Raw genomic sequence first — 144179 nt, 5'->3', positions numbered from 1 at the left:
GCCCTCAAAGTACGTCACACATGACAGCAATAACCAAAGTGTCTGATGAAAGTATCTATTTTAGCAGCTTTCAAAGGATGAATCTATTGACTTGTATTCAATCCCTCCTCTCTCGGTTGCCGGCCTCAGACAGGGACCTGGTGCTTGCTTTAGCTTTTCCCCAGGGGATTCCCCCTCTCAGCTTTTACCAGCAGCACAACGCTCTCAGGCTATTTATTACCCAGAATCAATAGAGCTAAAATAACGCCGCCGTTTGAGTCCACTAGACAGATAACCGTGAACAAGGGAAGGTCCTACAACTGGACTCCAAAAAAGCGGCCAAAAGGGCCAAAAGCTCACATCAACATTTGCTGCTGATATGTCCAGTTCATTCAATATATTTACAGTAATCAATCATGAGTATTGCTTTACAGGAATCATCCAACTAAAGCATTTAAAAATGGGACAAGACCTTCTTTGATTTATGGACTCATCAATGAAGAAGTAAAATTAACCTAACAGACCAACAAATATATTTTTTATGTCAGAAGCATTTTAACTTTTGGAGAAGACAGCTTAATTATTAAACTAGCCAATAAAAAAAAATACTCACTTATTAAATAAATGATGAAGTGCATCAAAACAGCAACGGGAGGTTTTAACTGGAATATTAAGATGTGACCTTCGGGCATGGACGCGCTTGTTTTTTGTTTTTTAAAAGGTTCCTTCATGTAATGATCTGCTAGAGGGTGTGGGGGGGCCACAGCCCCGTCCTCCAGGGCATGAAGCAGGTATGGAGGAGATCAAAACTCCAGACATCCAGAGGCCCCCAGAACACAAGAGACCAAGGAAGACCCACACTGTCCCAGTAAGAGCTAAGGAGAGTCCCAGATGAGGGCTCACTCAGCAGCCGCGGAGCAGAAGCCAGGGGGAGTTGCAGTGACGCGCCCGTGAGCTCCGCCGGCAGCCAGCTGTGCCTGAGTGACCGAGCCCCAGGCCGAGAGGCCGGGGGCACCCCACCTCCGAAGTGGCCCGAGCGAGCCCCAGGCTCCAGGCCCCGATAAGCGGCCGCCAAGGAGTGAGCCGGTGTGTACCTGGACGCCCATCCCCGGACACAAAGAACCACCAACGCACCGACGTCTGAGGGAGTCCGCCACTGGCAGGGGAAGTGGTGGTAGGGGGAGATAGGCCTCCAAACCTTGGAGGGCCTGAGATGTCCCCAGAGAGGTGGCGCCTGATACCCAACCTGACATATAGACACAGAAATACAGGCACACACAGACACAAACATCCATTCCCACCCTCATGCTCTCATATGCACTTACTCCACACTCAACCAACGTGGAGACAGACATAAAGAGACGCTGTACACACGATCACACTCCCCAAGCGTACTCTACAAACCGGGTCTAGGTACCCTTGCCCCTGGAGGGGGGAACTGCACCCAGACCCAGGTGGTGTTACCCTTTTCCCTGCGGTGGGGGGAGGCAGACCGCCCCGACTCCGCAGCAGCAGGGAGGCCCCACACTCCAGACCGCAGTCGGACGGCCAACTCCTCCTAGCCCCCCCGCTCCAGCAGGTCGCAGAGAACGGGGGTGAGAGAAGACTCCAAACCTCCCTCCACCCGCTCATTGTAATGTTGATGCATGTGTGTTCTAAGGTGCATTTAAAACCCAGGAGGGCATGGAGCTACCTGCCAGAGAGCAGCAGGTAAGCGCATGGTCCCTCCTGCTAGCCCTCAATGTCTACGTGTATTTAACATTGAGAGGTGGGCAACGATGCCAGGGGTGGGGTGTACACCCTGATGGTCCATGCTCACAGGTGTACACACGGGTGATCACACCCACAAACTACACCCTTTTTGGCTCCTACCTCAAAGCACACTGTGTTCTGTTGATCTTATGTGCTGCACAATAATGTTTAATATTTAGTATTTACTGTCATATTCCCATATATCATTGTGATGCTGTTTATTCTATTACTCTTGTTCTCTTCTGCTTGCTTTCTTTTTTCTTTCTCAGCAGGTGACCCAGGTGATTGATATATGCATTTTTTTAAATTTTTTTTATTCTTTTTTTTCTTTTTCTGCTCATTCTGTTGGTTTTTGGTTTTTGCCCTTCTCCCCCGTCCCTCTTCTCAGCTGTTTCTCTTTCCCTCTTTCTTTCTCCCCTTCTTTCCCCCAGTCAAGTCTGTCCCATGTTCAGTAAGTGAAAATAAAATAAACAATAAAAGGTGAATCAAATGGACCATTATGGCAAGGCTGGGATGGTCAGTTTGGTAAAGTAAATCCGTTGGGCATCTTTCTTTGCCTTTAGACAACAATTCTGATGCAAAAGAGCCAAACGGGACAGGCAAAAAAAAAAAGAAAAAAAAAAAAAAAGATGTGACCTTCGGAGCTTTATCAGTACTTTTGCTGATCAGCAGGTTCAAACCCAAAGTGAAAGTGTGCTTCACCTAAACACAGACGCACATCACACCTGTGCACCTGCTGCTGTTATTAACAGAAGGATCGCTCGGCTCCTCCCATCACAATCCTCAACACTGAAACCTGCTTCGACTCCAGCGGTCGGTGCGCTCGACTTCACAGCCGACTGAATTCATTCAAACTTCAACACAAACTAAAACTTTGACGACTTCTTCAGTTAAACCAATAAAATCACCTGATGCACTTTGACACATTTGACACAGCACACTCTTGACTTTGTTGTAACTTTCGATGCCGGGTTTAGGGAGGAGTCCCTCTTTAACCCTTGTGTGGTGTTCGTATTTTTGTTACTCAGCCAGTGTTCATGGGTCTGGTGGACCCGCTAGAGTTTTGGCTTTCCAAATTAACACTATCAAACAATTTTATGTTAAATTACTCAACAGATGTTTACTTCATCCCAATTACAAGACATATGAACAGCAAACATGGTTAATTTTTTCCCTTTACCTTTGTTAGATCACATTTATGAATTAATGTGCTTCTCGTTTTTCTTTTATATAAAATGTTATAAATAAATCAGTTATAATCAAGTGGAGTGAGTGGAAAGACACAACACATTTACACGTGAAAAAATAATTAATTGTTTAATTTTTCTTTTGAAAAAAACTGAACACGGGTCTCACAGACCCGAACACCATACAAGGGTTAAGGATGCGGTCATTAAAATGAAAATATGAATTATCCATAATGTTGTTATGAGCGCATTCTTTTCAGCTGCAGCTGTGATGCATTATTTTGTTGAGCAAACAACTACAAAAACACACACTTTGGTTATGAAATATTTAGCACCTGAGCTAACTGCTTACAAACCGTCTGCTCTCTCAGCTTTTCCACAGCACGCTGCATAATTTGACCAAAAACACAGAGCCGCCCTCTAAAGGGAACGACATCAAAGCACTCGGTGGCTGTACAAGAAGAATGGGGGTGGGCTTTCCCTCTCCACCTATCCTTATCAAACCGAAGGGTATTTAAGGCTGCTGTGTGGATCTGTAGTTTTCATATTTTGCTGTAGTGGTAAACCCACAGCTGAATTCTCCCTTTTCAGCTCATCTCAGCACTTTTCTGCCATTTTAATTCCCTTTCATGCAGAAACAGTTCTGTGAGATCTCAGCAGCCAAACACGAGTTTGCAAAAACAGTGGAGCATTCAGCAGCTGAAGAGCTAAAGGATTTCACTGTATTGTTGGCTGCAGATACAAAGCTGCTCATCTGTTCTGACATTGTTGCAGCTCGTCCTGCCAGCTCAGAGCTTTCTATGAGTACACAACTTCTTAAGTGTGCGCAGACTACAAACGGGGCTTTGCTTGTAGAAATGGATGTACCGTCACAAGAACTAAAGATTCCATTTCAAACAAACTTCAGTGCAGCTTTAAGAGCAATCAGGCTCACCAACAGCACTATTCTCTCATCTGTTTCAAACTGTTCTAAGCAGGACAGCGTTATAGAGTCAGTCTGCTCAGGAGCAACCAGAAAGAGCACACTGCCCCATCAAGTGTTTCCTCACTTCTTCACTCCGGGACAGATTTTGTTCGATTCACATCTAAATATGAAATAAACAATATGAAAAAGCAGAACAGCTGATTACTGGTAATAATGTAACTCAGTGTTGCAGTTCACCACAGAACTAATGTAACAGTGTTACCAGATTACTTATTCTCAGTAAAGCATTATTTGCATGATTTTTTAAGTAAGGATTAATATGCGTTACATTACTTCTCTTGAGTAATGACTGAAACTATAGAAATGATCAGCTGTGTCAAAAACCTGCGGCAAATCCAGAAGACGAGCAGCACATCAGGATGCTTTTCACTCCCTTTCTTTAAAGCTGTATTTACACTTTAACAGCAGCATTTCATCTGCTAGATTCTCTAAATGGGGCTAATTATCACAATCATTAATTAAAGATTGCAAAACAACCCAAAACAAAACAGAACTTCGATATATCTCCGTGGGAACCTGATATGGGATCTCACTGTTGGTCAGAGTAAAATTCAAAGCAAAAGTTGTTCTGCTAGTTCATCAGGCCCTGCAGAAGCACCAGGCTCCAACTGCTCTGGCACAGCGGTCCCCAACCCCCGGGCCACGGACCGATACCAGTCCGTGAGTCGTTTGGTACCGGGCCGCGAGAGTTGAGGCTCGGGTGTGAAATTTATGGTTTTCAGGGTTTTTATCGTTAACTCTGTTTCCCTGGGTCTTTTTCCGTGTTGCAGTTGTGTCTTATTTTGAAAGAAATATTGATGTGTTACCATAGCGACCAGAGAGCATTAAGGGGCAGAGAGGGGGATGTTACTCTCAGTGTTGTTGGCGCAATTTCAGGAGGACGCTGCTAATAAAGTTACACAATTACACATGTTTCTGAATTTATGTTTATTTTTATATTTACAAAATGCCAAATACCAGTTTTTGTCTTGGTCGTATCATTTTATTTTGTTCTATTTATCCACGACACCTTAAAGGCCGGTCCATGAAAATATTGTCTGACATTAAACCGGTCCGTGGGGACCGCTGCTCTAGGGTTCTCTGAGCCTCGATCACACAGAGGTCAAAAGTTGAGCCATAGACTCAGAGTAGCTGAAGAGAGCCTTCTGTTCAATAGCTGCTTTCATTCCAGACATAAAGACTCAAACAGGAACCTCTGGAAACAAATCCATGTTCATTAAAGCAGTGGAGAACGTCTGATTTTCAGTTAAAGTACACAAATCTTTAACAATGAGCGCCTGCTGGCTCTGGCTGTACTCAGACATTCAGACGTGTTCCCACCAAGTCTGACTCCCTCTCGAACGCATGACGGCTCCCTGGAAGAGGTTTTGAACCCTTTATGCAAAGTTTCCATTCATCCACAAGCAAAAGCTAGGGTACTCCTAGTGCTGGTGTAAGACACGGATAAATGGGAGGGTGGTGTCAAGAATGACTAAATTAAATGGGTTAACAATAACTGTTCCCAGTGCTGATCACCAGCAGGGTGTTTGAGGAAACTGCTACTGGCTGAAGGTGGAGGAGGCGGGGGAAGGCACAAAGGAGGGACAACCTACTGAAGGAGATACAGAAGCCTGGTGTGACAGAGGATGAGGATGCTAGGGAAAGGTAATAAAGAAAAGTTGAAAGATAATGTCTGCTGAGATTATAAGATGAGTCACTAAAGCAGGGTGGGGGAACTCCAGGCCTCAAGGGCCAGAGTCCTGAAGGTTTTAGGTATCACCCTGGGTCAGCACACACGAATCACATGAGTAGTTCATTACCAGGCCTCCGGAGAACTTCAGGACATGTTGACGAGGTCCTTTAGCCATTTAAACCAGCAGACACCTCAAAAACCTGCAGGACACCGGCCCCTGAGGCCTGGAGTTCCCCCACCACTGCACTGAAGCCGCCATCAGGAAAGCAAACAAACTCCAGTGGTCTGTGTGTGTGTGTGTGTGTGTGTGTGTGTGTTGGCATGTCTCTTTAAGTTGTTTAACAGTTACGTTTTGACAGATCATGTGACAGATGAGGGCTCACTAGACAGTGACTGGTTTCAACCTGCATCCGCTGACCGTCTGCCAGCCAAGAACATGGACTCCTTTACATCTGAAGAGGAGAGAGAGAGAGATAGAGCGAGAGAGAGATAGAGATAGAGAGAGAGATAGAGAGAATGGAAAAAAGCAGCAGGAGGGATGAAAAAAAGAAACCAATAAGTGAAGAACAAAAATAGACGGGAATGAAGACAGAGAAAAAGAGAAAGCGCTGGGTGGTGCGCGGGGAAGGTTGTTCTACGTCTTCTCATGAATAATGCAGGTTAGTGCTTTCCTCCATATGTTCTTATGCTGCATTGTCACACTACTAAGGAGGCTGGAGCTAAAACCACAGCTAAAATGGTAAATATTAATGCAGGACAGCTATATATAGACCTTAAAATCCTATACAAGATGATGACACACCTTAAAATAAAGGTGAAAGGCGATTTATGCAAACACCTCTGCCATGTACAATGGGGACACTATTAGCAAGGGTCTACAGAGACGAGAGTGAAAGAGCAACCCTGCGCGGGAAGAAATAAACCTCGAAAAGATTTTAAAAAGCACATGTATAAATCACAAACTGCTGGAGTTTTCAACGAGCCTACATGACTGTCCCGGGTAAGAGCATTAAAAAAACATCTGATAGCAAAATACAAAAATAGAAGAGCCGACATATCTAAAATTAAACACAGTCAGCATGCGGCTGTCAACAAGCTGTCTCAGTGTATTAGAGATCCAAAAAGAAATTAGCTTTTTATCCTCACATTTGAAAGTCTAATGGAACAATAAATCCCCCCGAGTGGGATTGGAGTCTTCGAGTAAAGCCGACTTGATTTTCCCCTAAACGCTGCAGAAACAGCTTTACTTCTGCTGCCATCAGGTCGTCTCTGTACACACAGAGGCTCAGTGCTAATTGGCAGTATGTTCATGCACCGCAGACACAGAAATACTCAGATCCTCTGTGCTACAAAACACAAGGCAAGTTCAACCTGTGAAAATGTCAGTATTAGTAAAACCTGCGTTTATCCTCGGTGCTGTTGTAGTTATACTGAAACTAAACTGAAAAGTCTTGAAAAGATAATTTAGCTGACTAAAATACAAAGATTACACTTTGAATAAACAGTATTGTGTAATAACAAAACTAACTGAAAGAAAACAAACAAATCAATCTGCTCCTCTATTAAAGTCCTGCGTTGCCACTGCTTGCATCCACACTCTGATTCATTTGGTCGCCACCTGCTGCTCGTGGTCATAATGAGGGCAGCACCTCATTACCAACCCCGAGTGAGCTCTCCACCTTTAAACTGGCTGATGATAACAAACACATTTAAAACAATGCAAACCACAAAGAGCAAACCTAACTGGAACTTCCATATGTCCAGTTATGAGCCAGCTGCTCTACACTTCCTGTAAATGTGCAGGTCCTGTTCCTCAGTGTTTTGGGGAGCATTTCAGCTCAACGCAGTCTCTATTCAAACAGTGTAGACAGGAAGCATCTGTCATGTACTTCCTCTTGTCTATAAATGCATGCTGCTTATATTCCTGCATGTTCGAGTGCAGATGTAAATGTTTAAGTCAACTCGTCTCCCTCGAACACACAATCCAAAACTTTTTCAAGTCACTGAGAGATGATCTTCTAACTGAACGTGTGCCTGACAAGCATCAAACCTGACAGCATGTAGGCGTCACAGCCACGAGCGATACACCTCTGTGATGATCCTCTGTGTGTGTGTGTGTGTGTGTGTGTGTGTGTGTGTGTGTGTGTGTGTGTGTGTGTGTGTGTGTGAGTGTGAGTGACTGTGTGTTTCTTCCCTCCTTCCTACATCGAACAGTTACAATATTAAAGATCCAGGAGAACAAGAGGGAAAATCAGGGTCAACCAGCGGGGAGCCGTCACTGTCTGTTAGTGTACCGACTTCAAACGCACAGTTGCACACATATAAGTGCATTCAACACACACACACACACACACACACACACACACACACACACACACACACACACACACACACACACACACACACACACACACACACACACACACACTTGAAAATTATGAAGTCATACATGCGCACATTCAGCAGAACACACGTCTTTGTTCTTTTATGGCTCAAACAGCCGCTGTGAAATTCAGTGTTGTACATAATTCAAGCAAAGCTTCACCACTGATAATAAATTCTGCAAAATACAATTTTGCTTTATTGTTTTGTTTGTTTCTTTTTAATAATTTCAGCTTTTAGGATTCGGTGCCTACCTGTAGTTTTATTTATCGTTTTGCTTTCTGCTGATGCGTCGTCTGAACAGCTAAAGGTGAAACGGCAGCTGGGTGATCAGGTAAGAGAAACCACCTCGCAGTTAAAGGTCACATATTCAATATTTAATTCCAGCAGCAGGAGCAGCCACGCGTCCAGCATAAATGTCTCTGAGCGAGACAAACAACCTCTGCTTTTTCGTTAACATGATTTCATCTGAGGCATCAGGCTCTGAAAAGTGAAGCAACTCAGAAGCTACAATAAACTAAATTTTAACCATTTTTAGAGCTTTGAATTTAAATTCTTTAACCTAAGACCCGAACTCTTCCATGGCATTTTTAATTTCTCTTTGCTATTTGGGCTCATTGGCACTTGATGAATGTAAAAACAAAGAATTACCTGATTTTTGTTTCTGAGAAAAATGAGATCCACATATGAGGATATTCATTTTAAATTTCGATAGAACAGTGGCAGTATAACGTCCTCGTAAGTGGATATCAGGCCCTTGGAGAGCAAAATTGAGTATTTTGGTCTAGACATCACTCATTGTTTATTAGACATCTCCACAGGTTGATCTGAAGACATCAGACATATTCTGAGAGGTTCTAAGGAGCATTCAGCCCGATCCATGTTGTGATTAACCTCCGCCCTCCTGCCCTTTCTCTATGGTTTAATCTGAGTTCTGATTAGCTGCAGAGGCTCACCTGCATGCATATAAAGCCAAAGGAGAAGGTGCAGTTGGGTTAGCTCCATCTCCTCCATCCACTTTGGTAGTTTCTTATTTATAATAAGTTTATGAGCTACTGGCAGTTTTCAATCCTCACTAGTTTAGTTTAGTAACTTTATTTTAGGAGAGAAGCCTGAATCACACGGCTCATTGTGCAGCTGGTTCACCGTCTTCATCTCCATTACTCGTGTTGCTTTTTAGAGCAACCTGACTGCAGACGGCAGCAGCGCACTTAAATACACACACAGTATTTGTACAGGTAATATTTACCCTCGCCCATCAGATTTATGGTTTGAGTGTTTTCTTACTTTCAAACCTGTGTGACTTTTCCTCGTATTTAATCAGTATTTCACTTAGATACCAGGAACATTTCCAAAATGAAGACCTCTACTTTTTATTGAAAACGAAGCAGCTGGTGGGGATCATACCCCTGTGCCGTGTTCATGGTGCCATTTTAAATATAGTTCCTGTCACCTCAGTGCTTGTACTGATGTGAATTCAGTAACATCTACAGGTGTTCAGTGGACCAGGTAACGGCTTCACGGTAAAGTGTAACAGTGTGCGCCACGTTTCCAGCTCACCACTTCAAGATCTCCTTCTCCGGGCAGTTTGCGGTTATCAGCGTTGTTTTGTCCTTTTCCTCCTCCGTCATTATGAATGTTCGCCTCCTTCTCCTTCTGCTCAAAGTACTCCAGGAAGGACGGCTTGGCTGGCTTGGCAGGCTGCATGGTCTCATCTCGCCCTGTAAAACAAACAGCAAGTCCAACATTTACTTTACTGCAGATGAGTCTAAGACTGTGAGAGCGACACGCACAGACTCCATAATGGACTGAAATCTCGAGGTAGCTTCAGAGACACCGCACTGAAACACAGCAGCAGGACTGCTGAGACCTTTGCTGCTGTTCTTGCAGCGGATGACGGGTTTGCTGGAATCGAGTGTTGTTGAATTAAATATTTCTTGGAAAAGGTAAAGTGGGGCTCTGGGAGTTCAAACATGGGGGATGCTGTGGTTTTACAGCATTGTTTTAGTGAACTGCAGCAACACTGGCAGCTGTTAAGATATTTCTGTGACTGTAATTTACATGTACTCCCCTTTACAGACTGCATCCATTCATTTTTCCTCCTTATTTAGAAGCTTTGTAGAAGGAGAAGATCCTCCTACAGTCAGTCACATCAGAAATGGAGACGTGCGAGCATTACTGCGTGCTGACAAAGTGCATAATAATTCAAACTAAGGCAGAGCATTTAGATGCACTAAACTGCTTTCTTTTTGCACTTAGTTTAAAACAATCATTCACTTTACCACAAACTCGTTTTCCTTGTAACTCAGTTTTTCTGGTGATTTAAGTAAAACATTTATAAATGCAAATCAGGATCTGTTCCCGGCAAAAAAGGATTAAAACGGTGCAAACACAAATGTCAGCAAGCATCTGCCCTGCTCAAAGATCCCTGAGTGGATCCATCACCCACAGTCACAGGTTACTGCACTCTAGCCTCAGCATGAACGTGGAGGCATAAAGAGGATTTTCCTTCAGGGATCAATGAAATGTTCCATTATTAAGGCAGCAATAAGCAGGGAACAAGATTATCATAATATATATGCATTAAAGTGATACCAGTAAGTGACTTGCTCAGGTACTGATGGCTTTACGGCTTTTAAAACTCTGTCAGTGGAAAAAAGATGGCAGAGGCTTTAATGTAACACTATTGAACCAGATAGAGAGAGGAGAGCACCTCCAGATTTTAATGCATGTTACAGGAAGTGCACGGCATGTGATGGAGCCCATTAAAAAAAGCCAATCACTTAGATGAAATATTTTAAGACTTGCTAACGAGTGCTAAATTAATAATAAATGGTCGGGAAAGCAAATATTAGGGTTTGGAAACTGGATGTTAGGAAAAGGCAAACAAACAACACCCAAGGTTGTGTGTCTTTGTTTTGGAGCGAAGTTTAGGGGTATTTTAGATTTTAGATTTGCCTCAAGTGTTGATTAGCATCTTGTTTCTTTCGAAGCATGAACTGTCTCACTGACATGTCAACAACAACAACAACAACAACAACGACAAAAACCCCAAAAACAAACAAAAAACAATAGCAGCTGTCTATTGTTGACAATATATATAAATAAGTATAAAACCCAGACGAACAGTAAACAGAACAACAGCAGGCTTTTTCCATCAGGCCATCAGACTGCTGAACACGTCATAGACACCTCAGCTTCACTACTGGAACTTCAACATTATGCACTCCACACTGTATATAAATGCCACTTGTTTTGCACATATTCAACTCTGTATATTTTATATATTTTATTATTATTATTATTATTTTCTTTTTTACTATTTAATTTGTAAAAATGTGTATACACACACACACACACACACACACACACACACACACACACACACGTAGGAAAATATTTAGTATACACATCCAGAAATGCATACACTATTATATATTGTACATATATTTATTAGTTTCAGGTTGGCCATTCTTGTATTTTGCTCGTTTGTGTTGTGTTTGCACATCTCTGTTGCTTGTGGGGCTCGCACACAAGAATTTCACTCGCATGTGCTGTGCCAGTGTGCCTGCACATGTGATGTGACAATAAAAGTGATTTGATTTGATTTGATTTAAGAAACACTTGAGGTGATAGCAGGAAACACGTCATGCTTCGATGCCTTTTTCTTTTGTTTTTGGTGCTCATTACAGATTTTCTCCAAAATACATTTACATTTTAGATTACTTCAGTGTAGACTTTTTAAAAAGACCTCATCATTTCCAAATTATTTCCATTGCTGTAATGAAAACAATGTTAGCTTGTACTTTTAACGAACCTAACAAAACCTGCCCCGAGACAAGGATGTAGATAACGAGTAATATGGCTCAATTTTGTTATAATTACATTGACCAGTCGGAAAATTCACCCAACCTAAGTAATTTTATAATATACACACTGTGTGCTTTTGAGTGCACGTGCATGGAAAAGTCAGCAGCTACATGGACAATTCCAGAGGAGTTACTGACACGGTTTCTGGTTCACTGAATAAAAATGTCCACACTGTCAATTTTACCCAAGCGAGAGGAAATCAGCGAGTTCATGAGTGTCGTTGAGCGTTTGATTCATGGCTTTAATAAGCTCCTGCGGTCTTTACACACCTACATTATGCACAGATTCCAGTGTGATCAGATAGCACCGCTCTGCTGTGATAACAGAGATCGTTTCTACTAATAATTCTCTACTTTTTAAAAACGCTCCATCAGGTTTATCCTTAAAAAGCTCTTTATGTAAGAAATTATTCACAGATTTATAACAGCACTTGACTTACTGAGCCTCTCCTTTTAGATGTGCTGGAAACTCTGATGTCATAGTAGGAGGACATTAGAGCTGGTTAGTGTGTGTGCGCTCACTTAAATAAATTTATGGACAGCAATTTATTTATTTTTAAATGGGCAAGTAATAACTGGGATACGCTGACTGTGACTCAGGCTTGTTTAATGCTGTAATGGCTGAAGAAATATGTTGATTTTTAACCAGGTGGTTGTGCAGCTTTATGTCACACAGGCTAAAGGTGTGATGTCATGCTGAGACTTTATTTCCTCATATTAATCATCTAAAGTGATTCAAATCTGTTGTTTACTCCCTTTACTGTTTACAGTCAGAGACACACACACACACACACACACACACACACTTTTCTAGGTGCAGACCAAATAATTACTATAATACATGAAATGTGTCTGCATGACTCCTACAAACTACAGCTGGTGCGCAGCTACACTGCAGAACTCAGAAGGTTCTCATCTACATCAGCGGTCTCCAACCTTTTTTGCGCCACGGACCGGTTTATGCCCGACAATATTTTCAAGGATCGGCCTTTAAGGTGTCGCGGATAAATACAACAAAATAAAACTAGTACCGGTACCGAAAAAAAAGAAGATTTATTCATAACACATGTGAAAAGACCCAGGAAAACAGAGTTAACGATAAAAACGTTAACAAAATAACGCTGAAAACTGATAAAAAACCTGAAAACCATACACTTCACACCTGAGCCTCAACTCTCGCGGCCCGGTACCAAACGACTCACGGACCGGTACCGGTCCGAGGCCCGGGGGTTGGGGACCGCTGATCTACATGACATATGATATATCATCACATTGCCTTACACCCCACCCAGCAATGGGCTAAAATGATTGTTTTTAGCAAATAAACATATCTCATTTCTAACTTTTGTTTTTTCAATGTGAATAAGTATATGCCAATTATTCCACCAACACAGAAAGCAGTACTGCAGCACGGGCATGTATTAGTACTTCTAAATCAATACAGTCACAACATGTTGGAAGATTGTATAGATTTCTATGAAAACTGTTACCAAATGCTGTTTTCCAGTGTAGACGTGATAAACTTGTTGTTTTTCATCCATTTTCAGAATTTTTTGAAAGAACTCTACTAGTGGGAGCAGAAAATAGTTTAAAACTGAATTAATAAAAACTCATTCTCTTAATGTTCTCAAGAAAATATCACTATCTTAGATAAAGGTGTCAGATTCTGATCTGGGTGAGATATGTAAGCTCTTATTGTATTTATTTCCAGGCACGTCTGTCTCCTTATCACTCAAATGCAACAATGAAGAGGGGAAAAACTTGTTTTTGTCAGAAACAGAAAGGCATCCGGCGATTACCTCCACCTCCACTCAAAGTGTTTTGCTTTCTTTGTAATGGTGACTAATGGCTAACATCGCATCAATAATCTCACTTGGGGCTCCACAGTTTGTTTTCATTCAAGCACAAAATCAATTTAAAGTCTAGTGCCCCCCCTAAAAAGAATTAATGAATGTTCTTCTTCATTTGTGCTGCCGGGTGCCTTCTCTCCCAGATGAAGTTGCCAAGGGCACACACAAAGTCATTGTTTAAGAAAGCTAACCACAGCTACCGACAGCTACCCGCGGGCATGTTGGGAAAAAAACCTCTCCTGATAAGGAATTTTTCAGCATAATGCAGTTCCTCGGAGACCTTTACTCACCTGAGCTGCAGAATGCAACAGGTCTGTATTTAAAACGAGAAATTATAGTAACATTGAATCTTCACACAGTTGTTCTAATTTCCACGAGTGAAGCTTCAGTCTGTTCAAAACCAGCCAGCACTGCACTCGTGGTGTCACAGTTTCACTAAAGTAACATGAAAGCAAACGAAGCATCAGTGAGCCAATTCTAAACAAAGAGGAACAAACACAAAATTAACTACTAATGTTGGCTAACATCGATTAGCTTCCTCCAAACCCAGGCGTTCAACATAAATCCAATGCTCCATGTGTGAGTGGACAGAAGGCTTTTATTGTGAGACATTTGCAGGCATGCAGCTGGATGTAGTGAGGGGGGCAGCCTTTATTTAAAGACTTTTACTTCACTCTTGGTTTTCTATTAGAGGAAACACTTTAATCAGATGACAAAAGGTCAGACCCATAAAAATCAATGAGCTAATGTTACTTTGATCCTAGTTTGTTATCTAGTGCTTGGCATCTCCTGTCTGGTAACTTGAGGAATTATCTGACTGGACAAAGACTTTTTCCAGCTGTGCACCACATTCCTGTAAATGGACATGCTGCTTGCAATGCCATGTGGGAGGAAGTATGTTACAAAGCATTCTTTATGTTTTAGACCTTTACTGTTTAGGACAACGTTGGTCCAACTAGTGGGCAATCTCAGCTCTTACTCTGAAAGTTCAGTCGCTGCTGTAAAGCTACACCTGGACCTTCCTGTCAGGTGTTTCCATACCACCTGGCTCACTGGCTGGCCACTCTTATGGCATGTTTATGGTAATATGTCTCATTTACAAGGTGACGGGGGGAGACACATTTTTAGACATAAGCTGTAATGGCCGCCGTTTTCTTTGTGAGTATTTATTACACGGCGTGCTGCGGGGAAAAGCCTGTTCTAACGTTTGAGTCTAAGGTTTATTTTTTTGCTTCTCAACCGTAAATACTCTGCATCTTTCACGTGATTCCGTTTATTTTGAAAAGTCTCAACAGGATCTTGAGCTTTATTGTGAAAGGTTTATGTGGAAAATAAACAAGCTGACACGCCGTGGTTTTACCGTCGTTGTTGCTAACGACAACGCATAAAAACAGGCCCTTGTCCGTCCGTAGTGTGGTTGTATTAAATATAAGAGAAAGAGAGAACTTTAAGAAATGAATATAGCCACTACAGTGACCATCAGAACCATGAAAAAATATTGCCGTAAACAGTTTATTTTGCGACACCACAAAACAAACGATAGCGTAAAATGAAACGATAGATGTTTTTATATCGTCATCCGATATATATCGTTATATCGAACAGCCCTAATTCCCAGTTACTCTCCAAAAAGTTGATTCTGTTCATCTGGACGTAGCGTTTTGTGGGAGGAACGTTTCGTCACTCATCCAAGTGACTTCTTCAGTGGACGTTCCTCCACTCAACTTAAGCTTAAAACAGCAAACTCCCGAAAAACCACAAAGACATGACGAGGGTAAGTGTTAGACTGCGAGTATTTAAATGTGAGGTTTTCAAACATGATTTTTCACTTTCAAAACTGCAGCCGGAGACGAGAAAAACAAAAATCAAACCAAACACTTGATCTGTGCTCCATCTTTTATGCAGCTGTCCATGTTTGAATGTTTTATAACACCCATTACCCTTACACTTTAACTAAACCACTTTTTTGAGGAGATACTCACACCTAACCTGACCCACACTGTGATCCACATCCAGCTTCTGTGCAACACAGCCTTTTAAATGAGTGAGAGAAACATCAATAATTGATAAAACTGATGACGACACTGGCAGCAAATGAGCAAAACAAGAAGATTTACTTTAAGTATCCCATATTTGGAAAATAATTTTGTTAACAGTTGAAACAACAGTAAAATATAAAGTTTATGCATAATGAAAGTAATATGAAGAGTCAAATGTAGAGATAAAAGTTAATGAATTCTTTTATTTGATCTTTCTCAGCCTGCAGTAAATTTTCTCTCATATTTGTTTGATCAGGAGACACAGGAAACTTATAAAGAGAGCTGAGCGACACAGCAAGAGTCATGACTGGCTTTGTGAGTAATTAATTTGACCAGAGCCGCCGCACCCAGACTCCACACGTCCATCACCTTTAATGAAAAGATTCTTGTGACATTTAGATCTTCCATTTATTTTCTACTTTCTGACAGCAGATGCTGTAGACTGCAGCGGGGGGAAAAAAAATGGGGACACTGATCTCTTTTCCCCCCCCTTTACTGGAAGCAACAGCCACCAGAATATTTCATACCAATTGAGCAGCTGATTGAGACATTAAATCTAACCGCTGCACAGACACTGAGCGGCTTGGAGACGCAGCCTGACTGCCCTCAGCTGATGGGGCCTGTACCAAAAAGACAAAAATAAAAGAGTAGAAGAAAAGCATTCTGCCATTACCGTTTGTCACCCACTGACAAGCCCATTATTCTGTCCTCTCTGCTCTGCCACTGATCTGCTTTGCTGTCTGCTGGGTCTTTTCTGACCAATTACATCATCACTGCAGTCGCATCACTGCAGGAAGTCGACATGGTGGCGTTTACTTTGAATTAAAAAGTATAAATAGTGGCCTGCTTTTTATTTTTGTAGAACTTTGTATAAGTTTAACGGTTTAAAGTAAAAAAAAATGGTTTTATTAGAACTTGGATTTCAAGAAGCTTGCTGGGATGTCGGTTTTAGCTGCGCACCTGGGAGGACACCTCGAGCAGGTGGGCTGGTGACATTCACAGGTTATTTTAAGCGACTTTATTTCCTGGATTCTATGCATTTAAAAACAAAACAAAACAACTGTCTATTGCTCATCCTGGGCCGTTTGATCTCAGTAAATCAGATAACAGGGTGTGGCAAGGTCTCACTATGGGTTCACCCAAAACCTTGGCTGAGAGTGACTCGTTAGGTAGAGGATCAATAGGGGTCCATGACCCTATTGGGGACACTCCCAATCTGGGACTCTCCACCAGACGCTCTCAGTACTGAAGAAACTTCTCGGATGAAACGTCTTCAAGAAACTTAAAGAAGTCCAGACGCTTTTTTCTTAGACTACGATGATCTGGATGACTGAGAACCTTCACAGACAACCCAAAGTTCTGTCTGCCTGTGTCCCTTTTCTTTGGGGAAGTGACCCGGTTGTTCAGAACCAGTAAACTTAATAACCTCAGACAAGTTTATGCTCAAGTTTGAAACTTTTTGCATATCTAAAACAGATCACATTAGGGTTGTGCAAATGGATGATGATTACGGGGACTGATAAAGGTCAGAGCGATCACCAAAAGCTCATTACTCAAATACTGTTTTCCTATTCCATCCATATGAAATTCATATTAGCCTACAGACAATATGCTTTTCTGCAGTTTCATGCCATCAAGTCTGAGCATGCACAACAGTTAACAGAAGCTTTTGATTAGGAGAAGAAACCAGCACCACAAACACCTGCTGGCGTAGCCGGCGATCCGTATGGACATATGTCACATATATCCATGTTTTGGGGTGTTGGATCATTAGAATTAACAGCTAAGGCTGCAGTCTTTAACCTACAAGTTTAGGAAAATACAGTTTCAATTTAAAGCCAAGGAAGTGCGTTCTACGACTTTCCACAACAAAATTAAACTTTAATAACACAAAGAGCTGTGAGAGATGAGCAGGTTTAAAAAGCTCTTCTGTCTTTTTAACGAGGATCCGTAAAGAGAAGGTGGAGGAAAATGCACTGCCCTGCTCATTTTAAGAGTACAGAGTTTACTGTGTGATGGCTGTGAGTTGCTATATTAGAAAATGTTAGCGACATTAGAGAACACTGTCACAGCTCAGAGTTAGAAAACTCTATTTAAATAATTTAATGGCGCAGACTACATCCACTTCAGATGACAAATGGAAAGCCTGAATCGGTCTCAGATCACACTGCCAGCCACTCTGCATGTTTGCATGAGAGAGACAGAGGGAAAGAGACCAATGTCAGAACTTGCCACATGTTCCCATTTTGTGTCTCTGCGTTATGGTCGAAGAGCACAGACTACATCTTTATAGCTTCATACTTGTCTCATTAAGAAATATCAAAGGAGATTAAGGTTACTTTCTGACATAAAATCAGAGCCTGTGGTTAGAATATTAGTTGCAATTAATGCGTTGCACTTGCATGCTTCCTCCAACCAGCTAATTTAAAGTCAACATCATCTCTGCCTGTACTGTAGTGCAGACTTGGGAGGAATTTATTGAAATGTCTGTCAACTAAATCTACTTCGAATATCGATGGTCCTGCAAAGAGCTCCTAAAACAGGGAGGTTTTATGTGTACAGATGTGGCCATAATCACCACTTACAAGATGAGTGCCAGGGATTAATGCACTAATTCAGTATCTGATCACATCTGAAACACAATCTCTGAAATAATGTCTCCTCCTGCTCCTCAGTTACCATGTGAATAATGGACAGAAAAGTGTCTCTGCAGAACAATAAAACGGCTCAGTGAATCTCACCTTTGGCTTTATCATTTTATCTCAATATTATACAATTTGTGTGACCTTTGTCCACCAAACTCCTCTTCTGGGTCAGATTTTGTCAAGTTATTGATTAGATTTTTTATTGATTAGCATTCAAATATCTCAGTGAAGACAGAACAAAGATCTACCACAAAGCAAGAAAGCATGAGACAAGGCTAATCAAAAGGTATTGGCTGAAGCGTTTGCTTATTACGCCAACCCTTTTAACAAAAGATCTTTTTGCATGCAGCTCCTCAGGGCTCGAAGCAAAGACTAAAACAAAGCAAAAACAAAACAAACAAACAAACAAGAAAAAAAAAAAAACAAAAAAAACCAAAACTTTCCATCACACAAGTAACTACATCAAAGCAAAAGAACCAAGAGTTTTGGTTTTTTTGCTCTTTTCATTCTTGATTTATATATTTTTCTAATACTCTATTTTTAAACATGTTTTTAAACAAGGAAAATGAACTACACCTTTTTAAATCACTGTCATAACTATTCCACAGGTTAACTCCTCTAACAGAAACACATCTCTGCTTTATATTTGTCCTTATCTTGTTTTTTTTTTTAAAGAAATCTGTTCCCCTTAAGTCATATTGACTCTCTCTGACTTTGAACAGCTTCTGAGTACTGGGGCAAAGCAAGTTATTTTGTGCTTTATAATTATCTGTGCCATTTTATATTCAACTAAATCATAAAATTTCAGGGTATTCAGATTAATAAACAAAATGTTAGTTGGTTCTATATAGTTTGATTGGTTTATAATTCTTATAGCTCTTTTTTGTAACTTGAAAATATGAAGAGTGTTCGTTTTATATGCATTAGCCCATATCTCCAGACAGTAAGTCATATATGGAAGCAACAGAGTACAATAAAGTGTGTATAATGATTTTTTGTTCAGGACATGCTTTGTTTTATAGAGAATATCGATGGTTTTTGACATTTTTGTTTTCACATGGTTTATATGAGACTTCCAACTCAGCTTATCATCAATTATCACGCCAAGAAATTTATTTTCGTACACTCTTTCAATTTCAATTCCATTAACCCTTATTTTAGATACATTTTTCATTTGTCTAGTGCCAAAAATAATCATTTTGTTTTCTTTATATTTAATGATAACTTATTTACATCAAACCAGTTTTTTAATATATTTAACTCCTTTTCCGCTGTAGTCAGAAGCTGTTCTAGGTTTTTACCTGAGCAATACAGAGTGGTATCATCAGCAAACAATACACATATTAACAGTTTGGAAACACTAGATATGTCATTTATATATAATATAAATAATTTAGGGCCCAGCACAGAGCCCTGAGGAACACAAGTTACCTTCAACTGCTTAGATTTTACATTATTGAATTCGACATATTGATATCTTTCATCCAGGTAACTTTTCATCCACTTGTATGCTAACCCTCTTATGCCATATCTCTCTAGTTTATTCATTAATATAGATCAATTGTATCAAACACCCTTTTTAAGTCTATAAAAACACCAACAGTATATTCCTTATTATCTATAGCATTAGATATCCCTTCTACAAGTTCCATCACTGCCATCGAAGTGGACCTTTTCACTCTAAAGCCATATTGGTTATCACTTAGGAGATTATGCTTCTCAATATATTTATTAAGTCTATATTAAGTCGTTATTATTTCTTGACTCTGGAATTTCTTTTGCTAAATTAAAGCCAACATTTACAAAAAAATCATTAAATTCATTTGCAATGTCTTTAGTTTTATCAAGCACAATATCTTTATCTTTTTTAAAATAACCTGGATAATTCTTATTTTTTGAGCCCTTTTTGATTATACTGTTTAATATCCTCCATGTTTCTTGTGTGTTACTTCTACTCCAATAATTTGTGGTAATATTCTTTCTTACTTGTTCTTATAATATTTACTAATCTATTTTTATATAACTTGTACTTTATTTCAGCATCTTTTGTCCTCTGTTTTATGAATCTCTTATATAGATTATTTTTCTTTTTACATGCATCTTCTATCCCCTTTGTGATCCATGGCTTATTTGATCTGTGATGCTTTCTAGTGATTTTCATTAAAGGACAATGTTTTTCATATAGTGAAATTACAGTTGATAAGAATGCATCATATGCACTATTTGAATCTTCATTTGCAAAAACCTCATTCCAATTGTGTTCCTTTAAGTCCACCTGGAGGGCAGTAATGACTCTTGTTGTTCTATGTCGTATCATATCAAATATTTGATTCTTTTGTTTAGTTTTAATCCCAAAATAATTTTGAAAATTTTAAATTTACGATCTAACTACAAAGTTAGATCGTAAAAATTGCAATATTTCTACCCGTTTATCCATTTAAATGTAGATCTGGCTGAAACTCTACGAGGTTTTCTGTCCCGTACAGTTTTCAGGAGATGAGTTTCTAATCCGGATTCTAGTCAGACACAGTTAAGGGCTAATCACTGCAAATTAAAATTCCTTTTATTTTTCAGTAGCATTAGGGAGGATCAATAACTGATCTAATATCTCATCTTGATCTTCAGGGCCCCTTCAGCATCAGACCACAGTCATTAGCTTGGGACACACACAGGCACCCTCTGAGGAGCACATTAAAGACAAGAGAAAAAGGCACACTCGCGCGCGCACACACACAAACACACAACTGAAGGACACTGGAGTTGTAATGCAATTATGAATTCGAAATGTTCCAGTGTTAATGCAGTTTAAACCGCTGCCTGTGGAGATCCATACTAACCTGATATCAGGACGTCTGACCGGAGACACACAGTGTGTGTGTGTGTGTGTGTGTGTGTGTGTGTGTGTGTGTGGGGCAAGGTTTTTCTGCGCAGTGTACCAGGAGCACGGAGAAAAGTTGTCGTACCATAGGTACGAGAAGTGTGTGTGTGTGTGTGTGTGTGTGTGAGCATGTGTGAGCATGTGTGATGGAGACTCAATACATTCACAGTGGCGTTGTGGCAGTGTACGTCTGTACATCTGGTCTCATATGAGAGTGTGGTGTCTTGCATTAACAGTGACTGTGAGCATCAGTGTGTCAGTCCAATAAAGCCTGTTACTCCAAGTCTTCAACAGTTAAGCCCTCAAAATAATTCAAATTACACCTGAAAGTCGACTTCTGGTGTCATAGTAAACAGCACGTGGTGGACAGCGTTGTTTATGATGAAACAGCCAACCATGCCGTTACTGTGCGGGTCAAATATAGACCGTTTATTTCTGTAACTACGTGTGGTTGGCAGTCAGAGCAGTTCCAGTTTCTTGAGCTTGTGCAAAAATACCAGCAGTAAAAATCTATTTCCCTTTTGAACAGTTAAATTCTCTGCACAAACAGCCCCTCGCTCTTATTCGTCCATCCATTTTCTTCCACCTGGAGGCCAATTTCATTCACACCTATGGACAATTTAGAAACACCAACATGCATGACAGTGGGGGGGGGGGGAGTCAGAGTTCCCATGTAGATATACAGGCCCACGGCAGGCCAGGGGATTCAAACCAAAGACCTCCTTGTTGTGAAACGACTGCACACATTAACTCTTGCAAACAGATAATGTTAATTTGGTAGTCGTCTTTGCTCTAGACATGAGCTGAGATGATAGAGATGAGTTGCTGTAAGTGAGTTTGGGCTTTTATAGAGCAGTGAAATGCACAAAATAAAAACTATTAAAGTTATTTAACCTGAGATCCATCAACATTACACTGCCTTTTATTTATTTTCCTGTGGTGGGAGGTCAGAGTCTGGACTGAGATGGCTCACAGACTAGCTTTGGCCTTTGGGTTGTATGTCGCTCATGTGAGTATATCTGAATCTAAAAGGTCTATTTCTCCACAGATGGTGGTTCCAGATTACTTTGGTTTTTTTCTCATCAGGGCACTGGAGAATTGCAAACTGGTCCAGTGAGCACCTGAATGCTGCCGGTTCGTGTCAGTGGTAGTAAATGTGGCCAGCGCTCCCCTGGTTTGAAAGTAACTCTCATTAGATGAAGTGTAGGAGTTGTGATATTTGGCCACGAACCTCCACAGTAGCTTTATTTTCATCAGAGCGTATTCTGGCTGCATATTACTGGAGTCACGCAGAGCTAAAGCAAATATACACTCACGCACACGTCAAGCGTCAGCGTGCTCAGTGTCTCATTGGGGTTAATTCTTTGCGTATAAAAACAAACATAAAACACGCCCACAGACCGCCAGCACTGATCAACTCAGTCCAACTCTTATTGAGAATCTGTTCCAAAGCACCAAATACAGCCAACGCTTCAGCTCCCACACAGTCGACAGACGCCAACAGACCGATGCAGCACCAACACATCCCTGAAAGACACTCCAGCAGGTCTGATCTTATTCATCTTTTTGTTCTAACTCTTTGCCCTCTGGTTTTGTTTCTCTCAGGTGAACTGAGTCTGGTCCCTCAAGGTTATGTCAATTAAAGGTTATAGCAAAGCTTTTGGGGGAGCGCACAGGCAATGCTTGAATGGCTTTAGGTTTACTTCAAAGGTAACTGAAACAAAAACATACAGAATCAGTCAAATCAGACAAGAAGAGAAAAATTTGTGATTTTCCCCTAAAAGTTACACATTTATTAAACACGCAGCTTCACATAATTTCGCCTAAACAGATCAATCCAGAGCATCCACATGATTAATGCCCATGCCTCCTCCCACCAGAGGACTGCACAAACAGGAAGCTAATGAATATTCTGAATAGATTGCCGGGAATAAAATATAAATACATTTACCTACATTGACTGGCCCAATAAAACAATAGATATACCTGCCACCACACAGCTGAAGCTGTAATAAAACCTCTCCTGCAGCCACACAACTGGCCGTTGATTGGCTCCCTGGATGCAGAGGTGGGCCAACTGCCAAGAATCGCACTACATAATTGTTCTACTTCTACTCGTGGTTATCTGAGTGCCACGTGTCTCTCATATATTTTCACAGGTTATATAAAGAGACAAGAAATAAAGCAGAACTACATTACCCAGAATCACACGTGACCATACAAAGTGTTAGTGTTCAGGACATCACTGCTGCTAACATCACACACACTGAGCCATTAGAAAAATCACTGGTGTATAAATCAAACATGGAACAAACTCTGCTGTTACTATTCGAGGCCTCTGCTGACACGCATCCCGCCCGAGTTCACCAGCAGCAAGTTCGTGCTTGTAATTTAGGAATTAACGGACACACCCAGAATTAGGAGGAAAGTCACTGTGGTACGGGAGTTCAAGCCTCTGGAGGAAACATCCTCAGTAACACCAACACACACAACACAGTGAACCTGTCGGTTCACAGCTCGGGCACAGTCTGCCCCCTCGTGGACAAATTAAACACTACAGCTGCATCTTTGGATATTATGGCTAAAAAATGACTGCGTTGCACCTGCAGTCATTCCAGCCTTTGAATATTCTGAGCTTTTTGTTTCAATTTCAAGCATTTTGCATGTTCTGCAGAACAATGCATATACCTGAAGGCATTATTAGTTTCATTGTTGGTTCAGTTATAATGTGTGGTATTTGTCTGATAGATATCCCAGTGTCAGTAAACATGCACCAAAGCGCAGGCTTGTTTTCTTTAGTTTTGTAAGTGGCCATTAAAATCTCTGTTTTTATTTCGGTTTTGTTTGCACACATAGTTCAGCTCACTCAATTCTCTGTCATAATCCCGCTGGCCTGTCACAGAGGTAGAATATCACACAGTGCATGTCCATGAACACGGTTCTGAATGTCTCGATCTTATTATTCTAACCCTGAGTGCATGAAAGAGAGGGATGACGTGACGCTGATCCTGTCTGTTTAAAAATAATGCCAAAGCACGTCATCATCTGGTTCCTCTTACATGTTTTCCAGTAAACTGAGAGCTAATTTATCACTGCATTTATCAGGCACAGCTCCACAAATGTACGAGCACATTTCACTGTAGCTAAAAACACACTGAGGAGTGCAGAGCAAACACTTACCCAATTTAAATATTTAGATTTCAGCACTGAGAAGTCACTCGACTAATCTCCAATTCATTCTGCAGCGAGACAACCAGCTCCTCAAAGCCAAAAATCACAGAGAAGCAACACTACTACACTACTACTATTATACTACTACTACTACTACTACTACACTTTGTATAAAGTTAATTTTGATTACGATCAGAGGCCAGAATTTAGTTGATTTTGCAGCCCTCATCGATCACTTCAGCACGCATGTCATGTGTTTAGAGGGACTTACTTTTCATAGTGCCAGCATCTTCGTCATCATCATCGTCCTCGTCATCATTAGAGTTGATGACCATGGTGCCCAGCTGTGACTGCAAGGTTCCCGTGTCATCGTGTTCAATCATTGTTCCTGCGGAGCTTCCAAGAGAACTTCCTAAAGAACCGGCAGCCCGGATGGTTCCTGAGTCACCCGTACCTGCCCGAACCATCGTCCCCTGGTCAACCTCATCTTCATCCTGAAACACAGAGGCAGAGGGCAGCGTGATTTAATGCTCTCCAACGGCAGTTACAATATCCAGAAAGGACATGTTTATAAATATGAGGCTGTGTTTAGCTTTGGAAAGTTAGAAATCAAAAGCTCGTCAAATACAAAAACACTCGTAAGTTAACGTCTTCTTTTGTTGCAGTAACTTAAAAGCTGTAAATGCTATCCTATTGATATTTAAGTTGCTGAGTCTGTACCGAATTCTCATCGTCGTCTGCATCCTGCTCTCTTTGTTCTTCCTCCTGTCTCTTCAGTTTGATCTCCATGGCGTCTGTGATCAAAGCTCTGAGGATGGAAATGGGCTTGGCCGATTTAATAAACGGATGCTGTCGAGGAGAAAGACACGTAACGCTCAAACCAAACGTTTATGGGTTTTGACATTAGTTACAATTAGAAATGATCCATGAAAGCTAAAGCATGACCACAATAGCAAATATTACAGCAAATACTACGATTATGTAAAAAATACTACTATAATATGATGTATTAAACTGAAATTCCAGCCAGCAACAAAAAAAATAAAATGAATGGTTAAGTGAAGCTGTCCACTAAAAGACAATATCAAAAAAATAAAGCTCATTAATGTAAAAAAGAAAATATTCAAAAATCAAATCAAAAAAATGTAAAAATTTAAAATAAAAATACATTTGATTTGAAAAAGTTAAAGAGCAGGTCACACAATAAAACAGAAATAAAAATAATAAACAGATTAAAAAATGAGCACATTTTTTTTAATAGTTATTACCTCATTTACATAGTGTGGCTTTAATAATTAAAAATCTAATTTAAAGATATGGTTTGAATGTTTTCTGATCACACGGTCATCCACGACACTCGGTCTGTTGTCAGTTACAGGATTGCTTCGTTACCTGTAACAGCTGTGTGGCCGTAGCTCTGTTTTCTGGGTTCTTCACTAAACACTGGCTGACAAAGTCCCGGAAGCCCGGAGACCACAGATCCGGGTTCCGAAAGGTTGGGGGAGGGTTTGTGGGAATCATGAAGATGGCCTGGAAGAGGAAACAGTTCAGCACACTGAAGGCAAAACCAGCTAACCATCACTGTTCAGCTAAATACAGTAATTTATGTCACACTCCTTCGTTTCCTCTCTTTGTCTTCTCTTACACACACATACAGCTGTTATTATTTACATACTAACATTTTTGGGGCTTACACACACAGTGCAAACACACTTGCACTGCTTTCTACTAGAGATGTAGAAAGCAGCTGGTATCTGTATTTGTATTTGTTGAGGGGGGAAGTATTTGTACTTGTATTTGTATTCAAGTAAAATTCAAAAAAATTTGCGTTATACTTTTAATTAACGTAATAGAATTAAAGAATACTTGCACTATCCTTTATAATCATTATGGATATGCAATATTAGTTGATGTTTTTCCATAAATCCAGCAATGAACATGTAACAAGGAACGTCATTGAAAAGAAAATAACATAACAGCCATTACCTCATCAGTGGTCAAACCAACAACTGATAAAATACCATTATGAACATTATGAACCCACCACCACCCGTCCTGTTGGAGGAGACTGAACAGACAGCGAAACTGACTTGCAGGGGCAGAACATGGCTGTGATGATGAATTGGTGCTTGTGGGGGGGTTGGCAGACAGTGCCAGGAGAGGATGCTTTAAGTGCATGTGATTACGCATAACAGATGTTGACAGATGTTTGATATGTGTGCCTCTGCTGATCTGACTTTTGCACACATTACATATCACTTTGGTTTCATCTGCAGCACTGACTGAATGCTTCCACACAGAACTTGATCAAGTTGTTTTGGCTGGTGGAGGACCAAGAGGTGGCTCAGCAGCAGCCACACTCTTTTCTATTTTGTTGCCCAAATGCATGTGGGGAGTTTCAGCTAAGTTCATGCGTGACGGGAAGCTATGCTAAGGTTAATTAGGTATAGTAACTTAAACGTATCATATAACTCCCACAAGTGCATACAATTTGACACAACTACACAAGCATCGTTTTAACCTTTTAAACCAAACTTTAATGTTACTCTGTCAACAGCCTATTTTTAAATGACCGAGCTAACAAAGCTACGTAAACAGAGCGAACATGAGTTAAAGTTACCATTGAGAGCACTGACTGCAGTCGTCAGTAATGCAGCGTAATGGAATAATCTCTCAATCTTCGCAAAAGTTATAAACTGTCTCCGGAACCCAGTTAAGGTACAAAGAAATATATTCAACAAAAATAGTGACGCAGTTCAGCCTTTTTTCACTCAGCCGAGCCTCTCTGTCAGTCACCTCTTCCATTCACTCATCCGGTCGTGCACTGCGGTCTCATAAGGAAACTCAGCTTTTTGATATAAAGTTTTTCTTGTTCCCGAATACAAATATTTTTTCAAGTATTTGTTCAAAATAAGTATTCGTAAAAAACACGTGATTTGTGGACTATAACACGATCCGTACCCTCATTGGGTGTATGTCCGCGTAGGGTGGCTTGCCCTCAGCCATTTCTATAGCTGTTATTCCCAGAGACCAGATATCTGCCACACAGTTATATCCGATCTCCTGTATGACTTCTGGAGCCATCCAGAACGGCGTGCCGATGACAGTGTTTCGTTTCGCCATCGTGTCCTGATGAAGGATGGAGAGAAAATAACATAAAGTAAAGCATAGAAGGTTAAAGCTTCTACAACATTCAAAGGGCAGATAGCATCTTTATTCAGCTACTGGTGTTTAATTGTGTTTTCTTTCTATATTAAACCAGATATAACAAAACATTTAAAACACATCAAACATACATCATATGCATTTACAGTAGCAGATTGATTTCTCTTACTGTGAGCTGTCCAGCAACTCCAAAGTCGGCCAGTTTGGCCTGACCCTCCGAGTTCAGCAGGATGTTGCCTGCTTTGATGTCTCTGTGGATCTTCCTCATGAAGTGAAGATACTCCAGACCTTTCAGAGTGGACTGAAGGATGGTGACTATCTCCTCTTCTTTGAGCTACAAGGCAAACGCAAGTAACATTAATTAGATTCATGTATGCAAAGCAATGTTCAAACAAGACGTAGCACTGATGTGGAGGAGGCACATCTAAATATTCTTAAACTGAAACCGTAGAGATGCATCAGACTAACATTCATTTATCGAAAACCTTGAAGTCGTGCAGAAGCCTTACACACACGCTGTGCTCCATGCAAACTACATGTGAGTGAGTGTGTGCGTGTGTGTGTCTGGGTGTTACATTACCGTCTTGTTACGTATTCGGATGATATCCGATACGGACCCAGCGCCACAATATTCCATGACGATCCACAGGTCTGTGTTTTTGAAGTAGCTGCCATAGTAGCGCACCACGTGGGGACTGAACACAGGGACATGGGTGAGTCAGACCACATTCATCCATTTATTTCAGGATGTTTGAGATTCAATGTGTTGCTTTTATGCTCAGTCAGGCTACGATTCTCTCCCTGATGAAACTTATTTCCTAAAGTTGAGCTCAACATTAGCAGGAGACCTTATGTGACCTTATGAAACGGCCAGCTCACGTCTGAGTTGTGGTGCAATCACACAGGGGTGAAGTGAATTTACAGACATCTGTGGTTAGTTTCAGAGTGTTTGTTCAAGTTTAGTTATTATTGTTTCAAAGTGTTTAGTGTTGTGCTAACTCACAATGGACTAAAACTACCACAGAACCTCTGAGGTTGATGAAATATTGTAATAGTTATTTTGTTACTACATGTAATACTTTACTGATCTCACTATTTTTCTAGTGGAAATCACAGTTTGTATTATCTGCAGATCAGCAGACAGAGTGCAGTAGTACAGCATCCCCAGGCCCTGATGAGGTTTGTGAGTCAAAGTGAAAGTGTCGCTCACGTTTGAAGAACACTCTGGAACTGCTGGTACTTTGTCTATTTATAGCTGCTGCAGCAATGAATGAAAAACCTCAGTAAACACTTTTATATGACAGACTCTGCAGGTCTGGTACACTTCCCAGTGAGAAACAGACCATAATAATGTGTTTCCCCTGGAGAATTATATAACAGTCAGTTGGTGTGGAGGTGGGGCTGTCACCTTATGGGAAAGCCCCCCCAGAAAAACTTAATGAAACTTTCTAAATGTTTCCGCAGAGGCTGAAATCACTTACTGTAAATGTTTCGAGTATCTGCTTCACTGCTTTTCAGCAATTTAACCAAACATCTACGCCCACACTTCTCTTACGGGGGACTTTTTTTAATCCAGTTTGAGGTCGTGTGTAATTACAGGGCGGAAGGACGTGTGCAAAAGATGAGCGGCAAAACGCTGACCACACAAAACACCAAGTCACACCAGTGATGCTCTTACTGCCTTTGGGTTTTTCTTATGTTTCATGGCACGGATCGAGTTCAGTAACGCATGTACCTGTTACACTGCTGCATGATGGAGATCTCCTTGATGATCTCTTGCAGATCAGACTCCACAGGAACTTGTTTGATGGCTACGATCTCCCCAGTTTCTTTATAATGAGCCTTAAATACGCAGCCGTAAGACCTGCAGGAACACAAAGAGAGGCTTAACATGTTCTTTCGGCTGTTAATGCCTGAGATCAATGAGCAGATAGTTGTTATCTCCAAGTTTAACCAAACAGTATCGAGCCACACCCAAGAGTTGGTGAGGCTGCTCGATTATAACAGAATTTAAATGATTTTCATTAACTTAAACACAGACAGTTACTGAACTTATAAACTTCATTTTAACAGATTACATTTACTGAAAAAGGAGAGAAGCCTTTTTCTTTTTCAGTCTAAGGGATGCTCGTCTGTCCGTGCTGGCCTTTACAGCAGGATGTGTGAAGGTGCACAAAGCAGTAAAAAAGCAGAAGCTGTGAGCTCAGGTGCCTCGGAGGACCTGCATGACGGCCAGCAGGTGGGCAACAGCGGCCCTATATAAGTCATAATGTCCGAGTTCCCAGTCGGGTTTTTAAAAATGGAACGATCCCTCAAGTTGGATTTCCAACTCGGAAAGTCAGAGGAGCCCCACGAATCCTGAGTTAAGGATCCAACAGTGGATGGAAAATAGTCAAAGCTAATCTGTGCTTTATTAATATTGATCTGTGAATAGCTGTAACGTGCTAAGAAGCAACAAATCCTCTTTTTCCTGCTTTTCCAACCGTATTACTGGAACTCACTCAGCTCTGAGGTGAAAGACGCTGAGCGATCTAGAGACAAACGCACCTGTTAACGATCTTTCCACAGGTCTTCCTTCAGAAACCTTGTAACTTTTTCTTTCCCTAGATAAACTCTTTCTTTCAGTCATCTTGTACTGCGCTTAACTAGACAGCAAGTGAAAAGCACGCCTCTGTATAGGAGAGCGGTGGGCTTCATTTCTAACACTGGAAAAATATGAGAGGGTTGTAGCAAAACTGAATAGAAACTGTGAACCTTTTATCCTGATTATTTTGTTTTCACAATCGCTGGAAACCAAAATTCAAGTAACCGTCTAAGAAGAGGTCCTTCTTCTCTTTCTCCACTGAAAATAGCCCTCGGGGGGGTTCCCACACTTAAAGGTGTGGCCTCCCAAAAACTGTCTGCGAGTTCCTGCAGTGGAAAGACTTCACAGACACATTAATTAGTGACTGATGTCAATAGTAAACATCAGTGTACTATTCAATTTATTTCATTACTTTCCCACCAACAGTTTTTCTCACTTTGACAGATGAAGCAAGAGTGAGAAAACGCTGTGATATGAGCATGAAAGAAAACGGGTATGAAAAAAATAGTTTCATTAAAGCCAGCGTTACTAATAAGACGTCTTTATTGCAAAAGTCGAGCAGCACCGAATGACTTTGATTAATTGCAGGATCATTAAGAAATGTCTGGAATCAGCTATGACGCGTGCAGGCGAGGAGTCAATCAACCGCTCGGAACAGGAAGCACATTGCCTCTTCATATCCTGTTTCTCAATGTTGACAGGCAACAGAGGAGGGCGGAGCCTGAAGTCTGACAGGAACAGAGATGAAATGAAGCAGAAAGAAGGACAGAGATACGGAGAGGACCAGGATGACTAACACAGTCCAGGATGACACATAAATACAGGCAAAGTGAAACTTTGCTCCTGTCAGGACCGAGGTGAGCCTCAGACTGTACGGCTACATGACTCACCCTTCACCCAGCTTCTCCAGGACATCAAAGACTTCCTCTGGCTGCTTGGTGAGACTGTCCTCGCTCAGCTTCTTCAGCTGTCTGCAGTGACAGAAAGAACAATTTTCAGGATTTTTGTTCGTGGTTTTTGGTTATTTGTCTCATCGTTTGCAGCACACGATCACAGCTTTTGTACACTACATGCCTCTAAAGCACTTTAGGACAACTCCTGCTGACCTAAACTGACACTCTGGCACTTTCACATTAAAAAAATATTTCAGAGCGTGCCAGTAATTAACACCTGAAAGTAAAAAAAAAACAAAAAAACAATTGTAAACGCATTCATTTGGTGCAGGATCTTTATTATTATTATTATTATTATTTTTTGTTCCATTTTCCACCCTCAAGATAAAAAAATGTTAAAAGCTTAACATTTCAAGGCCAACATTTTATGCAGTAATGAAAACAGTAAATACATTTTTTTCCTTCCAACAAAAGCATGTGTGTAATCTGAGAGAAGACTTTATTACTGAATTCAGCCTTCTTCTGAGTGCTGATCACGTTCATTCTCTCCTGAAACATTAAAATATCTCCACAACCTTTGAACTGAAGAGACAAAAATATCTCTACGCAAACAAAAATAGATGCAACATGTCCCAGATGCAGCTTGTGATGAGATATTTTTTTAGGATAACTGAAGGTCCTCTGCTCACAAGTCCATGGGAATAAAATAAAAATGCAATACTATGTTATAATAGCATTACTTCTACAGTTAGGCTAAGTAATGCTAATATGATCACGATATTATAAAGGGAACACCCAGACATGCAAGCTTTAGTATGAAATGTGGTCACTTAATTTTTTTTTAAAATTGGCATTAATTTACAAAAACAGGGTCACTTTGAACTCCTGCTGATAAGCAGATGAATACACCTACATATTAGGGGTGCAACGATACTCGTATTGATAATACCACTGTATCAAACAGTTCAATATCAATTTGATATTGAACCGTTCGATACAGTGCTTTCATTTCGGTACACATATGTATCGAACAATACAAAATTATTTATTTATTTTATCAACTTTCCTTCTGACGATGCTGTCTGTGTTGAGCGCTCAGTGGATCTGCGTTCCACTACTCCGCCTAGGCTGCACTGTCGAGCGCAGATCCACTGAGCGCAGCGCAAGCTAGCAAGACAGAAGCTAAGCTCGTTGCAACATGGCAAATTGAACCTCCCCCACCCTCATTCAGATCTGGCCTTTGGAACTAATTTGGTCTTCATGTGAAGTATGACCCTGAAGGTAAGCGTGTCATGGACTAAAGTAAAACAGTATGTTGGATGTGCCACGCAATGCTCAATTACATGGGTGGGAGCTAGTGCATAAGCGCAGTTAGCTCGTTAAGGTGTTGATGCCGTCCAGCCCCATACACGGGGCGATCGTGCGGTAGCTCGTTAACGGAGATTCGTTGTGGCGTTAACGTCATTTCAGATTAACGCTGACAGCACTAGAGGGAACACAACGAATATGACTGCACATTTACACCGACATCATCCTAGTGCAAAGACAAGTGGAGGCAGACAAAAACAACAAGCACGCATGCTACAAACTTTAATATGTTTAATATGCTGCTGAGAATATAGCCCAGAAGAAGCGTATAGTATAGCTTTTATTTTGGAAAGAGCCATTTCTCTGTAATAAAGATGAGTGATTCCTCAATCAGATAGATTTTTTTTTACTACTTTGTTGTTTCAACAACATTAAATTTAAAAACTGTACTTCTGAGTTAAAATATATATTTATAACTTAAATAAATGACAAATTAAACATTTTTTTGTATCGACAAAATACCGTGAATTTTGTGTATTGTTGCACCCACAATCAATCAATCCTCTCTCTCTCTCTCTCTCTCTCTCTCCACAATTTATACTTTATATACAACAAAGTAGATTACTGATGTTCAACGAGCCTGAGGAGTGACTATCTTGTTTGACCTGATATAATTATGACAAAGAGTCTTTGTTACTCTAAGATTATAGATTTTCTAGTTATTTGTGGAGACATGAAAAGTTTATTTCTAGATTGTTAAGAGGCAATTAAACAGATCAAGTTCTGTAACAAGTTACTTTTTCTACAAGTACTTAGTACAGTAAGGGAAGTGTAAAAGACTCTTGAACAGGTCGGTTCTTTTTATTAATATTATTAGAAAAAAAAGCACAAAATAGTGGAGCAACATCGGTTAGCAGTAGATCGTTTTCGACTCAGAATCTTTTCTATTAACTAGAAGCTGTTGGGAATGTTATGATTTAAGTAATAATGATGGCCTTGACTCCGAGACTCTGAATCACAGCAGCTGTAAAACAGAGTGGCAGCTTCTGCTTGGGCAAATAAACTATGATTACTTTACTGCTGAGTAATAACAGGGAAAAAACTGTAGCTGGCTGCTGTGCTGAGACTTCAAGCGTATACCTGAACTTACCTGGACTGTATTTACACTTCTGTGAGAGAATTTAAATCCAACTCAGTGAGAGCAGGTCTCATTTATTCTAAAAACAACTGACCAAAGATCCAGCCGAGTCATATCCTGAATAATCTGCTGCCTCCTCTCTCGTTGTATTTGACTTGTGTTTGTCTAAATTTTGTGTTCTGAGTATTTGGATTAGTATTTATAGTATTTAATGATTATTATTGACGTCTGAGGGACACTGCAAAGCCAAAGCAATAAATGCTGTGTGTTGTTCCAGGGTCATACTGCATGCTTATCTCTGTAGAAATAAACATTCAAGTATAAATAAATAATTAATAATAAATAACACTAGTAGGGGTTAGTGCAGTTTGAGCCTCTTAGCGACTCTAAACAAAAAGGTTTATCTTATTTCTTTAGCCACAAATAACACTGACCGATTTCAAACACTCGGCCCAACACAGCACTCAGATATGAACACATGAGGACTATTTCCATTTTAATCTGCTCTAGTTTGAATTGTGAGGCCTGATATTACAAATGGTGACTGTTATTGCATCTACAGAGTAAACAGAGATGTGTTTTATTGCCCTTTTTATAAGTGTGCATTCATCAGTGGGATTACACAAAAACCTGACCGACAAACTTTATGCAAAGATAAGGACGTGTGACGTGTGATCAGAAGAAGTCTGGAGCAGATCAGAAGTGTGGAAATGATTTTTATGGTCTGAGCTCAAAAAACATCATACAAGATTTTTTTTATAAGAATAAAATCCAAAAACAAAACAGCAGAGATGGCAGAGAAGTCTTTACAACACAGAGAACATCTCTTTAAGAACATACTGAACGCTGAGAGCCGGTCTTTCTCTTGGTGTCTCAGGCAGCCTGATTTGTGAGTCTGTGCCTCTCTAAAGCCAGCAAACCACATTTTCTACCTCACACTGCCCAGCACAGCTCAGTAAGCCAAGCTGTCCAGTGTATCAGCGTCAAGCCACAAAAGAGAGAGTGAGAGCAAATCATTGAGATGCTAATCTACCACAGCAGCCCATGATCTGCTTTTCAAGTGAACTTCTAAAAACGCATGTGTGGATCTGCTGAGGCCAAAAGACCTGGACTCCTGTTCCTAAATTTAAAATCTTTTAACCTAAAATCTCCTTTCCTTGTATATGCTTCAAGTATGTCTATTTTTCCTCTAGAAATTCAGTCACAGTCCGACTGATCAGACTGATTTGTTCACTACCAACGTCTGCTTATAATATTCTTCCATATTTATTAAAACACTGAGAAAGAAAACCTTGTGTTTACATTTTTTTAAAGTGGCTGGCAAGCAGCTGTGATGGTGATTAATGAAAACTTTCACACACGAGTGAAAGTTTTATCCCAAGTATCCCACAAATAAGAGGATGCTAACAAATACCAGCAGACATTACATATTAATAACATGAATAACAGACACCGTTAAAAACAATGAAAACGTTTTTTTATTAAAACTCAACGTGTATCAAATTGATCAAAGCAATGTTAAACAGGGGTGAATGTATTTGGCCCAAATGTTCCCTCTAATCTGTCAGCCACAACTCCGTCACACGTCTGCCTCGTGTGTGCCAGATGTCAAATGTGTGTTTTGACATTTAGACCACATGTGGCCGACCCGCTGCTCGGTGGAAGTCACATACAGCCTGTCTCCTGTCATTTGGGGCCACGTCAGGCTCAGGCAGATATTTGCTGGTATTCTTACTGAGACTGCCGGTTGGAAAATTTTTACATTTCGCCCAACCCTGGAGTCTACTCTGTATATTCAGTAAGTATATGTATTAATATACATATACTTAAGTATAAAATATGAAATGTATCATCGTACCCATCAGTAACATTACTGGACAGTGTTAATTTAAAAGCATAACACTAATATTTGTGTCTAAAAAGTGCTACGTTTCTTTTAAAGACCCTTTTTAAAGTCTACCCGAAACTAGACACACACAGTAGGACCTGCTTCCCCAACTATATTTGATGAGCATTAAAAACATGGTGCCAGGTCTTTTTAAGCATAGGAATGAAACAGGACTGTAGCTTTTTACATCTACATGGACCAGTATTGTTCCAATCATTACTTATAAAATCTATTTCCTCTGCTCAGTTTATCAAGACACCACATATTTTCAAAAGCGCTCCGACGTTTTCGGAGACGTCTGTTACCCACTAGCTCGATAGCTAGCAGGGGGCAAGGCTCACTAGAGCCGTGAGAACACCGGACTCCCGGCAGATCGTTTTCAAATCCACCGCCGTCTTTCGCTACTCAGGTTAAATATATATAAGTCACTTAGATAACTTAAAATGTTATTGTTTGGCTTTTTTTTTGTATTTTATTTGTTCCTGAGTAAATCGGTTTGGCTGAGATTAAAGTTATAGTTTTTACACAGCTGAATAAACGTCAAGCAGACAGCTGATTATCAGAAGTGTGAGATGCTCGAGAATTTACTCCGGTGTCCTGTTATATTTTAGATAGCAAGGAGTTTATTAAACTTCACCGAAACAATCTGCAAATTTCATTAAAATTTAATAAACTATCATCTTGTCTTTACTTTTAGTTAGCACAGACCTGAAACACTTAAAGCTGTAAGCTAGTGATAGTTATATAAGAGCAGAGCAGATGCTGCTGGTGCAATAAGCAGTACGTCCAATGGATGATGATCTGATTAGTCGACTAATCGCAAAAATAATCGGTGACTAGTCGACTATCAAAATAATTGTTTGTGGCAGCCCTAGTAACGATATATATCACGATATATTCTTTTCTTCTGTATAACGTATTTTCCACACTATAAGCACACTTAAAATCCTTTAATTTTCTCAAAAATCGAGAGTGTGCCTTATGTATGAATTCTGGTTGTGCTTACTGACCTCTAACCAATTTGGGGGTGCAGAAATCAGTTAAAAAATGTTTTAGTACAACTTTGGTAAGCCACACTGCTTGATGGATTGTCGGAGCATTACTGCCGTATAGTGATGCGCGAATCATGAACGAATCGTTCAATACTCGAGAATCATGATTCACAAGCCCAACTGACTCATCCCTGTTGCTGTTAGAAGCAATATATCTAGCTTATAATTACAACTGTGGAGAAAAACACAACATCCAGTATCTCAACAAAAACGTTTCTGCTCTGAACTGGAAGAAAAAACCCTGAGTAGAAGCTCACATCAAGACAATAGCTCCACGGTTCACAGTAGCATCGCTCTGCTAACAAGCTAACAGCACATTTGAGCTACTCACCCCTCCCTCCTGGCTCACAGCTTCATTTTTTCTTGGTTGGCAACATGTTAAGGCGCATTACCGCCCCCTGGCTCACAGCTCAGTGGACATTTAGATGAGAAAATATATATTTGACACATTTAAGGAAAATACTAATAAAATAAAAATAAACAAAATAAATGTTTATTAAGCAATTTTGATAGGAAATTGCTTAATTTTAGAAATGTTTTTGCTCTTTTTTGCTCTATAAAATAGTTGTTTTCTTTTAGAATCATTCATCTTAGCAGTAGGATTTACATGAAAAGAGAAACAAATTAAGTTTGAGTAAAAATGTACATTTTTGCACTCTCTGGTCGACTGACTCAGTGAATCAAATGACTCAAAAAACCCGATTCACTTTGGTGAGTGACTCATTAAAACTCAATTCAGTAAAAAGAATCAAATTTACCACCACTACTGCCGTAGTGAGGAGCTTCGCTGATGCTATACACGGGCCAAACTTCAGTCAGGAGAACAACTGAGATTATTCATCCACAATACGAGGTTAGTCATTAATATACTGCAATAACATGGGAATAGAGCAGCTGCCAGAGAATTCAACATTAATGTATCAATGTTACGGAAGTGGAGGAAGCGCAGTTTTTGGATTTCCCCATATTTCAAAAGTGCTTCATCTCTTTGCTATGACTGTTGCCCGGCATAATTTGCAGATGATAATGGTTCTGCGATGCTTTCGACCAAAACAGGTGCAGCTTGATGACATCATCAACATGCGCTATCGCGATAGAGCGATATAGTCAAAATTTCTATCGTTTCTATCGTATATCGTTTATATCGCCCACCCCTAGTCTGCCAGCCACCAGCCTCCCTGCAACTGCAAACTGGATAAGCAGCTAAGAAAATATTAGACTGGATGGGTTTAGGTGATCTGCTTCAGGAGACGATGAAAATAAAGTAAAAGCAACATAAAACCCTAAAAATAATATACCAAGTCATTTTTTATATCCTAAAATGAACAAACAACTCATCCTTGCACTTTTATTTTGAAAGACCCATCACTCCTAACACGCTAGGTCCTTCCCATCTCTTGACTTCCTCTCAGCAGGTTGTTATTGTAACACACCTTAGTGTCATTCAGCTGCTTCTACAGGGTCTCTTTATCCAGGTTACAGGTGGAGAACAGACTCATGTACCACCGCACTGAGCTCGCAGAGCAAACGACGACTATCATCAGCAGCTGCAGGGCAAGACTGTGGAGTCCATCCACAGGACGACAAACTCAGTACAGCAACAGTGGATTTTGTTAGCCTGTTACTGATCTGCACAAAGTACTTGCTTATTACGGTATTTGCAGAGGAAGGCCCCATAAAAGTATTTATTTAATAATTCATTTAAAAGAGCACGACTGTGACTCCCCCACACACCTGAGGGTGACACTGAAATACATCAGGATATACAAACATGATTTTATATTTGAACACAAAGTCTAACCCAGTCTTGCAATAACAAGGGATGAAACCAACACAAAAGTCCTGCGTTACGTCAACGCAATGAGGAAACAGTGGATGAGTGAGTTAAAATGATAACATAAGAGCGGCGAGTTTTACCAGCATCCTCCTGATAAGAGGGGATAATAGGAACCTCTCAGTTCCTACTGTCAAACACGCTGAGCTCACAAACCAGTTCCCACAACAAACAAGTTCACGTCTGTTATGAGCTGCTCAACATCAACATACAGAGTGATGACAGCGAGGAAAGAAAAAAAAACAGGATGCATTTTTAATGAAGAGTTTGTTGTTTAGTTTTCATTATTCTTCTTCTCTTTTTTATTTTTAGCATTTATGGTGTTTCATGGTGAAAATGTCTCTAAAGCTGCTCAATAATGGAAAACAATCAGTTATTTTGGCTGATGCTATTTAACACGATTACTCAGGCTTTAGAAAAATTGTAGATTTGTTACATTTCAAATAAGAAAAGATGCACTGCTTTCCCTGAACTTTAATTATAATTCAAACAAACTGAACAAAACGTGCCACAGCTTAATAGGGAGCGAATCTGAACTTGTTTGGCACAAGAGAGGGACAAAGGTAAAGAAAGGAGATGTATAAGGCCAAAACAAAAGCATCCTGAAATATGTTTTCCATACAATAGATTTTAGTCACTTTCGGCTGATCAGTTAATTTTTTTATGTGCTTTATATTGGTGTAATTCTACAGAAACTAAGACTTTGATACAAACAGCCAGAATATCACATCGAAGCTCTAACTTCCTGTACCTTAATACCCGAGTGGAACTAGACAAGTGAATGCTGTGACGTTTAAGGACAGCTCAGGAAACGAGTGAACTGCAAATACATCATCATAATGGAGGGTTTTTTCTTTGGTCATGAATAACTGATCAGGCAACCAAGACTTTCCTGTGTTTTGTTATTCATCTCGAGAAACCAACGCATTAACTAAACTGTGGTTTTGAAGAATGTTTACACCACTATGACTTGTATTTTATATGTGTTTGGTATTTTATAGCTTATTTAATATCGCGAGTACCTGCCGAAGGATTGTGGATGGAAAACATTTAATTTGGATACAATTGAATTGGTACAAGTTTTATGGGCATAGCACCAAACACATAATGACTAAAACTAATCTAAATTTAGAATCTCAGAGAAAAGCAATTTTTACCTATATTTACAACTTTAACTGAACAGGACATTAAGCCACTCCTGTCTATATATTTTTGCACATATACAATTATACCCGTTTCCTTTTAAAAGCCTAGTCACACTATCACACATTTCACAACTTCATATCTGAATCAGGTTATCTGCAGTGTAAATAAAAGATCTGCAGGTGCAGAGACACAGCAGCCACACACAGGAGCAACAAAGCCCCGCATGAATCACACTCATTTCATTAAAACGTGTTCTTCTAACCCCTGTATCATTCTTTCCACCTGCCACAAACCCAGTGCTGTGGACACCCCACACACTCACACGAAGTTTCACACACACAGCTCTTCTGTTAGAATTACTGCGCGTTTTATTGACTCTGAGCTGATTCAGTAACAACCTGTTGGAGATTAAAGCAGATAATCCGAGATCTTCAAAGAGATTTACGGCATTAAATTAGATCACTGGGCCTTTGATGGTGACAAGCCCAAGGATTTGACACAGCAGATCAAGTGTACACAGGCGGCTTGGTTAATGCAATAAGAGCTGGGATAGCGTCGTACTGACAGGCCACTATTTATTTAATCAATTAAGACAAAAAAAGTTCTGTTTGCAGCTTCTTAGGTGAGAAACGTTTAAGATCTTAAGGAATCGTAAGACTGACTTTTGACTTTTTGTTACAATTTCTGGATATTGTGAAAGAACAACATATCAGAACAGACTCTTTTAAGACATAAACTACATGTAGGACAGCACGATCCATTAAAGTTACCCATAAGAAGACTACAGGGGACATGGAGAAGCTTTAAAGTCGTTTTAACTTAATGTCTGTTTTATCGTACAGTCGGTTATGTAATGCTACAGCCTCATTGAATAGATACCAATTGGCCGGAAGATTGCCACCCCACTGACAAACTTCACCGACTGCTACCGTTAGACTGATAAAATCAATGAGATGCCAGCCATCAAAAAGCCTGTTTTCATTCTTAGCATAGCTTTACCTGCGAGGGTTATGCCTCATCTGTACTTTGTCCTTGTAGTCCATGATGTCCTCTTCAGGAGAACCGGACTCTTCTGGATCTTCTGGCCTGCAGTCAAACTCGGGGGGAGCTGGCCAACGTTTCAAAGCAGACACTCGATGCTAACAGTAGCAGACCGCTTAATGCTAACTCGCTCGCTAACTGGCTAGCAGCAGCTAGAGGGACACTTAGCCCGCTCCTCCGCCTCACAGCAGCCTCCCCGCTGCCGCCGCTGCTGCCTGATATCCACCAAAAATACAACGTCCGGTCATCATTCTGCAATACAGGCTCCACACACACCGCGCGTTTCTTCCAGCTGCCGTATTCTCATCACTGAATTCATCCTCCTCTCCCGTCCTCCAACTTTAGACTTGTTTGACAGACCGTTTGGCAGCCGCTGTGACATCCACCTGAAAAAACCAGGAAGTGTAGTAGAAGGCGGTGCAAACAAAGACTGCAGTGCGGGACGCGGCCAGCAGGGGGCACCAGATAGAATCCATCCATCCAATACACGACAGTTGTTCAAGTATGTTGAAAAAACAATTATAACACCGAAACATGATAAGTTACTAATATTATATAAAGTTACCGTATTCTGTTTCTGTTCTTCATGTTTGGAGCGGGGCATGTTTTGGGTCGTTGTTGTGTAGGAAAACAGACCAAAGACCCAGACACAGATTTACTGCTGACTGCTTGAGATTTTCTTTCAGAATCTTCACACATCCTTTTTTCTTCAATTCAGTTCTGTTAAATTTCATTTATAGGGTGAAGTCTAGTGATAGTTTTCTTTGAGACTACAATTCCCAACTCAGTCCTTTAGTCTTTAGAAACATTTACTACTAGCTTTCTTTCTTCCAGTCTTTGAAATGGTTCACTCCCTGCCTCTATCAGGTTTGTTCTGTAGTGAGCATCTCTTTAATTTCTTCATAATGTATTAATTATAATTAATGTATTATTAATAAAGTTTAGAAATGTTGTAATAACTTGGTGTATCTATCTCCTGCTTTGTGAGAAATAATGTCTACACTGATTTACTTTAATCACACTGCTTTCTCGGGTGATAGATAAACCTCGAAGGTTTTATGCCATGTATAAGATAACCGTCAGTTTGAACTTGATTTTGGAAGCTTTGAGCATTTTCAGTAGACACAACCTCAGCATTTGTAATGCGCACACTTGATGCTTCACCTCAAATGTCAAAGCATTTTCAAAATACTCCATCTCAAAAATGTCAAACCGATTAGAACAAGATTCAAAGCTTATTTTGAATAAATCACAAAGGCAGATGTTTGATCATTAATAGAATAGTTTATTTTATTTGAATGAACAAAAACAGCAAAGCGACGTTTACATCTGATCAGTAGGTAACGTCAAGGTTGAGGTGGAGAGGAACCATCTTTTAGACCAGGAATGAACAACAGGGAAGCAGAGCTGGAGGAAGGAAACAACCAGACATTAGAGATGCACGTGGTTTGATACGTCAGTAAGCACGTTGACGAGCACGACAAACGTTTTGTTTAAATAAAAAATAAAAAAATACTATTCTTACTGAGCTAGTATAAAATAAAGTACTATTCCAGTTTACATACAATTTACAAAACTTAAATTAAAAAAAGATCTAAGATTAAACAAAAGCTGTATACAAAACATGAATGCAGCCACCATGACATCACCTATTGGCTCGTAAAGTCACCGTCTCACAGATGTTTTGAAACTTTACGTGCCTGCGAGACGCAGACCTGACTGAGAAACTGAGTGATGCTGCGAGCTCATCACAGGGCAGCAACATTCATATGGTAGCCCCACCCTTAAGCAAACCTTGCTGTATCATCCATTTCTGACTCCATAATTTATAAGAACGGCCATCATGTTGTATTCAATGAGACTTTAAACAACTCAGAGACCAAACTCCACAGAGCCAACCGTCTTTTTTCTAAACACTTCTCTTCAATCTGAATTATTTCCAGTCAGAGTCGGCACTCCCTGTTGGCCTTTAGAAAACATACAAATTCAAAGGACCTCAGCAGCAGGCACCAAGCTGCGTTCATAATTAAACGTAACAGTTTCACTAAAACAAAATCTGAGCTTGCAAAAGAAAACATCTGCAATATTGTGAGATGGTCCATCTCCATGTACTGTGTTGCTCATGCATAATGTGCAGCTGTGAAGCTAAAGCCTGATGAAAGGTGAACTGCTTTACTTAACACTCAGCTTCAAGAGTGAAGTGGAAATACTTCAGAATAATGGAATTTATCATTTGTTTAGGATTCAATTAAGATCATGCCTGTGGTCAAAAAAAAAAAAAAAAAAGACTTTTAAAAACATTTTTAAATTATTTAACTCTCCCCCCCCCAATTTTTTTAAAAGACTGAGATCTGCATCATTCTTTTGAAGAATTGCTACAGCACCTAACATGAAATACTTTCCAACAATGTTGTTCAGCGATGTACAGACAGCCTTCAAACACTTTCTTGAAAACATGGCTGCTGTAATGTTTGTTTGCATGCCAATAAATCTGATCAGATCCACTTTCCCTATATTTAAAGCTAGCTGTGTCTCTTGTTCCAACCACAGATGTGAACTTTTTCCTTTGAATATGCAGCCCTGCTCAGTCACAGAAACTGCCCGTAAACAAGAAAGAAGTTGTTACAAACTGCAGTAATAATAAATTCTCAATATCTGCACATCTCGTATCATTTTCAGAAAATATTAAAAGGCTAATCCGACATATCGTAGATGAAAGTTCGTGTTTCCATGACCTGCTTTAGACTAAGAATATTATCTCCAGGAAAAAAAAAAAAAAGCAGAACGTTAATGCTGATGGAAACACCATCATATCATATGTTACACTCCATATGATACCGAAGTTTGAAATGACAATATTTAAAGCCAAGTAATGAGGCCCTCACCGTGGCTTTACTTCCCAGTGGGCTGCACACTCTCAAAGACCCCAGCTTCCCTCATGGCGTTGAAGTCTTTGATGGCATCGTACTGCTTGTAGAAGTCTGCGTACGCCTGTTTCTTGGGCTCTGTCACCGTGTACTGTGGGGAATAACAACAAAAATATGACAGAACTTACTGCAGGTAAAATTAGTATAACTACAGAGATAACAGAGACTACTCAAAGTATTAAAAGTGAAAGTAGGATACTCACTATGCAGAAGAGTAAAACTGGTCACAATAAAAAAAAAACTATTATATTACTGTATTTATTTGTCAACATCAAAAATGTCATGTCCTTTAAGTGAACGATTCATTGCATCTTATAAACTGATCTGAAAAAAAGAAGTTTAACTAGAAAATAAATGTGATGAATAAAATATGATCAGCTATCTGCTGAGCTGTAAGTGGATCTAGACACTGACAGGACACTTGATGTGTTCCTTTCATCACGGCTGTGTCATTTTTTTAATCTTAGCATCACCATCAGAGTTGTGTTTGTAGCCGCCTGAGTGTGCGTCATCCTCTCACCTTGAATGCAATGGCAGCTGTTAAAGCCAGAGTGAAAGCAATGGGCAGGTGAAACCTCAGTCGCTTTGCAAGCAGCCCCCTCATCATTGGCTTTGGCAGAGACATGATGAATCACCTGCAGAGGGGAAAAAAAATACAAAAAAAAATCATTTAAATTTCCCCCCAATTATTAAATTCTGTACAAATATCAGAGAGAAAGAACAAAAGTACTGTCTTTATATCATTTCACTTTAAAATGTTTAAAACAATCATTTCCTGGTTAGTGATCAGAGTCAAATAAAAGCTGAATTTAACAACCCAATTTAAAGAATGACCCGATGTAAATACAATGAATACAAATCATGGTGTGTGTTTTGATAAAAGTGGATTTATAAAAATAAGATGCATGTAGTTTTATAGCTTCCATGTTTTACCATTGCCACCATGGAAGTTTTAATAGAGACAATAAAAACTGCAGTGACGACACAGAGAGCGACCGTGGAAGGAAATATGGGAGAAAACGTGGATGAGACTAAATGGCCTGCACACAAATTTTATGTATATCCAAATACTGCAGCACACTAAAAGTACCAGGATGCCTGTTGCCAGCATGCTTTGGTGGCTACTGTGACCCACTCAGCAAGGGGGTCAAAGGTGAAAGTACAAAGTCAAAATATGTTGGAATTGTACACATACTGAATACTGCAGTACATACAAAGTAGTTTTTAAATGCAGTTTGCTAAGCAGACAGTTTTGAAAACAATGAGACTCGTCCCTGATTCACCACAAAATTTCACCATGTTGGCTTTATTCTGTAGTTTTGCTATAATAAATGGACTAAATGGGCTTCTAACATAGTCCTTTCTTACTCTGAGCAATCCAATTACTCACCCATTCACAAGCACTTTTTCCAATTACTTTTCTATGCAATTGCTTTCTAACATTCACACACATTCATACTATGACGGATGCATCAGAGAGGAATTTAGGTTAGTATCTTGCCCCAAGGATCTCTGGAATGAGGACTGATTGCCTTGGATTGATCCACCAACCTTTCGATGAGTGCATGATCCGTTTCTACCTTTCCACCAAAACACATTTAACAGAAACTGAATTTAATGCAACTTTATAAAATAAACTTGATCAATTTTTAAGACAAAAACAAAGATTTTAATTTGTGAAACTCATTTTTGGATTTTTAGACTATTAAAAAACAGAAACCCTGTTGGTGACAAACCAAGGCTGCAAATCTCCTCACTGGACAAACTGAAATCTGAAAATATCTTCCATAAGACACCCTTTTCCCTAAAAACTGACACAACAATTAAACTCACTATTTGACTAAATTAACTTAGTAATAATAAAACAAAATCGGTACATTTTCCTTTAATTTCTCATTTTTGATAAATAAAAATACATTTCATACAGTATATTAACCCTACTTAAACATAATGTGTAAAAAACACATTTATCTCAGTCCTGATTTTTTTTTTTTTAATAACGCAGGAAAGTTTTAATCTTGAAACCTTGAAATGCATGTAGACATTTACTCAGGCAGTTATTCTGAATCATTTCATAGATTAAAGTTAATTTCGGTAGTCACCAAAATATAAAGACTATACAAATAAGAACCCGACTAACAGTTGATATATCTGCTTTAAAAAGGTGTGATAAAAGCTTTATTCGGCTGGAAGTTATACCGTCATCTTTGTTGGTGCAGATTTAAATCCTGGATTCTTTAATGGTCATGTTTCCACCTCACGTCTCTGGCACCAGTTAATAAATAAAAGCGGGTAAAATGACCCATCTGAGGCTCCTAATTCGCCTGAAGGTCGTTAGCAGTCACCCCTAAATGAACCTGCTGTTCTCAGATCCCTGCTTCACCTGAACTAACTCAATACGACATACAAGATCCAAGACAACAATAAAATATTGAAAACACGCAGAATGAAATGAATCCGTGTGTGTGTGTGTGTGTGTGTGTGTGGAGGATCGCCATTACACATGGCTGCAGAGTCAGGTCTGCACTCAAGCGGTGTGACCTTAGTCCCATTACTACCTCTGACGTGTGCCCTCGTTTACACTTAAAGACTCTTAAATAATATCTATATGCATTATCGAAGGGCTTGAACGGGCTGATTTTGATTATTAACGAAGTAAAATCGGTTTGACGCCACCAGCTTCGGCGCAGGGTCAGAATAACGTTAGCTCACTGGCGACACTTAAAAAAAGTAATTTGCTTTCTAATACGACCATTTCTTTACCTATTGGTGGGACAAGCCATACCAACACAGCCTGCATAAATTAGCATGTATTGTTGGACTACAGTTTATAAGAGTAACAGGCTTTGTGTTAGCGCCGAGGTAGCTTTAGCTGTACACAATGACAGCTAACCGAAAGCAGAGAAAATAGGAGAAACTAATAACCCGGAAGATATCAGCCATCTGAAAATCAACATATTATATACAAAATTCAGTGTAAGAATATAAACGTTTTCCGTTTTGACAGATACTCACAGGTTGGATTCACGACCTTCACAGAAACCGCTAACGCACTGCAGCTGCAACCGGAAGAGATTCTGACGGGACGGCGGAGGGACAAACTTAGGTGGAGTAAAAGCGAAGTCAGTCAGTCAGAGCAACTGAGGTCACAGAAGGCAACAACGACAAGGTGACGTATGAAAAAGTTTTGTATGATATTATTTGTAAAACTATTTTATCTTGTTTTGTTGTCTCGCATTATGACATCACATCAGGAAATGGATCTTTCAGTATATTGCTTTGCATTTTCAGTTCTTGTCAGTATTGTGGAAATTCTCTCAATTACAATTACAAGAATAATTAAAAAGACTAATAATAGCACTGAAAAAAACTAAACTAAAACGGCACTTTTCAAACAATAAAAAATAAAACTGAAACTAAACCGAATTATAAATACAAGTCACAATGAAATAAAAAGAAAACTAATTATAAAATACAAAACTAAGTGAGATTTATTAGGTTCAGTTATACCTGTGGATGTATAGAAATTTCTATGAGAGAGGGCAATGGACTTTCCCCACTAGATCTCTTTGGGAATAACTTTGGGGGGTGAGATGCGGCGAAAAAGCTCTACAGATGTGATGTTTGCTTTGAGAGTGTTGATGTAGAAGTTTTAAGATGATCAGAATGTGCTTCACTGAGTCTTTGTGGATCAGAGAAAACAGATGTTAAGAGAGGAGCTGTGGTACTTTATGGGGAAGGTAGGAGTGGCAGAGAAGTGTGTGAGAGGGTGGTGCAGGACATGTATGAGGAGGACAGTGACACAGTGATGATGTGTGCTTTATGAGTGTCAGGTCGTGGATTCATGCTGGGGGTTGGGGGTTACACCAGGGATCTGCTCTGAGCCTCTTCTTGTTTGCAGTGACCATCCCATTTCACAGCCTCGCACTTCCAGCCTTCTCGGTCTTTGGAGGAGCCGGCCCACAAAGCCTGGGTCCTCCGAACGATGCAGCCCCTGAATTGAGACACCGCTAAAGTTAGAGAGGCAGAGATAGTTTGGACATGTGCAAAGGGGGGTTAGTGGATATATTACATAAAGGATGGTGAAAATGGAGCTGCTGGGCAGGAGCAAAAGAGGAGGACCACAGAAAAGATTTAGGGATGTAATGAAGGAGGATATGCAGATCCTTTGACCAAAATTTAGCTGTTGTAGTAACACAGTCTGACCACAAGAGGGAGGCAGAACAACACAGAATGGTTAGAAAACAGAACAGCGACCAAGAAGTGTTCACCTGTGGAGCCTAACAGCTTGTGTAGTATAATACTATATAAATATTAAATGTAATAAATGAATAAAAATAAGAACAGAAAAGCAATTTATAGTATAAGATCAGAATAACATAATACTTACGTTTTATTTAAGAAGGCTGCAAGTTCTTCATTCATTTATTTTATCATTCATTAGTTTATGTAAGTTATTATTATTACTATTATTATTATTATTATTATTATTATTACTAATGAACCATAAGAATGCATTTTAAATTCTCTACTTATTTTCTTTTACTTGTATTTTGTTTGTTCTCACTTGGTGTTTAAACTGTTCACTGAAATTTGAATAATAATATATATTTTTTGATGTGAGATGAGAGATTATTACCCTAACCTGAAAAACACGAATGATGCAAATGATATTTTTCTCAGGCTAATTTTAAATCTATAGAAAAATAGTTGTTATTTAATATCTATAAGTTCAGTAAATGCAGGATTGAGATAAAACAACATTATTTCAATTGCAAAGAAAAGTTTCTTAAACTACAGATTCCAATGGTCATAGTACCAAAAGTCTGTACATTCTAAAATGATAAGATGTAAAAGCACATCTTTGTAAGTATTTACTGAAAATATTATTTACTGTCATTGTGCTTTCAGGTCAAAGAGGAACATCACACAGTGAAAGCAGTTTTTAATAACATACTTTATTGTACAGCTGCAGGCTGTTCAGTGTTAAGTGGACAAGCATCACTACATGTGTGCAGTACATAAAAAACAGGTTTAACCCTGGAAAAGTGAAACTTGTTAAACGAGCCTCACTGCAGAACAACATCCTGTACAAAACAGAGACACCAGCCACACACTCCACCCGCCCTCAGCTTCACTCCTGTAAAGTGCATCTTAAGACCATAAAGACCATGACATCAGAAGGATTCATTAAAAGACTTCAAAAAACTGCAAACAAATTAATGGTCTTCACAAATTCCTCAAGAATAATAAGTCGGGATAATTAACTTTTTAATGATAATAATGACAATAAACCTGAAATGCTGTGGTTGCTGGAGACGAGATCAGGTAAGAATTTCATTTGTGATCTTTGGTGTTTGACTGAGAGTGCACTCCTGCCTCAAACCACCACAAATTCGTAGTAACTGAATTTAATGAAGCATTAAACATTCTTGTAGTTTGTGTGATAACATGTTCAAATGTTTTTAAAAAGTAAAATGTGTCATATATGTGTCATAAAAAAGTTAACTGATTAGTTCATATATATATATATATATATATATATATATATATATATATATATATATATATATATATATATATATATATATATATATATATATATATATATATATATATATATATATATATATATATATATATATATATATATATATATATATATATATATATATATATATATATGTTAGAATCATCTCCTGAATACCAAATACCAAAGACACGGGATTGAATTTTCTCACCCACCCACACAACCTAGAACAAATCTAAAACTGATATGAAAGCTGTAATGAAATTCTTGACAGACGCCTCTTTCCAAGCTCTGTTTTAGTTAGTGTCAGTTACTTATGGTTTAATGTAAAACTTGTTACGTGTGTGTGTGTGTGTGTGTGTGTGTGTGTGTGTGTGTGTGTGTGTGTGTGTGTGTGTGTGTTTGCACGGTCTGACAGATGAGAAGAATGACATCAGTGTTTCTCAGACGTTTTCTGGCGTGCCTCCCCCATCAGAAGCCAAAAATGTTCACGCCCCCACACTCCTACAACATTTTTCCTTTATTTATTAAAAACATGACCCAAGTTGACTTTTAATTACAAAAATGTCAACCTGCTAGCATTAAAACATGTGTTTATTTTCTGAACATAAGTTATATAATTACATTTTAAGCTTGATTTATCATCCTGTGCTGAATCTCTGCTCTCGTGTGTCTGCGTTGCTCTGCTGATGTTGGACTCTGATGAATTTTAAACGGCGTGAAAAGTAGAGAACTTCAGAACTGACTGAGTTTACGCTCGTGTTTAAATGATTATTACACACACGTTTACTTTGGCAGACTGATAGCTGTTGCAATTAGCACATTACCACTGTGAGCCCATTAGATCTCATTCAGCAGAGACATTATCCTTGTGTTAATCAATATGATGTTTTCACTGCATGTTACCACCAAGTGGACCATAGATGCTGCAGTTCACGCAGCTACAATGTATCAACTGCACAATTTTAATGGAGCCTCAGTTTCACTGCATGTTATCTGGTTGCCCGGCTGCAGGGGCCCACAGATTGAAAGCGCCTTCATGAGACAGAAAATGAGAAATTCACAACCAGAAATCATAAAATCATATCTTGTAAATCATTTATTGTTTGTATGAGAGCGATGGGAATTTTGTTTTTTTGTGCAGTAATGAAGAGCAGAGACCAACAAGAGACAAAAAAACAATGTTGTTCGTATTAGGAAGATAATTATGGCAACAATACTTTGCTTCAGAATCTGGTAAATCACTGGCGTGTAGTTCACTTTCACTGAATTCTTTTCTTTGCTCATCGTTCAAAACAAAAACAGCTGAAAAAGGTTGATCTGCGTTTTGTTTGCCTCCTTTCTTCCTGTAAAGTTCTTTAAGTGTTGACATATGCAAACATGCGATTACTTATTCATGAAAAAACTCAATCTGCTTGCCATTATTTCTTGACCAATAATGAAAACCAGAGCATTCAGGGTCTCTCCAGCTGCGTGCCTCTGCATGATTCTCTATTTATGATGCACAAGCTTCAATCAACACTGTGCACGGTAAGTAGAATCTGAGATGTGCTGATTCGGCATCTAAGACGTCCCACAATTACGTCCAGGCTCACACGAGGACCCAGGATGGACCGTCCACCACCACCCAAAGGAGGTGAGTGGGAAGAAAATCACCTTCTCCTGCTGGACATCATCCGCTGTGGCTCCTGATGTTGTTCCAGCTAATCAGATCAATCCTCAACGTGACTCTCAGGTTTCATCAGTTTGATCTGATTCATGTTCTGGCAGTCACACCAGCTTTAGCGTCCACGTTTATAAAATTGTTGATAAACATGTGGAAACGCTGGCTTCCTTTAAAAACAGTCCAAGTAAAAGTGGGTTGTGAAAGCCAACTCCACTCTTTGCTCAGTCACATATCTCTCAGTATTAAGCTGTCCGTGTAATAAACTCCAATATCCTCACTGCTTGTTTTCTCGCCTTATATTAACGTTTTCTTAAACATAGACGTTTTCTGTAGAAAGACTCGCAGCAACAGAAATCACAGGACAAACTCATAGAGGTCATTCAGTCCTTACAACAAAAACAAGGTTGTAAATATTTTTGCTAACTCACCTTTTCAGTATTTGGAGGCTTGCAGGCTGCTGTGGCTGCGAGCTGTCATAGAGCTGCTGCTCAGAGTCGCTGCATCATGTTTGCCATCCTGCTCCCTGTTGGAGCAGTTTTGATCTGACAATTATCTGACTAATAGCCTGGCGTGCTGTGTGGTGCAGGCTGTCCAAAAAGTTTGCGCTCCAGTTTTGATGAGTGAAATTCTAGTATTTGAATAGTGTGTTAGCAATTTGCAGGGATCTGTTTGAGAGATGACGCTCCTCACCAAGATTTCCAGGAATTGGTAACTCAGAACGCCACCCTTTTATCCAAGTATGGCCACTTCTGGCTGCAAGAGCCCAATATGGCAGGGACCAAAACACTAGCGCTGAGGTTTCACAATCACACTACAAAAATGATGGGTTTGTATAATTTGCTGCCCTGTGTACCATCTGGAAAGTACATTTTCAGAAATCTGCAGTCTCTCCAGTCTTTTGATATCTGTTAACAAACAATCACTGTCTGTGAAATATCTGGTTTGTTGATTAACATGTTGCAGTGCTTCCACATGGCACATGTAATGCAATTGCTCACCAAAGACCAAAAACCAGCCAATCACTCAAACCTCTCTTCCATTGTTGTGCTGGTGCAGACTGTCCTCATCTCAACAGATCTGAGAAGCAGACGTTGGGTCCATGGGAAGGTGATATGGCAGCCAGAGGCCGTAGCACCTCCCATAGACACGGACATCAGCTATCTAAATCTTGTCTGTGTTTCGGTGCCGGTCATAGATAGTGGCACTATAAACACACTGATAACATCAAAGAGAATCTCGTATTCCCTCCTAAAAAAGTAGGTGAATACCTTCATGCTAGCCACAGATTTCAATTCAGATTTGTGGATAATATTATTTATTCCTATTTACAGTCTTTATTAGACAGTGACAGTTTAATGGGGGCAGCCCAGGCTACAGTAGCGAACTCATCCTTCAGTAGAAATGATGCCTGTTCTACCAGGTGAGCTATGAGGGTCCACATTCATGCCTTTTACCATTAAACACATTCTCAAATGTCATATAGGAAAGTACCGTGAAGCTGCCAGTATGCTCCAGCTCTGGAAACCCCTCAGTCACCCTTTCTGTACCAGCCGGGGTGGAGTGACTGAGTACCACAGAGTGTACCTTTTCCAACCCAAAAGCAACAATCCAACCCACGTCTCAAGCGACTGGCTGGCTGTGTGGGTGAACACTTTTGGCACTTCTCATGTGTACAAACCAGCACAACCATTTTAATAGCTTCCAGCACAGACTGGCTGAAAATGTGTGTCGTTATCATCATATTTAAAGGACAATCACATTTCAAGCAGACGAGATATGTTCTTACATGATCCATCCCTTATTTTCCTCAATATGATCCTTGGTTATGAAAACAAGTCCAGGAGACATGTAACAAACAAGGTCCTCACGAGTCACATGACTTTAACCATTATTGTTTTAAAGTCACTATTTCCTCAGTTCAGGGCTGTACCATATCATATCCAAGAGGTGTTTTAGGGTTGTACCATGATGGTGGTGAAGGTGGGAGCCATTGTTTTGAAGCTTTGCTATCATTAGGATGGTATTTCGGAGGAGTTGAAGGTCGATACCGCTGTGGTATTTAAGCTCCGTTGGATCAAACCATTGTGGAGGGTGAAAGGTGCCTTTAAAAGTCGTAGGGTCGTACCATCATGGAGGTGGCGCGCAGAGAGTAGCTGGGACCTTTGAAGTGGTGCCACTTGATGCCGTTAAGCTTCCTGATGTTATGGCCGATGGAGTAGTACACACCATTTAGGTTGGAGAAACCGCAGGCATCAAACCACCAACCTGATGGAGGCAAGAGGGAGTGAGAAACAAAAGCCAACTAATAACACTAATGCAGTAATAAAACAAGCAGACTGCAGTGGTACAATTTTACTTTAGGAGCACTTGAAGCATATTTTGAATGGAGGAGTGACAGCTAATGTGAACCTGCCAGATGTTTTTATTTAGGTCCAATTAGAGAAAACAACTCAACATTATTTCAACAATGTTTACTAATATTTTTATAATGAACTGTGGGTCTTTAATCGTTTCAAGTAAAATAAAGTTTGTATTAAAAAAAATAAATTAAATTTTTTTAAAAAAAAGTTGTTTTCAAAAAAGTGCTCAACTTAAAATAATGAAAAAGTGTAGTTTGATTTTCCCTTTTCTTATTTTTCCTTAACTACCTCTCATGTGTGAACCAAGTCACATTTAAATCCCTCGTCTCACGTCTCGTCTCCTCCTTTGAGTTTTCTGAATAAAGCATTTGATTGGCGTAGTGGCATCACGTGGGGTGAGTTTCAAAGCGTCTATCGACTACATGCATTGACTACCATAAAGACAAAGATGAAGGCTGCAAACATTAAAACAACATGAGCATAAAAACAAGAAAAGTTCTGCTTTGAAAAACAGAAATGATCTGTGAAAATCTACTAACAGGTAAAGAACGGCGTCTCATCCACTGTGATTGGGTCACGCTCCCAAAGTGCTCATTAATTCTTTATAGCATTACAGAGCACGTTTGTGACGAGTTACCATAAATATGTAACCCATGTTTTCAAATGTCAGTTTCTTTGATTGACAGGTGTGCTGGTTGTCGCAACTCTGCTAGTTTGCTGCTTGTTAGGTTGTGTCTTGTTGTGCAGTTAGCTGCACTAATAGATGGTTAAAGAAGTTTGAGCTTTGTTTGTTTCTTTGTTTTTTAGCACTTATTAATGGAGTGCATTTATACAGCGCTTTTTTAGGCACCCAAAGCGCTTTACAATACCACTATTCATTCACTCTCACATTCACACACTGGTGGAGGCAGCTACAGTTGTAGCCACAGCTGCCCTGGGGCAGACTGACAGAAGCGAGGCTGCCATATCGCACCACCGACCCCTCTGGCCAACACCAGTAGGCAGTAGGGTAAAGTGTCTTGCTCAAGGACACAACGACCAGGACAGAGACAGCAGGGGGATCGAACTGGCAACCTTCCGGTTACAGATGAGCTTCCCAATCCCCTGAGCAGATATTAGCAGATATCTGTATTTTTGTGATGCACCCATAAAGTTTTTGAAAGCAGCTTGCTAACTGAGCTTGCCAATAAATATGTTCACACACATAAATGTTCACCACAATACTGAAGTGCCACTTGAGTCAGTGTCACTGACTCACGGGCGCCCTCTGCTGCCCTAAAGCCAATTTGCACTTAATTTCTATTGAAAGGGAAGAATAGAAAGTAGAACAGTTCCCTGCATTGATTTTGGTCAAAGTTTTAAAGAGTCTAGAAACCAGTGAGTGATGTCACTGTGGCTGCCGTCTTTGATATACAGCTAGTGCTTTTTGAGTGAGTGGCATGTCCTCTCTGATATTTGTTTAGTACTGAGAATGTCATTCTGAAATAATCACACAAGACTCATATCTGTAGAGTTTCCTCAGTACAGGACACAGAACAGGACACATTTCTGTTTAAGCTCCATTTAGATTTATAATTATGTTTGTTCTAAGCCTGCACACAATTAGAAATGTTTGACAAACATAAAAAGTTTTTAACAGTGACTATAAAAGCAATAAAATGTCAGCAGGGGGACCCACTGGGATCTGTTTCTCAGTTTTGTAAATAAGTGACACGTGTCCGAAAATAATACTTTAATTCCTGATCTCAGGATGTTTTTTTTTCTTTTAGAAAGTTTATATTATTTCCATATTTGGGGGTCATTTTCAAAGTCTGACTGAAATTTCTCCGTGAGAGAAAACTGTAGCTGTACATGTTTGTCTGTTCTTCATCTCTCTCCTTACTGTTACTCCCCTCGGTTTCTTATTTCGTCTGTGTCACCGTTTCTCTTTCACTCAGTAAATTGCTGTGATTTTAAATGACTCACTGTCTAATGGTGACCACTGGCGTCTTTTTCTCAAAGGACTTGACGTTTTGCCGAAACGATTAAGTTAATTCACAGCCAATCGAGGGGAGTCTAAAGAGCTGTTTGTCTTGGCGTTGGCGTGAGATGAAGGGTGGTGCAGTGAAAGATGATGGGGACAGATGTTTGAAAGAGCAGAACTTTGGGGGGAAACACTGCTAATTTTGATCTGCAAACAGCAAACAATGTATTTGTGAATCATCATGTGTGTTTTATTTGTTATGTCAGTAGTAAACGTTCAATAAATGTATCCAGTTGTTTCATGGTTTTCATGGTTTTAAGTCAAATTGTGTCTTTGCAACACACAGACTACATCCAAGAATGCTGAGGTGATTGTTGCGGTGATTTTGTGCTTTATAAATAAATTTGAACTGAACCTTATTATTTTTTAATTCAGGTGTTTTTAGCCCACGTGCTAAAGGTGTATAAAATCATGTACCTATCTATGCCTTTACAGACATTTGTGAAAGACGGGCTTGTTCTAAAGAGCTCACTGAAACATGCTCCATGGTTTCAAACATGGCTCCACGATCCTCCTAGGTCTTCCATGACCGGCTGTAAGTTGTGTTGTTAAGTGGAAGTGTTTACGAATCACAGGAACTCAGCCATGAAGTGTGAGAGCATGTAAAGTTTCAGAGCGGGGTCACAGAGTGCGTAAAAGGCCCCACGTTTATGGCCAAGCAGCTCCTGTAGGTGGGATGACCCAGAACTTTTGTCCATGTAATGCATGCAGTGTTTCTATTTTCTCAAAAATATCTTAGTATCTCAACTTTATGGAGTATTTCCAATACATAATCTCGTTTATTTCATTTGTTTGCTTTAAACTGCTGACGAACAGAAAAGCTTCTACCTCCAGTGAGCATCATGGCACATTTGCAGTGTTCACAGTTGTCGTTGTCTTTGTCTCGGGTGCTGAAGCCAGACCCGTGGGTGGTCAGGCTGCTCTGCTTCCCTGCTGTGCCACTGTAACCTCTCAGATACAACCTGAGGGAGAGGAGACACACAGGAGGACAAGATCTGATGAAACAAACACTGATTTAATCTTTTCTTGTAGACAGGACGTATTTACAGTACATCTATGAGGCAGTTAATCCAGCGGATCACCATCTGGTGACTCTGTTTTTGGCAGGACCAAGTGTGTTGGTCCTTTATGGAATTCACTGAATTCTGACCACCCATGGGACCGGCTTTATGGAATTAATGGAATTCCATAAGGTGTTTTTATAAAGCTGTGTGAAAATCTTTCTGTTGCTCAACACAATCACAGACGAGTGCATCCACTCACTGAAGCATGCCAAAAACAGTTCCCCAAGCTGAGCTGCAGTGTTATCAGTTTTCATCAAATTAACAGCAATTTTCACAACTAATAAATTATAAAGTGTTTTTTTCCCCACAGACACTCTGAATAATGCAGCATCTCATTTCCTCAGCTGACAAGATCAACAATTTCAGGACATCATTTTTGGGGCTTATGAATCTGTGGTCTCACCATGTCATTAACAATTTAATTATAATTAATAGCAGGAAAATAAATCGCAGAGTTACAACACAGCAGTATTTCCAAAACAATCAATATTAGTCTGTTCAAGTTTGAATGTTATACACGCCTTCAGATGTAATCAGCAGCTTTTTATTTTCATTATTATAGTAAAAATAAACTCTAAAAACATTAAAGTAAAACACTGTCTGTGTGTGTGTGTTTGGACTGCGGTTGTACCTGTACTGCTGTCGCTCACTGGTCAGTGTAAATCGGTCATAGTGGGAGTGGGCGGAGTTTCCCTCCCAGTCCATCATCTCCACCCTCATAGAGTAGACACCTTGATTGGTCAGCAGGTGCAAAACTTCATTACCCATCCAGTACTCGCCCAACACGTCCCCAAAACCCTGCAGGGAGAATCATAAGAGGAGCACTCTTTACACTGATAACTCAAACTTTGGGACTGAGATAAATCCTGGTGACTGTGACACAAACGCACCATTTTGTACTCCCTCCAGCTCCTCTGGAAGTCCACGCTGCCATTAAACCGTCTCTGGAAGACTGTCCAACCTCCACCACTCGTCTCCATGTCACAGTAAACCTTCAGGGGGAGAAACAGAAATGACTGATCATTAACTACCAATGATGATTTAAATTATATTAACTGTAACTATTAGAATCACATTATTCTAAATACAAAGACACTTGAATATAAAGACAGTTTCTCTTTCTGTTGAACATTTTGAGGTCATTTAAACATAATCGTTGAAGCTGATTTTTAAGGGCAGTTGTTAGCTAGCAGGAAACAGATGACAAAAAAGGAGTTTGATAAGAAAACTCCTGTTAAAGCCATTTTATAAACATTTTAATGTACAAAAATGTTTGCACATGTTTGCTGTTGAGGCGTTACCTGCACAGGTTCAGTCCTGTTGCCGATGTAGATGTGATACAGGCCGCTCACATAGTGACCGGCCTTGTAAGCATCTGCACAGTCCCTCCACATCTGGCTCCTGGGAGGAGCTGCTACATCAAAACGCCAGAAGATTGTGAGAAATATAAATGTACTGTGTGAAAAATACTACATGTGTACCTGTGTGTGTGTGTGTACCTGTAGTACTAGCCACCATGTTAAGGAGCGTGTGGACAGACTCCATCAGCTGCGTCTGTTGTCTCTGCAGGGCGGTGTTGTTGGTGCTGGCGACTCTCAGCCGCCTCTCTAAAGACTCGATGGCCGCCATCTGAGTCCTGATGACGGACTGAGCCAGAAAAAAGTTTCACTGCTGTTTAAGCACTTTCTGCTTTTTGGTTCTACATCCCCACAGACTTGAAAATGTACTTTTTTGTTCTTTACTTTGACTTTTTACTTTTAATGATTTAACAGTTTTACAGATTTTAACATTTCTTGTAATGTTTGACTTTCCCTCGCCAAGACAGCCCAGATTACAGCAGTGAAATCATCATCTACGTGCTTAAAACTCTATAATTAACATTTATCACTCAAGTTTAGAAGCTTGTGGTTTTTAAACCACTTGGGCTTGCAAATATCACGTGAGGCAAAAATCCATGTTGATATTTGATTTCATAAACTTAAAAATGTTTCTGATGGTGATATATAAAATTACAAAGGTTTACTAACTTGAAGTCTATTCTTCTCCTGCCTCATGTCCTCCAGCTCTCCTCTCTGCTTAGACTCCAACATCTGAACTTTGCTCTCCAAATGACTGAAACAAAAGAAAAAAACAACTCAGCTCACAGCAGCACAGTTTTTGTTTCAGAGCTTTTTCCCATAAAGTAAACGAAAGAAACTGCAAAAATGCTTTGATTGCATAATTTACACAAGTCAAAGACAAAGTAGATCTTTGTGTTTTGATGATACAACCAACAAAGTTAATAAAATGCTCTGCTGTGAGTTTTCTGACTCATGTGTGTTATCAGCTCTATGCATGCTGTTTGCTTTTAACCAGGTTAGACGGCCGTGGCCCTAAAGTGCAAAACAAAGCAACAAAAAGAAAAACAGAAGAAAATCTCAGGAAATAAAACGAGACTTCACTTTAGACAAAAGTTTATTTTCTTTATTCTTGAATGAATAACAGTCTCAGTCATCCCGTCAGAGGACGAGAGTAATGGTGACGTTTTAATAGTTTTATCAAGAGTCATGTTGAACTGTGGTGATGGAGGGTTTTGGGTGATGCACAGGCTGAAAATCCTAACTGGGTTTGCATACAGAGTCCATCACTTCATGCTTCTCATTCTGCTCCTCTGCTATATTTTTTCTTATACGTTGCACTTAGATTTAAATTTTTCATATCTGGAAATGTGAATACAAAGGCTTTCTGTTATAAACTCTGCTGTCACACTATTTTTTGTTGTACTAAGGAAAAATGAGACTCAGTAATATCATCACAACAGAAATAAGAAGCTTCCTTAAACATAAGAGATGCTGGTGTCCTTCGCTGCACGCGGTTTCGCAGTTTGCCTCACAGTTCAGATGTGAGTCAGTAATTGTTCTGTGATATTTGCAAGATCGCACAAATTCCACTGTCTGTATGAGTCTTTTAAAACCTGAGGACTAATATTATTTTTTGGGAGATCAAGTTTTTGTGCAGGTTGTTTTTTTCTTTCTTTTTCAGATGCAAAGAGAAAAGCTGCCTTTCTAGTGCTGCAGGCCTGGTGTTACACAAACACTTGTAAAGAAATAATGGAAAAGGGCCCAGGAGATTCCACACTTACAAAACCAAAATGTAAACTAGAAGGGTTCTGGAACAGCTCACTTTATTCAGTCACGATTTCTACCCTTGTAATAGCTTTACACGCATGCAAACAAGCAGCATAGGACAGAGGAAGAAATCAAGGCTTTCCTGAGAAATCCTAATTACATCCAAGTGAAGAGCAGGAGCAGCAAAATCTTGATAAAAACATTAAGGTGGTCTGAAAGACTATATTCTATTCTGTTTTTGATGGAGCGGAGTTTTTACCTCCCGAATTACTCTGTCTCATTAGCGAAGCTGCAGCAGCGAAATAAAGATTAATATTGCGACCATCATTTCTGGTGCCAGATCAGACCACAGTTCTCGTTATCTGTGCAGCTGAACCAGCAGTAGAGCTGCTGAAAATAGACTCCAGCCCACAGTTGGGTCAACAAAGTATGAGCCAAATGAATGAAACCCGATGAAGGAGTGGCAGGAGTTTCAGAGGGGAACGTGGGACACTCGAAGTGGCTGAACTTCTAGTTCAAACTCGCTAAGAGTGCGTTGGTCTGCAGGAGTCCAGTGGAAAAATGTTATCTTCTTTTAAATGTTTCTACAAATAAGCTCCATCTAAGTGACTTATGTGGTGAAAATATGCTGAATACACACTAACTGCTGGCAGCCATTATCAGAACACTTCTTTTAAATATAGTAATTTGAATCAGCTGTGTTGGATCAAGGATACATCTAAAACCTGCAGGACACCGGCCCTCGAGGCCTGGAGTTGCCCACCCCTGATGTAGTGTCTTTGTCAGATCCACGCCTAACTCATAACATCTGTTTTTTAACAAAAAAAACAAAAAAACACTCAGCTAAATGCTCCACAATAAGATTTCGTGTCTTTACCGTCAGAGATTAGCGTGTTAGCATGCTAAGTAGCCAACCATACAGTCTCTTGAGGCTGATTCAAAGGACCATTAATTCTGCAGTTTTTTAGATTTTAAGATTAAAAATTTGACACATAATGTCATTTAACATTGTTAATAATCTCTGTCTCTCTTCCACAGCGTGTCTTTATCCTGTCTTCCTTCTCTCACCCCAACCAATCACAGCAGATGGCCCCGCCCCTCCCTGAGCCTGGTTCTGCCGGAGGTTTCTTCCTGTTAAAAGGGTTTTTCCTTCCCACTGTCGCCAAAGTGGTATTTCATAGGGAGTCATATGATTGTTGGGTTTTTCTCTGTGTATTATTGGAGAGTCGACCTTACAATATAAAGCGCCTTGAGGCGACTGCTGCTGTGATTGGCACTGTATAAATAAAATAGAATAGAATTTAATTTAGTATACAGTAAACACTTATTTCTTACACACTTTCTACATAAATAAGTAAACTGATATCAAAAGATTTAGGCTTCAATACTCTGCTGTAGTTCTGTAATACGTGAATATGAATCTTACAACCACACGTCCACTTTCTGAGAGGTGTAGCTGACATAAGTCAGACGTGAACCACCATCATGCTGTATCATGCAGCTCGTTTACAGCGATGACTGATGTTATTCTACATTAGCAGGTGAGACTTTGGTCACATTAGGAGCTGAAACACGCTATCAGCTTCTGCTTCTGATCACTTCAACATGCTGACCCGCACATGAACGGGGAAACGCTAATGTGGTGTGGACTGATGGGGAGCCACTGATCGCTGTGGTTTGTGCAGCATGAGTGAAGTGGTGTTTGTGAATGTGTGTGTTAAAATGTGTGTGCAAAGTTTATGTACTCTTGTAGATTCAGACAGCTGTTTTACTGAGGTCTCAAAAGTATGCGAGCCAAAAATGTATTGTGTGGGTGTTTATGGTTTCAGGATTTCTAGAAGTCTCTACTCCTAGAAATCAGGAGCAATCGGGCACAAAAGACACAAAGACGTCAGTTTTGTTGACACAAACTTAGACACGGTTGCTAATAATGTGTTCAGTGATGCAATCTACTTTGGCTTCAGTTTGAAGATGAAGCTGGATAAAGTCCAACTGGGGACTTTAACAGATTTCAGATCTGTATCATGTCATCTGACATGTTATCAGCTCTTCTTTGATTGCATTGTCAGACTGGTTTGGTTTCCCATTTTCTGTATCTGGACCAAACATGACACCTACATTTGTTTAGAAAGGTCTCATCGCCTTATTTCCTTCATACGTGTCAAAGTAAAATCCACATGAAAGCCAGGACGATGGGCTCCCAGCAGAACATCTCACGATAACGAGATGATCAATGTTACTGATTTGTTATCGACTTCTTTGTGCTTTTGATGTTGTGGCTGATCATCAGCGAATGTTCCCCTTGCACCACAGTCTCACACACCCGCACTCTGTTTGTCTGTTACTGTAAACATGCTCGATAATTGCTCTGCATGTTTTACTGCACAGTGCACGGTCCAAGTTCACCTCACAATGAAAAATGACAAAAATATTGTGTCTCCAAATATTTCTGCGTCTTGCAGTAACAGCTGAGGACATATTTACGTCGCTGCGATGATTTGCTTGTATTTCAGATGTTGTCACTGATAAGCTGCTCGTCTTTTTTCCTGTCAGACTGCAACAGAATATGTTTTAGATGTTGATCTGTCTCGGGGGAAATCTCAGAAATATGCCACTATTAAAGAGGCTGATCATGGACGCACGCTGTTGAAGAAGCAACATTTTGACATCATGTCTAGAAGCAGATCCAGTATGTAGCAGGAATGCTAAATCTGTCAGCTACCTCGTGTGCACTGCAAAAAATAATGTATATAAGCCTTCTCCAGTCTTTTTTTTTCTCGCTGTCGTGTCCGGCAGTGTAGCAATCAGAACTGTTTTCTGAATGCCAAACAGATTTACTTTCACAAGTGGAGCATTACGGCATTTGTTATAATGGTGCACTTGACAGTCACATTTTATTAGAATTTTATTGGTATTTTTTTTATTTTGGATCATTACAACCATAACGGACAAGACCAGGGGGAGGGAAAAGAAAAAAAGAAAGAAAGACCCAGCAAGCACAGTGCAGGAGCCCACGGGGGGCTGCAGCACCGAGCACACAAAGCCTGATCCAACGACATCATCTGAACATGAAAAAATAAATACTTGACTTCCAAATACATAAAACTGCAAACAGGTGAATATATATACAGTGCTTATTAAATGTATTAGACCACCTGTAATAAATACAAGAACACACAATGTGTTTGACGTCTGTCAAAACCTCTACTAACTATACTAAGAAAATAGCAAAATAAATCCACCTTTTTACCCAAACTTGTCATAAAACAAGTAAAACCTTCAGTCAGAATATTTTTGTTTGTTTGATTTCAGGAACACTTGAAACAAAGATTTACACCCAAAATACTGACTTTTGCTTTTTAAAAAATTTACATTTTTATATGTAATTTATAACAGAAGTAGAATGTAAAATATAAAATTTAATGTAATCTGATAAAATTAAATTTACTTGATTGGTATACATTCAGTTTACAGCAAACCTATTTTTTCTTAATGATCATTTTCATAAATGAACATTTGATTCGATATATTTCAGCTACATTTTCATTAAAAAATGGCTTTATTTTTATGAGGGCAAAGAAAAATGTATTAATAGCTACTAGAAAAGCTCATCAGTCATACACATATTATCCAATCAGTTTCATTATGTTTTGACAAAATATAACATTGGGATCCTGATGAGGTCATAGTATATAAAAGATAAACATAGTCTCCAGTTCTGAGAGTAAAGTCAGTGCTGAAGTGCCTCAAACCCAGATTCATTTCTCTGACGCCAAAAGAAGTCTAGTTTTATAAAAGTGCATGGGAAAACTACCCTCAGGCTAACCTGATCTATGACCTCAGTGACTTTATAGGGTCAGCTGCTAGCTGGAGTCTTAATGAATACAATATGATGTTCCTTTTGCAAGCTGTGCTCTTTATTAGTGTTAGAAAGGAGGTTATATGAGGTTCGGCTACTTTGCGACATGTCTCTGTCGTAGAAGCGTATGATGTCAGTCTCACATGATCACTTGGCTGCTTTTAAAGGTTGTGATGTGCTAACTTCACTATTGCCGAGTTGTTCTTCTACAGAAAAAAGAAATCCTGCCTCACTCCAAGAGGCTTCAATCCCTTCCTGTATTATTCTTGTTTCTTAACCAGTTTTGTTAACCGAGGTTTTATTAACTCGATTAACTGACAGCAGATGTTTTTGTTAATCAAATGTCCCCCAAAGGCCAATTCTGAGTCAGAACAAACCGTGTACAAGCATTCGATTGTAGAAAAAGTAGTCCTTTTAGCCGTTGTCTTTACTCAGAGTGATTTTAAATTGGTTTTATGATTCATTTCCACCTACGCAGACGCTGACAGAACAAAACCATTTCCCACCTGTTCTTATCTCGCAGCCGGCTGATCTCTGAAGTTTGCAGTAACAGTTCCTTTTCCAGCTTGTTGGTGGACAGAGAATTCTCCAGAAGCTTTATCTCTATCTGAGATGTGTGGTTTAGGACCTGATGAGACACAAAAACAGAGAATAAACTCACAAAAGTCTGTTTTCAGATGACAGGTTCACTGGCAGGTCCTTACCTTTGCTTCGACCACATGGAGCTTGCGTGTCTGCTCTGCTGTGTGCGTGAGCAGGTTCGTGCTGATTTCCAGCATCGTGGCCGTTTGGTTGTGAACGACATGCGACTGCATGTTGGCAACGTCACGCCTGTTGTTCTTCTGAAGGAAGTTCTCCAACTGCACTCAACGAAAGGGAAACACAAGGTGTCAGAGTCTGTTATATGAGAGGAAGATGAGAAGTAAAACAAGAGACACAAAGAAATCCATCCAGTGCACATCCAGTCATCACAGCGGAGTCATCCACCCAGAATCAAACAGACTGACTTCAAACTAAACGATTTTAATGACAACAGAGATCCCTTCAAGAATGAGGTGTGTTATAGTACAGCTGACCCTAGAGCAGTGGTGTCCAAACCCAGGCCTCGAGAGCCGGTGTCCTGCAGGCTTTAGATGTGTCCTTGATCCATCACAGCTCATTTAAATGGCTAAATGACCTCCTCAACATGTCAAGTTCTCCAGAGGCCTGGGAATGAACTAATCATTTGATTCAGGTGTGTAGGGTGAGATCTAAAACCTGCAGGACACCGGCCCTCGAGGCCTGGAGTTGGCCAAGCCTGCCCTGGAGTAACTTGTAGCATCTAAAATGAGTCTCTCAGAACCAAGACGACACTGAGCATCAAGATGAAAAGCCTCTGCTCTCTAAAAAGATCACTGGTGCCTTTCTGCAGTTTGCTGAAGTCATGTGAACAAGGCTGAACAATGTTTTGTGTTTAAATTAGATTAAAAGTTTCTGATTTGGAATGAGAAGTGTTTGGAGGAAAAACACAGCATTCCAACATAAAACTGCATCCCACCAATAAAACACGGAGCTGTTAGTTGGATGCATTAAAACAAGCTTCTTGGCCAGAAACATGAGATCAGTGAGCCCAAACTCGGGAGCATAAGTTAACTCTTTATTGCACAGTCATACTTCGTACAATAGTACAGTGAAATTAGAATATTGTGGATCATACAGCAAGAGAACAACATGTCCTCTATCCTGCACGCTCTATAAACCCCTACCCTCCAACCACAAACCCTTCCAGTATTTCAAGTTTGTAGTGGTAATCAGCATGCTAACAGCTTTAAGAAAAACAGCACACAGTATTCAAGCCAGTGACTCAGGACTGAGGCTGAAACCCTGTAGGATGAGCCAACCCAATGAGGAACCAATGTTCAACCCACAGGATCCAGAGCAGCTGAAATATTGCAAATTTCTGCATAAATATGAACGCAGCACCATCAGATTTTAGTCCTAGACGTCCTAGAAAAAGACAAAAGCAACTAATGAAAGGAAATTAAAATATTGGACTTTTTGTTTATTTAAGAAAAGGATCCGATATTATTATTATCTGTGAGGGTAACAGTTTAAGAGCCTTTGTTTTTATTACTTGGCGTGATCCACTTTTAGTCCTTTATAATGCCCAGAAAACATTCACGATGTTGGCGAGTGTCCTCCCATAAACGCTTCACTTTTGTCTTTTCACAACATTTCTGCTGGATTAAAGACTTTAACAGCCTGAACTGGACTAACTTGGACTTAGTCGTGGACGACTTGTTCATTTTTGCTGTTGATTTGCTCTTTGGGGACACTGATGGAGAAACTGCCATTTTTGGTGTTATCCCAGTATACTATTCAGTATTTGCTGAGTGTCTGTCTCAGCTACAATCACTGGGATTCATCATCTGGAACCCACGAGTGTTCGTACAGGTGCAGGGCAATGCATGGGTAAAAAGACACAGAGCCAATAAAACAGAAAAGACGAGTATGTGATGAAAAGCTAATGAGTAAGTTTGACGTCACAGCTAAAATAAAATGACTTGTGCTGAGTCTTTCCACAGTTCAGCAGTGAGTTGTTTTATTCTGGAAAGCCACCCACTCAGTGTATCAAGTTCACCAAATCAAACATGTTAATAAAACATGTCAGGGGGTCTGGTATATAAAGACGCAGGACTCTCCATCTCTGGGAATATCAACCCGTGCCAGCTCGCACTGCCATGCTGTAATCTTCAACCCCGACAAATAAATAATCTATCCATCCAGCCATCCATTCGTGCCTCAGTCTCCACGTCCTCAGGATGTCAGTGCCACTGAGAAGAAGGAGTTGATAAATATACTGCTGGACCAACAAACAGATTGGTCCCAGTGGGACGGCCAGTAACCAGCGGAGCAAAGTTCAGGCTCTGGTGTAGATCACTTTTCTTGCAGGGGTCTCGTTGCAAAACCTAATTTGTTATTCCCAATAGTGACATTTTTCAAAGGTTTAACTAGTGTTTAAAGTTAGTTGGGGTTTGGCATCATTGTTTCTTTTGTGTTTCATTATCACATTTTTGCACAGATATTTTTAAAAAACGTGTTTGGAGAGAAAACAGATTTACTTTGCCTAAACTGAAAATCAGCTTGATGCTTCATCTTGAAAAGCACATGAATGTCTGTATTTCCCTAAAAAATCAAGAAATGAATCGCAGGGATAATCTCATGTGCTCAAGTCAATACATCAGCATACATGAGCATCGTGTGCAGGTGATTGGGTCGAGCACATGGACAAAATCTATGAACATGGGTTTAAGCAATGCCAGGATTTCAAGAAATGATTAAAAAAACATGAACCCTGATCAAAATTAGACTTTAGATCAAACTAAATTAACTAGTTTTTGATATAATGATAAACAAATGCCAACAAAAGACAAGTTGGAGACACCAGTTCCATTGGCTAAAGTACTATTAATCTTAAAAAGAGACCAGTATCACCAGGCAGAGCATGGATAGGACTGTAGTGTAAGTGATTACATTTCCTTAAAGACTTTCCTGAAATCAGTTTAATGTAATTTATTTAAGTATTTGTGCTATTTTCTTCATCTGTTCCACAGTATTTCATAAATATTGGGGGCGATCGTGGCTCAAAGAGCCCCGGCTCAGACAGTCTCGGTCGTTGTGTCCTTGGGCAAGACACTTTACCTACCGCCTACTGGTGTTGGCCAGAGGGGCTGATGGCGCGATATGGCAGCCTCGCTTCTGTCAGTCTGCCCCAGGGCAGCTGTGGCTACAACTGTAGCTGCCTCCACCAGTGTGTGAATGTGAGAGTGAATGAATAGTGGAAATGTAAAGCGCTTTGAGGGCCCCGAAAAGTGCTATATAAATGCAATCCATTATTATTATTATTGCACTCCATGCTGTTTATCTTAAAGCTTTAGTTACCTATTATCAGACCTTTCGTATCAACATTTTAATATTTGCATCACCCCTTTTCATTAAAACATGTGTATGCATATATGACAAATATTATGGTTTCCTATGGATCCCTCCCCACCTTTGATAACCCGGACTATGCCCCTGATTATGTGTCAATAATAAATTTTCTTTCATTTTAAATACTCTCCATAATGGAAAATTGTTCCTTCCTGATGCTGCCAACGAGTTCATGTGTAAAAAGTGCTTCAGACTCTGGCTTTAACTCACTTGTTATGACTGCTAAACACTGACAGGTGATTCATTTTTAATAAGTACCGCCTGATTTTCAGCAATGTTTTCATGCTTTTATTCCCATCAGCTGCCGATGTTATCCTGGTTGATTGACCTTATCATGTTCATCATTCTTCACGCATGCTGACGCCACTATTACTCATTTTCACTAACCAATTAAAGTGATTCCAGTGCTATTATGTTTAGTCTGCTTCAATTCGGATTCAGATTGAACAAGCATCGCTCTGTTCAATCAGAAAATGATTTTACAAGTGGGGAGATGCCTATCGGAGCGGTCACAAATTCGAATGGCCTTTCTTAGGGACTTTAGTGTGAGAGAGTAAATCGAGCTAACCTGGACTAAAGAGAGAGGGGAAAAATCTGATGCTTTGTCTCAGCGAGAACTTAATCAAATAATCAGCAAAGGAGAAAATAGCTGGAACGAGCCGGTTCATTTCTCCCTCCTGCTCTGCTTCCTGAGATGTCGTGCAGATAAAAGTTTGATGAAAGCCAAAACCTCCACCTGGCTGCTGCGCAGTCCAACCAGCAGAGCCAGAGAGGCCGAAACAGACACAGTATGGACAGAAATATGCGGCTTATGTGTGAGAGCGCGACTAAATACTCTTGAGATTTAAAATTAGTTCTTGGTTTTGTTCAGTCCCCAGAGACAGAGCATGCTGACTTCCTGTGTGAGGATACAACCACACGCAAAATAGTACTTCCTTTTAAGACTCACAAAACCTGGCATATATTTATAAAAAGAGTCACACACACAAACACAATTAGCTCTGCGCTCACAATTGCACACTACACAAGCAGAGCCTGACCAGCGAGCCCTGGGATTACGCACACAACCCCACGTATGGAGGGCTGGTTTCTGAGACGCTAACTCAAACCACATGTTGGCTTTGCTGTGATCTGGCCCTCTGGGTGACTTCACAGGGGACAGAGGGGAGAAGAGTGGGTGGGTGGGTGGGGGGGGTGCTGGGGTGGGGTCGCCAAACAGCCTCGATTACACTGAAGCACAGGCAAGTAGCACCGATAGCGATCTGGGGTAACAAGTGCACCGTGCGTCGCTGGAGTGTGTCGGGGTCTGAGTTGGCAGCTGAGGATGCGAAGGTGCGCTGAGGGACTGAAACATGGCTGCCGCCGCCCCTCTGCTCAAACAGCTAAAATCAGCTCTGTGTTTATCTTTAGTGCCGAGTAAGGAAGCAGTGTGACGTTTGAGTGCAGTGAAATGTGAAGTTTGGAGGTCAGCTCGGCATCAAAAACGAGGGTTTAAGTCCTGTTTCTCAACAGTTCCTTTCCCCATGACCAATCGTTTTAAGCTTGAGTGATTCACCTAATAACCCCGAAAAAACTTCTGTTAAGCAAATTTTTGACATTGAATGATTGCTTGAATGTCCAGTCAAGGCGTTTAGTTGACATCGCCCGCTGGTTTCTGTTTATAAGGAGGAAGATTTTCTTTGCAAAGCAGAATTTTTGTTTGAGGTCACGGATGGAAAGCTGTGCTGACCAGCCTGAAAGCTAAATAAGACTGCAGGTGCCAGTGGGTAGCAAAATGACGATATTACCAAGTGTAAATGTGGAAATATTACCAGCATGTGAGCACAGAAATTCACGAGTACAGGAAAAGATTAAAAGTTTTCTATAGAAGTGACTGTAAACCCTGTGCAAACATAGACACACACACACAAAAAGCAACAGAAGACATTTAGATATTTAACTTTAGTGTTTGTTTGTCATCCACGACTGCAGTGCAGATGGCTCTTCTAATTCAGACCTTCCCAGCTATTAGCCTACATAATGATATATTTTGACTTGGACAAACATGCTGAGTTCGATCCAGCTGAACAGGAGATAAGAAAGGCACACTTGCAGATCGTGTTATATTATTGCAGCGTGCCTGTAAGTATTAGAGCGGCCAGATGTTTTGGCTGAAAATCAGAACTTTATAAACCGGCAGAACGAGCCAACAGCCTCAGGCTTCATTTCTGAGCACTGCTGCACTGTAGGCAAATATATCTGCCTGCGTGGTACCCGACCTTTGCTCTCTCCTCTTTTTGTGCACTCGCCAACTTTTGTTCTTTCCCCTCTGTGCTCTCTGTGCATGCCTCATGCATGAACTTGACTCCAGGGTCTCATGTGCAGAGGATCATAATCAGGATACTTCATCACTTTTTGTTTAGATAACTGCATAACATTTATAAATTTAAATAAACTCTCTTTATTTGTGAAGATCTGTGCAGTGATGAGCTGCTGAGTGAAGTTTTTTCAGTGGTTGTGCCTGAGGTGTGACACCTGCTAATGCTGGTCTTTCTGATACAGACAGGAATCCCTAAAGGTAGTCTGGACAGAATTTCATTTCCTTATGAAGCTCCACAGTGTCGTGACACAACGCAAATAAGCACAAAAAAATCAGATTAGGCTTAGTGGGGGCAAAGCAAAGAATTTAAAAATATAGTTACATGACAAAGTTAAAAACCGTAATTGCTGTTAAGAGGAAACCAAGTTTTTCCTGCACGTGTGGCAAAAGTTGACAGTTTAACAGCAATATTCAACCTGAGATTAAAAACACAATTTATGGACCATATTTGCTTTACCTCCAAGCCTTCAGCATGAAAGCCATCAACGCAAAGAGACATTTGGTCAAGATAGCTCTATTCAATGTGTTTCGTTGCCTTTCCAGAACCTCGCACCATCAAACAACTGAATACTATAAAATCTGATAAATATTCTTATTTAGTCACTAAAAGTAAAACAGAACAGCCAGTCAGGATCTTCTGCAGACCTCTGAGGTAGCTGCAATATAAACTATTCAAATACTTCTACTTTGCACTACGACATTGTAGTTTTATTTTTACACAAATGCACATGTGAAAATGATGTGACAGTAATAATAACATACTTTCCAATTTAAGAGGTCACTGTCAGTCCATACTGTGCCTGAGAACATCCGACCCATAAAGACGAACACTTCCAACACGAGCTTCCCAAACAAAGAGCCCGATGCTTCCTTAACAACAGCTGCTTCCCACAAGCTCAACGGAAAATTGCTGCTGTTCAATAATTAATAAATATATAATGTGTATGAGAGGACAGCGAGGAGCACATGAGAGGACACACGCATGTCACTGCTTCCCAAAACAGCCACATTTAAACCAAAAAAACCTTAAAACATCTCATCATACTCTGCAAGAGGGTTTGTGTGTAAAAGTAAAATCATGTCTTTGTTTATGAGGCGTTGGCTGGCTCTGTGCCGCACCGTCACTTCAGTTTGAGTCTGGAGTCTGTGCTCGGATTCCCGTGTCTGCGTGGGATTCGTCCGGGTTCTCCGTTCTGCCTCCCACAGTCCAAAGACACGCGTGTTAGGTTATCTGGAGATTTTACATTGTAAATTGAGTGTAATTGGTCTGTGCTGGTCTTCCTGATGTACTGGTGACCATGATGACCCCACCTCTCACTCTAACAGCCCCATTCCCAGCTTTTAGGATAAATCAAGTATTCCTTGTTGTCATTAGCTTAGACACCAGCCTCCCCTCATAACCCTGAAGTGGATAAGAAAACTGATGAATAGTTGGAAATTATTCCAGGAAATAATAAAATAATGCATTCTTTTATTTACTTTATATTTATTCAGTTTGGCATCTTTTAATTTTTTCACATGCACCTCTTTTCCTTTTCTTTCTTGTAGCTCAGTCTGAGGTTGCAGTTGTCATGTTTTATTATTCTCTCGCTGTATTTCTCATTTACACCACCCATGTGTCAGTCAGCTCATGTACCCAGACTGGAAACTGCTTTCAGTCAGCTCCTATTACTTTTAAATGTGCGATATAAATAACAGACTTGACTTTACTGTACGTGGACCCGTGGTGATTATTGCTGTCACCCCCTAAAGGCACATTTTGAGTCGTGTTCTTGTAAAAGCGGAGCTGTGAAAGCTACCACACGATGAAACCTTCAGACTCCATACTTGCCTCATTAATGTGTTTTCCATTGAATTCATATGCCCCGTGTGTCCCACTAACCACACGCACTTTAAGGCATTCCCGTCTTCCTGTCAGTTGCTAATCATCTGTAAGTGCTGTCGTGTTTTTTCACCTGTCCGAAGCTGTAAAAACCACAGTGTGCTGTTTTCATTCCCCACGCCTCATATGTTCCATCTTTAGCACATCTCCTGACAGGTGCTTTCAAAAACACCAGAGCAGCAAGAAGATGCTTTGCACATGGTCCTCTAAGGGAATATACAATAACACCCTCACGATTACAGGAGTGGTAGGTTATAAAGTGTTACTTTTACAATTGGACTTAATAATTTGAAGAGCCCCTTAACATGAAGTTGTAACTTCACCACGTCCCTGATACAAATTTAAAAATACATCTGACCCCTGATTTGAATCTTGCAGTTCATCCAGACTTCACAGACCAGTTCATTGCTCCACTTTCATCCCTGCACCTACACTTCCTGATAACAGCTCCTGACCTTTATACGCCAATACTTCACTTCAGGTCTCCACATTCACATTCTACACTGACACGAAAGCAAAATAAAAAAACATAAAAATGTTTTAAAATGTCTGCAAACCTCCACATACTTCATTTAGGACATCTTCTTCATCCCTAAGAGCCTTTTTGGTATTTGTTGTTGGTCCCTGGGAGATAACGGTCCTCTTTTTGAGACTGAAAAGGTCTGTGTTAGGAAGACGGAGGAATGAGGGTGGTTCACAGGTTTTTCAACCAGGCTGCCTTAGTCCTGTTTGCAACAATAACTTTGTATGCTGCAAAACAAACCACCACCAAAGAACAGCTGAGGATAAAAAGACAACGAGCAAGAACACGCCTCTGATGTGTCACATCTGAGGAACTTGTCTTTAAACAAAACAAATGAGTCTGAGTTTGGAATCATGTAGTTCACCAGCTGAACTCATTTTTAGGTTCAACAGTGTTTTTAGTAGACAAAGGTGAAGGAATTAGACATGAATTGAGCTCCAGTTTGGGAAAAAGCCTCGGATGGGCCTGACACAGCCCCATGTACTAATGAGAAGTGAAGAAGTGAAATGATTGAAAAAGGGGAGGAAGGGTGGGGCATGAAAACAAGAAGCTTGTAGAACTGGGGGAACTGGTGTATGTGAATGTTATGTGTTTGGGGTGCTTATCGTTGTTACTGGGTGCATTCAGGTCTTTATTACTGTATTTCTGACACGTATTGTGCTCACTGGCATTCCAGCTAGAATAATTTAGTTAATGATGATTCCCATGAGTGACGCTCATGCAGGCGCTGGATGGGACAGCTTGGGGGTCCTGTGTGTTTTAGTGCAGAGACAGCCTGCAGAGTGCAGCCACGCTGAACCAAAGTGCTTGTGTTTGTGTATTTGCAGAGCAAATGAACAAGTAAAGAGAAACGATTCCAATCTCATGCACGCCTGGAAGTGTCGTTTCGTCCAAGTGTGCGACATATAAATAAGAACCGGAGGTTTTGAGGCGTGGTCCCGCTCCTGAAATTCAGATACTTTATTGCAAAAAAATGAAATGATCTCTAAAGCACGTCTGAGCACTCCGAGATTTCTGGCCACGTACATATCCAAGGTGGGACTCCTCATGTGCTTTCAGGTCCCAAAATATCAGACTTCAGCTTTATCTCTAGTTAAAGTCAAGATTTGTTGTGTAATCAGGTGGGATGCAAATGATGCTGTCATTTTCAAGTCAGTACTTCTGTTTGCAGACACACCTGGAAACACCAAACTATTCTGTTAATGTCTTTATAGCATCTGTATGAGTGATATCCTCGAGCATCTAAAGTGAACTTTTATCACAGGTAAAAATGAGAGATTAAGTCTAAAGGGACCTGAATACCCTGCTAATCATACTTCATAGTCCAGGCCCAGGTGACTACAGGAGGGGAAAAGGTGGATTTACAGCTAAGTTACTAAGAATGAGAGCGTATATTCATTCCTCTCATCCATCAGGGTCACTGTGGTTTCTTTTAAATCTGGCGTGGACCTCACAGTTGCTTTGGTACCAGGCAAAGAGTGCAATGGAAAAATCTCCAGGGGATGACAATTCACTTGAGCCCTTTTTAACAAACTGTTATGTGTTTGTGTTGACTGTCTGCAAAATTTGTCAGGCCTTCAAAAATCTCATGGAGGGAATGTATGCAAGCCACAAGTGTCTAAATGTGTTTGATGTGATTGTCAGCAGTTTTTAAATCACTCAAACTTTGTCCAACAATGTCTTTAAGCGACTCTTCTGTTGCACTGACATCTTTGTTAGAGCAGACATTTATGGATGTGCTCAACACACAGTTCATGTTCCAGCACTCAGTTTGTAGAGAAGAAAACTGAATGAAAAACAGATGCATTTTTAACTTTCATTTTCTCTACTCAAGCCTGAGTGTCTTTTAATCCTTTTTATGGGAAGTCTAAAATTATGAAAGAGGTAGGAGTGGGAAAGTGGTGATGTGGGGCCAGATTAGTTATTTTGAATCTTGTTCCCACAGGACACCAACAGAAAGACTGCACCAGGCATGGGACAAACACAAACAGCACAGATCCTGGTGCAGTGATGCCCAGTAATGGCTTTAGGCTACAGTTGGAACCATTTTCTATGCGAGGATTATTTATGCAAATGTTTTTCTTCAATGTCAAACACCCCAAAAAAGACCACTGTCATCTCATGGACCAATTTCTTACACACATATCGTTAGCTTCATAGCATAATTGCCTAAGTCATTTGACTAAGTCAATGACTTAGGCACTTATGCTATGAAGCTAACGATATATGTTTCACCAGAAACAAGTTTACAACTTTCCCCCTTCATGTTCAGCTCTTTGAGCATCTCTGACCTGCTTTCAGCTCGGCTGTGCTTCACCACGGACCTCAAAGTTGCCCAAAAACACATTCTGTGTCACACTGACTCAACATGTTCATGTTGTGAATCATCACAGGTTTAGAGCTCATGTAATTTGCTGGAAGGAACAAACCGGGGATGTGAGAGACTCTCACCACAGGCTTTTACTGCTGCATCCAATCCTGACTGCTCTACTCTACAGGAGTTCGTCCCCATGACTTTGACTTCTACAACTTCTTATACAATTCAAGATAAAGGGTCACCATTTTGGCACGAGTTAGAGGATCCTACATGCACCAAAGATAAGCAAGAGCAAGGTGCTCTGAACAGGAGTGTTCTTAAACTAGCAGCACAGATGTCCAAGCAGATGATGAGCACCATCGTGCAGTCATGCAACAAAACAAGAATAAAGGTGTGTTCAAACCCAAGTTTTCAAAACTGCATGCAAAACTGTAAACCGTCAAATACACATCCATCCGAGCTGAAGACGTTTGCACGATGTGGTAGCGTCTCAGCCGAGACTCTGAACTGTGGGTTCTTCTGAGATCAACGTTTACAAAAACATCCTGTAGTCAGCAGGCTGGTGGACAGCAGGGCTGCATGGCACATAAAGGTATGTGATTCATACAAAAATGATATTTGTCAGAAGCCAGAAATGATGCCATTCACTGCGACTACAACGTTCCCGTCTGTGCTAAATTTCATGGCAGTGTTTTAGTCTGAACGGGCAGATGTCTCAATAGCCACACTTTAAATACAGCAAAAAATTCCAGCATTAGTAACTTTTCTTAGAAACAGACCACCGGTTACTTGGAATTTTTGTCATTGGAGATAAAATCGCAGCCAGGATAACTCACTGATGACTCCAGCTGCAAAACAAACACCCACATGACAGGAATAGATAAGAAAAGATAAGATAATAAAAAAGAAAACAAAAGAAAAGCTTCCTGTTTGACACGCAGTGCATCACAGCTCTCTGTGTCTGTGTAATGAAACCCTCCACTGTGTCACTAACCTAAATATTAGAGTTTAATGACCTTTTAACTGTCTGCTGTGTGTTACATCCACAGCACTGAAAATATGTCTGAATGCTTGCGTGTGCAAAGTGAACGAGCGAGTGGGTGCATGTAAGTAAATCCATCTACAACATATACACACATGACCGTGCGTCTCAGTTAGCCTACCGGGTCACCGCTACACCCCCGCAAACGAGCTATGACAAATATCTCAATCATCTCAACACAATCTGGAGCAGATGGGCTAAGTCAACACAGTGATGTGTGTGCGCATGTGTGAGTGTGAAGTTGTGCAGATGTTAGTTTTTAAAGTGCGAGGGGACAGTAGAGCCTCAGCAAGCATGGCTGTGGACTCTGTAGAGGCTTCATGAAGCACAAGAATCTGCCAGGCCCGTCAGAGGGCAAAGACACAGCAGGGGGAGAAACAACGGGTTGGGAAAGAGGATTTTGCTGCTCCGCTTCGAGGCCAGAACCTGTCCTGCTGCGTGACTGTCTGGTTCATATATAAAGACAGCCCACAGGGGTTAATGCTCTGATGTAAAATAGAGGGTTTCAAAAGCAGCAGAAGAATGCAAACATAGAATATAGTTATAGTTGAGCCCAGGCTGTGATGGCTGCAGGTAAGGTGTAGGAAAATAAATGAGCGACAGCAGCTGTTATTTCCGCACTCACCGTGCTGAACATTAGCTAAACTGCACGGACAAGATGGACATCTGAGGCGCTGAAAGGCACGTCTGTAACATTACCTGCATGTCCTAATCTATTTACTATCACAACAAATAAAGTCAGTGTTTAATATTAATGACCAGTGTTGTCACCGTCAGCGTGTATGAACAGATGGTGCTGGATGGGCGCCACTCGATGACGGACTTATTGCTGGATGATAGACGGCGTGGCTGATGTTAGTTTGGTAGAGCAAGAAGAAAAGTGATTGCGGTTGTGGATGTTGCAATCCTCGGTGGAGACGGCAAACAATGGTGGAAAGAGTCAGAGAGCTGATCTGTGGTCGCAGAGGTTTTGTCCTCTCAGGACAAGGGTGTCAAACATGTGGCCCAGGAGCCCCAGCAGGCCCATTGAAGGGTCCAGTTTGGGCCTCTTTAATGGCTGTAAGTCTGAAGTCAGTAACTATTGCAGGGTTTCTATTGAAGTACGCTGATATTCTTGTGTATGTCTGTCCTATAGTGTAGTGATTTACATAATGTCTTGGCAGGCAAATTGTTCGTCATTCGGTTTCAGGCAGAGACACAAACCCTTCCTGTTTGCATCGGGTTAGGCATCCAGTCTTAAAACTCTGAAAATTCAAATATGCCTTGTGACAAGTGAGCAGCTGAACGTCGCTCTGTTCTCGTCAGTAAAACACCACAGTGGAAATATCTGGCAAGTTTAAAGTATTTTTACAGTTGAAACGTAGAAAAACACCAATAATTTTCAGGTTTTCAAAAGTGCTGGCAGCGTTAATCTCGTTAAAGTGACGTTGGCACCACAACCGCAGTAATGCGGCAAATCTCCATTAGCAAGTTAACGCGGATCGCCCCGTGCGTGGGGCTGGACGGCGCTAACGCGTTAACGAGCTAACCGCGCTAATGCATTGACGCCGTGAAGCCCCACCCACGGGGCGATCTGCGTCACGTTCACCTGATTTGTAGGGTTTTCTAAAAAAATCTTGGCCATGGCTGAAGGGCAAAATTGACTCTTCAGAGATCAGATTGTGCTGCATGTAGCTGTAGTTTTATCTTTATTAACTCAAGGAACAGTACAAGAAATACTACAAAAATCTTTAGGTTTTCAACCAGTGACACAAAATCAGGAGAATCTCAGATAAACCTAAAATTAAAATCACAAATAAAACAGAAATAAATTCACAAAACATAGTGTGGTGTTTCTATCCCCTTTTCTATCTATATGATCAGCTCCAAAACAGTAAATATTTTGTAGACAGCAAGTAAACTTTTGGTTCATAAATCACATCTTCATGTGAATAATTAGCGCACACACATTTGAGCATGATCTCTTGAACCGAGCTTTTCAACACATCCTTACAGCACATCCTTATCCAACCACAGGCTGAGAGAAGAGTACACCAGTTAAGAATTAAGTTAAGTTAACCTAACCACATGCATGTGCTTGGACTGTGCCTCAGAGTGAACCCACACAGACACTGGGAGAACATGCAGACTCCACACAGAAACATGGATTTCAGTCCTGTGAGGCAACAGTGCTAACCACTGCACCACAGCTTTATTCGTACTGCACCGACTGACAACCACTAACCTTTAGACAAGTTGTTTAATGACCCGATGATAGCGGTGTACTGCACTTATGACAGTGGGGAGGAAGAACTCCCTTTAACAGGGAGAAACTTCCAGCAGAGCCAAGATGGTCGACACGAGAAAGAAAACAAAAGCTAATGGACTCCAGTAGCTGTATATAAATGCATGCACATAGTAAGATAGAGAAGAAATATGATCTGTCTTTGTGGCCTCTGATTGCAAATCTGTGGGCATGAATTACAAAACCAAAAGCACAGTTTATAAACCAAGAGTCATAAATGCCTCTCTTTTTCTCAGCTGACCCTAGAGGGGCTTCATAGCTCTGGCTCCGGTTAGGAAATGACCGAGGAAATCTGCTGAAGGTTGCGTTAGGGCTCATAAAGGGATCTGGGGGATTTTGGGGATGCAATCAGGAACCAATCCCATGAATGCTTTAAATTAATTACATTTTACTGGATTCTGAAATTGCTGCAAAATTCTGGAGCAGCTGAAGTTTGCATTTGTTGTTTGGCCACAACAGCACGTTACAGTCTACCTGGGACTGTGAACACATGCTGAATAAAAGTTTACAAGTGTGAAATCAAAGTGTGGTTTGCAGAAATGGGAAATGCAGAGAACCTGAGGATGTGGGGCTGAGTTGTTGGCGATAACAGCTGCTGACTTACGAGTTTATAAATGACAGGACTGAATTGCAAATAAGGGCTCAGAATTTGGCCTTCGGGGGTCTGCTGTGCTAATCATGTAACTGAGACGTTGTGGGTTTGAATCTGATCCAAGACTTTTGTCTTTCATGCCCTCTCCCTCATGCTCTCCTATCCTTCCTGTTTGTCCTCGCAGTCTGACTATGAAAGAAGAAAGCAAAATGTACTCCCACACGTCCTAAAAACTTTCATACGTCTGATTACGATCGGGGCTTTGGTTTTGACTACCTGCTGTCCCCTAAGAACCGTGGAAGGAGAGCAGATAAAAATTTGTGTTCACTCATTTGTAGGGCAATAAAAAAGGAATGTTTCAGCCTGTGAGTGGTTGTGATGCTTGGAAACAGGCCAGCTGTGTACTTGATCATCTGTCTTTGGAGGGACCATTTGAGATCTGGGGAGTGTGAACATTTTCAGAGGATTCTGGCTGATCCTCCAAGAACTATATAAGAATGCAGACGTAGTTTTATTGCTCAGGTTTGTGTAGTGTAACAAATGTTTATGGTTACTCATGCTAATCCAGTGGATGCGGCCAATGTTTCTAACTGATGGAGCAGCGTTGCCTCATGCGTTTCAGAAACAAAGTAAATAGGAAAGGAATAAGAGAAGAAGACTCCCATTCTGTTCCATCACCCTCCTACTCCATGACTGACCTCTGTGAGTGTAACGCAGTGCAGAGTCACACTTGTGGATAAGCTTTAGGACACTTTCTGCTTTCTCTGTTGGGAACAGGAGCTTTCAGTCATCGTTTGTGAATTTCTGCTGCTCTCAGATGGATTCGGATCATGTTCTGGTCAAATTTCACCGAAGCTTTAGCAACGTTTAATCATCCTGTTTTTCTTTATTATTAGCATTTATAACAATGAAATAAAAGAACAAATGTGACACACGTCTCTAACCCTTTAATACGAACTGCAAAATACACAAGAGCCAAATTCTTTCTCCTATTTTTCGGTGCAATACAAGTCACATATGAAACACCTACAAAAACACTAAGCAACACAACGGCTACACTAAACCAAACTGCCTGACATTTGCATGCATTATAGAGAATATGGGTGATATAATTTGTTTCACAAAGCTCCCTTTCCCTCCTCACAAAGCGACAGTGGGAGTGAGCCAAGTTTTTAATGATTTTAGTGAGAAAGAAAATCTGTGGATTTATGCAAAGACAAACAGAGAGAGCGACGTATGAAATGAAACAAACAAGGAACAAGTTCGAAACACCAAAAAAGGATTTTAACAGCCCATCTATAATTTAGTTACTACTGCAGTGAGCAGACGATGGCGATTTCCATCAGCAGTGATTCTTATTTGGTGATGGCTCTCTGTTCTGGGACCTCCCTGCCTTACATGGGAAGCCTGAGGCAAGGAAAGCAGCAGCAGGACCCCCTCTCAGTGCGAGGTATTTGTCGTACTTTAGTGATTTACACCAAAAAAGGTCTACCTGATGTGCTTGATGTGCGCGAGGTCTTCTTTATTGTGCGATGAATTGCATTTCAGTGACGAATCCTTTTGTGTACTTTGGGATGGTTCGACACACACAGCATACGTTCATCCTGAGGTGCAGTTTATCAGCTTTTTAGCTGATTTACAGTATTCATCAGGGAGAGTTAATGACCCCGTTATACAGAGGGACAGAGATCTCCACCATTAAAAATCATGTTTTCAGTAAGTTAGTATAAGCAGCTGGGGATGCAGTATGTTAACAATGGTCCTCACAAAGACAGAAATACAAGTGTGTGTGTGCGTGCGTGTGTGTGTGTGTGTATATGTGTGTGTGTGTGTGTGTGTGTGTATACGTGTGTGTGTGTGCGCGCGTGTGTGTGCGTGTGAGTGCATGTGTGTGTGTGTGCAGTTAGTGAGCTTCTGGTTGCTCAGTGAAAATCAGAGAAAGAGAGAGCCGGAGTGAGAGGGAACAAGAAGAGATTTTCCAAGAAGCCCTGCGTGGTTGTGGTCAGCTTGGCGCTCAGCCACGAGTCACTGGGAATCTCTCCCTCTCTTACTCCCCCTCTTTCTACTTCTTCTTTCAGCCCCGTTCAGTCACACTCCCCATCTTTATGCTCTTTCACACATCTACCACCCTGATTCTCTCCATCATTCTGCCCCAAACTTCACAGTAATCGTGCCTGTTTTAATCCTTTTCTCCCTCCTTCTTCATCTCTTCTGTTCGTCTGTCCTCCCTTTGCCCTCGGCTCGCCGACTTCCACGGCAACGCTCACTATGGCAGCTCGCAGCTGTACGGTGACTAATGACTTTTTAAACTGGGATTTGAAAACAAAAGGAACCACCACTCACTCCCAATCTCTTAGTGGGACACACACACAATACTTTATCCCCGTCCAGCTGATAAAAGCCCGTCTGCTGCACTAACAAATTTGGTGGCCTTTTGAACAGACCATAAATCTCACTTACAGTCTTTCTCTCGCTCGCTTTCCTCCTCTTGCCTATTTGTCACATAAAGCACCGGGTCTCATGTTCTGGCTCTGCGCCACAAAAACGTCTCCTAGAGACGCTGAACAGGGATGTTTAAAGTCAGCAGCTCAAAACTGGAGCTGAGGCAGACACCTGAGCCTGTTTGTTTTGCCCTGTGATGCGCTTCATGTGCTGGAACAGCACTTTGTGGAGATCAAATGCCCGTCACAACCTAATCGCTGGGGCTCTTTGTTCGCATATTGCTTTGCTCATGCTGACTACACAGTCTTGTTTTACCCACAATGCCATTGTCTCCTAAAACACGACTTTCCATGCAGACGACGTTAGCTTTTGAGAAAAGATGCCTTTTTCAAACCTCCTCGGTGAGGTGCGTCAGGTAAGTTCAGCGTTTCAGAATCATGTCGTGTGCTATAACACAACCTAAATATATACCTGATCTTGTCCAAGAAGTTTGGGTTTCTTGGCCTAACTGAACAGCGTACCTGCAACAGTCCCACTTTACCTTTTCCTTGATTTGAGGACATTTCCTTCTACCTGCCAATTTCAAATTCTACTGTAGGAAACTCGCAAAAGCTGTTCTCAAACCTTCGTCTGAATAAATGTTATAAATGCATTTGTAGGTTTTATATACTGGTCTGACTTTGCTCATGTGGCATATTGTAAACGAAATGCAGTGGATATCCAGAAACTCATCTCTGCATACTGTAGGTAGGAAGACCAGCTACATGCTTTATCTCTTAGTTATTGTTGTAATTTTGTCGTTTAACTTCTGTTTATAATAACCACGATCATCACCATGATCGTCCAGCCAGGCTGGAAAACAGCCCTCCCACCTCTGTTCACCTCCAGTCTGATCCCACGTCTCACATGGGGCTCAAGCTTCAGCCTTCTCACGTTTAACCTACGCCAAAGACTTTTTTTTGTTGTCAGAAGATACACTTCCCTTGTAAGATAATTGAAAATGCAGTCTAGTTTTATGGAACGTTTTATGGTGCAAAGTTACAGGTAAAACATCAAGACTGAATGATTTGCTCTCACTGACTTATGGCAAGACAGACCTGTGTGATTTCAGTCATGCGATGCAGGTCATGGTCTCATAACTTCAGAACAACAAACATGTTATTGCAGTGATTTCTCCTGGTGATGTTTAAACTAAAAACATTGTTTTTAGCTCAGTGAAATGAAATGAAATACTTTTTTTTAACACATTGTCATTTTATGCCTTTGATTTTTAAATAATTGAACAAAGCTTCTTGACTAACACTGGAATTTGTATTTAGTTGATTTTCTCTTTAGAAGATGTGAGTACGTCTGCTCAGACCCCACAGAGCTCACTGATGGTTTTGTCATATGTCGGCGTCCTGCTGGGTCAAATTTCCTTCACACAAAGTGGAAAAACAAAAAATAAAACCATCAACTGAAATCAGAATCATGAAACTCTCAGGGATCAATAAAAGAGGAACGCTATTTCAGCTTCACGTGAGAGAAGTTTTCACTCTGTTTTTACAACTTTTTTTTCCTAAATTGAACAAATCTTTTTGACAGCTGCACGTATAATCATGTGAGGTCGGAAGTTTCTAGAGGCAGACCGCAACCCACACAGCCACTCATGTGTGTTCAATATTTCTTCTGTATAAGCTGCTATCTGAGTGTGGCTGATGCTTATAAAGCACTCAAACTCTCTAACAGCAGCAGATTTACGCACAGTTTGGGAGCCTGAAGTGTGCTCTTAAATGCAACACTGGACATATGTTGATCCACTCTGGATGTTAAACAAGACTCGTGTATTTACAATCCACAGCATGAGGAAGGTTTCTCTGCAGGACGCATGAGGTGAGGCTGTGATAAATCAGATTCTGGGGCAGAAAGCATCTTGTGAAAGGAAGAGGAAATGATCCACAGGAGGAAATGTTGCCTCATATCCAGAAGTTCAGAAGTATTGTGTATTACTGTCACAGCCAAAAGGTCGAGGAATTTATATACGAAGAAAACACGGACGCATGTCTGTGCACTGCATTAACCGAACATGAATTTAAAGTGTGAGATAACAGCCCATGCTACAGAAGATAAGAGGCTGTAGAGTCAGTACACGTACGAATGTAACCCCAAAAAGCTCAATGCTAATAAATTGTACTGCACATAACAGCATTTTAAGACAGGCAAAAGCGGGACAGATTATTATTTAGGTAGCAATACATGAAAAAATGCAACCTCAAATGACCACAGCCCTTTATGACTATGAGGGGGCAGTTCTCTTAATAATCTACAGCTACAGAGGAGGTCATGTGACCAGTTTGGTTTGTCCGTTTGTTGGCTGGATTTGCTTGAAAATTCCACTAGCAGTGGGGCCCGGCTCGGCTTTGAGATGATTTATTTTTTGGAATTAATCCAAACCAGAATTATTCTTTAACATTTGTAATTTAAAACAAAAATGGTTCCGTTGCACTATGTTTTCACAAATATCAACTATAACAAATTGGTACGAGAAACGATGAAAAACATCATATCGATAATTGAAGAATAATTCAAGAAAAAGTCATTTGATCCGTTTTATGTCCTTGTGCATGGCGTGGAGTGAATTTTAAGGCTGAAGGTGAAGGTTTGCAGTCTCAGACTGTTTACTTCTGTTACCATGTTTGTACACAGAAAGGGCAGTACTTGCACGTCCCCTCGTTTCTATTGAAATAGCAAAACTTAGCAGCCTGAAAAAAAAACCAACTAAAAAAGAAAACTAAGAATTTCACACAGAGCTCATAGAAAAACACCAAAGATGCATTTTATAATATAACAGGTATCCAATAATTCCCTTGATACCATTTCATATGGAGAAGCTTTGCTGACATACAAAACGAGGATCATTCATCACCACGAGCTGCGTCCCGTTTCCTTTCACCACTCTACAAGTAAAGACTGTTTCTGCAAGGTTCCTGTGTTGATATTGGACTTCAAATCTGTTCAGAGAATAGTTCAAATTAATGCAACTCTTACGGACTACAGATTGGGAATAATGTGCGACCAATTTGATATAAACACAGTATGACTTAAAGTATAATTTTATTAGAAGTAAAATTCATTTTCTTATACTAAACGGCTGTGATTTCAAAAATGGTTCAGAAAGAAAAAGTCCTCAGCTAGCCTCCGCTGGCCTATCAGAGCTGAGTTGTAAAAGGATCTCAGTGTATTATAACACTGCAGGAAGTACTGGTGCATCCCTGTGTTCACTGTGCTGACGTCTCATATGCTTGTTTATGCCTAGATATCTTGTTTATTCTTTTTATTCCTAAGATGTTGGTGGTCGTTTGGTCCATGGAAAAGCAACTGTGTTTACTTTATGAAAGGATGACAATCTCAAGTCCTCACCTGCTCGCAGGATCTCGATAACATCAGACAACAAACACACAGTTCATTAAAACTGCAGGAAGGAAATTAAGGTGGAGGAAATACACCTGTACTGCTGACCTGCAGGAACTGAGACGCTGCAGCCTTAGTCCACTAAACGTAACCATCTCAGTTACAAACATCGCTGTGTCCACAGGAAAAATTAACTGAATGTTTGGTTATGTATCCCAAACACCACGAAGCAGCACTGCAGCCAGAAAAAATGAAGCAATTGGTTCTCATCAACCTTATTTTATGTAAAAAGAGAGAAAGTAAACTTCATCATGTTAGAGAGGAGCCATTCTGCTGTTTTCAAGCCTCATACTTTTATAACCAGAGTCTTGTGCCTGAGACTGCCTCACAGCAAGAAGGTCCTTTCCACCGTCAGGCATGTCCCCTGTGCTTTTTCTCTCTGGACACTCTGGCTTCCTCCCACAGGTTAATTGGTGATGTGAGTGCTCTGTGTGTGAGAGACTGGCGACCTGTCCAGGGTGTACCCCGCCTTTCACTCTAAGACAGCTGGCATAGGCTCCACCCACCCTGCAACCTGGACAGGCGGAATGGATGGATGGAAGATTTTTACGCTTCATGGAGTCATACACTTGCAAAAGTAAGAACAATTTCATCAGTCAGATGGGTATCTGTCTCAACAGGATAAGAATAACAAGAGGTTTAAGCACTTGGCAGCTCTCTTGGAAATTGGCACATATACTGAAGCCCATTTTTAATAAATAAAGAGAACAGTTTCATTTTAGTGATCACCAGGACAGAAAAACTGCTTGTCTGGAATGACAAACCAAGTCTGTGTTAAAACAAACAAAACAAAATTCATTCAGTAGTTCATGGCTTCATAAACCTGTTAATTTTCCACAAGGGAACTTGTTCATCATGATGCTAATATGAAGTCATGAGACCTACACCTGTACTGTGACATCGATTAGAAAGACCTAACACAAACAAGTGAAAATGTTATGAACCTTGACTGTGAGCATGCAACCGAGCAGCAACCGTGATGCTTTGTTCATTCAGGACTCGTTAGCGCTACATCTCACAATGTCTCTGTTTCTACCTGCTCAATGTTAAATACTGAAGCCTGGGATTGAACCATCAACCACCAACCTTCTGATGGTACTCTCATAGTACCCACAGGAACCCATTTTGTAAAACCTGACCTACTGTCACATAAAACAGATAATATTTATAATTCAATTTGATCTTTTTAGACTCTGTCCTCTTTGACTTTAGCATCCGTCTCATAATCCGTGATGGTTTGACATCATAAAAACCTGCATTTGCTATGATTGGACGAACTAATCCTTTAATCCTGCAGTGAGGCTTCCTGACGCTTTGCTGTGGGCTGAATGTCCACTTGAAGTCCAGACGCTACCTCCCCAGAGAGCCTCACAAATTGAAACACAGACACAGAACCTCTCTGCAGTATTTGTTTTCCCTCTAGACAAACGCTTTCATTCCAGAAAGTGCCATAAGCAAATCAACAAACCGAGTATCCTGCAGTACGCACAGAGATTCAACACACAAAACGTTCTACCCAGACGTGCTGTAAACACTTCCTCCCAGTTGTTTGTTCATGTGGAGCAACTCTGAGTAAAACAATTTCCCCCCCAGAACACACTTCATATTCTCCATCCTTAGCTTGTAATTACACAGAGGTGCAGGGTTAAGGCCACAGCTGATTGCGCCAGAAGATTCCAGTCGATTAATTATGTGTTATCATAAAGTCAGAACTGAGCCTCAAGTAGATTTGATGTTTTCTTTGCAATTCAGATGGTGCTGGCTTCCCCCAAACTGGGCCTGAGTGCTTTGACCCGGCTGCTCAGAGGGAAAGAGCAGCGGCGGGCCAAAGGCTGAGATTCCTCTCTCAGGCTCACATAAACAAACAGTGACTGGCCAACAGCACAGCAAAAGAGCCAAAGTACTGATAATACAGAAGTAATGCCACCTCAGTCATGTTGTTGCTCATCAAAAACACTTATTAAAAGTCAGTTACCAGCCTTTTCAGTAATATACACGCATATATGTTAATGTACAGGCTGCTGTACTGGATAGGCAGGCCTTCTGTTAGTGTGGCTTATGTAAAGGGAATCACGTTCACATCAATTGCATCAGACCACCTTAACTAAAAAAATGACTCAACGCAAGCTTAAAATATGTGGCCGTTTAGTCCCAAAAGCCCCAACAAGAATCATCGTGACTGTGCAGTTGTGTATGAGAGAGAGTGAGGAGGAAGCTGATTTCAGAATTTGATGTTAATAACAAAAGTTCCTAGTTTTAGTCTGACATTTGATTGATTGGTCAGACAGTGAACTGCTTCACGTAAAGGTCAAATCCAGCCCACTGATGAAACTGTGAAAAAAGTAGAAAAGGAGGAAGTAGCTTGTTTCCCCAAATTCTGCAGCAAGAAGCTTTATAGTGCAAAGAATGAATCATTGTGAGTGTTTTTAAAATCTCAGAGGCTGCAACTGCACTTCTGGGCAAATAAGTTATTTAATAATTTATTTAAACAATGTAGCCAAATAGGAAGGTGACAGGTGGAAAAAAGACAAAAAAGGGAATAGAAAGGAGAACACACAGGAGGTGAGCAATGACACTAATGGACACGGGAGGGTGAAAGATTATGGAAGCAGAGACAGGATTAGATCTGTGCTGAGGGCTGCAGGGGAAGGAAGAAGAAGACACAGGTGCAATCAATTAGAGAAGAGCAGCGATGAGAAGACAAAGGTAGGACAACTGAAACAGGAAACGACTACAGAGAAACACGAGAGACGCAAACACAGGGGATGCTGGGAAAAAGGTAAACACCCAGAAACACAACAAAGAATATTAAATGAACTGAAAACAGGAACAAAGACTCAAACTTTACACAAAACCCAGCACCATGACAGAGAGCGGTCTGCACTGTTAATTTCATCTGAGCCAGAGGTCTGAATCATCTCGGTCTTACAGCCTTCCACACCACACCAGAGCACGGCGATGAAAGCACAGAGGAGCTATCATGACATGTTTTATTGATTCACAAAAGGCTGCGTGTGGAAAAACTGAGATGTGTTGTTTGAAGCGCATATTTCTCACTAAATCTGATTTGAAAGCGGACACGTATTTGTACATCTTCATACGGGAAGAAGAAAAGAAATCTGAGGTGTTTGGGTTTTGATTACAGGTTAGTATGCAATGATTTCACTGCTCTGACCACATTTGAAATCAAACTGAGCTGTACATGACACATGAACCGAAATATTCTTCATCCCCCGGATTTGTTGGATGTCGGTTTGAGCTGGTTTGTGTCTCACTAATAAAGAAACATCACAGTCCGTGCAGTCTGCGACTAACAGTTTACATAAAAGCCTTTATACACCCTCACAATCACGGATTATAACTTATTTAAATATGGTTTAAGCATTCAAATGCCCTGCATGCTAAATGTCATTCATACAGCATGTTTCATTGTGAATCAGCTGTGTGGTCAAATGTTTCACTCAGCGTGGATCCCGAGTCCTGCTCGGTCATTGGGTGCCACATTGCTTGTTTGTGATGCTATAATGGTCTCTGTGAGTTAAACTGTAAAAATAAACACTCTAGCTGACAATGTGCAGTCTCTGGGTTTCACTGGAACAAATGTCTTTGTAATTACAGCTGATTTCATTTCTCTGTTTGCCATTAAGTAGGAAATGTGACTCTTTTTAACCTTCTGAATATTATAACGAAGACATCTGTATAAAACGTTTAATATCTCAACAATAAAGCTCTACTATGTGTGCACAGCTTGCACTACAACATTAATAACAGAAAAACTGGCCTTTGAGGCCAAAAACCTGATAAACCAGTGATCACTGCAGGCCTGTTGGATCCCTGTTATATTCAGCCAAGTCAGGCAGGACACAGCCAAACACAGATGCGTAGGAGGACATCTGAGAGCCAAAGGGACCATTTGGCTTGTTTGACCAGAGTAATCAAGTATTTAAGAAGCTTTACATCAACTCCCGGTCGAGTTTAGGAATACAGCAGAGGGCTTTTTGGACTCGGTCAAGCATAGGGCAATGAGTCCAGCTTGACCCTGCGAGACCGAACCAGGTTACAGATCTGCTACAGTAATCTGGCTTCTACCAGGAACAGCATCTAACTGGGTTTATGAAACACTTACAATCATATCCATGTAATTTACAGGCTGCATATAAAAAATGGAGGTAGCCACCATGATATCATCCATTAGTTTTCAGGGCTGGATCAGGTGACCCTGAACCATTCCTTAGTTGTGCTGCTATAGGCTCAGATTGCTGCAGGTCTTATCGTGATACGCTGTGAGAAATTCTTCTCCACTCACCTCTTTTCACTCCACACATGTTTCTATACCTGCACCATGCCATTGCATTTTTGTCCTCTTGCTCCCTCAGTTTGTGTTTTGTACTCTCTTCCTGTGCTCTCCATTCCCCGCCCCTTGCTGTATGGTAGCTGGGATAGACTCCCACCTAGACACAACCCTGACAAGGATAAGCAGGAGAGGATGGATGGATGGATGGATGGATGGATGGATGGATGCATGGATGGATGGATGGATGGATGGATGGATGGATGGACTTAACTGAACTGGTTTTAGACCCCAGTTTGGAAGCTTTGAGGTTTTGTGTTTTGGACACCACCATGTCTTGTAGGGAGAAGTACTCTTCTTAGTCTCCCACTGCAGAATCAACTTTTTGGGAGAATCTTATGATTGTGGTCTATGCAGGGTGGAGTGCTAAGTTATCAATGAATGATAGCAACCTTGGTTATCAAGTTGCATTCACAGCCTATGTACAGAAGGAGATGTCTGCTAAAAAGTACTAAATACCAGACGGACACACTAGAATTTCACTGCCTAAAACCAAAATAAAAACATTTTAGTTCCAAACTCAAACATCATATTAGCATTAACAATGCTCCAAAACACACCAAGACCCCAAATACTTCTTACCTACTGATGCAGTTCTGGTGTACTCCATTGTAAACATTTACTTCTATGCGTCTCTATGCTGAGTCAGTTTTGCCTTGGTGCCTTTTGAGAACCAACTACAACCATTTCAACCGATTTAAGAACCAAATATTCTTTAGTTTTATCTAATACAAGTCAGGGCAATATTAATTAGAAGAAAGTCATGCTGGTAAATCTGTAGGCCACATCTGCCTGTAACTCCCACAACCACAATTTTGGGTCAGCAGTTTTGGAGTTTTACATATTGATGTAAATGTGTGAAAACATCTCAGTGGAAAAGGGTTAACACACAGTCTAGAGCTCCAGTTTACCAGTTCAGTCCACTTACTACAGCAAACAATTCCTGTGCTTCCTGTGCTGGCACACAGCAAACAATGGCATCCACACACCTAACTTGACAAAATCCAAACAAATAGACTAAAAACAGTCTGTGCAGCTGTCATAGAGCAGCAAATTAGCAGGAGTAAATCATCAAAATCATTTTATGTACCACAATATAAACGTGTTTATCATGGGAATCTATGAGATTTGAGGGTTTTTTTTTAGCTAGCCTCAAGTGGCCACATGAAGAACAGCAGTTTTTAGTCACTTCCATAATGGTGAAGTTTCAACCAAAGCTTTAGCTTGATGGGAACCTGCTGAGTGCAATTAAACTGCCCATCTGTGGCAGCAGATTATGTCGTGAATCCAAATGAGCCTTTGAAATGGAAACCTGTGTGATTTACCCTCATATAAATATTATGTACAGTATTAGCCTACGTCTGGGGCAGTGGAGGGAATCAGCACTAAAGTCGTTGGACCATGCAACACTGAACCTTCCCCTAAAACAACATGAATGAGTTAAGTGAACATGGTGGGGTGGGGTCACATCAAAGTCAAGGACAGTAAATCTCAGCCTAAAGTGTGTGTGTAGTGTTTGTGCTGGAATAAACACACGCCCCGTCTAACTGTGTTTGATTAAACTCTGATTAGAGTCGGTTAGATGTACAGTCGAAATAACGCCTGTTCCTGGAAGTGTTACGCCACATGATGTCAACACTGTTTGATCCACTTTAACATTAAATCATCTAATTATATATACTCCCCCATGATAAACTGAACTAACTATGTTATACATTATACACTCGCAGTCTTGAAAATCTCACAAATATTTATTTGCACGTGATTAAATGTGTGGTGCACTTTGCGCTCTGTCTCTTCTCAACTCAACAGAACATTTTCTTTGGATCAGGGAGGTGAAGACATTTTGAAAGCAGTGAATGTTTATGAAAAGACCCCCTGAGAAAACCAGAGTAATGGCAAATTAATGGTTTTTCAGTCCCACCACAGTGTCCTTGGATGTCTGTGTGATTATGAGAGCACAGTTGGCGTGAACATGCACATCTTTCTAAGTATGTGCATGTTCACTCATTATTTTCTGATGAGATGTTTTAAAGTGCGAGGAACATGCAGAAGAACCGATGGAACAGCTGCTGAGATGTGATCCAGTGTTCATTACCAGTATGCATCAAATATTCGATCAGGGGATTGAATATTTAACATATAGTTCATTAGATTCAACAGTAACACAAATGTTCAACTGAGGTTTATTTGCTCTACCTGCTCTACCTCTAGAGCTCTAGAGCAGGTCATCTACTGATCCCTGGCTCCCCCCAGTCTGCATGCTAAATATCCTTGGGCAAAATATTAACCCCAAGTTGCTCTCTGATGCATCCATTGGAGCATGAATGTGTGTGAATGGTAGTTAGAAAGCACTTTAAAGCATAGACACAGTGCTTGTGTGAATGGGTGAATGTGGCTTTGAGTACTCCAGGAGAGTAGAAAACTGCTATATAAGAATCAGTCCATTCACCATATTCATATATCAGCCTCAAGTCCTTCACAGAGTAAGAAAAATGATGCAAATATTGTAAAACTGTTCTGCAAAAATCAAATCAAAGTAAATAATTAAACAGAAAAATAATTTTTTTTTAAATTAATCAATAAACATTTTTAAAATTGGTTTGGCAAATTTTTAAAACTTGAACAATGTTAAAGAATAAATAACACAAGAAATATTATTTTTGATGACCATGATGACTGACAAACATCGGACCTCCTAAATCGCCTCCTATGCAACACCCCGATGTGAGCCTTTTTCACTCCACGTTGGTGCGTCGAGGCATCAGGACCATGTCTGACAGTATCTGACGCCCTGTTATGAGAACAGGTGGAGACCCCCTGAGCCAATAATTTATTATAGTTCAAAATTTAATCCCACGATTTTTCACTAATTTAACAAAAGCTGTGCTTATTTTTTTTCAGCGGATTTCCATAAACTTTAAATACAACTCAAATAAAAATCAAACAAACATCTGAGCAGCACTTGGAGGTTTCAGGGGGAGCTGGAGTAATCTTCTAAGGAGTCAGAGTGTTTTTAAAAACAACGTCTGTCTCCTAAAGACGGCTGACAAGGTCTGACCTGCCGCAGGAACGAAGAGTCATCCAAGCAGTGGAGAGTGAATGGTGGCAGACAGCTAGACCTGGGTAACCTGCTGCCTAAAGACTCAGAGGGAAACTGTTGATCCTTCCAAAGTTCAGCTATGCAGCCTTTTGACTTCCCATCATCTTGGCCCGAGCTGAGCTTCGCACTACTGAGTGTTTTTGCTTTTGTCTGATACGTACGTGGGACAAAAAATGGAGTCCTGCAGACAGAATCTGTGCAGACGCCCTGGAGCTGCATGGAAGAGTTTTATGCTCCCAGCAGAACTTAATCAGCTATTCCCTCCTAAGTTTACTAAGAAAATAATGTCTTATAGAATTACGTTACTTGTCAGTGATTGCCAAACCACCTGTTTGCATTTAATTTAAAGCCTTTAGTAAGTTTTTCTCGTTGTTCACCAGCCTCCACCTCTACTTCAATCTCCCCAGGTCGCCTTTGGGAACCTGTAAAATTAGTCTTATCTTTTCGATATCATTATCTACGATTTAGATAATTGGACTTAATGAAAGACGAATAAAGAGCTCGCTGCTGCTGCAGCTGGCACTGTCACACAGCACGTAGCTCTAAGTGGACTGAATTAATTGCAGTAGCTTAAGTGCTCAGTGACAGGTTGAATAATCATTACAAACACAAATGGCACGTACTGTATTACTCCAACAACACAAACACTCCAAAAGACGTCAGCGATGAAATATCGGTGTCCATCTCGAGAGCTGGCAGGCTGTGTGTGTTTGATAGCGTTTTGTTTGTGCATTATTACACAGAGTGACTGATATTCACTCATTTAAACACATATTTGGCCGGCGGCTTCAAATAAAATCACTTTCACCCACAGCACTGCTCTAAATCTTGATTAAATACAGCATCGTTTTCTTGTTTAACTTGGCCACCTGTCTGAGCCGCAGAGAGAGAGTTTGTGCCAATTTGAAATTAAACTGAAAGATTTAACTGTGACTTTAAATGTCAGCATTTCGGCTTCAAATGCCGCAAATAAACGAACAGAAAATAAAACAAACATTATTTTATCCTGTAACATCAGCGAGTCCTGTGCACAGATGAAAAAGGCCTCTAAGAAAGTGCAAACAAATTTACATTAGAGAGACAGTTGACACCTAATCAAACAATCTCACTTCACATTGTTCATATAACACAAACGAAACTTTTCTGTGACTTTTAAAACAGTCCATCATGTCAGTATTATAATTAGCAGAGTAACAGAACATTTCCACAGTTTTTATGTTCAGTAGCAAAAACAACTAAAGTTGTAATCATGAAAATATTCCGAAATAAAGATGTGGTGAACCGCTCACTGCAACTGCACCGATCGATTTAGATTAAATGTCCGTTAAGACAAATGGACCATGTGAATGACCCATTACAGTTAGCGGTACAATTTCATGTTTCAAAATTTAAAAATTGCACAGAGTAGCTCTACCTTTTCCTCTTTTTGTTAAGCCCAAGTGCACCAAGCAGGCATCTCTCTGACACTCGTACATGGACCCCCTGTCATCACATTTACACGCACTGGTCAACGGTCATTATGTAGCATTCAGCGTTGTGAAGCCACAAATTTCAACACAAACCACGATGTTTGGTTAAATTTAGCCAAGTACTCTTGAGGTCTAAACTTAACTGCTGAGTGAAAGAGAAACCTAAAAGTCAATACAAAGAAATAACTCTGTGAGTAAATATAAAGGAAATTACAACACTCAGTGAACTGAACAGTAGATGATCTGCAGCCTTTTCCAGCCTCCAAACCTCCAACTTCTAAACCTACTTTTTTAAGTCCTTTTAAGAGGACCTCTCCAAAAAGTGGATTCTGTTCATCTGGACGTAGCGTTTTGTGGGAGAAACGTTTCGTTACTCAACCAAGTGACTTCTTCAGTCTCAGCTGACTGCAGGTTTCCCCAATCTTATAAACAGTACATTTGCATTATGACTGAAACCAGCCCACTGAAGGAACAATGGGCTGGGAGGTCTTTTAAGAGGACCAATAACTCAGATCATTGCTGTTGTGGGCACATAAGGAGCCAATGTCACAAGATACAACATGCAAAAGTCTATGAGAGGTATGAGAGGCGCCTGGTCAACATGTTAAATGTGACTGGAGTCTCTCAGTATTTACCTCCATAGTGAATGAATGCTGACATGGATGAACAGTCAGACAGCAGCTGTTTGTCTCACAGAGCGAACTGAAGGATTGTCACATGGCTAGGGATGGGTATCGTTTAGGTTTTATCCGATACCAGTACCAAACCAGTACTTTTGAAACGGTGATGGTGCTTAAACGGTGCTCAAACTGGTGCTTAAAGAATGGAGAACACAAAATTGGTCCAAAAACCTCTCATGTTTAGCTGTTTTTTTGTAAAAAGATAACAATGTTAGCCTTTTCTGCAGCTATAGGTGATTTATGGCATCACTCTTGACTGGAAGCAGTGCTTAAACAATGGAAAAAACACAAACTTTGTCCAAAAACCTCTCATGTTTAATTGTTTTCCACTTTTTCTTTGGTCATTTTAGCCTTTTTGGCCAGGGTGAAGGGAGTATCTGCCATCAAACAAGAAGACAGCCGCATGTAGCTATGATGATGTTTGCTAGTTCACCTTACATGCATTAATGTAATAACGTGGTTAGCCTACTCAACGTAAATTACACACAAACAACCTTAAGCTACTCACGCAGAGAAGAACGGCTGCTGCTGCATCATCATCCTCATCATTTCTGCTACACTGGCAGGGCTAGGGGCCAGGACTCTGCTCTTCGGGTTATTGGGGGATCAAAGGAGCTTGCAAAGAAAAGTGTCTGGACTTCTTTAAGTTGCTTGAAGACGTTTCACCTCTCATCCGAGAAGCTTCTTCAGTTCTAAGGTCAAATGGTGGAGAGTCCCAGATATAAACCTAGTGGGAGTGACCCCCCACAGAGGGACAAAAGGAAGGGACAAAAGGACCCCCTGATGATCCTCTAATCATCAGGGGGTCCTTTTGTCCCTCTGTGGGGGGTCACTCCCACTAGGTTTATATCTGGGACTCTCCACCATTTGACCTTAGAACTGAAGAAGCTTCTCGGATGAGAGGTGAAACGTCTTCAAGCAACTTAAAGAAGTCCAGACGCTTTTCTTTGCAAGCTCCTTTGACTACGATGACCTGGATGACTGAGAACCTTCACAGACGTTATTGGGGGATGGTGCTAACTCCGGGTCTGATAACAGGCAACCCACGCGCAGTAGACGTGCACGGTGTGAGATCTCGCAGCAAGCTATCAAATACGGCGCATTTCTCGGCTTTTAACAAAATGCTATACGTCGCCAGGTGTTTCATCAGATTCGAGGTGTTAACTCCTTTGCACAGTATCATAGTATCGCCTTAAAGCACTTGTTGCAGGCTGCTGAGTTTGCATCTTTTGCTGTGAAGTACAGCCAGACTTTGACCGCTTCGCCTTGGGCATTCTGTAGCTCTGCTCTGAAAGATCGTACGTACCTGGCCCTGCCTACTATCCTCGGAAACGTAAAATGATTGGCTAGAATCCAAAGTGTGTGACATCTCAGGAAGAAAAAGCACCGAAATAAAGCACCGAAATGTGCGCTGCTTTTCGGTCTGCCATAATGGCACCGGATACCGGTACCCATCCCTACACATGGCCCACTCACTGTTACAGCACCGTCTTACTACATGAAATTATTGTCGCTTAATTAAACCACCCTGCTGCCGTCACTCACCACCTCTTTTTTACATCCTCCACAGAGGTTGAGTTTCTTTCTTTCTTTGTTAGTAGAATTCCACAAAAAGTTATGGATGATTTGCATGGAAATCCTACAGGAGGTATGGCTTGGCCCAACCTCCTCCAGACATGATTAACTTTTGAGGTCAATCCAGATCTGGATCCAGGAATTTTTGGAAAAATTGTTTTTTTTTTTACCATAATGAAGCAGAGCAAAATTGGACATTTTGAGTCATACCTTAACAAATTCTAATAAAATTAAAAAGACATCATCTTGAGCTTCTCAAGAAAATATCAAAGACTAATGGGATCCAGACATCCTTCCTGATCCAAGTACTCAATTCATGTCTGGTATAGAGAGATTGTTTGGCCGCAGATGATCCACGCAAGTGCCAACAATGTACATTCAATTTTCAACACTATCAGCACAACAGGTGCCAACTAGAAATGCAACTGTAAATAAAAGTGTGTAGAGTAAGTAAATAAATCACACAAATGTAACACTTGCATAAAGTTCAGGATGGACCGGTGCACTACAAACACAGCCAGTATGTTAACACTGTTTAACTTACAGGACATGGTACATGGCCTGTATTTGTATAGCGCTTTACATATCCCGTCATCCACACATTCACACACTGGTGATGGCAGCTACATTGTAGCCACAGCCACCCTGGGGCGCACTGACAGAGGCGAGGCTGCCGGACACTGGTGCCACCAGGCCCTCTGACCACCACCAGTAGGCAAAGGGTGAAGTGTCTTGCCCAAGGACACAACGACCAAGACTGTCCAAGCCGGGCTCAAACTGGCAACCTTCCAATTACAAGGGAACTCCCAACTCTTGAGCCACGATCGCCCCATAAATAATTTAGGACAAATGCCACACATAAACACTGTATGGATCAGATTAAATGTTTTTTAATGATACCCCTGTTCATCTAACACACACACACACACACACACACACACACACACACACACACACACACACACACACACACACACACACACACACACACACACACACACACGGACACGGACAGGCACACAGACCTAATGGGAAGCAGTAATGGGAAAGTTGCTGACTGTTGGTTTGTTTGTTTTCCAGCTGTTGTGCTGGCAGCAGCTTTTCTCTGGGAAAAGCCAACTGACAAATAACGTCAGAAAAAAGGACATCCAAAGGGAATCACAGCAGCTGATGAGAGCTGTGTGTGTCCATGCGTGTGATCCATGCAGCATTTTTGTGTAACCTTTTCCGTTCTTATTCTTTTATATTACTGTTTGTGTATGTTTCTTATGAACCTGCTTCATCTGTCAACACATTTGCATGTCTGTGTGAGAGACTGAGACCGTACATTGGTGCATTTTCACTTTGTTTTCATACATGCACGTAATCAGAGTACTTCATTGTGCAACAGATCAGCTGATTAGAAGAAAAGTGTGTGTGTTTTTGCAACTTATCTTGGTATCTGGGTTTACTTAAGTGCTATTAAAAAGTCTCAGAGCTTTTGTAAAAATCAGTGAAACGAAAAGCAGCTGCGGATCATAACACGGAGAAATTATCTAGAATTATGCTATGGATTTGCTTGTGAACTCACTGTGTTACAACAACAACACACACTCACAAAGTTGTGTTCCCCTCAATTCAGAGTACATTATATTGACTTTACAGTAGAGTAATTTCTTGGAAACTATCCATAATTACCAAGTAATCACTAACCCCGATCCTAAATCTAGCTGCCACCCTAAAATGTAACGATTTGTGCAAAGCATGCTTTTTGTCCCCAAAAGAAAGTCCTCCGTGTTGCCTGTATGATTAAACATCCATACTGCACGTGCCCCGCAGCTACTATAAGCTAAGTCAGTGGCAACATTTTTTATGCAGGATTTATGGTCATTCATAAACCAGAAGTAATGGGGATGCACAGAAAAAGAAAAACACAAGTGAGAAAGGCAGAATGGCGACAGTGGAAAGTCTTCATAGTTTATAGTTTCAAGCACGAACAAGAACAGCTCCCATTTTTGCTCGAGAAATGAAACTGGTGACCATCCAGCAGATCTACTCCTACTTTTTAGCGAAAACACAAGAGAAGAAGAGCCATGTTTAACTGGATAGCACTCTACAAAAGAGAAGAGAAGATTCACTCTTAGATGGCGTTTGTCTCTGAGATGATAACAAAATTATAATAAAATATAACTGATAAAATAGATCCAAGTAAATTGTAAGTGTAACACTTGAGATTATTGACAGAAGTACTGTTAGATAAAAAAACACTTCTAAGGAGATCTTGTATTGAAATATTAATATTAGGGATGCTCCTGGCCACTAATTTCTTAGTCAATGAAACCCCCAAAAAAGTTACCATCAAACCAACAAGTCTACAACCAAGAAACACTCAGATATGATATGAAAACATTACTACTAAAGTCCCCTTATGACAAATTAATATTTAAAACATTTTTATTTTATTTTTTCCTGCTTATCTGAAGTCAGGTTGGGTCTTAAGTCAGGGAAGCGCAGACCTCCTTGAGCTCATCCAGGGAAACCTTGAGGCGTTCCCAGTCCAGCCAATAGATTTGATCTCTACTCTGGGCCATCCTCTTGGTGGGATACCCCAGAAGACCTTATCCTGGAGGTGCATGCCTCAACTGGCTCCTTTCGATATGGAGCAGCAGTGGGTTTTCTCAGTCAGTCTTCCTGATTGACTGAACTCATCAAACTGTCTTTTAGGGAAATTTATGGCTTTGCGTTGACAGCATTAAATTAGAAGGTAATGCGAGCTGTCTGTCTGCATAGCAGCGACATCGAGTTTGATCTGAAGCAGAGAAAGATGGTTTTAAAAAAAGGTGTTGTGGATACTTGTAGTTTGAGATTGACTTCCAAGGAAATAAAAGCTCTGTCTCGGCTCTGAACTGAGACGTGAAGCAGCTGGTGTGCAGCAGACGAAGAGGCTGCGGCTGAAGTGATGCTCTGCAGTAAAGTGCTGCTATCACTGCCTGTCTGAAAAACTGATAGAGAAGAAACCCTGTATATTCTCATCGCAACATAGACATTTTTTTAATTGGATTTTCTGATTTATTTATTGATATATAGTTAATACATCTTATGGCACAACACACTTTCCAGCTTGAAAGTCATTTGGTTTGACCACCTTTAATCTTAACTCTCTGAGCCAGTCTTCAGTAATAGTTCTCCAAGCTTCTTGAAGGACATTCAAAGCTGTTTTTTCTTTCAATGTTTCTGCCTTTTGGTCCGTTCTGTGTCAGGACGGTCCCACACTGCTTCAATAAAGCTGCGATCTGGGCTCCAATCTAAGACTGATAATCAATCAGAGGTTTTCCAGATGGTATATGCCAGAGCCTCTGCAATGTTTTACAGATGGCTTTATACGCTTTCTGTTCTACTTCTCTTCTGGCTTCATCTGTACATATTGACAATGACTTGAACCACTGATTTTCTGTCCATTTCTTGTGTACCTCAGTCTTCACTGACAATGGCCTTTCAAGGAAGGCCATTGTCAGATGAATCTGTCAGCCTTTGCTTGAACTTTTCCCTATTTTTTAAGGACATGACTTCAGTTTCTGTTCATCTTCTTCTTGATTTGTCTCCACTTGTATTAATTTTTTAAGCACACACTGCATACCATCTTGAGATTAGTTTTCAGCTAATAGCTCTTTGGGATCACGTTACTACTAAAAAAATAAAATTTTAGGCTGTCAAACTGTGTTGTCTTTGGCATTTTTCATCGATTCAACTAAGGAAATGGGAACAAATGGGGTGTTTTTGCAATTGGAGGCTAGTAACCTCTCCTCTGGAGAGGAGAGTTCGTCCGTTAGTTGAACCTCGGATACAGGAGGAACAATGCGGTTTCCATCCTGGTCGTGGAACACTGGACCAGCTCTTTATCCTCTCGAGGAAGCTTGAGGGTGCATGGGAGTTTGCTCAACCAGTCTACGTGTGTTTTGTGGACTCGGAGAAGGTATTCGACCGGGATGCTCCAGGAGTACGGAGTGTCTGGCCCATTGCCCTTTGGGCGCATGCGCACGCAGCGACCGGCAGTGAGTGAGAGCTTGGCATCCTAAGTTTTTAAGTTTTTATTATTTCTTTTCGGTTTTATTTGTTGCCGTGTGTTTTGGTTGAAAGAAGTGACAGTTTCTTACAAAGTGACACACGCTCCACAACAGTGAGAACGTCATGGATTCTTTCTTCTTCATTTTGGTTGGATTTCTATTGTGCTGGCTTGTTTCCAATGAGGTGGGCGAGGCCGTGAGTCAGCTGAGGATTGTTTACTCCCGCGACGAACTGTTACAACTTAACTTACCGTATGATGGTAAGGACCTCACCTCATGTATACCGGATTTTATACATAAAGACTCTAACAGAACGAGTGAGAAGAGGAAGAGGAAAAGAGGGAGACGTGGAGGTGTTAAATTGCGTATGAGGAGACAACAGGTCAGTCGGTTTCCCCTGCCGTCTGTTATCCTTGGAAATGTTCAGTCTCTTAGGAACAAACTGGATGAACTCCAGGGAAACGTCAGGTTCCAGAAAGACTTCAGGGACAGCTGTGTAATGGCTTTTTCCGAGACATGGCTGACGGAGCTGGATCAGGACGCCGATTTTTCAATCGACGGTTTTGGAGCTCCCTTCCGCCGGGATCGAGATGCACGGGTAACAGGGAAATCTCAAGGAGGGGGAGTATGCTTGTATGTGAACAAACGTTACTGTAGCGCTGTGACTGTTAGAGAATGTATTTGTACACCAGATGTTGAACTTTTATCTGTGTCACTGCGCCCTTTTTATCTCCCTCGTGAGTTTCCACAACTTTTTATAACCGTAGTTTACATTCACCCGAAGGCTCACCCCGCCTCCACTTGCAGCATCATTTCAGACGTAGTGCAGAAGCTGCAGGCGCTTTCTCCTGATGCACCAAACTTTATAATGGGGGACTTTAACCATGTCTCCCTTAAATCAACTTTGGGCAATCTGTATCAATATGTATCCTGTCCTACCAGACGGGATAAAATGTTGGACCTCTGTTACGGATCGGTGAAGAATGCTTATAAATCCCTCCCGCTTCCTCCTCTGGGATCTTCTGACCATAACTGTGTGCATCTTCTGCCCATCTATAAAACTGTCTTAAAACGAGAGAAGACAAAGACTAAGGATGTTGACATATGGTCAGAAGAATCTGTGCTTACCTTGCAGGAATGTTTTAAGTGTACAGATTGGGAAGTTTTTATTCAGTCTTGTGGAGATGATCTCGACGCTTTGGTGGATGTTACTAGCTCTTATGCAGTATTTTGTAAAGAAATGATTATACCCCGTAAGCGCGTTAAAATTTACGCTAACAATAAGCCATGGGTCACTAAAAGTGTCAAATCCTGTTTAAGGAAAAAGAGACAGGCCTTTAAAGAGGGGGCTGTTATCGATTTTCAGACAGCCACCAAGGAAATGAAAATCGAGATCTTGAAAGCAAAACAGAGCTACAAAAACCTTCTTGAAAGCAAATTTGCTGCAAAAAATTTGGGGTCTGCCTGGACTTGTATGAAAACCATAGCAGGGTTTCAAAATCCCCAGAGCAGCAGTCAGGTCATTTTAGATGGTTTTAATTCAGACAGAGATTTTGCAAATGCTTTAAACATGTTTTATGCTCGTTTTAGTTCTTCTGATTTTAGCGAGGATATTTTGGAACTGAAACAGAAACTGAGAGATACTCAGCACTTTATCATTGAACTCAGCGATGTTAAAAAGGCCTTTCATACAGTCAATGTGAACAAGAGCCAGGGTCCTGATAATATTAGTGGCCGCCTAATTAAATCTTGTGCTGATGAACTCAGTCCTATATTTCAGGTTATTTTTAACAAATCCTTGCAAACACAAAATGTGCCCTCTCTTTGGAAAGAAGCAGTCGTGGTTCCTGTCCCTAAATCTAGTCGTCCAAAAATTCTAAACGACTTCAGGCCTGTTGCCTCACTTCAGTTGTCATGAAAGTCTTTGAAAAAATCATCAGAAATGTGATTATGAAAGAGACTGAACATCAGCTGGATCCAATGCAGTTTGCATACAGGCCCAACAGAGGAGTGGAGGACGCACTTTTAACTTTACTAAATCTAATTCTTAAACATGTAGAGAGTAAAGGGACTTTTGCAAGACTTCTTTTCATTGATTTTTCTTCGGCTTTTAATACAATACAGCCCCATATTTTAATTAAAAGACTTTTAGAACAGTTTGAAATCAGGAAAAACCTGGTGGGCTGGATTTTAGATTTTCTAACTGACAGGTCACAAAGAGTGAGAATAAATGGGGTTCTGTCTGACCCAGTGTTCTCCTCCACAGGTTCTCCTCAAGGGTGCGTCCTATCGCCCTTATTATTCACTCTCTATACAAATATGTGTCAGGGCAGACATGAAAACAGGGTCATTATTAAATATGCAGATGACTCTGTTATTGTCAGCTTACTGAAAGAGGGTGAAATTAACCACGGTCCAGTCATTGATGACTTTGTTCAGTGGTGTGAGGAGTCTTATCTCCAGCTGAACATATCTAAAACAAAAGACATGGTTGTTGATTTTAGGAAACAACAAAATGGGCAAGCAGTCACTTTAATTAAAGGTCAGAAAATAGAGCAAGTACAATCATATAAATATCTTGGGACCATAATAAATGAAAAACTGAACTTTGATCAAAATTGCAAATCAGTTTGTAAAAAGTGTCACCAGCACCTTTATTGCCTTAGGAAACTTGTTCATTTCCACATTGACCAAAAAATTTTAACTTTGTTTTATCGTTCTTTTATTGAGTCTGTTTTATCCTTTTGTTTGGTGGCATGGTTCGGTCAGACTTCTGTCACAGAGAAAAACTCTCTAAATCAGATAGTGAGATGGTCCAGTCGTCTGATAGGTGAGCCACAGACTTGTTTAGCCTCCCTGTACTCTAAGCAGGTACAGAGGATGGCTTTATCAATCCTTAAAAATGGTTCCCATCCTCTAAGGGGTGAATTTCAGCTTCTTCCCTCAGGACGGAGGTTTCTATTTCCGAGATGCAGGACAAAGCGTTATAAAAATAGCTTTGTCCCCGTTGCTGTTACTGAATTAAATAAGAACTGTTTTTGATTCGAAATATTAAAGTATGTGTCACAGTGAGTTTTATATATTTATTAGGTATGTGTGTTTTTAAAGGGATGTCAAATGCTGTCATTTTTCTGTAAAGCAAATTTACCTTGCCTTTAGGTATAAATAAAGTTACCTTACCTTACCTATTGCTACGGGCCATTCAGTCCTTATACGACCATTGCAAGAGCATAGCCGACAATAAGTCAGACTCGTTCCCGGTGGGTGATGGGCTCCGCCAGGGCTGCCCTTTGTCACGATTCTGTTCATAATTTTTATGGACAGAATTTCTAGGCATAGCCAAGTTGCGGAAGGCTTTCACTTTGGTGGTCTCAGAATCTCATTTGCTTTTCGCAGATGATGTGGGCCTGTTGGCTTCATCAGGTGATGGCCTCCAACTTGCCTTGGAACTGTTCGCAGTTGAGTGTGAAGCGGTGGGAATCAGCACCTCCAAATCTGAGGCCATGGTCCTCAGCCGGAAAAGGGTAGAGTTCCCACTTGGTCTTGTCAGGGACAAGACCAAGTGGAGGAGTTCAAGTATCTCGGGGTCTTGTTTGCGAGTGATGGGAGAAGGGAGCAGGAGATCGACAGACGGATTGGTGCTGCGGCTGCAGTAATGCGGATGCTTCCCTTGTGGTGAAGAGAGAGATGAGCGTAAAAGTGAAGCTCTCAATTTTTTTACGTCCCTACCCTCACCTATGGTCATGAGCTGTGGGTAGTGACCGAAAGAACGAGATCGCGGATACAAGCAGCAGAAAATGGGTTTCCTCCGAAGGGTGGCTGGCCTCTCCCTTAGAGATAGGGTGAGAAGTTCGGCCATCCGGGAGGGGCTCAGAGTAGAGCAGCTGCTGCTCCACATCGAAAGGAGCCAGCTGAGGTGGTTCAGGCATCTGACAAGGATGCCTCCTGGGTGAGGTGTTCCAGGCATGTCCCACTGGGAGGAGGCCCCGGGGCAGACCCAGAACATGCTAGAGAGATTATATCTCGCAGGTGGCCTGGGAATGCCTTGGTCTTCCCCCGGATAAGCTGGAGGAGGTGGCTGGGGAGAGGGAGGTCTGGGCTTCTCTGCTTGGGCTGCTGCCCCCGCGACCCGGCCCCGGATAAAGCGGAAGAAGATGGATGGATGGATGGATGGATGGATGCTAGTAACAAAGTTCCTAAAGACACAATAATGACATAATTGCATTCCTTAGCCTCTTACCCCCAAATTTTAACCTTCAAAACTAAGTTCCTAAAACTTGCCTTAACCTAACTCTAATTTTATCCCTAAAATCAAGTCTAAAGCAGGCCTTTAAAGAATATGCAAAACGCCATCTAGTTTACAAGTCATGCTAGTCCAGACATCCAGTCCAGTATCTCTTAAAGATACTGAGCTGCATTTGAGTTTGGTGTCAGCAAAGTTTCCAGAAACTGAAGCTTTGAGTTTAAATTTTGCAATTTGCTCTCTGCATTGAATCATATCTGGTATTAATCTCTGTCTCTCTTCCACAGCATGTCTTTATCCTGTCTTCCTTCTCTCACCCCAACCGGTCGCAGCAGATGATCCCGCCCCTCGCTGAGCCTGGTTCTGTCAGAGGTTTCTTCCCGTTAAAAGGAAGTTTTTCCTTCCCACTGTCGCCAAAGTGCTTGCTCATAGGGGGTCATATGATTGTTGGGTTTTTCTCTGCATCTATTATTGTACGATCTACTGTACAATATAAAGCGCCTTGAGGCGACTGCTGTTGTGATTTGGTGCTGTGTAAATAAAATTGAATTGAATCGATTTAAAAAATGTGTTTTTTTTTCCCAAAAAGAAAACATTTTGCCACTATTACTATAATTCTTTAAATAAATGATTTTCCTCTCTTCCTCTTCTTCAGTCTGTATCTCTGCAGGTTTGTTAGAAGTGTGTCTCCAGCAGCCAACACTTCTTTGCGCCGACAGTTTCAAAGAAGAAATTAATTCTTATAGGTTTCCTGTTTTGTGTAGAAAGAAGGTCGAATTCTTTGGGGGAAAAGTATAAAGAAGTCATGAGTGCCTCAAAACACTTTATTCTAATTTAAAAAACACTTATCACAAATCCAATGCATGAGAAGCCATAGACTGTATATAAAAGATAGAATGAACTGCAACCGCGATGTTTCCCAGTCATCTCTGGATTCTGAGAATCCTCCACTTTAGGACCCCCACCTATATTTTCTGGAGTTAGATGTGGCCATAATTAGAGCAAATGGTGGAGTAGTTACCGTGCTGTAAACTGTCTGGGTGAAATCCACAGACACAGACACTTGATACTAAATGGTTACCTTTATTTATTGACCCTGACTGAAGACTGAGAACTCTTTCTCTCTAGACTTTATTGTATTCTTGAGAACTATCAATAAAACATTACCTAAGGCCCTGAAATCATAAGCATCTAATCTTTAAATATAGAACAACTACATCTTTTATTCCACATTCTCAGAAAAATATTGACCTAAAATTGGTTTTGCAACTCTGTATTAATGTATTTGCATTTTTCCTCCCTCTCGCTGTTTCTGTCTCACAGTTCCTCTCACCTCCCTCCCCCTCCTTACATTTATCTCTGCTGACTGTATCTTCGTCAACCCCCCCCCCCCCCCAGCGTGCTTGCTTGGCTTCACTGTTGTGATTCATGAGTTAATAGGCGACATGTCTGAAAGTGCTGAACTATGTCCTCCTCTTCAGTTCCCCCTCCCTTGTTTCCTCGCTGTCTCTGTTTCTTTTAAGCACTTACCCTCCTTTTAATCCACTTTGTCTCTTCCAACTTTTAAACTGTAGTGTTTTATCATGACAACGAGCTGAATCAAGACGCCATTCAGTCAAACCCGAATTCCACAGCGAGCAAAGGCCTGTGTTGGACATTATAACAGCACGGACTTCCTCCTTTAGCTCATCTATTAATGTCATCATCTCAGTCTCATTAGGAAGTAGCTGCTTTCTGCCTTTCAGTCTGGTTTCTATATGAACTGTTATTACTCATGACAGCATGTGTACGTGAAACACATGACGAGAAGAGCTGCTGTTATGAAGAACGAATAAGAACAGCATTATGTAGGAGGTCAGGGAAATATTGAATGCATATTTTACTAATAATTCAAGAAATCATGTCCATCTGTTCTGTCTCGAGAACCACAGAACCACAGTGCTGCTGGGGCACGAGCAAGTGGGGTGTTGATTTGGATGAGTAGTACTTATATTTTGATTAAAATACATCCTTCATGGTCAGTATTTCAGAGGCGCAAACATATTCTCATGATTGCTTTGCCATCTTTGTGATGACATCCACTGACAAATGCATCCTCACTCTGATAACTCTAAAACCGATTTTATTTCTAAAAGTCTGAAGCAGGAAGGTGGGTGGGGGGCAAAATGTCACCTGCTCAAAAACTCAAAGTAGACATGACAAAGACAGATGGATGTATTTTATTTATTTTTATCTTTGGTTTCCGGTGACAAATGATTTCAGTTCCTCCCACAGTTTTCCAGCTGAGGTACGCATTCATGCTTCGCTCAAAACAGCAAAGTAACGATTATCCATGAAAATATGGTCTTTGAACTGTGCACAAATTATTTAAAAGCTCAAAAAAGCGAAATCTTGTAAAAATAATTTAACAGCATTTTGATGACATCTTGCTTTTGTGGTTTCTTTGTTGAAACAGGATGAGGTTTACTAATGTTTTTGAAAGGGAAGTATTACTTTGTAAACCTTGTAAACTCTTAAAGATGGTAAAATGTTCAGGAACTAATCAGCTGCGAGTTTTCATTCTGTGATTAAAAAAATGTGTTTTTTCTTCTGAAGAGAACAAACAAACTTGCCACTGTTACTCGAATCCTTTGAATGAACGATTTTCTTTTTCTTCCCTTCCCTCTGCATCTCTGCCAGCTTGTTTGAAGTGTGTCTCCGGCAGCCAGTAAGATTCACTGTGTCGATAACAGTACGACAATCAGTGGGAGTGATACAGATGTCCGAATTGGCTCCCACTAAAAAGAAACCCCCGAGTGAGTCTGTTTCATCCTTTCCTTCTTCACGGGGCGGTTAAAGTCGTCAGTAACCAGGTCTGAAAATGGGCCACATGTGGTCACAAAGCAGCTGCGATTATTTTGACCTGCTGCCGTTGAAAACATGACAACAGATATGTGCAGTAGCAGCCACATGTTGCATGTAATGACTTACTTTAGATTTTATAATCATGTCAATGCAAAAATTGGTAAAACACAACACAAGGGCCTGCTTCTGAGCCACAATAGCTGGAGCAACCATTGTTGCACTCTACTAGTTAAATTTAATGTCATATTGCAGACAGTAACTTCAACAGTGGATGGAAGCCAGTGCATGCTTTACATAAGCATGGTTCCATTTGTTTGTGTATTTCTCTACAGAGAATCAATGCAGATCGTTTAACAGTGAAATTTACCAGGAATAGGTATGAAAAGGTTTTATTTTCTGTTTGCGTCACTCATTCCACAGTGTCACTACCTGTCTGACTTCAGACAGACAGGTTGATGTCTCGCATGCAAATTAGCAGTGACTGTGACCAAATCAGTCATATGGGGGATTTAGGTGAAGCGCTGCTTTGCAACCAAATTCATTCTAGTGAGGCCTATGCAGGAATTACAGACATTAACCCAGAAAACTGCACTGTGGGTCACCTGCGATTCAACATGTGAAGTTTGAATTTATGCTTCTCATATACTCATAGATGCACAAATTGTAATACACAGTAAAGGTATCAGACAACAACAGCAAGATGTACCAGAGAGCGTTCAAGAGAAAGTCCCTGGAGGCTAACTACAGAATGCTGAGCAACATTTAAAAGGATTGCACAATTTCCAACATAATATCAGCACCAAAATATTCAGAAATTCTCTCCAGGTACATTTGTGTAATGAAATCAAACAATTTCTGACAGAGGCTCAGACGGTATATTCACAGGTGTCAGACTTGCAGACATTTTCAAGAAGTACCAAACAATATTATGTTATTAATAACATGCTCAAGGTTTATTTTTCCCTCTCCTGCTGCCGTACTAAGTAACTGCTGATGGCATTCAGCTGCAGAATAGTTTCTATAGGAAACACATCACTGGGGTTTTAACAGACTGAGTCATCCTCTTATTTAAAGCTGCAGTGGGCAACGTGGATATGCGTCAGTGCACGGAAACAACATAATTTCAGCATATTGTTTTTAAACTGTCTGACAGGAAAGAACGTCTGCACCTTACCTGGGCTCTGCAGTAAACTGGCCAATGACTGTTGTGTTTTCACAAAAGTATTTTAGTCCACATTTCATCCTGTGTGCTTTTTTTTCTCTTCCTTCTAATTTGCTGCTTTAAGTTATTGTTATCAGATGATCGATATTAAATAACCGGCTTTAACGTTAACAGTGCAGGTGTGGAAAGTCTGAAATTACATCAAGTTTGAAATTGTGGACGATCATGTGTAGGGTGGAAAGAATGGCATTCGTTGCTCCAGAAGAGTTTGGACATCTGCAGAATTTAGTTCTGAAGTTGTTCGTGTTGAACAGCACAGCCCCCTGCCTTCTGTTCAACTTTTCCTCTTTCATTTAACCGTAGGCATGTAACAAATACTGTGCAAAGTACCAGGCGATGCAACAAAAATGATTCAATTTTGACAAACTGACGAACTCCAAACTGCCAATTTTGTGTTCCAGTGAAAACCCATACCCTTGTTTACCTGCCTTTGTGATTCATGTCACTATATATGACAAGTAGTAAGAACAAGCAGTATGTTGCAAAATTCAGGAGGGACCATGTATCACTATGTCATAGTTTTTAAGCTCAGTGTAGCAGTCACTCTGAATGATGCCTCTCTTGATGTCAGACTCTCATGCCAATAAACAATCCACACACCCACAAGTAGAAACACACACTCTCCCACTCATGACCACAGCCTCATCCCCTGTGAGTGCATTTCCTGCACTGTTACCACTGTTAATAGCTATTCTGGCCCTTGTTTTACTACATTGTGCAACTCTGTCTCTTTTCATTTGATTTACATCCCATAAACTCAATAAGATGAAACTTTAGAAAGAAAAAAAAAAGTAACGATATATTTTGTTCTTAGGTTTGGTGATTGCTGTTATTAAACTGTCGAGATCCTGGTGTCGATGTCACAAACACAGAAGTGTATAACAGAGGCCCTTTGCTCTGAGACTCTGGCCTTTACACTATCAGATCATGAACCACGAGCGCTTCAGCCAGCGCACAGCAGTCAGATCTTTTTATTAACTGGTTTAGAAAGACCCAAACACAATCCCGCCTCCCTGCTGCAGATCTCCATAAAGCATAATCAAATACATCATTGTGGTAAAAGCATTCCCAAAGATTCCCATCACTGCAGCCAATTCTACAAAAATCATTTCCCAATTATTCTCAACAGGGGAGCAAAGTCGGAAACAAGAACCCAAAGTTGTTAATCTGAGGCCTTCGCACAGATGTGAAGACAGACGGCAGAACACCACGGCAAGATTTCAAATAGTCACTAATTGGGCTCAGGCCACACTCACCGCTCCATCCTCCTGATGTTAGTGCTGCTCTCTAAAACGGTTATTATCACTGAGACACCAAAACGCAACTGAAACAACAAGACCAGAGGAAACCCTGTGCATAATCATGAGACACAGAAGTGATCTGACAAAATAACATCGTATTCTGCAAACTCAAGGTCCCAGATGTCATCCTTAGAGATTTCTTTTTCCTCCTGAAGGAAAGGTGTATGTCATTTAGTCAGTTTGTTTTGTGTGATGGTCGACACCAACAACAGAGCATTTTAGTCGATAAAGGGCTTGGACATGAATTGAGCTGCGGTTTGGGGAAAGCCTGGAGGGGGGTTGGCGGTGGTTCCCAGGCCTGGTAGATCCACATGTATTAAATAAGTGAAGTGAAGAAGTTAAAGAATTGAAAAGGGGAGGGAGGGTGGAGCACATAAACCTGAACAAACAGCTTGTAGAACTGGCGGGACGTATAGATAAAAACCAAAAGGAGCGTGTTTGGAGGCGTGATCCCGCTCCTGAAATTCAGATACTTTGTCTCCAAATACTAGGCCACGGGAGACACCAGTACCTAGGTTGGATAAACATTTGACCTTCACTGTTACCACCCAAGGAGAAAGTTGACCTTAAATGATACATTTCAAGAAACCATATAGATTAACATATCATATGGAAGAGCATGGATAGAGCTGTACAACCTGCGTTTTACTTTTTCAATACATCACTCTATGATGTCACAATGACACCATAAAGTTTCCCCAAAAACACAACACGTGTCATGACCCTGTGCCTTCTCGGCTGACTCTGTATGGCTACAAGTGTTTCTGTTGTGTTGCGTCTCTCGCTCTACCGGGGCGTAGTCATGACGACTCCAGCCCCTGGCTCAGACACCTGCAAGCAATCGTCTCATCACCACGTTCACTTCTTAAGGCGGCTGCCGAGAACGCTTCTTCGCTGGATTATTGTGTAACACTCGTCAGTGTCATTGCAAGTCTGAGCTTTTCCACGAGTTTCTTTCGTGCCGCAGCTTACCTGTTCTTCCTCCCTGTGCCAGATTTCTCGTCAGCCTGAGGACCGCCGTTTGGTGAGCTAAAGCCGGAGTCCGAGCTAACCTGAGCATCAGCGAAGGATTGTGTACATAGCCCCGTGTGTCCCCTTCCCGTGCCAGTGTTCCCCGGAGACCCTCTTCCCGTACCCCCTCACCTGTATATATCTGCACTTAGTGTCTGTGTGTAAATAAATTGTGAAACTTTAAGACGGTCTGCCTCCAAGTCTCTCCTGAGCCTGACAACACGCGTCCATGTCTTAAAATGACAATGACAATGACACAAAAATATGAATATACCACATTAGATATCCATGTAACATTGCTGACATCAGCAGTAATGGTCTAGGAAAATAACGCACATTATCGGGGATTTTAATATTGACATCTTTTCTGCTGACGACAGCATAAAACAGTTTGAGTATAGCCTTCACCCTTCAGGGGAAGTTATTCTCTCTGAGCGCTCTTGTTTTCATAGCACACATGATAATATCATAAATAATCGAGACATTGTTGTTTCTGTAAACATCTGAACAGTTTTAGTTAAAGGGTTTCCCTTCACTCCCTTCCACTCGCATTTCAAGAATTATTCATTTGCCAGAAAAGACAAACCACAAGACTTTGCGGTAGTGCAGTGGTCAGCGTCATCACCTCACAGCAAGAGGGTCGTGGGTTTGAGTCCACTGGTCAGCTGTGGTCTTTCTGCTTGGAGTTGGCATGTTCTCCCCATGTGTGAGCTCAGAGTCATACATGTAAGGTTAATTATTATATAATATAATTAATTAATTAATATATAATTAATTGTAACTTCGGTCGTTGCTGTGCTTTTTGGAAGTCGAATTTCCCAGAGGAACCCACCCGAGGGATTAATAAAGTTCTATCTTATCTTATCTTATCTTATCTTATTACTGATTCTAAGCTGGCTGTAGGTGTGTGGTTGTCTGTCTTGCTGTGATCAGTTAGCATCCTTGTCCTATGGCAACTGTGACAGGCTCCAGCTGAGCGTAACCCTGAATTGGACAACACGAAGAAAATGGACTGATGGACAAAACAAGCAACGGTCAAATTGTTAATATGATTCACATTTTGTATAGAAATCTTTAAAGTATTCATGTTCTTAGTTCTATCAGCTACGATACAATGAAGTGAAAATTTGATACTCTTGCAGCCCTCGTACAAATATGCTATATTGGTCATACAAATCCAATAATAGTGAGGTCATAAAAAAACTCCATTGCTGCTGAATATTCTAACTTAATCTCCTCACAAAGTCTTTGATGTCTCATCTATTACTCAGATTAAAACCACAAACTGAAACTATGACGTTAAAGCACAGAATCATCGATCGATTATCAGCAACGTTTACTTCCTCTGAGATATTTGTTATTGCGTCCTCTTAAAGATCAGATAAGAGTCTTTCAACATCGCTGCAATGTTAACGATGTATTTAGGAACAAGTAGCAGCTCAATAAGAGCCGAATTGTCAGCAGTTGTGTTTAGACTGAAGGAGGCTGACTGGGAGATAATGGGGGTCATTACGCTGTTATTATTGCTGTCAGTGGGGTCTGCTCAGAGCTGTTTGATGTGTGGCTGTGAAGGATGATGGAGCACAGGGCAGTAGCTCAAAGACCAGGTGTTTCTCTGAGCGAAGATCAAAAAGTACTCGTGAAAGCTCCTCAGTGTAGTTTGTTATTACCCCGTTGGCTGTGCGTCCAGGACATGTTTTGAGTTCAGAAAACACTTTAAACTGTACAGACATGTTGTTCAATGAAGCACGACAAAGAGTCACTGAGTGTGGCGCGTTTCTTCCCGTGGCGTCAGATAACCATCAGATTCTGCCTGTGTGGGTCTAGTCACACACCAGGTCTCCTTTGGTCACTGATAGATAGCGTCACTGTGCTCGGGGCCAAAAAGTCCATACTGGGACAAAAGTGGGTGGGTGTGTAAGGTTTATCAGACTGGTTGGGTTTAATCTGGCCTTCCACAGCAGCACTGTCAGGTATAATGTCTCCCAAAGTAACACATTACTGTACATGTTTCAGTAGTAATGTAACTATACTGGCTTGAGTAATGACATCACAATAACAATAATGTTATTACTTGTATTAGGTTCTTAATAGTGTCATTATCTGACAGTGCGTTTCAGGCTATTTTATTGAGTAATGCCATAAAAAGTAAAGTAAGTTACAGAGTAGTGTAACAAACTACTTCCTTTGGATAGTAATTAGGTAACGCACTGCAGTACAGAAAAGTAATGCGGAATGTGTAATATGTTACTGTTTTTGAGTAACAGTGCCCACACTGCACACTTCACACTGAGAATGTCGGATTTGGGCTGGAAACCCATCTCACTGGTACCATAGCTCAGGGTGCCACGTGCTACATGATCAATGATCTGATCATGATCAATGATCTGATCATGTATCAGCTCACAGTTCCAGGTTGGATTTTCTCTTTGGATTTTTACTTGTGAGTCAAATCTTGACTTATTGTTAAAGTAATTCAAAAGCTGTGATTTTATTTTATTTTTATGAATAAAGTCTAAATATTTACCAACAAACATAAACAACTATGCAGATATTCTTTTAAAGGTGTTCATGACGGGATAAAATATCTGGAAACTAATTGACACAACTTTTTGTTTTTGTCTTTATTTGCACATTTACATACTTATACGCATATAAAGAGTTTGTTTTCCCAACTTTGAAGTATTTGAGCACTCTGCAAAGATGCGTGCTGCTGTTGATAAAATGTTTCTAATAATTTATTTAAATTTAATGGAAACATTCACTAGCTACGTGCTCCAGACATGTATCATAAACTGGCCTGTAAAACAGCTCATAATGGAGGCCATATGAAGTATTTTAATTTGAGCCAATTTCTCAATAAAAAATTCATATTTTCCATAAATGCAGAGTATTTTGAAATAACATTTGATGTCATGCTGACTTAATAAACATAATTTTATGCTCCAGGACAATCCTCAGGCTCATATAGTGAAGCATGACTAATAAAATATTTATCCTTTGCTATAAAATCAAACTTTCTCCGTCTTATCCCACCACATTTTTCATAGCTGCTGCTGCTCTGGCTTAGTCTCTCTGCAGAGGGTTATCATCAGCAGAACCTTTGACCACATCAAAGCATGGCATGGTAGTGGCAGCAGTTGATAACCGTGCTGTGATCTAACCACAGTGGCTTTCCTGTTTCGTTCTCTTCGTCTCTCAGGCACGGCTTCATTTGAAGTCAGTCATTTGGCAGAAAACTAAACAAGCCCCCTGTTAACTACCTCACTTACTTCTGTTTACAGACCAGATTTTGAGAAAACCACCAAACGGCTGCAGAGGCCAAACAGTGTCTGAGTGAGTGGTAACACTTGAGATAAACACATTTGCAGTTTACTGTTGCCGGTAAAGAAAAGTGTGCATTATTTTATTCATATAGAAAAGATTAAAGAATAAATAAAAGCCATAAGAAGAATTTTTAGGTACAATACCTGATTCAAGAAATATTTTATTGTTCTTTATTGTTTCACAGAAATATAAAACAGTAATAAAATATAAAAGTTAACTTTTCATAAGCAACCTGCAGAAGCAACCTGAATTTGCTTTTCGAGACCACGTTAGTAAACTTCAAACCAGAGCTGTTGTGTCAGAGTCTGCTCTGTCTGGGTCAGTTTGCTCATTCAAACTGATTATAATTAGTGCTGTTGATAGCTTAAGTTGAAGGTCCTACATTAATATTTCTTCAGGATTGATCCATAATTTCTGCCAGGACGGAAACAGAAAACAGAGCCAGGTCCAGAGCGAAGGTGCCAGAGCTCTGTGCAGCATTTCCAACACAATCACTAGTGAGTGCCCTGAGTTTACTAGTCCCTACGGACCCCAAAGCGCTTTACACATCCAGTCATCCACACATTCACACACTGGTGATGGCAGCTACATTGTAGCCACAGCCACCCTGGGGCGCACTGACAGAGGCGAGGCTGCCGGACACTGGCGCCACCGGGCCCTCTGACCACCACCAGTAGGCAACGGGTGAAGTGTCTTGCCCAAGGACACAACGACCGAGACTGTCCAAGCCGGGGCTCGAACCAGCAACCTTCCGATTACAAGCCGAACTCCCAACTCTTGAGCCACGATTGTCCCAGTCTAGTCCGAGACTACAGAGTTGGAGTCAGTCTGGCTACAGGATGAGACATCTAAAAGATATAGAGGACCAAAACAGCAAGACTATTTATCTCTATTCTTCATTTATACCATTAAAGCTAGCCAGTGGAAATGCTAATGATAATGGTCACAACTACGTTTACCAGTTAGTTGCCGTTTGGTCGAGAAATTGTAATTAAATCAGTTTCTGTTTGTGGTGTGGCTGTTATAACAGAACAGTAGACTACCTAACAGATTCAATGACCCACTGCTGTGGCATGGTGAAGTCAGGTTTGTTGGCTCACAGCTGTTCACTGATGCCATTTCATCTTCTTGCAACACTGCATGAGCAGCTGCCTCTTCTGCAGTCTGGATCTAACCAACGTTACAGACCACAGCTTTAAGGTTTTGATTTGTGACTTCCTGAGCCCCGAGAGAGGAGTTTTGAATACACAAATACTGAGAAGGAGTTGAACAAATAGAGTGAGTCCACTGTGCGTCAGTTAAGAGGGTTGGGGGAATTAGATACTTCTCTGTGCTTCGACCGAGCTCTGTGATTTAGAAGCAACACAGCTGTGGTTCAGTAGAAACCTCGGCTGTATGCAACTTAACACTGATGTTATTACAGGAAGGTGACAAATTAAAAGAAAAATATCAGCATTTGGATGGATGCACTTCACAGCAGCAATGGCCATCATTTATATTCAGCTGTTAGTCCAAAGCAGAGTGACCATCACTGGACTCAGTGAGCAGCCATCACCACCATCATTCAAAAATAAAATTATATAGTTTGGAAGTCAGCAATAAGGTCCATGTGGCCCAGAACATCAACGCCGAGGAGGACGGACGCTGCTCCTGTGCAGGGCTAAGACACTTTAGGTTGTGTTTTAGCTAATGTGCCTCCTTTTCTACTCATGACAGTGTTTTGTTTTTGTTTTTTTGCCTGTACTTTCTGTAGATAAAAACTTAAACGTTATTGCTGTGCACTTAATTATCTGTTCTCTTGAAACCTGATTTAGTGTTTTCTTCTGCAGGAGACTTTAAATACTTTTGAATGGGTATTGGTTTCTAATTAACACCAACTTCAAAGTCTTGGTTTCAATGCACAACATAAAAATCTGTTTGTTCAAAGGATTAATTTATGATTAGGAAATTTACTTTAACTCTGAACCTTTGACTCGTTGATGCTTTGATGGTTTATCTTTCTGAAGGGAGGACAAGAAACGGAGACAAAGTCAGCAAAGAAGAAAGAAAGTGGAGACATTATCTTTTAACTGAACTGAATTAAAGCTCAGATGAGGTGAAGGTGACAGCTTGCACCGATGTTCTTAAGTGAGACACCGATTAGATCCCAACAGCTGACCCTAACTCCACCCCTAAGGTTAAAGGTCACTGTTGATCTCCTGTCGGGGTGCTGCAGACCTCAGCTGTGGACTTGACCCGAGTCTCCTCCGGGCTTTAACATTGTGGGTGGCAAACACACACATGCTCACACACAAGCCTCGTTGAAGACGTTGGAAAACTCTCAGAGGGTTAATCCAACGAAACACTGAATTTACAGTCAGATTAACAGCCTTCCAGAAAGCAATTCCATCCCTCCAACAGCTACCACGAAAACAAAAAAGAAACACTCAACTATGGTAGGCAGCAGAAACGATAAAACTCTTAGTCGCTCCATTTACACCGGAATGTATCTAAAGCCACAATTTAATGTATCCACTGTAATCGCAGCAGATCTGCTTTAAACTGTTACAATGAGGAAATCTGATTCAAAGACCCCTTGGTATTCCAGCAGGTTGCAAAGGTGCAAATTTTGATCACGTGACCACCATTAAAGACACGTAAAGAGTGCACAACACAGGTGACACCCCCCCCCCCCCCCCCCCCCCACCAAAAAACCCCCAAACAATTTATGAAAAAACTGACAGAGAAATGATCTTTCCACATCCCTGCTTCTAAAAAGAGGCATTTTCTTCAGCACAGGCACTTTTACTCATTTTCTTCCAATTATTTCTTTTTGTTCAGCTGGCTTTGAAAAATGGATTTAACCGTTTTTAAAAGAATAACACTAATATTAATAATAAAGCGCCAATAAAAAAAGCCCAACCATGCAACTGTAAAATACACTGGCACTAGTACATTTTACATTTGTTCACTAAAAACAGGTGCAGCAAACGTTCTGAAAACATTAAACAGTTTGTAATACCACTGCTAAAGTGTACGCAGCGATCAGCTGGCAGCTACAAAGCAGCGTCTCCCGTTAAGTCTTAATAGCACATGCACGGGACTTTAGTCTGTTTCAGAGGCTCGGCTAGTTTTGGCAGTCAGGGCTCTGATATTGGGAAATGATCTACTGAGGAAAGATCAGTGGAGTCACTGACATGATTTAAGCAGATTTAGTGGAGATAAAGTCATTGAGAGTTCAGCCATGTGCTCTGTTTGAACGGGAAAAACCTGCTAACATGTGCGTGGGCTTGATAAACCTTTTCCAGTAATATTTAGGGGTTTTCCTCTGAAATGAGTTTCTTTGCATCCCTAAAAATGTTTGAAGCATAAATTAAAATAGATAAAATTACTCTGAAATGATTAGAAATAACATGATAAAGCACCGGCTTTTGTCAAATAAGGAAATAACCAATGCTGTCAGTGTACACGGAGCAACCATTGACAAAGCCACGAGTACTTACTCCACCAAAGTTAAATTCTTAGCCAAGGTGATGGTAAGGCATCTGATCATTGCTACGTATCAAAGACTGAAATCTGACAGTCTAGTTATAAATCAACAACTGACGTCAGTAATTTGGTGCTAAATAACATTTTTGCTTAACTTTCTCACATCAATAAATAGTAATAAAGGTGAAATTATGACATATGTTAAAGTGCAGAATATTAAGGATTACTCTGGAAGTACAGCAGGATGGTGGTTCTGGTAAAAGACTGGAACTCAAAGATCTGCTACTGGGAACCAGACAGTCTACCTTTGTTTGAGTTTTCCAAACAAAAATCCTCTTTTCACTAAACTACTTACCTCAATTTCACCTCCATTTCTCTGCGGCTCTTTCCTCGAGACCATTTGCACCACCTCACTTTGGTTTTGCGTCTGACACATCAGCATGCTAACTAACAGCCAGCTGAAACAACTTTTTTTAAGCGGGCCAAAGTTTAAGGCTCTTTAGTCACTTCCTAAATTTATTAGGATACCAGCCTGTTTGAAAATTATGTGAATTGTGATACATTAAGGAAGTCGCAGATTTTTCTTCTCTCCACAGAATTAGCAGCACATTTCAACTTTGCGGTGGCCGTGACGGATGCAGCCAACGTCTTCAGAAAGTTAAATAAATCTGCCAAGACAGCAGCGTTATTCATGCAGCTGCTGTCATTCTACGAAAGCTTTAAATGATTCTAATGATGATGAATGGGAACTCCCTGCACGCAGATCCCTTTAGAAATGTTTTCTTTAGCTAATCTTATTTAATGGATCAACATCTCCTGCTGCAGCCAAATCACTTCAATCTGCACATCAGCAGGCGACTGACTGGAGGCGATGGAGGAGAGAGGTAAACCCAGGAAGATGCTGTGTGGTCTGTCTTTAAAGGGATCCAGTTCATATTTGGGTAGAAGATTGATGAAAAAATTTACAGCTCAGATTTAAATACAAACTGTGTAAGTACATGAAATTGATTTGATTGGTATATTTGAATAAGGGAACCAAAGGAAACTTCTTCAGTCATCCATTCTCCGTATCAGTTCATCAGTGTTGTGCAACCAAGAGTTTGCAGTTCATTTCCAGTTTGAGAGCTTTGTGTTGTTTCACTTTTACTTTTGATTTCTTTATTACATTTTATCTGAAAGAGATGATGCATTTAACATAGTTTCAGTATAGAGCATAAAACCTACACAAACGGGGACGCAACCGATTCTAAAATGCTTAAATGCAGTCGCCCCAAAAACCCAACACCATGCAGCTCGACCTGGGTGTGTCGGATAAAAGCTGATTGGTTGAAAAGAGGGGCAGAACAGGAAAGAGAGGAACAGCAGAGTTTACAAATTGGGGGAAGTATGGGGAAAAAACAAAGCTAAAAATAAGTGTCAGCAGTAAACACGTTTCACGGTTTTTAAACACTCAGTTTCACTTCAGTGTGAAGTTCACTGTACTCTGCAGCAGGCTGAAGGAACAACAACACCACGATAAAAAAGCACACTGCAGCGAGTACACGGCTACAACACGCAACCTGCAAAGTAATCGTATGACGACCGCAGAACCCGTTCAAGATACTAGAAACAAGACTTTTCTCACTATGACATCACAGCTTCAACGCCAAAAAGCACCTTGTGAGTATCGCAGGGCGTCAAATCTGCGAGTAATAATAATAATAATAATAATAATAATGGATTGGATTTATATAGCGCTTTTCAAGGCACCCAAAGCGCTTTACAACGCCACTATTCATTCACTCTCACATTCATACACTGGTGGAGGCAGCTACAGTTGTAGCCACAGCTGCCCTGGGGCAGACTGACAGAAGCGAGGCTGCCATATCGCGCCATCGGCCCCTCTGGCCAACACCAGTAGGCGGTAGGGTAAAGTGTCTTGCCCAGGGACACAACGACCAGGACAGAGAGCCCAGGGATCGAACCGGCAACCTTCCGGTTACAGATGCGATTCCCAACCCCCTGAGCCACGGTCGCCCAAGTGAGAACAGACTGACCTTCCACTGAGCACAGTTGGTCTTAATCCTCTTTTCCACCAAAGTGGTGCTGTGACGGCAACTGTAGAAAACCAATCCACACGTTAAGGTCTGAGAATCAGCAGCATGCAGAGGTGGATTTCTTGTGGTCCGCCCTCCTGTGGCTACCAGTGTTGATGCTTCCAACAGTTTTGGCACAAACACTGATCTGAATGTTGTTGGCTGCAGATTAGGAACCAACACCAAAGTAAGAAGCATATTAAATTAAAGAGTGAGAAGACAGAGACTCTTCTTGTTGTAACTAAAAGTCTTTTTGTAAACGATTGGTTGGGTAATTCTCTTTGTATCATCAGTTCTCTGATCTCTCCTTCATCCCAGGTTAAGATGTCAGTCGAGTTTTCGATACCACCTTAAATTTTGAAACACATATCAATAATCACAGCCTGGATATTTCTGCTTATGTAATATCAGTCGGTTGTGTCCGTCCCTCACAGCTAGCAGTACTGCTATTCTTGTACATGTGCTGGTTACATCTTAGATTGATTATTGTAATTCTGTCCTCTCTGCTTTACTGCACAAAAGTCTCCATAGACTTCAAATTGTTCGAAACTGTTTATGCCATTTCTTGAACATATAACTGCTGTGCTCCAGCAGTTTGATTGGAAGCCTGCAAAATATTGCTTCATTTTAAGATTCTGCTTCTGATTTTGAAGCCTCTTCATTACCTCTGATGTGCACATCAGTATTCCCTCCTGTAGATCCTCCTATGTTACCCTCACTTTACCACGGGATTTAAAGATTTCACTTTTTTCTCTCTCTTGATTTGTATTGTTGACTTTGTAATTTTATGATGTATTGATGTAAAGTTACTTTTTGCGTCCTATGATTCAGAATGATGATTCAGTCAGCAGCCCGTACTTTGAAAAAGACCAAAGCTATGATCTGTGATGAAAGAAAAACTGGGAAAGTGGTAACATGATAAGAAATGTAATGGATGAATGCTTAATTTCATCATACAGCAAGGATTTCTGCATCAATCCTGCAGCACAAACGTGAGGTAATGGAGGAACAATGGCATTACAAGTGCTCAATTACAGCTCAATTACAGCGCTGACTGCGCAACCAAAGCTCAGCTGAAAGTAGATTAGATTAGACAGAATTGTAGTTTGTAAGGACAACAGAAGGGAACACGCTCATTGTTTTTCTCCTGATTGGAAGCAGACACCACATGTCCCAGAGTGATTACCTGGAACTTTGATCTCTGGCCCACAGATCACCACACACCAAAACCTAAACGGTTTCTGCTGAAAATCACACAGCTGCTGGAGCTCGAGCGGTGTGTGTCGGAGGAATCCCGAGTTGCTCTGACATTACCACTCACTGGATGGTTTTCATGCTTTTCTTCCTATCAAAGAGTTCAGTGCTCCATGATAACACACCCATCATCATATGTGGTAACACAAATACACACACACATTCTCTTGATACTTGCAGTCTCTAATCACCGTGTTATTTTGATTCCACTGTTATGAATGTACCCATTGGTATTATGTTGTGGTATTTGTGGGAAAACACAAGAAAAGAAAGTTCCTGTATAGTTTTACAGATGTTTTCTGGTGAATACTTTCATTTCTCCCGAGTTAATCAGGATCGTAAACACAGTTTTCTTTTCCCTTTCTCAACATCTGTTATAAATCTGTAACTTTATGTTGACGTGACCTTTAATGGAAAGATAAGAAGCCAGTTTGTGTCTTACCTTCTGCAGCCACTGTGTGTTGTTCTCCATCGTGCTCTCCAGGTGTTGCAGTTTCTGAGCCGACCATTCGCTGTCAGCAGGCGGCGAGTCTCTCTGAACGACACCCGGCCCGCCCTGAAAGCCACCATAGTGTTGCGTCTGTGATGGTGACCCTCCACCGGGGCATCCGTCCAGCTCTGGCAGGATGAAGGTGTAGCTGCACTGGCCGTGCTGGATGCGGTGCAACTTCCTCCTTTTCTCGCCGGCGCCGCCACCACTTCCTCCTCTCCTTCTTCCAGATACTCCTCGTTCTGCGCTGCCTGCATCAATGACAGCTGACAAAGTCCAAAGGAGCAGAAGGACCAGCAACCCCCGGCTGAGACTTAAGCCTTTCATGACACTCTCTTTAATTATATGAAATTGTTTATTTCTCAGTGCAGAAGAGGGTCAAAGGAAGCTCATTCACACTCTGACCCCGATTAAGTTTAGGAAAACGTCTGTGTTCTGTCGTTAGTTTGATCTCCTCTGTTTCAATCACAGTTTTTGGAAAAGAAAGCCGAAAGCATCTCTGGCCTCACACTGAATGGTCTCCTTCATTTGTGGTGACGATGTCCAAGGATTCCTCCCTCCTCTGTCTTCGTTGTTTGGTCGTAATCGTGTTTTCTGAGGCCGGGTTCTTCAAGGTAATAAAGACTTTTTAGGGCTCATATATTAGCTCAACTGATCAGCTGTTGCATGTTTTTTCCTTAAGGTATCAGGTGCAGATCCAGATCCACTCTGCAAAAAAAATGGAAGAACCCAAAGCTACAAATTTAAAAGCAGAAGTAATGTGAAGATGATGAGCAGTTGTGTCCAAACAGTCTGTGAAGCTGAAGAGCTAAAAATCTTTGTACTCCCACTCTTCTCTGGTGGCTCCAGTTTTAGAAGTGGCTGAAGGGAATTGCCTCTGCCCCCTTCTTATCTGCGCTGGCTGAGAAGAGGAGGAATGAGAGAGAGAAGAGGGGAGAGAGGAGGGGGGAGAGAGAGAAAGGACGGAGGAGGAGAGGGAGGAGTGGACGGACAGGAGACCTGAGGGAGGTCTGTTAGAGTACCCTCTCTCTGTTAGTGGGCTGAGACGAAATGAAAGGAGGAAGGAAGGAAAGAGTGAGAAGTAGCCAGAAAAGAAGAAGAAATGTGAAGATTAAGGGAGTGAAAAAGAGTCAGATAAGGAATACAAATGCTGAGAAAGACAAAGTTTGAAAAGAAACTTAACTGCTGACAGACAGAGAAAAGACACTGAGAAAGAACGTGATAGAAGAAGAAAGAGAGATCTAAAAGAGGCTCCTGTAATCTTCTTTCCTGACTGATCTCTCAGTTCTGAAGAAAATCCTGATGCCTTGTATGGTCATTCAAACGGAGCTGGCAGCCAGAGACATTTCACTTTGTCCACTAAACACAACCATGCTCAGGGGCATCGTGGGACATCAGGAGGCCAAGGAAACCCACGCAGTCTACGTACTTAAAGCTGAAACGCTCTCTCAGTCGCAGGATGTACCTCCTCAACGCCTCTCATCTGTCCACATGGAACCACATACAAAGATTAGTTCCAGACTGATGGCTTTGTCCCCGGATGATGAAACACAAGCTCTACATGTGGCGGGACAATGTGCGCTGTCAGTTACAGAGTTTATTTGCACAGTGACAAACTGTTTTGCAGAACGCAGATAAAATTCTTTGATACGAGCCACGAGACAAACAGATTTCTGCGAGAGAATGAAGCCTCCAAAACAGGTTTAGAATGGCAGCTCAGCGTTAGGCGATCAAAGATTGAATGATTCTGTTTTGAAGACTGTGTTTCTGCAAAGATAAAGAGCTGCTCCCAACATCTTACCACCGACAAGTTATTTATTTTGACATAAAGCAGTCCTATTTTCAGCCCGGCCTGACCCTGAGCCTGGTGCACAGAGCTGCACAACATAGAAGAGTCCTCTAATTGCATCATTTCTGTTTATGTTTTAAGAGGAAAATGTTTTTTATTGTGGGATTGTTTCGGTCTCACTTATTCTCATTCTTTTATTTCATCTGCTTTTCTGTCTGCTCATGTATGGTACAGGTTTTTGTTACGTTCTCATTTATTCATGGACAGATTTTGTTTATTTGTGATGAACTCTGACCCAAACAAAGCTGTAAAAAATGCTAATGGTTGATGAATACCCCTGAAAAGCATGATGTTTCATATAATCCTTATATTATCCTCAATATGTGGTGTGATCGCAGTCAGTGAAAAATAATAGAGATACATACTGTCCTGCCCCTAAATTGCTCTTGCTTTCAGTTTAATATTAAATAATAAACTAAGTTATTAGAGAGGAAGTACTGTGGCGGTTTATTCAGAACATGCAAATCTGAGAATTAGCACATCTGCACAACCCTGATTGTTTTTTTCTTTCGTGTCACTTGTATTGATCAGAGTTTGGTGCTACACTTGCTAACTGATTTTCTGTCTCACTATCTGCTCCAAACAGTACGTCTTATCACATACTGATTAGATCTTTTAATCAATGTAAACACTGTGGACACTGATCTTTACTTAACCCTCATCCTATGTGAGAGTGAATGAATAGTGGCATTGTAAAGCGCTTTGGGTGCCTTGAAAAGCGCTATATAAATCCAATCCATTATTATTATTATTATTGACATATTTTACATACATACTGGACCACAGACTGGGTTTACTCAGGACCCCAAGAATAATTGACTGTGAGACACAATCATAATAGAAAAATAAAAATGATAGCACATCTCATTTTTTCTCTAAGTTATGTAATGCCATCTTTCATTATTATTATTATTATTACAAAGTTACTATTCATTTGCATATGTCATAAAAGTATAATCTAAACTTTTCTATAATACAATTTGCAGCTTCTATCCCATCTACAGTCCATTTTATTACTTAAACTTTGACTCTTAGTTTGCAGAAATTTCAAGTAAACATTATTTGTTGGAGTTATTTGATGAAACCTGTTCACGGGTCATTTTAACCACAGTATAAAATAACTGAAACAAACACACAACCAGACAGCCCAGAGATCTAATCTCTCCCGCATGTCCTGGGTCTGCCCTGGGGCCTCCCCACCTCCTTACCTCCTCCCGCTGCCCCTGTCCAAAACGTTTCACCCTGAAGGCTTTCTCGTCCCCTCGGCTGGCTTCTTTGGCTTCGTCCCTCCCAAATGACCAAACTCCTCACCTTATCTCTTTCTTTTCTTTTTTTTTTTTTGCCTGTCCCATTTGGTTCTTTAGCCGTCAGAATTGTTGTCTGAAGACCAACAAGGATACCCAATGGATTTACTTTGCCAAATGGATCATCACGGCCATGCCGTATTAGTCCATTTGATCGACCTTTGTTGTTATTATTTATTTTATTTTATTTTCAGTTGTTACAGACGGGACAGACATGACTGAGGGATAGGAAAGGGAGAAAGAAAGATGAAGGAAAAGAAAAACAGAAGGGGAGAGGGACAGTGAGAGAGGGCACTATTTTTTCAATCACTACCTGGAGATCATAAAATCTTTGTGATCAGCTCTGTCTTCACCAGCACACCGGTACAGTGTTCATGTTACTGTAGATGCTACACCAATCCATCTGTCAATCTCTCACTCCACTCTCCCTTCACTTGGGTGCAAGACCTTAAACAGGCACTTAAGCAAGTACTTAAACTCAGAAACTTGGGGAAACGACTCATCCCTGAACAGAAGTGGGCACTCCATCCTTTTCCAGCTGAGGACCATTTCTCATCCCAGCCATTTGATACTCAGTTGCAAACCACCCCACTGCAAGTTGGAGGTCGTCTTTTGATGAAGCCAACACAGCCATCATTTGCAAAAAAAGCAGAGATAAGACCCTGAGACCACTGAACCCTCCAAACCTTGGCTGAGCCTAGAAACTCTGCCCATAAATATTGTGACTAGAGTCGGTGACAGAGGGCAGCCCCGTCTGCCCAGACTGACTTATTACCGGCGGTGCAAACTAAGCTCTCACTGTGGCCGTACACGGAACAGAACTGACTGAAAACAACTGAGATAATCAGACACAACAGTCAATTATAGCATCCAGTTTACCTCATGCAATACTCGGTGACATGGTGGCATGTTACATGCAGAGCAGCCAGGCTTCATGTTTATGATTCAGATGCAAAGGTAAAATCTCTCCAGCTCTCCTTTTTGTGTGTGGTATGACCAGGGCATGCCCCAGCTCCCTCAGGTACAGTAAATCCAGTCATATGCCCAACGTTCTAATAACCTCCAGTTTGAGAAGTTCCATATTCAGATGGTGAAGGCAGCAATGGCAGCTTTTCTTCTTTAAAATGACAGTGTCCCAATCCACCCTGACTGTGTCGTTATGTCTTTATGTTTAGGAGCCATTGTAAATATAAGATCTCCAGTGTGGTTTTGTTTCCTCCTTTGCTTCAAATCACGGTGGAAGAGCCTTAGAACCAGAGAAATCAGTCTGTACATGGTCTTTTATTTTGAAAATTCACCAGCGTGTTTGAGCTACTACTCTGCTAAACTTCCTCCCCTGATCTCTTCAGCTTCAAGGGCAGGGATAGCTCAGTAGGTAGAGTGGTTGCCCCATGATCGGAAGGTCGGGGGTTCGATTCCCCTTAACAGCTACCCTGAGGTACCCCTGAGCAAGGTACCGTCCCTACACACTGCTCCCCGGGCGCCCAATGGCTGCCCACTGCTTCACTGAGTGAATGGGTTAAATGCAGAGAGCAATTTCCCCACGGGGCTCAATAAAGTACACACACACACTTCACGCTGAACAATAGGCTTGGGCATTTTTACTGATTCAGAAAGCCAAGCTGCTTTTCTGAGCCTTCCAAAATCAGCAGCTTATTCTGTGAGCAGGGGAAAACTTCCAAGGGGAAGTGTCTACAAAGCTTACCCTGTAGGAATTAGAAAAAAGTTGAGAAGAACTAAAACTAAACAGGAAACTTGAGAACCAAAGATTACAAAATAAAACAGGAAATGAAAGGACAGCAGCCAATACAAAATTTTCGGATAAAACAAAGGTTACTTTATGCATCTTTTGTTCTGGAAAAACTGTTTCTCATTATTTTAACAACGTTAAAGAAGTAGACATGGATGTCATGACGCAACTACAAAGCCTCCCTCGGTGAATAAGTAAACTAAATTTGATGAGTCAGCTTGGAAGGTTGTTCCTCACTGTCAGTGGAAAATTTGTCAAGTTACTGAAATCAGATCATATCTCATACAGGCAACTTTTGTGGAGCCAGTAAATCTTGGGGAGAAGATTGGAACAACATGCTATAAGATACTCCTGTCCTGTCCAACTCTGGGTCGTGCTGGTACTCGTCTGGACTTTTTTCAGGCTGATATCAGAGGCAGCAGAGGGCACATGAGTCATGAACCAGCCCTTTCACCTTCTCTCTGTGGGGACGGATGGAAGAATGAGATCTTTCCAGTCTCCTTTTTGTCCCTTTTATAAACTTCATGTTTATCTTTATTTGTTGGTCTGGCTTCTTTCTTCTCTGACCTTTCGTGTTATTGGATGCATGAAGTTTGGTAGTTTAGTCATGTTGTCGCAGCTTTCATGACTGAGTGTTTCCGACTCTCTGATGATGTTTGTCAGAGACTGATTGGGCCAAAAATGAAGACTTTGTGTATCTAATCTATATTGGGACAAAACCATAATGCTGTTTCCATTACATGTTTGAGAAGAAACAGCGATAATCTTTATTTTTGTCTAATGTAGTTTGACTTCTTCACCATGAACTCAGTCGCATCACACGCTTAATGCTTTGTTTTGATTTTACTTGATGTACTTTTAAATATCTCACATCATTTAGTTATGTTATTTCCCATCCATTTATCGAGCCAGAAAAGATTACTAGAGATAAAGCGACAGAGGGGCAAATGAAAACTGGACAAAATAAGGAGAGCCGTGGAGACAAAAAGATTCATTGAAACACAGATTCAGGCAAACAGAGACAGAAAAGAAGGAGAGCGGAGGATTTCCTGTCTCGAGGTTTCAGACGATGAGTCTGTGAGAGAATAGGCATCCTGCCGCTTGTGAAGTTTTACTACAATCTGGAGGATCATTCACTGCCCAACAGAGAAGAGAACAGACAAATATGACGTGCATTTCACATTTGCACTGAATGATTAAATATTCTGTGTATTTCTGCATGTTTAACAGCCAAAGAATTCAAAGATGAGGCACAAAGTTAACTTCCAATTAATACAGTTAGACTCCAAGTCTCTGACATCAGGAGCTCCGTCTGGTTATAACCTGATTCACTTGTGCCTTGAACTGTTGTTGTGTTTTGGTGCTATATAAATACAATTGAATTGAATTGAACTTGTTGATGATTGTTTTTGTAGTTGACCACTGGTCACTAGAGTGGTCATTCAATGTGACTCAGTGATACTCGTACATGTTTGAGATATAATTCTTTGCTTTTTTACACGCCGTGCATTGCTATACTTTACTTTAATTTGCTTTGCTCTTTGGACTACTTTTGGAGGTTGATCTGATATATCAACGCTCAACGGACCCTGACCCTAACCCTAACCGTAACCCTTTAATAAACAGTAAGCAGAATTGATATTGTCCTTGCAACATTGGAATTTCATAAATGCACGAATGGCTTGGCGCGCAAAGGAATAACGTCACAACAATGTGATTGGTCACTTGCAATGTTGAACCTGGAACAACATTTTCATGATGGTCTGGGAACAACACCAACACGAGGATATCAGATCATCCACTTTTGGATTATTCAACAAATACACAACAACACCAACAAGCATTTGAACCCCAGATGCATTCATCTGTATGTGTGTGTGATTTAAATGTTTATTCAAAAATAAAATGCTGCGACTGCTCAGTCAGAGTAGAAAATAAAGTGAATTTGAGCCTCTCTGTCACCTGTTTATAGACAAGCTTCAATTGGAGTTGGCACACGCTCCACCTCACTGCTAGCTTTCTATTAGCATCATAGATTGTAGAGTTGTTTGCATTCGTAGGTGTCTCTCGAGCTTTAATGTCATATTTACAGGTGTAGATTGTTCTTTCAGGATTGAGTACAGTTTGTTCTTTGCATCACGTTGTTTTCACTTCTCAAAAGTCATAGATCTCTCTGCACATCACACGATTTAAGCTCAAATGATTATTACTGAAGGCATGTTTAAAGATCCTCCTTTTCTATCCAACTGTCAAAGGAATAATTGTTTATTCATTGATTAGTACCGTAATATAACAGCTAAATTTATTACAGTAATGTGTTATAGTACTGTATCCTTGGTTAAAGTTAACTATCCAGATACATTTTAAGATATTTTATTTAAAAAAACAAGTAGAAATTTTTTAACTTGCACTGAATTCATGTGAAATTAAACACCTTCATCTTCTATGTGTTTCTACAGAATTCATCGTTTTAGCTGACAATAAGGGATAAAATCCATAAAAATCCAACATGATGTTTCACACTGTAGGTGAACTTTGTAAAGTATCAAGTATAAATATAAAAAAAATAGACAAGCATTATAGACAGGATATATAAATGTTTAAAGTCTACATCAGGTTCATAAGTGTACATTTCAAAATGTAAAACATATATCTGATTATTTTTGACACAAACATTAGCACACAAAATCCAGCCCTTTGTTGTGTCCTGTCTATTTATTCAGTGCCAATCTTTGCTGTTTCTACTGTGTGAGAAAAAAACACACTTGTAATCACTGCAGATGAACAAACACATGGCTTTTCTCACATTGCTTGGAAAGGTTGAAGCTAAACAGAACTCAATTAAAGCTGTCGCTACCAGCTGTGACAACACTGCATTTAAGTTTACTGTAGCAGCTCCACCTGCTGCTGTCTAATAACCAGGTGATGGACATTCAGACGTTTCTGCCAGCACCACATTTAACGGGGTTTGGTCCTTTGTGCTACATGGCACGATGAACTGGAGGGAGGCCAAGGTCTCAAAGGCACAAAACAACAAGTCCAGATGATGTTGGTTGTTAAGGCAAACATGGCACACAGTGTAATGGTACCAGAGACAGCACACAGCCAAAGATTTTATGTTCGAGCCAGGAAAGCTGAACACAAACCTAAACAACAGCAGGGCACTTTTACCACATCCAGCACTCAATGCCAAATAACAACAGACTGCACCAGAGGATGGAGACGTGTTCGCTTACACCAAAAACACGAAGAAAAGTTTAAATGGAAGAAAAAGCTGCACTTCAGAGTGTTTGTTTGAATCAAAGACTAAGTCCTTACTTAGATGAAGTGAAATTGTTTGAAGAGAATGCATTATATCTTTGCTTATTTTCTGTTATATAGCCATACAGTTAGAGGATGATCATATTAAACATGTAACAAGTAATCCATGTAATCCTCAGGCTTTTCTTCTCTTGTAGAACCAGTTCACCCCCGAAAAGGTGCTAGAAAGAGGGAGGTAAAGTGACAACATTAAAAGTAAGCAAATAAATATCAAATGTCCATGCCATCGGAGATGTGAGCGGAGGAGGTGAGGAAAGGATGTGATGTGAAAGGAGATGAGGTAAAGGGGACAAAACACAAAACATGACACATGATTCCTTGCATCTTCATTTTAAAGTGATGCCAATTAAAAAGCTGCACCACAAAAGGTTTTTGTTACAGCCCAACACTTGATGTCAAATGTAACAAATGTAGCAAATCTAACAAATGTAACATCTGTAACAATCTAACAAAGATCACAATATTCTTATCTTTAAGGTCAGTTTTAATTAAAGCAACTTTTGGATTACAAGGAGGAGTTGTTCAAAGAGTAATGCCCACTGATTTTCTATTAAAGCTTTGTCCCATGACTGTTTTTTATATTCTGAAGGTAAAAGGATACACCTGCATACACAACAAGATGCAGGACACAAATAGTCTTGTAGTAAAACAGGAAATAACCAAAAACATAACTGATACTGAAACACAAGACTAATCCTAAAGTAAGGACAGGGGAACGGTGCATATAAAAAGAGTAACAGTATGTCTGGAGCTCTATCACTGTGCACTGCAGCATGTGTAATACCGTGTGTCCACACAGTGACTGGCGGGCACAGTCAGCAGGGTGTGGAATAATGTCTGAACCTGCTGGTACTATGATGCTGTGATGGACGAGGTGATGATCCTCTGCACACTTTCTAACAGTCAGCACCTGCAAAAACAGTGACAGGCTGCAACCTGAGAAGCTTTGACTCATTAAAGGAAATAACAGAGGGAAGGTTTTACACATGCAAACTGGATGGAAGAATGGATTGATGACAGGATGAATGGATAGTTTGTGTCTACTTTGCTACGATAAATTCATTACAAAAAAATCTTTCGATCCAATTCAGTTTTATTTAGATCGCACTAGTGGCACGGTCTTGGGTTTAGGGCCCACTATTTTGAGTTTTTAAAATTTCACTGCTTTTGTTTCTAGTCTATTATTATTATGTTTTGGTTTCCTTGGCGTTTATGAGTTTTTCCTGATTGCTTTTAGTTTCCTGTTGTATTAGTTTATGTCTCTAATTTAATAATAAATGACTTGAGGTTTATTAGCTCCCTTCCTGTTCCGTTTGTCATCTCCCCGTGTTTTGTTCGTTTGTGTCTCTTTGAAGTCGTGTCTCCATGTTTGTTAGTCTTTGTCTCATCTCTCTGTGTCCTCTCTAATGTCCCATGTATGTAGTCAGTCTGGTCTCTGTGTCTTAGTCAGGTTTGCATCTCTGTGTTTAGACCTTCCTGTCTTATTTTGTCACTCTCTTGTCTTGTGTTTAGTTCTACTTGTCTCATCATCTGTGATGTTCCAGGTTTTATCCTCACTGTGTCTTTTCTGCTTGTTACCTGCTAAGTGTGCATATTGTGTCCATCTCCTGCTGTTTGTTGTTGCATGAGGAAGGATGCGCATCCCTTAGGGTTGTGCGATGTGACCAAAATCTCATATCCCGATATAAGACATTTATTGTCCGATAATGATATAAATCACAAAAATTTAACATTTTCTGTAAATTCTGTGAATCTCGGGCAGCTCGACTTGCGTGAAGAAAAAATATTGCCGTAAACAGTTTATTTTGTGACACCACGAAACAAACGATAGATGTTTTTATATCATCATCCGATACATATTGTTATATCGAACAGCCCTAGCGTCCCTCATGCTATGATTCTGATTCATATAGTTTAGTCTTCCTATTCTGGTGATTTATGAGTTTCAGCAATAAACCTATTTATTATTTTCACTCTTTGCTTCCGGAGCCCCTCTTCTGGGTAACTCGCCACACAGCGTTACCCATAACAGCCAAATCACAGCAGCCGCCTCATGATGTTTTATGGACCCTAGCTCATTTTTATGCCATCCATCCATCTTCTTCCACTTTATCCGAGGCCGGCGCAGGGGCAGCAGCCTAAGCAGAGAAGCCCAGACCTCCCTCTCCCCAGCCACCTCCTCTTGCTTATCTGGGGGAACACCAAGACGTTCCCAGGCCAGCCAAGAGATATAATCTCTCCAGCGTGTCTTGGGTCTGTCCCGGGGCCTCCTCCTTCTGGGACATGCCTGGAACACCTCACCCAGGAGGCGCCCAGGAGGCATCCTTGTCAGATGCCCGAAACTCCCCAACTGGCTCCTTTCGATGTGGAGGAGCAGCGGCTCCACTCTGAGCCCCTCCCAATCGACTGAACTTCTCACCCTACCTCTAAGGAAGAGGCCAGCCACCCTTCGGAGGAAGCTCATTTCCGCCGCTTGTATCTCGTTCTTTTGGTGACTACCCACAGCTCATGACCATAGGCAAGGGTAGGGACGTAGATCAATCGGTAAATTGAGAGCTTCGCTTTTATGCTCAGCTCTCTCCTTCATCACAACGGACCGGTGCAGCATCCACATCACTGCGGCTGCAGCACCAATCCGTCTGTCGATCTGTGTGTGACACTGCAGTAAAATGTATATGCTTTAAGCTGCTGTATTGTTGTGTCTTATATTTGTTTACATGTAAGCATTATGAACTGTTTCTGTCATGGTCCAGGGTCTTTGACCTGTTTCAGTTGTTTCTCAGCCTCCACCACTCTCAGCACTGGAGCCCCCCAGGGGTGTGTTCTGAGCCCCCTGCTGTACTCTTTGTACACATATGACTGTGTGGCCACTACCAGCTCCACCACCATCATCAAGTTTGCTGACGACACCGTCGTGGTGGGCCTGATCTCTGATAACAACGAGACGGCCTACCTGAAGGAGATTAGGAATCTGGAGAACTGGTGCCAGAGGAACAACCTCCTTCTAAACGTCAGTAAGACAAAGGAGCTGATAGTGGACTTCAGCACTAAGCAGGAGAGGAACTACCAGACCCCCGTCATCAACGAGTGCCCAGTGGAGAGAGTGGACAGCTTCAAATACCTCGGAGTTCACATCACGCAGGACCTGTCGTGGTCCTGTCACATCAACACTGTGGTGAAAAAGGCCCGACAGCGTCTCTACCACCTCAGACGCTTGAGAGACTTCCAACTGCCCTCCAAGGTGCTCAGGAACTTTTACTCGTGCACCATAGAGAGCATCCTGGCGGGAAACATCTTAACCTGGTTCGGGAACAGCACCATGCAGGACAGACGAGCTCTACAGAGGGTTGTGCGGTCAGCTGAGCGCACCATCCGCTCCGAGCTCCCTGACCTGCACTCAATCTACAGCAGGCGGTGCTGGACCAAGGCCAGGAAGATCGTGAAGGACCTCAGCCATCCCAACAACAGACTGTTCTCTCTGCTGAGGTCAGGAAAGCGATTCCGCTCCCTGAAGACCAACACAGAGAGACTGAGGAGGAGCTTCTTCCCGCAGGCGATACGGTCTCTCAATCACACCACCACACAGTACTGACCCACACATATGGTTCTTACACACACACTGGACTTTCTGGACTTTGGTTTTGCACAACACTGGTCACTATATTCTTCATTTCCGGTTAATACTTGTACAGTTGCTGTTATTGTGTATATATTTATTTATATTTAGATTTCTTCATACATTCTTATATAGTTCTATATTGTGTATTTTGTTGTACAGTTATTTTATTTTCAACTTTAATTTATATATTTTATCTTATTCTTCCCAGTTAATTTACCCTTCATTCTAATTTGTGTTGTACAGTTATTTCATTTTTAACCTTAATTTATATTTTATTCCTTCTTAGTTAAATTTACCCTTTTTAATTTTTCATATTTATTTCCTATCTTATTCATAGCCTTTTCCTTTTTTGTTTTCTTTAGGTCACGAGCAGTTGTCCAAGCATTTCACTACATATCGTACTGTGTATGACTGTGTACGTGACAAATAAAATTTGAATTTGAATTTGAATTCATTTGTTGTTTGCTTCTTTGAAAGTATGAGTTAATCATCTTCTAGTTTCTGAACACGTCATTTTCCAGTGACTCTGAGTTTGTATTTATAGTTGTGGATTTCTGGTCTGTCCTAGTCTCTTCTCTGTGTTTTGTTATTCCTTCAGTCTCCCCGGTCATGTCTCCATGTCTGTTTCTCCTTGGTCTCAGTGTCAAGCTTGTGTGTCTTAGTTTGTTTTTTCAAGTGTGTGTTACTTCTTGTTTTACTCGATGGTCTCCTGTGTATTCTGTTGCTTTTGCTTCCCATGTCTAATTTCTCTGGATTAGTGTCAGCTGTGATCCCACCCTTGGCCTGTTCCCTCGTTATCCTCCTTGTGTATAAATTGTCTGCATTGTCCTCTGTTTTCTGTTATATTCTTCCCATATTTTTTCCTTCTTGTCTTAAAGGTTTGATTCTTCCTAGTTTTTTTTTTGTTATTTTGTTCTTTAGTTTAATAAAACTACATATTCGTTTACTCCCTCTCTTCCAAGTCCTGCGTATAGGTCCTACCTCTGCCAGCCACACAGCCGCCATGACAGTTTGATTTTCTGTCATAGAGCAAAGAGGTGAGAAATAGGAGCCGTCTTTGAATATGTAGCAGAAGAACATTCTCACATATCACTAATTATATTTGCCTATGGGAACTGTTCTTCGTCAGTTAATTCAGTTTATTATTGATTGAATTAAGTTATTGTAAATAAAGGGTAGGAGAAATATATAATCATTAAAATAGGGATTATGCTTTTCATATCCACAAGTCCGCTTGAGTCCCAGTGATTTAAATTTCATCATTAGAAGGTTAGCATGATAGTTAGCATGATGATACACAGTGTATTTAATCCATATCCAGACATATCTGATGTTTGCACCGTTTAATCAAGAAAATCAAACAGATTATGTGAATATTCAGTTTTAGCTGGTTGACACATTTTACTCATACACTCAATCACACAATAACTGCTCACTAATTAAGTACTTTACATTATAATACACCAACTACAAGGACGTCAAGCTAACTTCAAAGGAACGACGACTTGACTGTGTGAGTCTATAACAGAAAATAGCCAAGAACTAACAACAGATTTACATTTGCCGCTGTGATACGCTTTAACTGCAACTTTTAAAATCCCAAACTGTAACTTGTAAGCTGACGTGTACCTCGCTCGAATCAACTACATGTTGCATCAGCACAGCCCACATTGACCGCGGCTTTCCTGTTCAGTGCTCTTGTTTTATCTTGTATATTTCCAAAGGACTTTTTTTTTTCTTCAACCAATTTTTGAATCAATTGGAGGAGAACTGATTAGCTTGAAGAGAGAAACTCCACTGACAACTAGTGTTTTGGCCTTGAAGTTGCAGAGAAAACTGAGGTCTACATTCAAGGAAGTGCCAAAGTTAAAATCAAGCTTAAAGAGATTGATAAGATGCAATTTCAATATGAAGATCAACAGGAGACCGAAAATCTGTTTCATCTTCAATGAAAAAATTATCCAACCTACAAATTTGGTCCACTTCAGCCCAGAGTTAACCAAACATCAGCATGATTCTCAAAAAACATTCTGTTGTTACCAACTGAACACCGCTGACCATGAGCAGGTATCATTTCAATGGTCTGTTTTTTTTAAAGTTATGTGGTACAGAAAATTCAAAATGTAAAATAAAACTGCCCTGGGGTGTTTTCTGTTTAGCTTTAAAGAGATAATAATGTGATATTTTATGAAGCAGTCTCATTGTTAACGTACAGTAGCATGTAAATTATGATATCTCCTACCGTCAGTGTTTCTGACAGGAATGCTTTCAGTGAGGGAGTAAAAGCATATCTTTCCTTTAAAAAGTGGAATTTACTGCAGTTACATCCTCAGAAAAACCTTTTAGAGTCTAAAAACTTGTCATAAACTGAGGAAGATTTCCCACCACTGGGATAATCATGTTTATACAGCATTATCTGCTTCATTCTAACTGTATCATAGAAGTTATTTAATGTGTGATAACAGCAGCTATGAAGATTAACGAGGTCACTTAGCGAATTAATTATTCAGGAAAATGTTTTAAAAAGGAGTTTTAAAGCGACTGGTGGTAATTCACTAATTAAATCTCTATAATTGGAAAGATGTTGGTGGATTATTAATAAAGAATTTAACACATCCTCGTTTTCAGAGTGTCTGGCTCTGTGGCCAGTCAGTGGCTGGGCTTAGACATGTGGGCAGGGTAAATGTATGTTTGACAGTTATAGAGAGGAATTTGTAGGAGGTCAACCTGCAGCCGGTGGTTCCTGACAGGCTTTTAAATCCTTGTGTAAACACACTACAGCTCCCCAAACTGCAGGGTAACATTAACCCTCATCAATCAAACTTCACCACACACTCTCAACACATCGCAGTGCTTCATGCTACAATCTTAGCACATAGACATTTGCTCTTCAATCATAAAGAAACCTAAAGGTTAATGCTGTTGTAAATCATTCTTCTGCACATTTTCTTTCACAATTAGTGTTGAAAAAAGCCTGAAGATGTATAGTAACTGTACTATAGTGGAAAAGCCTGAACTGTTTGATGAACTGGTTTTATTATTTTCTCATGCTTTTTATCCGTTTAATAGTTGTCTTAATTTGCCGATCTTAATTTTGTTGTTACTTTTTGGATGTTGTTAATTCTGTCAACCTTCAAAATTACAAAATTAACTGTTTTCATTTTCATTTTTCACTGGTTGATTAGCTTCAGGAACCAAATGTACTTGTTTATGGCTCAGTCACAACAGAGTAAAACCTGGATGTCAGTCTCTTTGAGAAAAAATATTTTTCTGCTTTGTGATCAATTAGTTCGGATGAACAAGGTGTGTTAATTGCCGAACATGTTGCAATCAATCTGAATCAGTCTGCAGTAATCAAGGCTTTTTGTCTGTGGCGTGTCTCGTTGTAGTAGGGGACGGGACTCAGCTGTTTATATTCTGGTTGTATTCTGGTTATATTCCTATATAAAAGAAGACAGCTGAGCACATAGTGAGTGGTATTTTCAGTTAAATTGCAGTTCTGCAGCAACTTTGTATTTGCAACTTTGATTTATCAAAGTTAAACACTGTATTATCATAAACGGTTTAGTCGCCATTAGTATGGCGTTATTTTTGTGCCACTATTCTGAGCGCACGTAAAAAAGGTTTGCAGGTGCAAGTGTTGCATTTTGAGGAGAAATTTATTTTGAGTGAAGAAAAGCTGAATTTGAGTGAATTTCCTGTGTGCAAAAAATGTATTTCAGTGTTTGCTATTATCCACACACACACAACAGCAGCCCCTCTCGCTCAGTTTTTGCATTTGCTCTCACTCGCAATGTGTTGCTCACGCTCTCAACATTTCTGCCCGTGCGCGCTCAATACTTTCTGTACACCATTATATTTGTGCCACAAAACCAGCCAATTACAGACTTGGATGCAAAAATATCTGATTGGCTGTTTTGGTCTCCAATCAGCTCGAAATGCAATATCGCAGAATCCATTTTGTCCAAAACTCAAACGAGGCAGTGGTGGAGGAACACAGAGTGGCGGAGTTTGAAATATTACTTTTTCTGGGTCACAAAATAAACTTTTAAGATATTTTCATGCGAGAATGGTGCTGTGTAAACTTCTAATACCTGCTCGATTCATCAAGACATCACATATTTCCATAATTGCTCTAACATTTTCGGAGATGCCTGTTACCCACCAGTTGACCGCATAGCTGGACTGGCCATTGGGCATACCGGGCATTTGCCTGGTGGACTGATGGTGATTTTTCATTTTTATGTTTGTTTGTCTTTGTAATGGTATTAACAATGAAAGGTGGTGGATTAGCCAATTGGTCATGATCAACTCTGGGCTGGACCAATTAAAATACATCTGTATTGAGAGGAAAAGGAACGCGATTCGTCCTGTAGTTCAGCTAGAATGAAAAAAAGACAAAGCTGGAGTTATTCTGTCCTTACGTTGCTCAGCTGCCTCTTCTCCCCTCATTCTCTCCCCTCCCTCTCCTGTTGCTACTTCAATCATGAAACTGATCAATGATCAGCTGATCGTCTCTCTTGTTTGTTTATCTCCCACTTTGCGCCAGAAACAGGAAACCAGCGGACGTCGCGCTAAACAACAGCAGCACGTTCAAGTTTGATCAGCTGTTGTTAGAATTTATTTAAAATTAATTTCTAGTATCAGCTGATGTTTGCTGGAGCCACAGAAAGCTGCTGCTCATGATATCGGTTTGGAAACATGAAGGTGATACAAATCATACATATATACCAACAAGACAGTGTACGTCACTGTTGCAACAGCGTTTGTTTTAGTTCAAAGGCTTTATGGTTTTTCCTGTAATACCTGGTGGTGTAGTCGGTGATTTTTCTGTCAGTTCAGCCTTTTATATTATGTTTAACCCGAGTGACCACCCGGTCAACTGGTGGGTAACAGGCATCTCCGAAAACGTTAGAGCACTTATGTGATGTCTTGATGAATCGAGCAGGTATTAGAAGTTTACACAGCACCATTCTCGCATGAAAATATCTTAAAAGTTTATTTTGTAACCCAGAAAGAGTAATATTTCAAACTCCGCCACTCTGTGTTCCTCCACCACTGCCTCGTTTGAGTTTTGGACGAAATGGATTCTGGGATATTGCATTTCGTCATTTCGAGCTGATTGGAGACCAAAACAGCCAATCAGATTTTTTTGCATCCAAGTCTGTGATTGGCTGGTTTTGTGGCACAACTATAACGGCGTACACAAAGAGTTGAGCGCGCACGGGCAGAAATGTTGAGAGCGCGAGCAACACATTGTGAGCGAGCGCAAATGCAAAAACTGAGCGAGAGGGGCTGCTGTTGTGTGTGTGGATAATAGCAAACACTGAAATACATTTTTTGCACACAGGAATGAATTTTGTTCACTCAAATTCAGCTTTTCTTCACTCAAAATAAATTTCTCCTCAAAATGCAACACTTGCACCTGCAAACCTTTTTTTTATATGTGCGCTCAGAATAGTGGCACAAAAATAACGCCATACATTAGAGCCCGCTCTCCCTCCCAATGAATAATATACCGATGATTTGTCACGTCCCGAGACATTCCATGGGAACGCGAAGGTGACCGTCCTCGTTCCTATGCTACACGCCATATTGTGCATGAAATTGAAAAAAATAACGCTTGTATTCCAGCCCTAACCCTAATCTTATCCCTAACGTTAACCACCACCTTAGATAGTTAGAAAGTGTTTTCCACAGCGATTTAAGTGAAATAAACATACATGTGTCGGTTCATTACAAACGGTTATCATGTTTCCTCATTTTTCCAAACTCGTAGGGACGTGTTGGGTGGCCGAAAGCGTAATATACTGACGATTTGTCATCGTAGCATTGTTGCATGTTAAGATGGTGACTGACTGTGAGTGGTCACAGACCTGATCCCTGTCTTTGAAGCAGCAAAACTTTTAAATGCAACAAGAGTCCCTGTTCGCTGCATGCTGTCTTAATAATGTTATTGTTGTAGTCTCCAACCACAGTTTACTTTATTGAGACTGTTGCTTTAGGTTTAGACCTTAGAAATACTTAATTAGCTTTCATGGTATGAAACAGCTGCAACAAACAGGACAAAACACAAACAAGAGGAGAGAGTAAAGAAAAGTTAATGAATAGCAAGAGAATAGAGGAGAGGTGCTCAGTGCATCATGAAAAGTCCCACAGCAGTGTCGACCTATAGCAGCAAAGGTTTAGAGTCACCTGAGCCACACCTAACTGTAAGCTGTAAAGATTTAGGCCAAAAGTACTGCACTAGGTTTTGACAAAAAAGTACAGGGTTAGGAAAAAGTAGGCTTTGATTATATGGATGGATATATGGATTATAACAATCTGCAAGAAGGTTGTCAGTCCCATACGAGTTAACAGGAGTGCCCACTGGTAATTTGTATGAGAGCGATAACCACTGATAACAGCCATTCAGTCTGGTGATGTTTCAAGTGTGTAGAAGATCCCAGCTTAATGACAGACCTACTTTCCAGGTACTTATTATTCTCAAAAAGGAGGCCGTTACCATGATTCCACAGAAAGGAATTAGTTTAGGGACTATCAAAGACCGATGTGCATGGCCTGAAAATACTCATGTACATTTACACTTTGCAAATTTTAGGACATGCTGACAGCACCTAAAGGTTAATAAAACAAGTGTTTGAATGTTGATTTATTAATGTCAGGACTGGCTTTAGCACATAATAAACTCAGAAACTTTACTGCCAAATAGTAACAGGAACAAAAAATAGAAACAAAACAAACATATCGTCATGCACGCACTTGCTTGCCTCTTTATAGCCTGTTGTTCATCACTCTAACAGACGTCCCTTGTAATTGTTCTTCTCACCAGCAGATCATAAATAACCAATAAATCACAGCCAGAGTCTTTATAAACCAATCAGCTCTGCATGTGTGTGTAGTACAGCACTTGGCTCTGAGGACCCCAAACCGTATAAAATCTCTTATCTTATCTATGTTTTCTTTCCAGATTGGCTGGCAGTCACACAGGTTGCAAACACACTCGTAAACCATAAATACACACTCAGCCATTGTTCCATGTTTCCCTTGGAGCAGATGATGTATGTTATCAGACTCCAAAACCATGACATGGGCCAAAAGCCATTAGTGCTGCATGAAAAAAGGGGGTGTCCCTCCTAGTCCACACAGCCAAGATACCCGCTGAGGATTGTCAGGAAAAATTATGCGTAGTATTAGTTATGACAGATGGGTTTAAATTGTAGGTTTCAACACAATCTACACGATCTGCTGGTGATTGTGGAGTTCGTATGAGGACTGTTTGGTCCGCGCATCCCTGTAGGATGCTTCTTTAATGGTGTCTTGTGCAACAGATGCTATTCACTCATTAAACTCCAGTAATGCCCAGTTTCAAACATTCACACACGCTAGTAACATATTGTTACAGTCCATTTCTAGTCTGATCAAACTTTCTCCCTCTTCACTCAATCGTTGTTCATTTATCTCCATTTCTGTGTCAGTACAATTTTCTGTTGGTTCCCAGGCTGGTGCAGCAGGTGGAAGTAAACGCATCATTCAAGTTTAAGGATTTACTGCAAAAGTTAAAAAGCCACTTAAATGGTGGAGGTTGAGTTATGGAGTGGGTAGATCAGGCTGGTGAGTTTTCTTTGCAGAGATGAATCTCAGGAAGTATTTGATGATGCTCTTGACAGAGCGCTCGTCCATAAGTGCACAACAGTAAGATAAACTGATGGATCACAGGTGTGTCAGCCAGAGATCCAACAGCAGGAGGTCCTGCCACTGTCACACACAGACACACACACACATGCTACAAATTGAAGTCAGCTAATTGTACCTTAACTACACAGGAAGAAGAAAGCACGACTGATGTCTTTCTTCTTCCTTTTTATCTGCCCATGTGGAGCTAATTGAAGTACCCTGTAATAGAAGTAGCAAAATAATTGTAATTGTAGTGTATTACTGATTTAGTAAGCTGTTAAATTACTGCATTCTCCAAAAAAGTAATAATAGTAACATACTAGACCCAGCATCATTTTTTTAAATTATTATTATTATTTAATTGAATGAGCTTAGTATGAGTAAACAAACCCTTTACATGTATTCTTGGGAGGTCTTCTAAACTTAGCACTTACTTTCATAGCCTGGCCCTGTGATGTAGTGTAAAGTGTTTTGTGGATCATCTTTTGTGAGTTGTGCTGCTGCGATAACAGTAATCATGATTTAACAATGACTAATGACGAGTTTAGAAAACTGGGTCAAGTAGTAGGTCAACTTTTTCATTTTCTAAAAAGTATTGTCACAAAAACAGAAGGTCGAAACGATGCTTTGCTATGTTTGTATGCAGTTGTTGTTATTATTGTTATTATCCATAAAGCGGGTTCTTTAGCTCAGTTTGTGTGTGGACACGTAATCAAAGTGAGACTGCACTCAGCTGCGACTCGTACCACACTTTTGAAAATAACAGCTGATGAAACAAGCTGTGGTTTTGTGTTTTTGTGCAATGGGCAGTGAGTTAAAGTGAGTCACATCCTGTTTTCTTTCTATAGTCTAACTTTAAACTAGATTATGTAATTCTGTAAAAACCATATAGACACTGAGGAAGAACTACATATTTCATATCCTTTTTAGATAATCATGACGTTAGCAGTTTCCTCTTTTTTCTGGAAACAAAGTGGCACTATAAAGTTTTAGACGACATCGCGGAGACGCTTGAACAAGCGCACTGTTTGGACTCAAAGAGACGACCAAAATAATGAAGCTCCTGCTGCTCATCCTCACGCTGATGACAGGTAAGACTACTGATTAGTAATATTACACATTCATTATTATAATAATTTCATGTATATGATGACCAGAAATTGTTGCCATTTACAGTCATGATAAAAACAAAGTAAGCTTTAAATTTTAGATTCTGTAAATCCTAAGGGTTAACATGTCACAACATAATGAAAGGTCTTAATATTAGGTATAAACAGCCTTAGATGAACAACGACACATGATTTATTACATGACGTCATTTCAGAGAAGACATCAGCAGTGATCTTAGAGAAGCAACTACTGCTGCCCATCAATTTGTGAAGGGTTTGTAAGACTATTTCAAGTCATACAATTTGAAGTCCATCATTCAAAATTTAGAGTGATTATTCATGAGTGGAAAACACCCAAGAGAGCTGCCAATCTTCTCAGAGGTGAATATCCCAACACCTTTATACCAAGGTCATCTGCAAAAACTGGACATTAATTTAAATGTTTTCTTCTTCATTTGTTGATTCATTTTTTCAAACATTTCTCTGACTTGGAGGTTTAGAAGTCTTATAATCAGAAAAATGAGCAAATTGGAAAAAAGTTGAACTGTGCTGTGAGAGTAGTGGTGCCACTCTTAACGACCTTGAGCATCTACATGAAATGAAAGCCTTCCTGATAGACCAAAAATACGAAAAGATCAGACTAATGATTGAATCAGGTTCTTCCATCAGGGCAGAGGTTTGGTCTCTAATATGTACAGGGGGGGTGGGGGACTCCGGGCCTCAAGGGCCGCTGTCCTGTAGGTTTTACATATCACCTTGGTTTAACACACCTGAATCAAATGATTGGTCCATCACCAGACCTCTGGAGAACTTCAAGACATGTTAAGGAGGTATTTTTTGCCATTTAAATCAGCTGTGTTGGATCAATGACACAACTAAAACCTGCAGGACACCGGCCCTTAAGGCCTGGAGTTCGCCCACCTCTGATGTAGAGACCGTCCCATCTTCTATTGTTTTGAGAGAAGAGGTTTTGACCAATTTTCAAAAAGCAAAAATCACAAACCTGTTGGAAAAGTTCAACATGCAGTTTACTCATAGTGACGACTGTGTAGCAACATCATCTCTCTCAAATCAGAAATACTAAAAATATTCAAAACAACTTTTTGTCTTTGATCTGCAGGTCGTGGTGCCGATGGTGATGATGAAGATGAAGTGAAGGCATGCAAACAAGGATGGGTTCAATTCATCTGCAAATATCCTGGAGCAAATAAAAAATATGACCACGTCAATGTAGTTATTCCCAATAGAACAAGCTTACGAAGCTCTCTGAAGGATGTTTGGGACGATAAAGGCAGATTTTCTCTGTACCATGATACAAAACATAAAACTCTCACGGTGGGCATCAGAGATCTTAAACAAGCAGACTTTGGGACGTACAGATGTGAATTTGATCAAGGCTCAAACAGATCTCCTGTCAAAAAGGAATTGGAATCTGGTAAGAAATGTGATTATTATTGTTGTTGTTGATGTTATTAGTACAACACAAGAAATTAATAACTAAAATCAGATTTCCTCACCTGTATTTTGGTATTATATAGTTTGTTTCTATCACACAACATAAATCATAGTTTGGAAATGTAAAGATTTATTACAGATTACAGGTTAAACGCATGTTTACATTACTTTGTTTGTTTTTTAATCTCAGAAGTTACTTTACATGTCAGACTTTTGAAAGGAAATTTCACAGTTTGCTCGTGTCTTCATCTGTTTCACACCTTTGTCAGCACACGAGGAAGTTAAAAATGTTAAAGTAGTGTGCGACAAAGTACAAGTTACATGTTGTGATATAATGAATGACATTCAAATACTTTATCGTCCTGCTTTGGGGGGTTTTGTCTTTATTTTTATACAGAAAACTGCCAGCAGCCATTTACTCAAACTGTGACCAGAGCAGCTAACATCAAGTGTCATCCAGATGATGATTTCAAGTACAGGGTCCAGTTTTTCTGCAGAAGGGAGAATTTCACCTGTAACGATATTTTGTCAACAAAAGGTCAGAGGTTAAACGGGAAATTCAGACTCACAAACACCAACAGAGGCTTCAACGTGTCCATCAGGGATGTTTCCTCACAGGACGCTGGTGTCTACTGGTGTGGAGTGGGATCAAAGGATGGAAGCTACAGAGTTTCAGTCAGACAAATAAAACTGGAGGTTGAAGGTGAGAAAAATAATCTAGTATGTGTGTTTCTATTTATGTGCTCCACATGTTTTCATGTCTTGCTCATGTATTAAAATGCACATCAGTCATAGTAGAAACTCCTACAGTACGAGGTAGAGGGTTGGTTTTTTTGGGGTTTTTTTTGCATAATCTGGTCAAAGGGTTTGACTAGTTTCTAATTATTTGCAGGGAATGATTTAGTCTTTTATTTACATTTTTAACATTTATTTGTTTCATTTCTTTGCCTTCTCTTTTTGACAGCACATCTCTTTTTACACACACACACACACACACACACAGTGTGTGCAATGAGTGCATTGGTTCTCTTTTGTTGACGTTCTTGACAATCTAACAGTTTTGTGTACAAATGTTGAAGAAAGAGGAACATATAGTATATTTGATAGAAGAATACAAATTAAATGTTATTTAGAATCTTTAAACAAAGAGTGAAACAGGACATTTCAGACACACAACCTTTGTTTTCGGACTATTCTTTGCTATTGAAAGCTCATTATAAATGGCCAAATGTGAACAAATAATCCATGTGAGACAAAAATTCGTGCTTCAAAATCCTCTACCTTTTTCTAATGTTTGATCTATAAGTAATGAGAGTAACTCAGAGATGATATCCCTATTATGGTCATCTAATACATTTGAAATAAATACAGGCAGTAAAAAAATGGTACAATCATTTCATTGTATTTTATATATTATGTCTCATGAAAAAAGAAACTAAACTTGGCAGCGATGTTTCCAAATAATGAACTTTTTTTAAATTCACTAAATATTGTTAATTTATCTGTAATAATGGCAGCTTGTTAATTTACTATTGTTTCAATGCACAACTTACATACTTTTGTGTACCCAGACCCCTCCACTACATCCTCCACTACATCACTGAATCCTTCATCTCCAGCCACCAATTCTACAACCCAGACACCTCCTGTGACAGGTCCCTGTGAGAAAGTGCTCTTATTGATAGATTAAAAGAGTCTGTCAGCATATTTATGTGAATTCTATTAAACTGACAGTTCTAGCAGACATGTCTGTGTTTACAGCTCTATTGTGATATTTCTTTC

General features: G+C 40.6%; 3 protein-coding genes across 5 annotated transcripts in view; all 3 read right to left on the bottom strand.

Moving 5' to 3' along the window:
- Positions 1-40849, bottom strand: part of LOC308403032 (serine/threonine-protein kinase 4-like) — a 46261-nt gene extending 5412 nt beyond the window's left edge. The window contains exons 1-11 of one of the 2 annotated variants that reach the window (XM_080892258.1): positions 40417-40849; positions 31049-31129; positions 29310-29438; positions 28155-28269; positions 27744-27908; positions 27371-27538; positions 25802-25939; positions 25130-25258; positions 24681-24903; positions 9518-9678; positions 5886-6027 (exon numbers count right to left, since the gene is read on the bottom strand). In XM_080892258.1, the coding sequence (XP_080748384.1) occupies positions 6022-6027; positions 9518-9678; positions 24681-24903; positions 25130-25258; positions 25802-25939; positions 27371-27538; positions 27744-27908; positions 28155-28269; positions 29310-29438; positions 31049-31129; positions 40417-40460 (1359 nt within the window). In that variant the 5' untranslated portion in view covers positions 40461-40849 and the 3' untranslated portion in view covers positions 5886-6021. Of the gene's footprint in view, positions 1-5885; positions 6028-9517; positions 9679-24680; positions 24904-25129; positions 25259-25801; positions 25940-27370; positions 27539-27743; positions 27909-28154; positions 28270-29309; positions 29439-31048; positions 31130-40416 lie in introns of those variants that run through there. The other variant, XM_080892257.1, reaches the window with a different exon arrangement.
- Positions 40850-41722: 873 nt separating this feature from the next.
- Positions 41723-46532, bottom strand: cox6c (cytochrome c oxidase subunit 6C). The gene is made up of 4 exons (XM_080892590.1): positions 46401-46532; positions 43906-44020; positions 43344-43476; positions 41723-41865 (listed from the first exon to the last, which is right to left on the bottom strand). The coding sequence occupies exons 2-3, from the start codon at positions 44008-44010 to the stop codon at positions 43351-43353; spliced, it is 231 nt and encodes a 76-aa protein (XP_080748716.1). The 5' UTR covers positions 44011-44020; positions 46401-46532; the 3' UTR covers positions 41723-41865; positions 43344-43350.
- A 2723-nt stretch (positions 46533-49255) lies between these two features.
- angpt4 (angiopoietin 4) lies at positions 49256-120743 on the bottom strand. 2 transcript variants are annotated; one of them, XM_080891606.1, is made up of 10 exons: positions 120266-120743; positions 63699-63854; positions 63501-63622; positions 58056-58140; positions 57528-57675; positions 57330-57442; positions 56919-57020; positions 56660-56826; positions 55793-55926; positions 49256-52846 (listed from the first exon to the last, which is right to left on the bottom strand). In XM_080891606.1, exons 1-10 carry the CDS (start codon positions 120638-120640, stop codon positions 52686-52688), a joined length of 1563 nt encoding a protein of 520 aa, XP_080747732.1. In that variant the 5' UTR covers positions 120641-120743; the 3' UTR covers positions 49256-52685. The 2 variants fall into 2 exon arrangements, with proteins under 2 accessions (XP_080747732.1, XP_080747733.1); XM_080891607.1 differs by having other exon boundaries at positions 57330-57439.
- Between the last annotated feature and the right edge of the window lie 23436 nt (positions 120744-144179).

Source organism: Rhamphochromis sp. 'chilingali' (genome assembly GCF_963969265.1).
Source record: "Rhamphochromis sp. 'chilingali' genome assembly, chromosome: 9".
Taxonomy (NCBI): Eukaryota; Metazoa; Chordata; class Actinopteri; order Cichliformes; family Cichlidae; genus Rhamphochromis; species Rhamphochromis sp. 'chilingali'.
The sequence above is the reverse complement of the archived record's forward strand: the minus strand, read 5'-3'. Positions and strand labels throughout refer to the sequence as shown.

What these genes read in the sequence shown, in the direction of transcription:
- cox6c (XM_080892590.1), bottom strand. Translation starts at nt 44,010, where the DNA reads ATGTCTCTGCCAAAGCCAATGATGAGGGGGCTGCTTGCAAAGCGACTG. An exon ending in CAGCTGCCATTGCATTCAAG is followed by an intron (nt 43,477 to 43,905) that starts GTGAGAGGATGA and finishes TATTCCCCACAG; the next exon opens with TACACGGTGACAGAGCCCAA.
- angpt4 (XM_080891606.1), bottom strand. Translation starts at nt 120,640, where the DNA reads ATGAAAGGCTTAAGTCTCAGCCGGGGGTTGCTGGTCCTTCTGCTCCTT. An exon ending in ACACACAGTGGCTGCAGAAG is followed by an intron (nt 63,855 to 120,265) that starts GTAAGACACAAA and finishes CGTTGAGTGCAG; the next exon opens with TTGGAGAACTTCCTTCAGAA. An exon ending in CGGCTGCGAGATAAGAACAG is followed by an intron (nt 58,141 to 63,500) that starts GTGGGAAATGGT and finishes CTTTTGTTTCAG; the next exon opens with TCATTTGGAGAGCAAAGTTC.